Source organism: Oreochromis aureus, linkage group 5, assembly GCF_013358895.1.
Source record: "Oreochromis aureus strain Israel breed Guangdong linkage group 5, ZZ_aureus, whole genome shotgun sequence".
Lineage (NCBI taxonomy): Eukaryota > Metazoa > Chordata > Actinopteri > Cichliformes > Cichlidae > Oreochromis > Oreochromis aureus.
In genome coordinates this window covers 4037101-4153033 of record NC_052946.1, presented here as the reverse complement: position 1 = coordinate 4153033, position 115933 = coordinate 4037101, and the positions used below count along the sequence as shown (strand labels likewise).

The window sequence follows — 115933 nt, the reverse complement described above, 5'->3', positions numbered from 1 at the left end:
ATTAAACAAGCCATTTTGCAGTGGTGTGAAAAAAAGTTTTCTCTATGCAGCCTCACCTCTATGAAAGCAGAAGAAATTCACCCCCAATCAAACCATGTAATCTTCAGGGAAATTGCAAAAAAACCCCGCTACAGTTAGCATGTTAAACATGTTACATTTAGAAAAAGACCAAACAACTATGGCTTGTCTGAAAGCCTCTTGTCTCTAAAGAGAACATGGCAACATGGCTTTGGTTTGCAAAGTTGCGTCTGAAGAAACCAAAAGATTACTGAAATAATGTCCTTTGGATAGACAAGACCAAAGCGAAGAAGTTTGCCCAAAAATCCAACACAGCATATCAGCATAAATACTGCATACCATCTGAAAAGCACAGTGGTGGGGATGGGGTGATGATTTGAGCTCGTCGTGCAGTCACAGGAACTGGGCACCTTGAAGACATTGAGTTGACCATAAACTCCTTTGTATACCAAAGTGCTTAAGCATCAAATATGAGGCCATCTGTCCAAAACCTAAAGCTTGGTTGAAGCTGAGTCATGCAACAATACAGTGATGTCAAGCACAAATCTGCAACAGAATGGCTGGAAAACAAAAGAATCAAGGTGTTGCAGTAACCCAAAGTCAAAAACTCAGCCAAACTGAAATGCTGTGATGGCACCCTAAGAGAGCAGTATATAAATCAATGCCATCAAACGTCAATGAAATGAAGCAAGGTTGTAAAGAAGAGTGGGGCAAAATTTCTCAAGAACGATGTGAGAGACTGATAATGGCATACAGAAAATAATTACTTGTTTTTGCTAAAGTGCTTCTACGAGCTACTAAATCATGGGATGTGTACTAAGGTTTTTCCATAGAGTCCAAAGAAAACTTCCTTTTTCTTACAGCTGTAACTTCTCTCTCTCTCTCTCTCCCTCTCTCTCTCTCTCTCGAAGGCCACCCTACCTTTATCCGGTCTTTAAGTCTGACATCATTTGCCGTTTCCAGGTCCAAACTCTGCTTCAGGTCCCAAAGTCAAATGGACACTGCGGCATCACTGAGAGTTAAAAACTGTCTAAATTCTTTCATCTTTAATAAAATGATAACTGTGGCTGATCTACCAGGTGTAACAATAAAGTTTAACATCCAGGGATCCATGAAAACAGAAAGCATGAAGTTTAACGGAGTTAGAAGTTAGCACGAAACTAGCTCGCTAGTTTCAATCTAAAGATGATACAGCATGTTCTGACTGAGAGATTTCAGAAACAATTCAAACAGACAGCTCTGCTATTATATACTGATGGTATATAATGATGTGCTATGTGGTGACTAGCTACACAGCTATGGTTAACATAACATAAACACAGTGAAGCTGGAGGATGAACGCCAACTTTTTTCCATTCGATAAAAGTTAACCCGAGGGTTCCCGATGGTTAGGGACAAATGCAATTGGATGGCAGGATGCTGTAAACGGACCAAACTTCAGTCAGAAGAACAACTGAGATAATCCATCCACAATACGAGGTTAGTCATTAATATACTGCTGCATGGGCTGGGCTGTAGTTACATCGTAAGGTTTTAAAAACTGAGGTTTAAAACATGCTGCAGATGAATAGTGATAATAAAAACCGAGCGAGACCGACAGTGATCACTGACTTTTTTTAGGGGCTTGTTCAGATTAAATAGAACAAGATACAAAGCTTTAACACATGTTAAAAACACATCAGCCTTAATAAATGCAGAGTAGTTTGGACCCGGAAGCAGGGTTCATCAGGTCATCACTTAAAGACTGAATGACAACTTTGTTTGACACACAGAGCTGTGTGGGAGATGACCACAGTTTGCGGTCTCTTCTCTTTCACCCAACAAGTAGTTGCAGCATACGGCTGCACCTCCCCAGGTCTATTTCTGACAGAGGTTTCTTCCTGTTAAAAGGGAGTTCTTCCTCCCCACAGTTGCCAAGTGCTCACCCTCTGTTCACTTTCTAATATTGTGGGCATTTTTGGATCACATGGTAAATACACTGACCTTATTATTTGAAACTTTGGTCATGTTTAATATGATCATCCACTGCAGGACAGTATATGTATGATAGATAATAAGGTAAAGTACAATAGGCAGCTTCATCCTGGGCATCATCCATTCTCTCTGTGGTACCCAGCTCTCTTCCCTCCTATGATGTTGGGAGGTGGGGGAGTAAGAAGTGTGATATTGCACCACTATTCTTGTGCCACTAGCTTGCTAGCTTTTGCACTGTATCTGCTTAGCCTCGCAGAAGACAGGCAATGGGTGTAGGTGCAGAATCTTTCTTTTGACTGTCATTTGGATATAAAAAAATAAAAATTCTTGCAAAGTTAGCAGCCCACCACATTGTTATGACTACATGTCCCAGTGTTAAGAGAGATCAATAAACCACCAACAGTGTGTACTAAAAGAATATAGTTTTATTAAGCATTGTAGCTAAGTTGCTTTCAAGTACACCACACCAAAATCTACGAACATTCAACCAAACCCATCAGCAGTTCATTCTTTTACAATCCAAGAGTTAGGCGGAAACTCTGATCAACTTACACAGAAGGTAACCCATTTAGCTCTTGCGAGGGGGACTGGGGGAGGAGATTACACCATTTCTCCAATCACTAGTGGTAGATGAAAAGCTTTGGCAGTATTAAGTGAAAACATGAAATGATGATTCTGGTGAAGAGGAATTACAAGTGTATAAATAACACTAAAGGAAATCTCCCTAATGATTACTGGTTAATGGCCAAAGTTTTGATTTAAAGGTGGAGCACGCTGCCTTTTAGCTACACAAAGGGTGAGCTTCATTTTTTTGACTAAAACAGGAAACAGTAACAGAACAATATAGTATGAATACACTACTCCAAAGTGGCTAAATAACTTTTTTTTTAATGCAACAGAGGTCAATATCACAAGAAGATTCCAGGTTAGAACAACTACTTTTTTGGACTTTTGTTGGTATTAGATGTTTCATTAATTTGTAATTGGGCACCGGGAAGAATGGAAGAAAAAGGACAGCATGCATAATAACTACACACTGGTTAGACTGCGAACCATGCAGAAGATTTCTATCAAAGTGGTAACACTACAGCTCTACATCTTCGAGTACAGCTCAAAACCCCAATTCAAGTTTTCTTTTTTTGCGTGTGTGATTCGAGAGCTGTTTCTCGAGGCGTTACTTACAGTTAAATAAGCGAAACAGCGTGAAGCTCATGTCTAGTGAGGGACAGAGCTGTTTAAACATGAACACAACTCAAAGTGGTGATGGAAGCACAAGATTATGCCTCACTTGTTTCACTGAGCGGTTACAATGATAACACAAAATCCATACCTGCAACATGGTAAGTACTAGAAGCAGGTCAAACATAGATGAACTCATATTTTCAAATTAAAGCGTCTTCAAGTAGTAACCTTCTGATTTGAAGTGACAAGGGAGTGAGTGACTCCACGTTACCGGTGTTAGGATCTCGTGTGTTTAGAGAGAGGGATCCGAATTACATCTCGTTTCTTTGTGTGAAAAGAAAAAAGTACAATGAATGTAAGCTTTCCATATTTCCATGTGTTCCTAACCTTGCTCCATGTTTCATCCTTCACCCTCTCTAGAAAAATAGGTTTAATCTTCTGTTGAGACAGTGGCCTCTAGACCTTCATCTCTATGGCAGCCACTGTCTACATTTAGTGCATTTAAGTGAAGATTAGTATTGCACGTCTTGGAGTCACTGCTAAAGGCACTTTCAGGTTGGATGAGAGCCCCACATTCCTCTCTCTCTCCATTCAGCTGCTCTGGCTCCTTGTCCTCCACACCGTTCTCCATGGCTAAGCTCTCACCGTGCTGTGCAGGGGAGGATTTCTTTTCCTCCTGCTTGGGCTTCTTTTGGTCCTTCACTAGGTTGTTTCCAGATGTTTGAGCAGGCTTGTAAGCAGGCTTGCTCTGGTAGACAGACAGAAAAAATGACGGTGAGGGTTGCAGACTTTATCATCCACCCATTTTTTTCTATTTATTGCCATTTGGACATGCTGCCTATGCAACATGTCCAAAAGGCAAAGCTTTAAACAGGAGAAGTGTAGGGACAAAATGCATGGATTACACTCCATCTGAAAGGTAACACTGTCTGCAACTTAAACTAGTTATGCTAGAAGAGAAAGCTCAGCAGCTTGCAGTCATGTAGCTTGCATAAAATATAGCAAAGCTAGAAAGGAAACACGATTGGCTACAGTGACTTAAAATCTTTTAGGAAAAAACAGCCATTTGGTTCTTTGATCTTTAGACTCTTACAGACTAAACGGATAGAAATAACTGAGGTACATAATCTGACTGCTTCAAAAGTGAAGTCACCCCTGTTTATTTATTGTATTTTGCCTAACGTGTTGTCAATGATGCACACTGACACTTGTGAAATGAAGCAAGCTGTTAAGTTTTGCACAGTCCAATGGTTCTAACCACGTGAAACATCTCCATATTGAGAAAGGTTTAAATACTATAAACTGCTTTCAAATAGATTAAGCAAGTAGAGCCTGTGGTGTGATGGTCATCAGCTATAATATGATATTTTTTAAAAGCTGTAGATTTCTTAGTTTGGTAGGTTAAAAAAACATCTCACCATTGTTGTTTATACTGGATTTATATAGTGCCTGTTCACACCAATGGTCATCTAAAGAAGAGCCTATAATATTAAGAGAGGGAGAGAGCCTCAGCAATCCAATGATCACCTGCACATGGCAAAGGTGGGGAGGAAAAACTCCCTTTTAACAGAAAGTGGTCTCTAACAGAACTAGACTGCAGACAAACAGCCATCTGCCACGGCTGGAGAGAGAAATATGGAGTATAGAGAGACCAAGAGAGGTGAGGAAGATCGATTTTGGAGACAGTGGCCCTGACAAAAAGACAGGAGGCCAAGCTGAAGACATTAAGATTTTCATCGGGAGTGACAGTTCAGGAAGTGAAGGAGGACATACAGCGCGGTGGTGTGACAGGAGCAGAAGGATACGGACAGGCTGAGATGGAAGCAGGTGATTGGCTATGGCGCCCCCTAAAGGGAGCAGCCAAAAGAGAGACCAAGAGCAAAACGCAAACTATAAGATAGAGAAGATATCTAAAAGAAATCAGCAGTTTTTGTGAGTACTTGGACTACATGCATAAAATTCAACAACAGAAGTGCTGAAAACAGATTTGTTGGTCTTCAGAAGATTGTCATTTTATATCAGCATTTTTCTACTCTTTACTCAGAAAATATCAGACAGAAAATATCACTGCCATTGTTTCTTTTAGATGATAACAGTCAAATACAGCCTTTTTTATACTGGTAGAAATGATGATAGTAGATGTTAGATGGCAGAAGGCACTGTGCACACAAAGTGATGACCTTCATAGGTCAGAAAATATCTGAAACATTGAGAAACACCGAAACAATGTAATTAACTCGTGTGTTTTCAATGGTGTGATACAGTAGAAGAGGACATTTAGAGCTTATTAAGACCCACATGTTACAAAAGTCAGGACTCTTTGAAAATCATGTGCAGCATAGTGAAATGCATTTGTGGGTTGGAAGTCCTGCCAACAAACAAAAGGACTCAAGAGTTATTTAGAAGTTAATTAGCAGCAAAATGAAGCCCAGAGACATGCAGGGAGCCTGTTTAGTTCCCTCTCATGTTCCCATGCTGAAAGCTCACACAATGGTTGTGTTCTGGTTTTGCACCGTAATTAAACAGTGGAAAAACCAACAGCTGCATCGGGATTTTTGTGAGGTACCTTCCTGGGAAAGCAAACTACAGGCTGAGCTTCAATTTAGGGATTATTAATTTCTCTGGTACCAAAATCCACGTGTGACAAACACTGTGAGAATTTCAGACACTAATGATCATCTTGAAGATTAAAGCTTCAAATGGTCGATGATGGTCAATAACCAATGATGGCAAAAGTGGGGTTAGGGGTTAGTCACTATTGCTTTGGTCAGTATTTTAAACTAGATTAACACAATTACTTATTAATGTAAACATTCAGGTTTCAAACTCATAAACAAACCTTTACACTGGACTGTAGTGCAGTGTGTCCTTCAAAAAGATGAGAAAACTGAAAGCAGACAGAGATCTAGCAGTGGCCTGACAGATACATCCGGCACTAAGGCTGATTCATCTGTTGTTGACTGTGACCCCATGAGGAATGGCCTCAGCAGAAGGGTGGCTGTCAAGAAGCCATTCTTAATTAAAGGAAACAGGACGAAATGCTGGGCTTTGCCACATTACACAAGAGCTGGACTGAAAATGTGGCAACAGGTCTGATGGAGTGATGAATGAAATGTGAAATTTTGGCCTCAAATCGCTGCCTGTATGTATGGAGGTCAGAGGGGAACCGTTAGGTCCATACATATTTGGACAGAAAACTTTTTTTCTAATTGTGCTTCTGTACATTACCACAATGATGAAGTGCTGACCTTCAGCTTTAATTCAGTGGGTTGAACAAAAAGATCTTAACACAATCCCTTCATTTCAGATGCTCAAAAGCAACAGGACAGATTGAATAACTGAAAATAAAATGTTCATTTCTAGCACTTGGTTGAAAACTCTTTGCTGGCAATGACAGCCTGAAGTCTTGAACTCATGGATGAACTCAGATGTTGGGCTTCCTCCTTTTTAATGCTCTGTTGCTGTTACTGCAGCGGCTTTCAGTTGCTGTCTTGTTTGCGAGCCTTTGTGTCTGAAGTTTAGTCTTCAGCAAGTGAAATACTCTGTTGGGTTAAGATCAGGTGACTGACTCGGCCATTCAAGAATATTCCACTCCTTTACTTTAATAAACTCCTGGGTTGATTTGGCTGTATGTTTGGGTCATTGTAAATCTGTGTTATGAAACGCTGCCCAATCAATTTGACTCCATTTAGCTGGATTTGAGCAGACAGTATGTGTCTGAACCCCTCTGTATCCTCCTGTGCTACATCATCAGTAAACACTAGTGTCCCAGTGCCACTAACAGCCATGCACACTGCCTCTGCTGTGTTTTACAGATGATGCGGTATGCTTTGGATCATGAGCTGTTCCACACCTTCTCCATACTTTTGTTTTTTTTCTTCAACTCCAGGCCTTTTATCTGCTTAATTGATAATGACATGACAAAGGAAATGCCCACAACCGCCAGTGAAATAGCTCTTTGAGTCAACTGTCCAATTACATTTGGTCCCTTTAAAAAGAGGGTGGCACATGTTAAGGAGCTGAAACTCCTAAACCCTTCATCCAATTTGAATGTGGATACCCTCAAATGCTGAGAGTCTGCACATTATGTCGATAATATAACTATAGCTGGAACATGTTTCAGTAAACAGGTGTCAGTGTCCAAATATAACTGTACAACAGTTAGTGTCTGTCTGTTGTGCTGGGGATCCTGTCTGGATCGATGGAATCATGAATCCAGAGCAGTGTTATTGTTTCTTTCATAGATAATGTTTTATTCTGCGCAGTCCCTCCAAATAAAATAAAATCATGACTGACTTACCAGGTACGTTCCCTGGCTCTTGAAGGTTTGGGCATGGTACCGTCCTCCCCGACCAAACGTCCTTATGAGCGGTGTAGAAATCACGCCTCTTGGACGACTGCAAGAAACAGACATTTCCACTGTAGGTTCATTTTAATTTCCTGTTTTTGCCACATTTTGAATCTCTACGTGAGAAACAAGTAGTTTTTACATGTGCTTATAGAAAGGAAGGCTTAGAATTTATGTGCTTCACATACATTAGGACCAGTCATAAAGTGTATTACAAAGAAACCTGATCTTTTAACACATAAAGTTCAGATCCGAAAGGTCTAGAAAAATGTGTGAGTTTGAATGATTCATGCATCGAGCCGTATTAATTCACTATGGGCGCGATATGCTGATGTGAATGATACTGTTTCATTCTCTGCAGTGGTAAAAAGAGGTCAGAAGAAAGTGCTGTTTTCTTAGTTTGAAAGCTTGCTCGTGTCACGTAAATGGTGGAAAAGTCTGTTCTCAAAGTAATATGAGTGAGACGTTCGATCTTTCTCCCGTTACCCTCTGTTTGGTCCACCGACAGACACCACCTGGAGAGGGATGCCTCCTCTTCCTCGGCTGCGTCGTGTACCAGACCACTGACCCACCACAGTGCCGGCGATCTCCAGCTTCCCACCTTGTGTTTGGACTGCTTCAAATCCTTACAGAAATAGCGAGCAGTTGGCATCAAATGTTAAGACTAGGCTTGTGAGAAATGACCTTAAACTGGGCTACATGTTTTAAAGAACAGAACTCACCGGGCACCCCCCTGCCTCTCCCTGCAGGAGGCGTCATTGGTGGCGGGTTGTAGAAATAACCAGTGGGAGGGTAGAAAGGCATCCCGTGAGGAGGCAGAGGTGGCGGTGGGGGGAACGGAGGCAGATGAGGTGGCCGAGCAAAGTTGAGACCTTCCAGGATACTCTGACGCATCTTTTCCACCCTGGCCGCCAGCTCAGCCTGAAGAGAGAGATATCACACAAGTACTGGCTTAACATAGAGAGCTCTTGTTTTTCTGTGCAGTCATCAGCCTCTTGAATCAGCAGCTACAAAATCAATATCACACTGCTGTCAGTTAAACACGGTGCCTCCCTTTAACAGCTTCATTAGATCAGCTCCTGTGCTCGCCGTCTGACAAGAAAATGTTCAGTGTCTGATTAAATCACGGTAAAATGGTAAAAATCACCTTGATTCATGAGATCTGGGACAACAGGTGCTCAACAGCAGTTTCAACAGAACAACAGGAACAGCCTTAAAATTTTTAAGAATGCGTTAAACAAAATGTGCAGTTTTAAAGATTAATGATATGTGTGCAGACTACCTTTAATCTCAGGCACCTTATATTTAGTCAGTTCCCTATTTTTAGGCACTCAAAAGACTGCCACCACACTCGAAAGCTGCTCTGTTCTAGTGACTGTCGAGGCCATTTGAGTACAGTGAACTCATGGTCCTGTTCAAGAAACCAGTTTGGAATTATAGGAGCTTTGTGACACTGGTGCTTTATACTGCTTGAAGGAGCCATCAAAATGAATGTAGTCAGCAACAATACTCAGGTAGGCCGCGATATTTAAATGATGCTGAAAATATGTCCACACACCACCAGCAGCTGCCTCAACTGCTAATACGGGGCAGGATGGATCCAGGCTTTCATGCTGCTAACACCAAATACTGATTTTAGCATCCAAAATGTCACAACAGACATCGAGGCTCAAACCAGGCAAAAGCTGCTCAATCTTCTCATCCAATTTCTATGAGCCAGTAAAAACTGGAGCCTCAGTTTTCTGTTGTTAGCTGATAGAAGTGAGCCAGTGTGGTTTTCTGTCTCTGTAGTGCATCTGCTTCAAGATTTGTGCGTTGTCCTGCAGACAAGGTCTGCAGGGGAACAAGTGCTTATTTGAAAACTTTTCCCTTCAGCTTTTAGTCGTCTAGTCATTCTCCTCTAACAACAGACATAAATAAGGCCTTTTCATCAAGAGAGCTGCTAGAACTTTTTCTTTTTTGGACGATTCTCTGTAAAACCTAGAGACAGTTTTCAGAAACTTCCCACACAACTAAGACCAGCCTGTATGGAACTGATAACCGTGTCCTGTTTAAAGTCACTTAAAACAATTTTGTTTCTCATTCTGAGTAGTTACATATATCGCTACATATGTAGCTACTCTTCTGAGTAGCTATTGCTTTGCTGAAGAGACCCTGCCCTCTATGGTCAGCTCGTGTGGAAGAACTTCATCACCAGTGTGGAAATCACTCTTCCTTTCTCAGAAACATTTCAGAGCTAATAAAATATAGCAGAATGCTTTTCTAGGCAAGATGTTGGAATGTTGTTAGCTGTTCTTTGCCATTGTTTAATAGCAGGTTATCCCCATTTTTTTTAGAGTCCTTCATTTCCAGTTGTGGTCAGACGTTTACATACACTCGTGGCATGAATGTCACAGCAATTTTAATGATTCTTTTGAACGGTTCTGTTTCCAGGGTGGAACAACTGTACAGCACACATCTTTAATGATTAAATAAAAACTGGGTGCAAAGGTTTGAATTGATTATATATACAGGCCTTCACAATAATATCCAGTTAAATATCCATTACCAAGTTGTACCTTATCCAGGTGCTTTTGTTACCAACAAGCTTGGGATGTGTGATGTTTGATGTGTGTCCTGTTAGAACAACCAACCGTGTCCATGTGTCACAGTTTCCCAAGTGTTCTCGGGTGTGAAAGCCTCATCTTTACTCTTCTAAATGTAAAACTGGGGATTCTTTCTCGGTCAGTATCCTCTCAGTCCATAGCAACGTAACACTCACTTCACCGTGGACAGGCTTGAGCCTTGGTGGGTTGTTCCTGAAAAATCCTAACCAATTTTCTCTCATCTGAGGATCACAGTTTAGGCCTTCTTCCTTGGCATAATGGTGGCAACTTTAAATAAATAACATACAACTGTTTTTGTTAAAAACTGGCACTGAGAAACCTTTCTATAAGTCTCCTTTTAGCTCTTCACTGAGCTCCTTGGACTTCCCCACTGTTCTGAGTATTGCTCCATCTAATGATTGCTGTCAAACAAATCCTATTTATGCTGGCTAAGAGAAACAACCTGTTGTAGTCGATCATAATCACTAACGAGAAGTTAATAGGCCTTGGCCTTCTCTCTTATTAAAACAGTGAGCAAATGTAAATATTTGAGCTTTTATTTATATTTTTGACTCTGTGTGGATTAGAGGAAATTCTAAATTGTGCACCTTTTTTTTAAAGTCATTAAAGCTGCTATGCAATTATTCCACCCTGGAGAGAGACCAGTTCAAAGAAATCATTAAAGCGCTAAATTACCACGGCACTCATGCTCACGATGAGTTAATGCGAACCATAACTGTATGTCTTTTAATCATTTTCACATGTAACAAGTAGGTCCAAATAGGAAAAGACTGCTCTGCACACACACCACAGTCAGTTGTTGGACTGAAGATGGTCAGTTGGAAAATTAGAACATATTGCCCAATTCTAATGTGAGCATAAAGGTAAATAACCAATACCAGCACTCGTGGATGCATATACTTAACCCTCTGGGTTTGTTCAAAATCACTACCCTTTCAGCTTGTTCGTGGCCAAAAGTGTCCACCAACAGATTAGGTCTGTAACTTTTATTATTTTTATGGGGGTTTTTTGCCATTTTTTCTGCATAAAGCTTTTAACTAACTTCAGTTCTTTTCATAAATATAAAATAGTTATTACTTTTTACAATTTTAACCCTTTAAACACCAGTTTGTTTGTCCATTGCACTAGCTGGAAGGCAACCTCAAATCTCACAATTTTATGTATTTGCAGTGCTACTGGAATTTCTTGTATTATTAATAGTAGAGTCTGGTGTAATTGATTCACCTCAACACTGATTATAATTCATTGTTATTTTTGTGCAGGGAGAGCAAAAACATAAAAACTCCCTCTCAGCTTGTTCGTGGCCACAAATGGCCACCATAGAGCCCAGAGGGTTAATATTTATGTTTGGGCAAATGGTATTCTGTGTTATATATGTTCTGAACCGCATACAGGACACAGTTTAGGGTTTGTTTTGTTCAACTGTTTGATTCCCTGAATGTCTACAGCACAGGTTTGAGAGTGTAAAGTTAGCATCACTCATTAAGCTACAACAACAATATTAATGGAAAATACAGCAGGCTCAAATACACTAGAAGCATTAGAAAACCCTATCCCAACCTTGATACTGCAGCGTATTTTGCTGACTTGAGACTGGTGCGGCTGAATCTACCTGACCGTCACAGAGGTCGATGAGCTGGGCCTTCTCCCTGCTGGCCCTGACGAGTTTATTCTGAAGCAGCTTGCCATCAAAGTACATCCACGGGCAGCAGTGCTCCCAGGGAATCGGCTGCCCGCATGCGTCATTAGCGAACAGAGCCATGTCCACGCCGTTCATGAACAGAGCAGCCAGCTGGACTCCCCTAGGGTCCAGGTTGTCAATCTGTGGACGCAAAATATGAAAAACTTATAAAATGCTGAAATGAAAATAAAAAAACTACCAACCTCTAACAGCCCTACTGACCATTCAGATTGAAACGGGGGAACTGCAAAGCCAAGCACAGAGCAGGTGTAAGCAGCTCATTCACACTCAGCTGCTAAAACACAGCGACGAACAAGCTAATCGAGCCAAGACAGAAAGCCAACACACACAACCCAGATGTTCTGACACAGGCTGAGGGGAGCTACACACACAGAGACCACAAGGAGGAAAGCACACAGCTCGTGTGGATGGTTTAATTAAAAAGGGTCAAATCAGAGAGATCCAGCTTCTCTTGAATTTATAAACCATCCACACACGTTACTGAAATCCCGCAAAGCTCTGCAAATACATCTCTTAACACAAAGCTACAGCTTCAGTAACAATGCGCTCTACAACACAGTGTTTTGCAGAGCACATTGTTAGGAATATGAGGAGTGTCCAGAGAAGAGAAAGAGGTGGAATACAAAGCAAGGGAACGGCTGACTGAGCAGCAGATTATAGCCGAGATATTCCCGGATGCAGTTCTCAGACCCTCCTCATATAATCAAGACTACAAAATCACCTTAAGTTCCTGCAGCTGGTCAGGTTCATAAAGTTTAGGAGAAAGTGCTTGAGCTAGGAAAGCATCAAGTTCGTAACGACGCAAAATTCTTACTCCTGGCCAATGTAACATAAACCTGAAGCAAAACACAGAAGATTAACAGGGTTACAGAAAGCGGGAACCGATCGAGCCCGTCTTCATCAATCCTCACTCCCTTAAACTTTAGCATCGCACTGCTTCCAGCTGTCAGACTGTGGTTACTCACCGGAGCACACAACACAGCACTAAGAGGGGCGTGGGGACGTTGTCGGGGTTCAGCATGGCCGGGGTGTCAGAGCGCATGCAGGCCAGAAACGCCCTCATCCTGCGGTTCTTGTCCTCCACGGCTTTCCCCAACCACAGCTTCTTGAGGTTGGGACATGTCCACTCCCTAAAGGACAGAGCCTCCACCAGCTCTGGAGTGTGGGGAGATTTGCCTTTGTAGGCAGCCCACTCTTTAACCATGACATGTGTGTCTGCAGGAGGACAAAAAATAGTGAACGATTCGTACTTTTCTAGCATGTAAAAAAAAATACGTTTAAAAGCCAGCTTTATATCACTATTAGGGCTCGATAGCTGTTATTTACAAGTTGATCATGAGTCAGAGGTTCCAGTCAAACCTCACGCACACACACAGCCAGATGCGGTTAGCATGTGGCTATGGCTGTAATCGAGTTATTAACTTTGAATGAAGAAGACACAAAGCTCGCCAAAGTAAACCCAAATCAACAATACACAATGTAAGGTAGTCTGGGTAGGCAGGTAAAAAAAATAGTTTCCCGAGGTGAGGAGTTTATTTACAGTGTTCTCCATGACATATGAAAGTTAGACCTCCATATTAAACAAACCAACACAAAAAAGCAGCACCACACATCATCTCCTCACCGGAAACGACCTCTGACTGACTCTATGTAGGTCTGTCAATTCACAGCTAATTAGTCCAGCTGGTACCAACAGCTCAAACCTGTAAATCTAACATGTACATATGAAAATCTCATAACAGTCACTAAACAATCACAGCTCATTAACACAGATAAATGGGTCCCTATAAAAGAAAACTACACAATAAAAGAAACAAACGAAACAAAAGTAGAGGACCCTTCTGCTTGGTTTAGCCCAGTGATGTCAACAATGACATCACTAGCACTATAGGTCAGGAAACACCTGACACAATGCCAAGTGGTGAGCACTGTTGCCTCACAGACTCCACAGAGAAAGGCCCGGTCTTTCTGTGTGGAGTCTGTATGTTGTCCCCATGTTTGTGTGGGTTCTCTCCGGTTTCCTCCCACAGTCCAAAGACATGCAGTTAGTGGGGTTAGGTTAAGGAGTGACTCTATATTTCCCATAGGTGTAAATGTGAGTGTGAAAGGTTGTCTGTCTCTCTGAGTTAGCTCTGTGACAGATTGGCGACCTGTCCAGGGTGTACCCTGCCTCTCGCCCCGTGGTAGCTGGGATAGGCTCCAGCCCCGCACGCCCTGATATGGATAATTGGAAAAGAATAGATGAACAATATTTATACCTGCAAGGTAATAAGATAAACTACAGCAAATTATGACTTGTACATGCTTTGATATTAACTGCAACATAATGCTAACACAAACAAACCAAGTCTAGTATGTGAAGCTATAGCAAATACGCACATGTATGGTAGAAAAAACAACATGATGTACAGTGGTCCCTCGCTATAACGCGGTTCACTTTTCGCTGCTTCGCAGTTTCGCGGATTTTTTAACTCCCGCAATAAACGGAGGACCACTGTAGTGTGGAAAATGAACTTGTAATGAAATTATACAAGTGTGATAGCTGCTCACCCACTTTGTCACAGAGAACTACCACATAATGGTTTGTAGCAACAAATTTAACCAGACACTTGAATCACTTTCATGCAGCTGACGTTGGATATCCTAAATAAGCTGACAAAGTAAAAGTGGCTGAAGTTGTTTGGAGCTCAGAGCCAGCCACAAAGCCAGCAGACTCGGTATGAACAGTCTGAAAATTTGTTAAGAGTTATAGTTCTCAGAAAAAAAAATCCAAATCAGAATTAAGAATTGTCCGACACAGTTGCTACTGGTGCACCTGTAGATAACAAACTAATGCAACAAAAGAGCTCAACTTATGGACCACACGTACTAGAGTAGCTTTGCATGGTTCAGTTCAAAATACTCTTTGTCTTATACCAGCACAACCCCATGCATGCCCACACTCGTATCCCTCGTGTGTCCAATAGCGGTTTTGCTTCTTTTGGGCTCCTAAGAGGAATTCTGTGTGCAACCCATACTGTTTGCCTACAGAAACACTCACTGGCCCATGTCTGCCCAACAACAGTTTTACCTCTCGAGGTCCCCATTACTATTTTTTAAGGGCCCTGGCTGCTGTGGGCCCAAGTGGGCACAGCCACTTGGGGCCTGTGTGGGTTTGCCTTGTGCACACAGCCCCACAGTGAGCCCGCACAGGCATGTTTGTTGGCACATTTTACACCAGCCTCATTATTTGAAACTTGAAACCAGTACCCCTAAGAGGGAAAAAACACAGTGGAAGTGTAGAGCCCTGCTCTCAGTCTTGCTCCAATCTCAAAATTCCCATCCGTGAGTTTTCACTACAGTGTTAAACACAGACATAAAGGAGCTGTTTGATCATGACTCACACTCAGGGAGGCAGTTCTTCCTCATGGCGAGTCTCTCAGTCTTCTTTCTGGCCTCTGACAGGCTGAAGAGCACTCCGTAAACATACTGACGGATAGGTCGAAACAGTTGCACTGCTGAAGGCAGGTCTTTGTTGGCTTCATCTTCAATGGTGACAGACAGCTTAATCTCTCCCTGCAAAGGCACACTGTTAGATCAGTGCTGGACAGTGACAAAGGCTGCTCAACACAGGCACTTCACATTCTACCAACATGCAGAGTTTGAATATGCCAAATACAACACATCAAAGATAAAAGCAGTCTCGGTGACCTTAGTGAGGACGTGGTAGACGTAAGGGTACATGAGGCCCTGCTTGTGTCTGTGCTCGGCAACCCGCAGGACCTCGGGGGCCGCGGCAGGGAGAGGTGGGATGGTAATGTCCATATGGTTCCTGGTGGGCATGGAGAGCAGGGAGGGGATTTGTGCATTCAGGCCTTGGAGATCTCCATCCTGTGACCCCAGGTTCACAGCAGAGGTCCCACACAGGTCAGTCTGAGGACACAAGGGGGCGTGGGGATGTTCAATCAAGTCTACAGTCAGATTCCCCATCAACCAATATGTAGTACTGGTTAAGCTAGACTCACTTTCACCTCTTCACCTCTCTCTGGTGTGTTGGAAGTGTGAGAAGCATGTCCATTTTTGTGCCATTCTTCTTTGACGTGACTAGAACAGGGAAACAGGTTTGTTGCATTTACAGGTAAGTGTTCAGCATTACTGTCTGTTACAGCAATCAGCCACAAGTCAAATAAACTGCCATTCACAATGACTAGAATCTTTTTGGTACAACATCCTACTAAGAAACCTTTGACCCTGTACTTTGTCATGTACTACCTGCCTACGCATCATTTCCAACAAAGCGCAGGGGTTCTTGGTCTTGGAACCAGTCCAAGGAGGAAAACTGAGCTGGTGACAATGGCTACGTTCACACTGCAGGCGAAAGCGCATCAAATCCGATTTTTTTGACCCTATGCAACCCATATCCAATCATGGTATGACAGTGTGAACGGCACAAATCCGATATTTTCAAATCCGATCTGGGTCACTTTCGTATGTGGTACTGAATCCGATACATATCCGATGTTTTAGAAAGCGACTACTGTGTGAACGGTCAAGTCGCATTAAATCCGTCTTTTACGTCACTGACACAAGACAGACGCCAATTATCAGCGCCGGAGAAGCGTCCGAGAAGACATTGCGAACGCTTCCTGGCCATCCAGTGTAGATGTCAGTGAAACTGTTGGGAAGACAGCATGAACATTTTATTTGTACTGTATAATCTGCAGATTCTGACAGAAATCTGCAGATTATCCTTTGAAGCACCGCTCCTCTAAAACAGCAATACGGATCATTATTAGGTTATTTACATTATTATGTAAATAACAAAATAACTTAAAGCAAAAATTTGGAAATGTAAAGTCCGAAGTCAAACAATACTGTTTGCTCTGGGTCTAAACAGAGCGCGTTGTGTGTGACATCTTCTTTTGCGCATGCGGGCCGCTTTGAGCGTTCACACTAGAGAGCGTTTGCTGTCGCATTTTATGTGTAGTGTGAACAAGCAGACAAAAAAATTGGATTTGATCAAAAAATCGGAATTGAGCATTAAGACCTGCAATGTGAACGTAGCCAAAGTCATGGCAGTCAAAGGCTCGGTGATATGTGCATAGGGGAGGCCTGTGTGTTCTGATCGCATGAAAAAGCTACTGTGTCAAAAACTTGAAATGTGTCTGTTTACTGCAGTTTGTGGCTATTTAACCACAGACCAGACAGAGTGCCCAGAGTCCACTGGCAAAAGAACCTACAATCGACACATCGGTGTCAGAACACGACAACTGAGCAACCGAAGAATCTGCTCTGGGCTGATGAATAATTTTTCAGTCATGTCGTGTTTCTCTGATACAGATGGCAGCAGGATTGTTTATAGGAAGAAAGAGCGAGCCAGCCGAGACCATCCACTGCTCCGTGTATTATTCTGCTGTTGAATCTTTTGCTTCCATCTATAAAGACTACAAAACCCAAACATGAGGTCACTCTAACCCTAACTGTATCCCTGACCTTCTAACCCTAAGCTCATATGCGGATCCAGATGACACCCAGACTGGTAGAGCAGGTTCTTCAAAAGCTGCAAACCATCTCTAACCTGGCTCCTGCTGGTGTCTGTGTTAATGTGATATCTGTCACTGATGCATGCTCGTTTCTATGCTGGGGTCACGCTGCTGTTCTATTGAATATGCACATAAAAGAGCCAAAAGCTGCCAAAAGCAAATTTACTGTATTTTTTAGGCCGGGTCCATTGGTCCTGACAGAGAAGCACAACCTAACTTTAGCTGAATATGAACAGGATAAAGCTACCTTCACTTTTGTCCTCTCCCATTGCTGCTGATCTCAAATGGTCAGTGTAGCCGCTGATGAATCGGCACACCATCAGTGAGAACATGTTGTGCTCTACTCACTTGGCAGTTGTGCCAGAGCTCTCATCGTTCTCTGAGGAAGACGACGTGGAGGAGGCATTGAAGAAAGGAGCCTCTGCGTGGTTGGGGCTGCCGGCTTGCCTGGGGTTAATGGGGGAGGATCTCTCATACAGGGGAGTGTACCTCCCTTCAGGAGAAATGCTGCTGAAGCTCTTTTGCTCTGAGAGAGCTTTCTCAACCGAGTCCACAGACTGGCTGCTCTCCACCACAGCGTCTGTGTGCGAGTGCTGGACCTGAAGGCAGGGAGGAGACACAGAAGCATCAGGAAAGCTGAGGCAGCTGAAGTATGTTGCTGTGGTACTGGCTGGATTTCTTACCCCGTGTTTGTCAGGCTGCGGCGCCTGTGGAATGGCGAGTAGTTTTGGAGATGGCACTGCGGCTGGCACCCCTGTGTGTTTTGGTCTAACTGTGAAACAAACACAAAACCTCTAGTTCATATGAAAAGTAACTTCTACAGTTACAAACGTAGATATTTTATTCGACTAGACTCTGTGCTTCATCACATTCACACTGAAATTTGATAGTGGTCACTATGTGCAAAGAACGGTGCAGGAGCAGTACTTCATTTGATCCAGAAGAGGTTCAAATAGAACTGAACACAGAGCCAAAGAAAATGCAGCTGAGCAGGTGGACTGCAGACCGTCTTATTCTGAGAAGCTCTTTCACTGTTTAAATGATCAAATTTAGTCCAGTGAGTTTTGATACATCTATCTGAATATGAGTAACAGACTGTATAAAAAGATGGAAAACACAGGCGGGCGGAGCCCTCCTTCATATTTGTTCAGTGCATTTGCCCCGCTGCTTTGGTCAGCAGTGAAATGTCCCATCAGCTCAGTTTAGTTTTAGGTTTTTTTAACCTCTTAACTTTGAACACCTTGTGTTAAACTCCCCATAAATAAAATTTACTGTTTATACTTTATAATGACATTTTATCTACTGCATACAGCGACTCTCAGAACAGATGGAACTTTTAAGCCCCCAAAAAGTAGTTTAATGGAAACTTTTTAAAAAAGTATTGTGGCGGACCACCAGGTGGCTCCACTCACACCCAAGTTGAAGGGAAGTGCTGGGGTGGAGATTTTGGCGCTTACTGTATGTGAAGTTCTGAGAGTCAGTTAATAAAGTTGGAGTGAGACACTGAGACCTCTCCTGTCGTTATTACATACCTCCACATTGGTGACCCCTGTAGCGAACATGCTAAGGCTCGACGACGAAGCCAGCTCCGGCCTGGAAGCATCGGCTGCCGCCGGACTTTCACCTCCGCCGATGGCTGCGTTTGCTGTGGCGCTTAAATTGCCGGATTTTTGGCTTCACAATCCTCCTTCATGGTTCGTGCACGTAGAAGCTCAGTTTTCTCTTCGTGGAGTTTCAGCCGACGATACTAAATACCACCATGTGGTGGCCTCACTTGACCCGCTGTCAACCCGCCGCGTGATGACTCTCCTCCGGGACCCCCCAGCCCAAGGCAAGTACACCGCCCTCAGGGCGCTGCTGCTGCGGCGTTACTCCCTCTCTGATGCTGAGCGGGCCGAGAAACTCCTTTCCCTCGCGGGCCTGGGCGACGGCACCGCTCTCGAGCTCATGGAGAGCATGCTGTCCTTGCTGGGCGCGGATGACGGAGGATTTCTCTTCACCCACCTCTTTCTCCGACAGCTGCCGGCTCCAGTGCGCGCTGGACTTGCCAACTCCCTGCTATTGGCCACGAAGGATTACCGCTCCCTTGCGGAAGAGGCGGATCGCATTCTCTTGGCTACCAGGAGTTTCGGCGTCCAGGTGATTGTTCAGGACTCACCAGCGTTTTCTCCCGCGCCCTCACCGATGCTCCAGGGGGCCTCCGACTCGTCCACAGTGGCCGGAATCGCTGCACGGCGGCACCACGGAAAAGGGCTTTGCTCCCGCCTTGCTGTCTCCCGCCTTGCAGTTTCCAGACCCAGGGAAACGGGTATGTCAGCGCTCTGTAGCAGCCGCGACCGCTGGCAACAAGGAAAGGCTGCTTTTCTTAGAGGATTCACGCTCGGGGAGGCGTTTCCTGGTGGACTCCGGCTCACAGAAGAGCCTTCTTCCCCCGGCTGGCTCGGACAGGCTAGCTGAGGGCTGCGGGCCATTGCTAACAGCGGCTAATGGCTCTCCCATCAAAACCTTCGGTGAAAGGTTGGTGACTGTTTGCTTTCATGACCGTGACTTTCAGTGGAACTTTGTTGTTGCTGCTAGCTCTGTGCCTATAATAGGCGCTGATTTTCTTTGTGCTCACGGACTGCTGGTTGATGTTGCTAACAGACGTTTAATTGATGCTGTGTCATTTTCCTCATTACCCTGTTTGACTTGGGGTGCTCAGCCCGTGGTGCATGCTAACTCAGTAGATTCGGGTGACGTTTTTCAGTGTTTGCTTTCTGAGTTTCCCTCACTCACTGTCCCCACTTTCTCGAGCACTGTGATGAAGCACGGGGTGGAGCATTACATAACTACAGTAGGGCCCCCGGTGTTCGCACGCGCGCGCGCCGCCTCGACCCTGCCAAATTGGCTGTCGCTCGGGAGGAATTTGCCACCATGGAGCGTCTGGGCATCGTACAGCGTTCGAATAGTGCCTGGGCTTCCCCGTTACACATGGTCCCTAAATCTGATGGTCGGTGGCGACCTTGTGGGGATTTCCGCCATCTTAATAATGTCACAGAGAACGATCGTTATTGTATTCCCCACATCCAAGATTTTTCCGCCCATCTTGCGGGGACCTCGGTTTTTTCAAAGATCGATTTGGTACGGGGATATCACCAGGTTCCCGTGCGCGCGGAGGATGTCCCCAAAACCGCCGTAATTACACCTTTCGGCCTTTTCGAGTTTCTGCGCATGCCGTTTGGCCTGAAAGGTGCCGCCCAAACCTTCCAGCGGTTGATGGACTCGGTCTTGCGCGGGCTGCCCTTTGTTTTTGTATATCTTGATGATATACTGGTGGCCAGCAGCTCGAAGGAGCAGCACATGTTCCATCTGCGTCAGGTTTTTCAGCGTTTGGCGGAGCATGGACTGATCATTAATCCGTCTAAATGCCAGTTTGGGTTGCCGGTTCTCGATTTCCTTGGACACCGTATTTCCGCCGAGGGTGCGGTTCCGTTGCCTGACAAAGTCCGAGCTGTTTCGGAATTTCCACATCCCACGAATGTTAAGGCACTGCAGGAATTTTTGGGGATGGTGAATTTTTACAACCGTTTTCTCCCCAGAGCAGCGCATCTGCTGAAGCCCCTTTATGGAGCGTTAAAAGGTAAGAAGGCTAATGACTCCGTTGACTGGTTTCCGGAAAGCATCCAAGCATTTTCTGATGCTAAGTCAGCGTTAGCTAATGCTGCCCTTCTGGCCCACCCATCCCCCTCAGCGCCGATTGCGTTGACCACCGATGCGTCGGACATAGCGGTGGGTGCGGTGCTGGAACAGCGAATCTCGGTGTCTGGCAACCGCCGCTTTTTTTCAGCCGTGACGCTGCGTGACAGCGAACGCAATTACAGCGTTTTTGACAGGGAGCTACTGGCGCTCCACCTGGCGACTCGTCATTTCCGTTTTTTTCTCGAGGGTCGTCACTTTACCGCATACGTGGACCACAAAACCCTTGACGTTTGCCATGTCCCGCACGCCAGCAGCGCCAGTTGGCAGCCATTTCTGAGTTTACCACGGACATTCGGCACGTGGCTGGTAAATCCAATCATGTGGCTGACTGTTTGTCCCGTGCGCTGGTTTCTCCCGTCTTTCTCGGCATAGACTACTCCACCATGGCTGCCGATCAGAGCGGTAACCCGGACATCCTCCCGCTTAAATCCACCCAGACGGGCCTCATACTGGAGGACAGACCCGTGCAGGACGGTGGTCCCCTCCTGGTCTGTGACGTTTCCACCGGCCGCCCTCGCCCAGTGGTTCCCGTTTCCTGGCGTCGTCAAGTTTTTGACTCGGTACATGCTCTCTCTCATCCGGGGGTCCGGGCCTCTGTTAAACTGGTCAGCTCTAAATTTGTTTGGCCAGGCCTTCGCAAATCTGTTAAGGAATGGGTGTCGGCGTGCATTCCCTGCCAGCGTGCGAAGGTTCATAAACACACCAAGGCACCCCTGGAGTAGCTCTTCATACCCGGCAAACGTTTCGATCATGTGCATGTCGATCTGGTGGGTCCTCTGCCGCAGTCACAAGGTTTTACGCACCTTTTGACTGTTGACCGGACCACCAGTTGGCCGGAGGCGTCCCCCTGGCGTCCACTACCGCAGCAGTGGTGGCCAAGGCGTTTTTGTCAACCTGGGTCTCGCGTTTCGGCCCACCCGCGGACATTACGTCAGACAGAGGCCCCCAGTTCATTTCCGAGCTTTGGTCGGCCATGGCTGATGGACTGGGGGCTTAAGTCCACCGCACAACCGCATACAACCCGCAAGCTAATGGGATGTGTGAACAGTTCTACCGGTCGCTTAAGGCTGCTTTTCGCGCCTCCTTACAGGATGGCAATTGGGTTGACTGCCTCCCGTGGGTTTTGCTTGGGCTGCGCTCTGCGGTTAAGGAGGATCTCGGCGCTTCCCCAGCTGAGCTAGTGTTTGGTCAGCCCCTCCGCGTGCCTGGAGAATTCTTGCCCGAGAATCCTCCTCCCTGCTTCGATCCATCGGTGCTATCTCTCAACCCGCTTTTGCACTCGCTTCGGGTTCCTGGTCCGGTGCACCATTGCGTGCCTGACACTTTTGTTCCAAAGACTTTAGAGGCTGCTAAGTTTGTTTTTGTCAGGCACGATGCCCACAGGACACCGCTCCGGCCGCTGTATGACGGCCCATTCAGGGTTATCGAACCGGGCCAGAAACATTTTGTTTTGGATTTTGGGGGTAGAAGGGAGACTGTGTGTGCTGACAGACTTAAACCTGCACATGTTCATCCGGACAGTAATTGTTAGGTCTAATTGTTGAATGTTGCCATTGTGTTTCTTAAATTTGTACAGTCTTAGTTCAAGCAGTAGGATCAAAGCCATTCCTTTGATCCTGAACACCTCTAACCACTTTGTGCTGGGGGAGGTTTTATTGTAGATACATCCTATCTGAAAGATCTGTTTCTTGTGTTGTAAGCTTCCTGCTTTTATGACCCTTTTGGTCACACAAACGCACCCCCAAAACACACACACACACACACACACAAATGCATACAGTGCCCTGTCTTTGTAACCAAGGGGGTTTATGAGGGGAGGTACTATTGTTTTGTGTGAACTGTGTTCTCAATAAAAGGCAGCAGGAGGAGGCCATCGTTGGGGTCATTTTCGTGCTGGACACAGATGAGGCCTCCCTTGCGCAAGTACTCGATCGATCGCTGACTGTCTTGTTTTCTTTCATGATGAATAAGTCTCTAGAATTAGCGGGTTTGTGGGAACAGACCCAACAGTAATGTAGTGCCGGCTCAGGCCCCTCACCGTGGCCACCCTCCTTCGATGGGGTTGACAGACTCTGGTTTTCCCCCCAGGACTACCCCTGGACCACCGGCGTTTGAGCCTCCTTCTGCCTTTCCTGCTTGGCTTCACCAGCCTCGTTCACAGGTTGGACCTTCCTCTGCCTGTTCTCTCCCTCCCAGGTTCAGTCGTTCGGGCCGTTTGCTTAGGCCCAGGGTCCCGGACTGAATAGAGACCTAACTGTGTGTTCGGGGGGGTATGTGTGGCGGACCACCAGGTGGCTCCACTCATACCCACGTTGAAGGGAAGTGCTGGGGTGGAGATTTTGGCGCTTACTGTATGTGAAGTTCTGAGAGTCAGTTAATAAAGTTGGAGTGAGACACTAAGACGTCTCCTGTCGTTATTACATACCTCCACAGTATAATCTCCAACACAATTCTGATGTAAACTCAAGTTAAAGCAGAAACTCTGCAGTTTAATATCATAAATGATATATTAAAGTGTTGAATTTCAGCACTGCGTCTCGACAGATCAGTGCTGCTGACCCAAACTCCAAAATTTTCAGTATGGTGAGATGAGGCGAAAACCCACCCAACTGTAGAGGTAAATGTTGGGGCTGGTTGGCCACTGAGTAGTAGTCCACTGCCTTCTTGAAGCGGAAGATTTTGTCATCAGTGCAAGACTAAAAGAAACAAATGAGAGAGCAGAGTATTTCTTTGTCTAAAATAAAAAAAATCTCCAAATTCACTTTCAAACAAGCAAATTCTTTATTCCTCTTATCCTGGTGCACCTGATTTTGACCACTTTCTACTAAAACATGCAATAAAAATAATATATATAGCTTAACTCAAATGGAATCAATCACTGCATGCTCAATAACCTGACCAGACCACATCATCATCTTCCCATTTTCCGAGCAGTCCGCTGGATCCTCTGCGACTACATATTTATCACCGCCACAGCTCAGATCTGACTCTGATCACTTATCTGTCTGTGTCGCCAAAATAAAGGAGTCAGCAGAGAGAAACTGGCCATACAACTAGATTTAATACCAAACTGAAGCCATAACTAAGAGAGACCACCTGTAAGAACCTGTTTCATAATCAATTTTCCCAAAGCTTTCTATTGTTTGTGGTGTAGTGTATGCTAAAGGAGGCATGCACATGCAGTCTAACTGCACATCTGGCAGATCAACTGATTTTATTTAGAGCACGGAAGTTCTGCATCTTCAGTCAACAGGACTACAACTCAAAACAAGCCCTCCTGAGACTGTAACATGATCTTTTTAGCTGGCTCTAGGTCCATGACCCATTCACGGCTGTTTTTTCTTGCTCAGTCAATTCAAAGTCACAAAGAATCACACTTTAACATGATGTGAACTGGATTTATTAAAGGATGATCAGGAATCGACTGTGACTGCCTGAAAATCAACGGGATTTTTAGCTCACTGATGGGATTAAATGTCATCATTTGGAGCTTCATAATAAATGGAATCTGTTTCACTAGAGTGTCATGTTTCATAACCACATATAAGCAAAACTTGATAAACACAGGTTCAGTCCCACATGCTTTCAAATTAGTGTTTGTGGAGCAGTTTCACTGATCCATCATCAATCGATAGAAAACAGAAGAATGATATTTCTGACTGGCGGTTTTAAATCGGAGGTTAACGTGACTGCACTAGGAGAACTGCTCATTTATCTCATCTATATCATTTCTTTTCCCACCGGGCACTGACTGTGTATGAGGAGGGCGAACTACATGAGGACAAATTTTAAACATATGAAATAATGGAGACTGCCAGTGCTACCGATCAGCTTCCAAGCAGATACACCTACGGTATGAATTTCAAAATCCTACGTTATTGCATTCACAAGATTTTCAGAAAAGGTGAGTAATAGAACTATAGCTCTGAGGTGAAAATAAGTAAAATACAGTGTCATGCATACTGTTTTAGCTGGTCCAACCACTTACTGTAAAGCTAAATTATTTATCATATGAATTTGTAAATATCTCACTGTTTGCATTACCAAGGGTAGAGGGGATGACAGGGTGGAGCAAAACATTCAAACTTTGTTCAAAGTGCTTTTGGAAAGTTCATACCTGTGAATTCTTGAAGATGTCCTTGCCGATGGTCTCCAGGTCAGTGATGTCGGGGATGCTGCGGACATAGTCGGCCACGGCCTTGATTACAACATCACAGGGAGGAAGCACGAGCTGATGAGCACGCACCTGTGAAAGAGAGATTGTCCTGAACGCAGCCAAAACTTATATAACCCTTCAATGCATAAGAGGGAAGGTTAAGAATCAAAAGCACAAATGATCAACTGGGGCTTTAAGTCAAAAGTAAAAGTGTATTCTTCCTCTGTAAGTAATGTATTTCTGAGAAGGATTCAGGCTCAGCAGTGTCTGCTGGTTTGTGAACATGTCCAGATGTGTCTGCAATATGTCAACATCAAACTGAAATGTTGACTACTGTAACACTTGTGTACAAAAAGCTTAGATTGTGCTTTATGTTGTGCATCATTTCAGCGTAACAGCGTCAAGTGAACTTTATTCATTAGACTCTCTGGTGCCACTACAGTGAACTCACTTAAGTTGGAATTAATGAAAGTGAGGCTGGTTACATTTATGTGTCAATATAACGGGCGAAGGGGAGAACTTAGAAACTGTATTTTTATCTTTAATCATGTGCACATGCATACACGTCCACGTGAACTTGCTCAACCACAGCACCACAAACAGAATCTGAATCTTGTGCTGTCAACTTGAGAGCATTTTGACAGCTTCATTACTATATGAAAGAGAAGTCAGACTGTTATTTGGAGCAAAGAGGCTTTGTCCGTGTCAAACTGTGCATGGACTGATTTCCAGTCCTGCAAAACATGGCTCTGAAACACTCTGTGGGATCTGGACAGTCATACAGACACCATCAGAATCAATACAACAAGCTTGGTGACAGAACAGATATAAAACTCATTAAGCACATGCCTGTTTTGAATGTGACTGTGGAATGCTCTGGATATTTCTACACAGCACTGTGGTTCCTGTGACTTTCATGGACCCGGGTATGCAGATTATGAGGTTTATCCTGGATCATATATGCGAAACGCTGTTTACACGGAAAACAGATGTTCAGGTTCTGCATGTCCTGTGTACATAATAAATACTAGTATCCTGGTTACTGTGTGATGTTAGTTTAGGCAGGTGTGATATGTCAAGAAACACAAACAAATAGGTAGATGTACCTATAATTATTACCTGAGTGCAGCTGCTGAAACTTGCTGGTACTAATACCAGGATAGCATCATAAAAGGGAGCCTAGTGTGCTTTTCCTTATGACAGCAGTGATGTTAAACAAGGCGCGTGGCTGTGGCTCAGGTGACAGAGCGGGTTGATCAATCCCTGGCTCCTCCAGTCCATGTGTTAAACCTTCCTTGGGCAAGATACTGAACCCAGAATTGCCCCTGGTGTGAGTGTAAGTGCTAGATAAAAACACTGTATGAATGCGTGTGTGACTGGGTGAATGAGACTTGTAGTAGAAGTTTTAGTTCATTTACCATTAAATATAACCAAAGTTTCAAAGCTCAGTGTATGTACAACAATCTGAGAGCCAACTTACTGGGCGGGAGACTGGACCTGGAGTCCCATTACCAAATCCAGGTTTAATAAAACCAAAAAAGAACGATTAAAGTTTGATTTTAAATAATGTGATCATGTTTACATGTGCTAACAAAACAACTACATACTTCAAAAACCTTATTATAACCAGGACACAAGTCCATGCAAACACATCTACTGGTCTGAAGTGGGGGTGCGCTCAAATGGGTGATGTCACATAGACGTGAGTACCGATAAAGACTAACTAATAACTGGTGATTAAAATTTGGTCACAGAAGCTGACAGCTGGTCACCTGCAGACATTCCAGGGTCCAGTTGCCTAGGTAACCCCTCTATTTTCTACCAGGTCATATGTCAATCAACGATATCCGGCGCTGTTGCTGGTAGCTACTTCAATCTAGGCGTCGCTGGCGCTTACTACCATATCTTTCAATGCAAAATATGTGCACTTTTCCTTCCCATCAGTCAAGGACGTGCACTGCACGAGCAAACAAATAACCAGTAACGGTAATATTTAAGCACAAGGCCGACAAATCTCGCAGCTCTCAGAGAAAATCCTTACCTTCAAAGATGCCAAGGGATGCTCTGGACCAAGTAAGCTCCAGTGAAAGGCAGCCAAGTCTTCATCAGGCAGTAAGTGATTCCCTGTTAAAAAGAAAACGCGTATCAGTCAGCCTCACTGGGGCAAACGCTTCCACCAACATTACTCGCTCAAACTACAACACTAACCTAAAAGCGATGCAAAAATGACAAAACGATTGGGGCTGAGATCGAGCTGCCGTGCCACTTCGTGCATCAGGTACTGGCTGGTGGTGAGGTTTTTGCCGTTGCGGCTCAGTTTGAGGATGTGGGCGTTGAAGTAGTATGGGATATTGCTCAGGGCGTAATCCGAGTCGTAAGCCACCAGACCATGGAAGCCACTCTTCCTGCATAAGGCTATCACTTCCAGGTGGTGGTCCTCCATACTCTGGACAACCTGAGGAGAGCCACAGACAAGAACTGAGCTAACGCCTCAAAACAAACCCCTTTACAGACACCAGTGTGCTAAAGCACTCAAAGAACATGCACAGGAAGAAAACTACAATCGAGGAGCACGTGCACATTTGTGTGAGCTGCTTGGGGAGTGAGCCTTGCTCATAAGTCTGTTCCTGTCCCGTATATGTTTTCACACTGGAGTTACTTATTCCTAGTTAGTTTTTATTATTTCACTGTTATCATCCCGTGGGCAGACTGAAAATTACAAATTGCAATACAAAACACAACTTGATTACTTTTTGTCATGTTACAGCCTTATTCCACTTATAATAAACATGTACCAGTAGGACTGGAGACTTCTGTCTGTATTCACTGTTACAGCAGAATCACTGTAACCACAACACTTTCACGTTCACTTTGCTGTCTGCTTTGTGGTCACGCTAGAACGGGCTACTAAAAGAAAGATCCTGTGTATGACATCTTTATTAGGATTAGTACAAATATGTGAACAGTTTAGCCAGATTGTCAACACATTACTTATTGCAATGACTAAATAAGCTATCATTGCTCTGAAGAGCCAGAAAACTGATGACAAAAAAATAAACTGTTTTTGGTGTGTGTGTTAAAAAGAACTCACGCTGCAAGTCTTAAATGTAAGTGTGAAGTTGTGGCGTACTAAATTAATTTACCAGATTCCAACAAATCGAGCAGCTGTGTGGTGGGAATTACAGCACTGCTGAGGTGGAGGCAGAGACAATGTCAGAACTTCCTCATCTACTTTATCTCATCAGCTCATCGCTCTTCTAACTGCGCAGAATGCAGCTTCACAATTGGTAGTTTTGTTTGTTTGTTTGTTTTAAGATTATTTAAACCTCAGCCATGAAGTTATGTTCTTCCAGTGAAACAGGGACTTGTTCAGTTTATGCCAAACCTGTCTGGACATCTTTTTGTTCACTCTGTTTATTTCTGTCAGTTGGGAGGACAAACAGTGATCGCTGACAGAGGATCTGAACTGGGACTCAGACCAGCAACCTGTTGGATACTAGTCAACCACGGCAGTTGCTCACCCTCACACAGCAGGTTAGAACTTGTCTAAATGTGGGAACAGCATCGCATCGTGGGTCAGGATGCCCGTGGTGACATGGTGGGCAGCTAGCAGGCTAACTCAGAGCCGGGCTGTGTCCACAGCTCAACAGGCAGGCACTGCCGGGCCGAGTTTCCACTCACCCCGACGCGGAACTTGAGGAGAGCAAGTCGGATGCAGTGGGCCATACACACGGGAGGCAGGAACCAGACTTTGGGCGGTGGGGTGCCTTTATTCTGGACGTGGCTGATGATCTGCTGAGCGGTCTGCCTCTCGTTCACCTGCCGCTTGACCCACTCGTGAAGACGGCCTTTCTCCAGGGCGCCATTGAAGCACACCAGGAGCTCAATGTTCCCGTTGAAGCAGGCCTGGGAGAGGGCGGCCAAGTAGCCCAGCATGTGGTTCCACTGGCCCCCGCAGACCCAGTCGGTGTAGAAGCCCCCGTAGAGCCGATGGAGGCAGTTCTCGGCGTCCACCAGCAACCTCAGCGGACTCTGAGGGGGTCTCTGCCGCCCACCTCCAACCAAACTCCCCCGAGCCAACCTCTGGAGGTCCACCGGCACCACCGCGTTGGGACAGTGCTTCTCAATATACTCCAGGAAACCTTGCACACCCATGTCGAGCTTCTCTTAGAAAAGAAACTTAAAAGTGACGGTAAAGAAAACTGAGTATCATAGGAAAATAAACCGGGGGAGGTTGCAGTGCGCCTCTCCCCCAGTGTGACTGACTGCTAGCTGCAGATATTACCGGAGTTGCTGTAATTACGAATGAAATCAAACACGCCTGCTATTTAAATGTGTCCGCTTTCCGGTGAGTAGTTGTTGATGTTTGTTGTGTTTATTAATTTGGTTCATGGCTTCAAGATGCCATGTGTCGCTTCACGAAGCCATGACTGCGATCCTTAGTCTGTACCGGAGGACAGCGAGAGGGAAAGCACGTGACGACATGACGCACAGGCACGTAGGCTCGAGAGGCCCACGAGAGAAGCAAGAGAGTACACTGTCGGTGCGTCGCTGTTTGTTTGTTATTATTGTTGTTATTGTTTGCCTGAATTTTTTTTAAAAAAAAATAAAAGAATCAGAAAATTAAAGACCTATATATAAAACATGACTACCGTTAGCACTGTAGTTTTGTGATCAGATTTGGGCAAGAAGTGAAAAATATGGATGTGGAAGGTAGTTCTGTTTTATTTAAAAAAACAAAAAAGATGTGATATCAATCCAAATATATTGATAGCTATTTTATTTCATGACTCTGTGGCTGTTGCCACAGGCTGCAGTTTGTCTGTTTCATTATCTTGTGACTTTAGGGTAGAGATGCTATGGTAAGGTTATCGCTCCAGTTTTTAGATGAGTGTGGTTATTTTTTTAGTATAAAAGCTAGAAGCAGTGAGATTGGGAATCACTGTATGGCCTTGACAAAATTTCACATTTCTAAAACCTACTTATGAAATGTGTTGAGTTAAGGTGTTGAGCTGCAAAAGCTAATGGGACAGAAGCTAGCCTCGAGAACTCGCTGGCAAAGGTTGGATGTGAACTATCTTGGCAAGTTTCACTCTTTGGGTGCGAAAGCGTTCCTTCCTGATTTGTGGAGGGAGGGGGTGAGCGAGGGTGCAAAGTTGAGTCTCTGTACAATGTGCAAAAATAGTGTTCTTAATAGCAGTGTGGTAGTTTTCCATCTGCTACATGGAAACGTGTTAGAAGTAATCGAACAACCGATCTAGAAATGACAGCTATTTGAATATTTAAAGCTCATTATCGACAAGCCCACCACCGTCTCACCAGCTTGTTGTAACAATGCATTAATTAATGTGTTTATGAATGATACAACCGGTTCTAAGCCTTGTGAACTACTTGGTTTAACTTAACAGTTAACCTTGGATTTCTCCTTATCTTTCGAGATGTTTCAGTGATTCGGAAATGTATAAATACAGATGTTCACAACATATCAGCTTGGTTAAGAGTGAATAAGCAGCCAAAAATATGGGAATAAAGTCATTTCCATTCAGTGTCAACAGAGGGCGGCATCCAATCAGTAACTGCACGTGTGAGTCTTTCGGTGGTTAGTACACTCTTTTTTGTCATAAACACGTATGAGAATTTCACTTGCATTTCCAAGTAAATAACACTAATTTATCTACGACAGATCTGGAAACGTTTGTGAGCCCCCTCCCCCATTAGCCTCTTAACCATGTAACTAGGTGACCAGCAACAGGTTAGGGTTAGGGTCTAGGTGGCCATAATCCTAGACCCTAGAGGTCACAAAGTTAACTGGTTAACATGTGGCTCTGCTTTAGCCACATGTTAAACGGGCATTTTTTAGAATCTACACATTACATTTCAGAAAGGTGCAAATACTGTAGAAAGAGGTGGTTAACCAAACTCAACCCCTGGGTTTCCAGCGACCTGGTGGATGTTAAGAGGTTTGTAATCCTGGTATTCTTTTATATTATATGTTGTAAGTTTTATAATAGAGTGAACATAAATACTTTTCCTTTTTGTTCAGCACTTTTTGATATTGACCCCCCTGATTCCAGGCCTAGTCTTTTCTGTGTTTGGCTGAGACTTTTGTCTTTTCTGCATATCACAAGTCTAAAAACTATGAAGTTGTTATGTAACCCTTTGTAGCTTTTCACGTGGTCCTTTAAAATCTCACAATGTAAACTACAATCACTCGACTTACAGTATCCTGGACGGCAAACTAAGTTTGCCAAACTAAGTCTTCAGTGTGTCTTAAGAATATGAATTGGTAGTAAAATTCAAACCATACAACAATATATTAAAACTGAAACTTGTGTTGTGACTGATATACTCCCCATTAGCAAACCTTGGGGCTGAAACTGAAGCCAGTGTCAAAGTACCAAAAACTGCAGTTCCTCTAATGGCTCCAAGAGGCTTGTTTGGAAGGGCTGCTGGGAGAAAACAACAGGACTTCAGGAGCTATGGACTGCATTTACTAATATGTGCTTGGCAATGTTCCTAAACTGCACAAAAAACCAAAGTGTGAATGCAAAATTACTCTTTGATTTGGCCTATATTGTTCTTACCACCATGAATATGTTAATAAATCAGTCATTCTGAACCAATAGCCCTGTACCTGTTTATCAATTGCATACAATCTGCACAACCACAATCTGCTCTCTATGAGCAAATTCATTTACCTTCAGATGAAGCAAATAAAGGAGTGACGATGTTGTAAGACAGAAGCATGCACCTCTAAATGGAAAGCCATAGAAAGTCCTGACTGAAAAAAACTGAAATAATTGTCCGAAGAGGAAGCCAGAAAAGGAACAACTTTCGAGAGTGTTTCGAGGCTCTGGTTAAAATAATGAAGGTTGTAAATACTGTTTACCCTGAAGAACTCATAGTGATGTGTGAACCTGTCTAAACTACAAGAAAAAGAAGAAACCAACATCAAGCAATGATATAAACAATGTGAATTTAAGATAAGATCAAATGAGATAAGCAATACTGGAATATCTTTAGATTGAAAAGGTTAAAGCTTACACCCTTCCACTCCACCAGGACATCATTGGTTGATCTAGATGGTCAGAGGAACTTCTAATTTTGTTCATGAAGTACAAATCTAAACAAATGTCGGTACCTAAATATTGATAAATCACTGTTTTGTGTTCTTACACAACATTATATACTACCAGCAGTTTTAAAGGGTAAGTTCAAAATGCTGTACCCAAGCAGAAGAGTGGATGGTAAAAGGTTAACTACTGTGCACAGTCCACAGTTAGGCAAGACAGTATACGCATCCCAAACCCAGTTCCTGTTATGTAATGACTCGGACGTCTAACAATCACTTCAGGGTGTAAAAATGTTTTTACGCTTCAGTGACAGAAATATAACAATTACGCCATTAATGGTAACACAAATGGAAGGAAAAGAAACTCAAAATAGATTTTTAAAATGAGGTCCAGTATTGAAGCAGCAGAGACTGAAATATCCTGATGTTTAATCTCCAGTGTGGGTTAAACTCCTGGACACCGGCTTCGACTTATCCTAAGTCGGATTTTTGGGGACTTTGCTTGTCTGGTAAACACTCATGTCTAATTAACAAGTTTATATGGTTTTATATTTTCTTGTAGCCTCTTAGTCTTTTTTCTTATAGAAACAACTAAACTGTTCTGTTTAATTGGGCCTCCTGCTGATATTCTTTGATATTGTGTTTGACTTGTTTGTGACTGTTATGTCTGTGAAAAGCACTACATAAAAAAACTTTACTTACTACTTAACGTGAATTATAGATGATCCATGCTGTTCTAAAATTCATGATAACCACTTCAATAAAAGTTTGAATTTAAAATAACAAAACATACATCATCCAGTCATTTTCCTTATCTTATCTGAAGTCAGGTCACGGGGACAGCAGGCAAAGCAGGGAAGCCCACAGCGCCCTCTTCCCACCTCCTCCAGCTTATCCGGAAAAACATCAAGTGGTTCCCAGGCCATCCGACAGATACAAGCTCTTTGGCATGTCTGAGGAAATGTCCTCGGACATGCCAAAGAAACTTACCCAGGAGGTGACAGCCTCAGACGGCTCCTGTCGATGTGGAGGAGAAGCAGCTCTACCCTGAGTCGCTCCCAAATGATTGACCTCCTCACCCTATTACTAAGGGAGAGCCATGATTCAGAGAAAGCTAATTTCCATCACTTGTACCCACAATCTAATTCTATTAGTGTTAACGAAAAATGGCCGTATAACATATAGGAAATAATAATTTACTGGCTTTTGGGCATTTGTGTGCGACGAGTCGAGTTGTCCTGTCGCACTTTCTCCTGGCAACCCTTCTAAACAACCCATATGTGTCTTTATCTAACTTTAACCTTTAACATGAGGCCAGGTATGTCTGGGTGGCTTTTTCCCTTAATAAATAAATAATTTAAAAACTGAATTTTTATTTGCTCAGGTTATCTTTGTCTAATAGTAAAATTTGGTTGATGATATGAAACACTTAAGTGTGACAAATATGCAAAAAACAAACAAAGTAACTAAGAAATCAGGAAGTGGGAAAAATTACGTTTTAATGTCAGTGTAGCTGATTTTGAGTTTGTTGCAGTTTCTCTGAGCATTGCAGGGTCTGATTTTGAGCTGGGATGATACTTTTAGGAGGATTGTGTAACACATTCACAGAGGGGGGGAAGTAATAAAGTACAAATACTTTGTTACTGTACTTAGGTAGAATTTTCAGAATTATCTGTACTTTAGTTAAGTATTTATTCATTTCTAAACTTTTTACTTCACTCACTACATTTTTAAACAAACATCTTTACTTTCTACTCCTCACATTTTCAAAACAAGTGTGTTACTTTAGGTTTAACACATTAGAGGGAAGTTTTTATTTGCCATCACTGCAAGTCTTCAAACATCAAAATGATTTATGACACCATTCTGAGGATTAAAGTGGATCTGGAACTTCGTTCAGAGGTGCCAGATCTTCACTCAGAGATGGAGAAAAATAAGAAAGACAGGACGGGAGAGGAAGAAGAGAGGTTAGATTTGGTAAGGGAAGGACTGCTCAGTGACATTTGATAAAGTGGAAATTTAAAGCTTACGTGTAACGTCCTGCTGTTATAAATCAGATAACAGATCTGTATATGATGTGAAGTTGTTTTTCATACTGTGAACTGTCCTGCAAAAAACAAACTGAGGCCTTACTCAGCAGTTGCATGAAAACGCTCGGCAGTTTCGTGAAGGAGTAACAGGTTAGCTTTCCGTACTGCGTACATTTTCAGTAAAGAACTGTGGTGGGCTTGTGCTCAGTGGCTGTGGTGCTCATGGTTAGAGTTATATTTGAATTTGAATTTAAGCTGATGATATGTATCACATATAAATGATATTCATGCATTTAATTTCACCTTTATACTAACTGTATACCATTAACCTTTCTGACATTTATTTCATGCTTTAAAGGGCTAATGCATGGTTGGTAAATCCCCCCCAGAGTGTTTTGTTGCGTGCTTGGCCCTGCATGAATTTCTGCAGACTGAATGACAGAATACCACCGAAATTTAAAACAGAGAGAACAGAAGCTGACTGGCTTAGAGAAAGCGAGTGAATAAAAACAGAAGTACTGAAAAGAACATCCAGGCAAACAGGTAGAAAGAGAATACAAATCTTCCCTTCTGATCTCATGCAAAAGCATCATTTCAATACCAAGAACTAGATAACTAGCGGAACAGTTTGTAGGGGTGTAATGTTCTCATTTCCAGTCCCTTTTTTAAATCTATTTTTAAAATCTATTTTCTATAACATATTAAAAAAGCAGAAAAATAAGGTTTTCAGTTGTGTGTCTGTGTTTTTATTTCAATATCAACAGAACTTCAACATATGTTGTACTCAGTCTTTTGTCAAGTAAATTTTGGGAATGCATAACAATTGTTTTTTGAAATATTTACATAGATATTAACAAAAAGTAGACTGTAACAACATGCTACTCTGAGGAATATATTCCATACACAATATAGTAAAAAAACAAACAAGACAAAACAGATAAGCAACAAAAGGCAAAGAATATACATTTCCTGTAAATATAGAAAAAATACTTTATACTCTGTACTTAAAATGCATTATAACATTGGCTTAATTACAGCATCTTGAATGTGCAATTTATATTGATACTGCCTTTTAGTACAAATGCAATACCTTTTTGAAATAACCTGTGCCGCCGGCTTTTTTCTGCAGTTGTTAATATTTAAACAGCAACCTGCATTCATCAGCTAAAGCAACAGCATAGTTAGGCTCAGAAGTTGTACACTATAAGAATGATTAATAAAAGAAAAAGCTACATGACTGATGAATAAAACCTTCTTCACACAGATCTGTATGCTTGATACTGTAGGCTCACTCTCAGAGATCAAGCGATAGCCGAAAGTGCTGTGCTCTCTGGGCCAGCTGCGTTGCGAACTCTTGAGCTTCATGAAGAGCTTGCCTATCAGGAAAGTGCAGTGCCGCCTTCTTGGTAGCCACAGCTAGCTGCTTCAGGAGAGCGCACAGGTGGTTGCTCTTACACAGGAGACTTTGGTTAGACCCTTTACGATGGGCTTCCCTGTACAAAGTGTCTACCAGTCTCTGGCCCACCATAATCACCAGCTTACTTTGTGAGATGAATTTCTCTGGTGGCTGGTCATCCTGAAGGCTTCCCACAAATCCACCAATGGCCTTTTGGAGAGCACCAAAGTAAAGTCTACAGTGCTCTGACATGGAAGATAATTCCTTTTCTTCGGTGCCACCGCCAGAGTCGGAGGAGTGTTGCTTGGCCTGAGCAGGGGAGAAACAGAATAAAGGTAAATATGGCCGTGCCTTCTAGACTGGTTTGTCTGCTTCAGACCAGAAATCCTCTTATAAATTAAAAAAGTCTGTTGTACAGGACTGTGTCAGTTAATGAGGAGACATACCTTCGTCGTCTCTGTTGTTGGTGTGACATTCTCTTTAGGTTCCTTCTGCACTTCCCGCTGTTTGTTTTCGTCTTCCTTAGTCTGAGGAAAATTCAAAGGCAACATATTAATAAGTATGCAGCATGGGTTTCTTGTGGCTAAAAAGTCATATTATGACAGAGGAACAGAAGTTGATACCTGCAGCTCTACGTAATCATTGTCATCCTCAGCTAAGTCCCCTTCTTGTTTGGTTTTGTCAAGACATTTTTTTTCTGGAGGATCCGTGGTGTTTACAGACTCTTGATCTCGCTGAGGCGTTCGGAACAGAAGCTTGCCGTTGGCGTTGATGATAGATACTAGGCGCTTTATATCGTCTGGAATAGTTCTTGCCACCATAACAAAGCGCTCCAATTGGTCAGGTGTCTGGACCTTCCCCGGTTCCTGACTGAGCTTGTTTAGAGGCCATTTGGCTGCATTCAGATTACTCACTGTTTGTTGTAAAATCACACCTGAATCCTCTACGATGGAGAGCTGTTTACAGAGCCTGGTCTGCAGGTTGGCATCAGTCAAACGACGAGCATTTCCTTTAACATCTAGGGCAAAGTTTAGGAAGCATGTCAGAGAACATACAATCAACTCGGCTGCTTCTTTGATCTCCTTGAGATGTTTCTCCAGATGTCCCTTACACCTCCAATGACTGCTGACAAAGTCCATGAGTTTGGGCACAGCTTCACAAACAGACTCCTGCAAGTCCAGCAGTTTGCGGCACGCCTCATCCTGACTGAGTGTTACTTCTCGCAGAAGCTCAGGGGAAGAGGAGCTCAGGGCCAGAGAGTCACAGGAGCTGTTGGAAGAGCTGGAGGCTGTGCTGATTCTTTGATTATCTGCTGCAGGCAGATGTTGGTTTCGACCTTGCTCATCTTCACGCAATGCAGTTTCCCCACTTTCTTGAATGCCGTGAAAGGTTGTACAGACCAGAAAGTTCCTCATCCGCTGCAGACGCACTCTTTGGAGTTCAAAATCATTGCTTGAGTTACCCCTGCATTCTAGGGGTTTTTGATCATTGGGCTGATCGGTGACACCTTGGATGAGGAGTTCTTCCTTGGCTGGAACCACATATACAGACTCTTCTGTAGGCTTCAGGGATGGCAGTTTGTTGTAAACGTTTGGTGTAATTTGGATATCAGGAGATTTTGGTTTGGGTATATCATAAAGCAGTATAGGTGGACTTTCTTTTCGATGTGCTGGAAGAGTGTCATACATCTGCCTGGAAACTGATTTGCAGGACAAGTTATCAGAGATGCCATGACTTTGTTTCTCAGGTCCCACTGGCACATCATAGATCCACTCAGGTTTGCGAGGGCTGGGAAGGGTGTTGTATCCATCTATCATTTTGATTCGGGATTCTGTGGCTGATGGAATGGGGATGTCATAATTTGGGTCCTGAGAAGGGGGTGGTGGGCCTGGATACACCTGTGAACAAGAACAAAGTTGTTCAACACTTACGTGATTCTACAAGTCCTACATCTGTTTTGCGTGAAACCTGACAGTTGAGTTAGTGCCCTGGGACTTTTGGTTCCCAAACCCGATCCAATGAAGCATCTTCTGGATGTGCAGGAACAAACCTGACTCATAAAGGCCCAAATTAGCACTTCATCGACCCCAAAAGATCTGCTGCTAACATCCCAGTGCCATAAGTCAGATCTATGTCCTTACCCTAATAATCAGCAGTATTTTGTTAGACAAAAGACTAACAGGCAGGTTAATTTTGATGTCTTGACTGATTTTCTATATTTAAAAATACTAACAGACCACATTTATAAAAGGCACCAATCCTTGCTTCATTAACCTCTTAACATCTGCCATGCTGGTTTTGTTTTGGCCAAATGCCAATGTTACAAAATGTTAGATTTCAAAAGAAATCTTCATACATGTTTACGTCTCTGTTTTTTTTTGGTAAAAGGCTTCATGTTCCAAACAGGTAAAAATTTTATAAAAAGGATGGAAATCAACCAAATCTAAACCATATCAACCGTTGAAAGATATTAAGAAATGAATGACTTGGTAGAGAAATTTACGGAAGAGGATTAGGGCCACTGGAAAAACAAAGTGGGCACATCTTTTGTCCCCTTTTCCAGAATTCTGCGATTAAAGTCAGAATTCTGACCTTTTTTTTTCAGAATTCTGGAAAAGAAAAAAAAGACGTGCCCACTTTTTTTTCTCAGTGGTGCTAATCCTCTTCTGTAGAAATGAATCCTCTAAAACATCTGAAACTTACATAAGAGTCTTCTGGACTGCTACACCTTAAAGTTTCAGGAGAGTTAAGGCCCTTCTCCAGAACTTGCTTTCGTGGCATTGGTGTAGGAGGCGTTGTCTTCTGCGAATAGCACAATAAAAAGAAAATGAAGCTGTCGGACCAAAGCCCACTCAAATAGTATCATCTAAAGTTATCTTGACTTTGATACATTCTTACATTGTAAAGGGAAGCTCTTTTTGGTTGGTTCGGCACATCGTACACCTTCCCATTTGGACTGGATGCTGTACTGAAGGATGAACGCTGCAGACAAAACAGTCAGGCTGTAATACTGGAGTTGACTGGCAGCATTTGCTCTGCTTTGATCAAAGCCACTTTTCCCCCACTGACACATGCGTTAACACGTTTATGGGGACAGTGTTTGCTCTGAAGCCTGTTGAAAGTGCTATTATTCATACACCTTGCCAATTAATGCAGCTCTGTAATGAAAACCATGCTGTTCAATGACAATTAGGTAGCTACTGTAGAGAGAAACAGGACTTCCCTGGAGCAGGAGAGGAAATGGTGAACATGCGGGAATATATCCCCCCTCCTTCTGCTGCAGAAGCAGCCGTACAGACACTTCTGTTTTTCTGGGGTCCCTGTCAGCATGGGCTGCTGTTTGCAGTTAAAAGTGTCTGAAGTCTGTGTCTGTTTGGCTTTTACAGGCCCATAAAGACCCCAGTGCTGCATGCCTGTCCCCATGGAGAGGCCCCTGGTCTCCATCTGCAAGCTCTTTTGTCAGCAGGGGTTTCATTTCTGCAACATTTCTACCTCTCTAATCATGAGCATTAACACTTCCTAAGAAGCATGAATGACTTTGACCTTGGACAAACAGACTGGCTATCAGCTACAACGAGCTCCTTTCCAAAAACTACAAAAAAATAATTTTCTAAATATAGAAAAAAACCTACTTGTACCTTGTTTGCTTCGGCTCCTGCTGTGCTGGGCATAAATCCTGGTGCTTCTGGACCTTTTGAAGCCAATAAGTGAGCAGAGGGGACCTTGTAGATCATGTCCATGCGTTCATAAGCAGGACTGGTGGTGGTTCTGGGGATGCTGGGTGTCTGGTAGATATTTTGCACGCTGTCATCAGTTTTACCATGAGTTAACCTGGGCATTTCATGCACTGCTGGTGTCACGATCTGCGGTAAGAGCTTTAGTCTGTTTGCAGGTGCCAGGCCATGTCGTCCATACAGAGAGCACATCCACCACCCGCTGGTTCCAGCCACGTTTGGATTTATCACCGTGAGGATGTCGCCCTTTCTAAAGGCCAGTTCATCTGGACACTCTGCTGTGTTGTCATACAGAGCCTTTGCTAATTGGTTCTAAACAACAACAAAAAAAGAGAGACAAATGAAATAAGGGTTAGAAGGTTGCATGTGGTACTACCACACAGGAAATAGGCTGTGGTCACGTATAATGGTATTTCCTCTTGCAAAATGTGAGTAGAACTCAGTCGTCAGGCTGACAGGGAAAAAATCATAACCCAATTGAAGGTCTAATTCTTCAATGGCAACAATGCCAAGCCCAGCTGCAAACCCTACCCTAGCCATAGTCATGTGTTTTAGGAATAAGCAAAAAATACTGTTAACAGCTTCTGATATGCATCACTTATACGTGTGTTTTGTTCCCGATTACCAATAGTTGGAAAAGAAACTAAGATGACTTATTATGATGGAAATGGTGAGGGTCAGGATTATTACCTGTCATAACTTAGACTTCAGAGATAAATTAACTTGTTAACTTCTTTCAATGACCTATTTCTTTGCTTTCACTTCCAGACTGCGCTTCCTAACGAGAGAAAAATAGAAAAGCAGCTTCTTCAAAGCTTCTTTTTGTAGGCGATACATTTTGCTAAACTTGTTTTGAATCCCAGTTAGACTTTATAAAAGAAGAATGACTGCTAGGTCTTATGCATGTTTTGCAGTTAAGCCGCTGCCAAGCATTGGTAAGCATTGTTAGCCATCATTAGTTCTCAATTCCATAAAACTACCCAGCTCTTCTATGTGTGACATGTGTATATATAACATGTGGTGTGTGAGAGTTTCTTGCAACTTAAGCCTAGTCAGCCTTGTTTTCTGTGGTAGCCGTGTTGTGGGGAGACATTCAGTATGAGAACACAGATGTGACACACACACACACACACACACACACACACACACACACACACACACACACACACACACACACACACACACACACACACACACACACACACACACCTAAACCAAAACCAATGGGCAGTGTTGAATGCATAGCAAATAGTGGTATGCTGTGCAGCCACAAACACAAAAGAAGAAAGAGAGTGCAGGCACTAACTTAGCTTATGACTCTGTTTTCAATTCTTGTGAATGTCATGCATATCAAAGGTTTTTTCATCTATAAATTTAATTCACTTCGACAATTTTGAAAGGAGCATGGAGAGCCAAACCACTTCTTTATTTGCCTGGAAGCAAAGACGTGGACATTGCTACTGATATCATTTGGTTGTGTCTTAAATCATGTTTTTAAGACTCGAAGATTTTAAGTTGAAAAGATTTTTTAAAAAGGCATGTGAAAAGGAGTGTTTTTGGTTAACGACATGTCTCTCACGAGCCATTAACTAATTATCAAACCATAGATAAACCTCCTTTTTAAAATGTTATCATGCAGAATTTGTGATTTAGCCAGTAAACTCAGGAAAGCGTTGATGCAGTTAAGTGGACTGGCCGTATATACAGCAGTGCTTAAAATATTTTATCCATCATATCAGTCTCTAGTTAACACTGACTTGAGCTAAGCATAAATAGAGAACAACTTTTTTCTGGTGATTTGCACATGCAGGTTGTGCATAAACCTCTGGTTTTTCATGGTAAACTGGTGGGAGACCAGCATGTGAGGCAAGATGACGCTGGATCTGCCTTTACTTTGAGATCAGCTCCAATCTGAGCTTTGTGTGGAAACACAGTTAGCATTAGCAAGTAGATAAGCTTCAGTGATGTGTAATGGTAAAAGATGACTTTTCACTCACTTAACAGCTCGGTCAGCATGTGTGATGCAGAGAAGATCAGTTGTTAACTTCTTTAGCATTTCAACAAGGAAAGCTGTTGGTGTAGTGTAATAAACAGGCACGGCTCAGCAGCACCTAGATTAGTTGACTGAATGTAACACGTTTAACCAGCTCACACTTTACCTTCATTTTTCAATAATATTCATAATAAAAAGCTGATTTTATTTTTTTATTTATATATTTGAATTTACTGTTTTTAAACCAAGATGCAGGCCTGTGTTTCTGTTTATTTTCAGAGATACATGATGCCCACACATCAGCCATTACAAACAGATGATTTATTGAATATAATGCTGGACACTAAACAGAATATAAAGTATTTAAAATGAGCTTATGATCTGAAACATAGGTAGCAGTAAAATTAATCCTTTTAACACTGATTAGGAACATTTTTCAAACCTTTTGCAAAAATCACAAACTACCACTTCCACTGCTGTAACCTCCTTTTTAAAGCTGTTTAAACATTAGAATCTATGGGAATCGACTCGCTTTTTGAGAGTCAGATGACCGCTAGAGGAAGTGCAGTTTTTGGGTCTTTCTGGTGGTGTAATTTCTCAGCATCAGACATTTCTCACTAGCTTGTGACTGAAAATCTTCTGAAAAGCTTTGAGGATTACAGATTATGCTATTAAATTGTTTGCTCACACCTACTCCCAATCTTTAAAGCTAATACGTTTAATGAAGGATAGCTGGGTTACTCAAACACAGTTGCATAGACGTTGGGATAAACAAACACCGACATCACCTCCCGCTGATAACTCTGTGTGCGGGGAGAGGTTGGGGCAGGGGTGCTCTGCTGGCTCTGCCCTCTCTCTGAGGGGGAATCTTCTGAAACAAAGAGCCCATTCAACATCAGAGACCAACACGCTCAGCACCTGTTGGGATGCAGGCCTGTGTTGCACACTGACCACAGCAGACCACGGCCCCCTGTCAACACACACACACAGACACATGCAGCAAGCCTCAGCAAACTCCCTAATCCTCGGGGTCATGCTACAGACATGCAAGTGAAATACACAGGGTCAGATGACAGTCAGGCACCGTGGCACTGCGATCTACTTTGTACTTTCTCCTTATAATAATCATGTGCACATTATCCTGAGAGGACTACTGCTGAGCTTCATTATAAACTATCCAAACTCTGTATATATAAAACCCATAACCCATGAATGCACGTAAAAAGACTGACCTAGTTGTCGGTGGCCAAATTTCATATATAGCCATTATCTGAATGACACGCTGTCTGACATTTATAGGTCGCTCGTCCTCGGGGGGCACATGCACTCGTCCGTCCTTGCCTTGTGGCCCTGGTTCTGTGTCTGTGTGGTGATCCCCGAATATAGTGACAAAGTCAGATTCAGCTGTGACTCTTTTGGATTCCTGCACGCGCCTGCTTGTGCAGATCATGCCCGTGGACAGCTGGGCTTCAGCACTTCAGCTGGACAGCTGCCTCTGCCTCTCCCATCTCTTCTCTGTCCTGTTCACAAATTAACATCAGCTCACCGGCTCACCAACGCAAGCAGTGGCTACTTAAAGTCAGGTGTAGAAGCCAACGAGTTGTAGCGGTTGTACATTGTGCACTCTAAAGATAAAATGTCACAATCTTGTTCCAAACCTCACCCCACGGAGCGTCCTGGATTAAAAATAAATCTGACACATTTCGAATGATGCATTTATTTCTGTTGTATAGATTGCATAGATTAAAGTGTTGTTAAAAAAGTGAAACTGAATTGGTAACACTGATGTCATTGTACCTCTTTTAAAAGGTCAACAACAACAATACCAATGCACAAAAATGACGCATTTATTTTAGTCACTGTCATGCCAGGAAGCATCATGACTAAATGTGAAACACTGCCACTGTCTCAAAATGGTAACATGTTAGATTTATTTAAGCAAACAGCCTGGTGTCCAGGATTGAAGTAGTTCAAGGAAAGGAAACTTCTTGATGTTATTCCACAGATATATGTCACAAATGGTACATGCTCACATCTCTGTGATGGGCCTTAGGACGGACACAGCGCTCAGACAACAACCGGCGTCAGAGGTCAGGGAAGGGACATTGATCTTAGCTTGCGCTATAAACTCTTCTTCAACTATGCCATCAAAAGCCCAAAACAGATGTAGCCTTGCTAATGTAACAAAGACAACTGCATGTATGGAGCAAAAGAGAGAAGCTCATTAACCACAAGTCCTCACAAGCAGAACATTCAGTTATAGAATTTCACAGTCAATTATTTATAATCGACCAGCTTCTACATGTATGCATGTAGTACACACACGTATTACAATGTGAGTGCATATTTTCAGCATAGGTGGTAACAATTCAGTCGTTTCTAACAACGAAAACACAGACTGCCCGGTTATCATAACGTCATCATTCAGACCCTGCACTCTGCAAAGTCGGTGACAACACTGCTAAAAGTCTTGGCGGTACACAGCTCTGTTCTTTCCTTCCTCTTTTTAGCGCCCTTATGTTTTTTTGTTTGGCTTGCTAAACATAATTTGTACTGCCATTGCACCATCGAAGTACTCTATAATACATGCTGAAAAACAACTCGCTGCATAGCTGATGCTACCAGGTTTAGCATCATTAATCACAAATGACAGACAGCTAGGTCCAAAAATACAGGTCATATATTTGCCAGGATGCTCCTCTGAACCCCAAACCTATTTTTAATCAACAGAGTATAAAACAATTGGGTAAAAATTTGGTTCATAGCGAAAATTTTGACTGCACAATAAAGTTAGGCTTAGGTTCACAAAGTACAACCACGAGTTACACAAATATAAAAAACTCTTATGTGTCCAACTTTTCCAACTTTAACTTAAAGCTGTGCCATGTGGAGGGAGGGGCCTATTTTTGTAGTCACGTCGATTGGGCCTTTGAGTCTTTGACTACCAAGCACATGGTGACTGTGGGAAGGACAAACTCTTTTTTAACAGGAAGAGGTCTTTTGCAAAACTAAGTCAAGGAAGGCCAGTTATCTGCAGTAGTGAGGGGATTTCAGAAACAGGCACGTGGGTCGACAGACCAACCTGTCTCAGAGCTCTCCAATGCCCCATTACTGGACTCTTTGAAACTCTAACAAGGCCAGCGTTTTCATTTGATTCATTTACTTTTTGTAAAAGGGTTTCTTCGGTTTTCTACAAATGAAGATACAAATCTTCATTACTATTAGAAACTGTTAGTGAGGTCACAGTGGTCAAAATGCAGTCCCTCACAGGCTGTGAGAGAGTTCATATAGAAACTTGTTGCCTCTTGTGTTTATTCATAATTCTACTGCCCAAGTATTTTGTAACGAGTGACGCACATTCAGCGGGTATTTTGTAACTGTACTACACACTGGAAAGGTAACTGGAACTTTTCTTCCTGTATAGCCAAAGAGCATCGTGCAAGTAGTATTTATGTAGTATTATGTACCTTTAGAGCTGGTGGAACATGAACAAGCTTAGGATCAGTTCCTAGTGTGGGAACATCCCCCTTTTGGTTGACCAAGACACGACCTCGGGGTCAGGTCAGAGCCTCGTCCATTATACCTTCAATGCAAATCTGTTACACAGGACCAGAGATGCACTAGGATTTAAGAAACAAAAATTCTTTTCCCAGGCAGAGTGGTGGGAGCGGAGTGTTGGAGATGAGACATAGCTGAGATCAACTCCTGTCTTTAATGTGTACAGGAAGTCAGCTTGTAAATATGACATATTAGAATTTCCCACAGAAACAAGGACAGTGTTGGTGGGGGCGGTGTGTGTGATTGTGTGTGTGTGTGCAGACGCAGACAGAAGGAGGAAAAAGCAAAGTGTAATATCCTCATAAATTATCATTTGACACGTGTGGAATCTGTCTCTGGTCAATCACTTTTTCAAATCTTAGATGATCTTCAGATGTGCTTCGTGGAAAATCTCTTTTGTCAACCTTCCCCCAACCCAAACAAATCCAAGAGGAGGTTAACACAGACTCTGTGGCAGTGACACTGACTCGCTGCAGCTGCCCTGGTATTTCCTGTATGGGAACTGGTGAGAACTATGTCAAAAACTCAACTAATGAAAACTTCCAAGCAGCTTTTGGTGGACTGATCTATGACTAAACTAAAGAAAAGTATTAGACATTTAAAGTTTCAATACTCGACAGAAAAATTTACTGATGGAATAACTATTGGATTCTTTTGTTAAACCTGATCCCAGGATTAAAACTAGTAAGAAACAAAATATTTCCTTTTACAAATTAGAAGCGTTTACTACACCATTTGGAAATTCGATGCTGCCGATGTGGTTTTTCTGCTACAACTTCACTTGACAAGCGCAGCGTCTGTGGCTGAAAATTGAAGCCAACTGCAGAGTGTTAAAAACTGCAGTTTCTCTATTGTCCATATGAGGCTTACTGTTTGTACAGCATAAACCTTTAAATGACTCTAAACAAGAATTTGAGTGCTCAACCTTGAATTTGTTTTGGACTCACTTTAAGTGTGGGCAGGTGTGAGTCTTCAATAAAGCGGTGACGCATCCGAACAACTTGTATCTGTTTATTTATTTGTTGTTTGATCTTAAAATATGCAGTTTAGAAATGGCTCAAGAGATCTTTCAGACTTGTGTAAATCAGCAGTTCTCCCTCTGAGATCTTCACTGTCTTCATTGGATTTTTCCATTGATCTGAGTATTGGTCAGTGAGTTTTGTCAAAAAAAGTCCTTTTGTTACATTAAGATACATGGTTGAACTTAATTTACTACTTATTAAAAGATTTAAGTAAATTGTATTCAGATAGCACTTTTTAAGACAAGAATCATTTGCAAAGTGTTGTGTTTTCAGCAGTTTTTTAAAAGAAGCTGCAGAGTCAATGGTGCGTAGAGGGGGAGGGAAACTGTTCCACAGTTTTGGCGATAAGGTTTAGAAAGCATGATCCCACTTTGTTTCCAGAAGACCACTAATATTGGATCTAAGGATCTGGTTTGGAGAATGAGGGTAAAGTAGCTTAATGATATGAGTGGGGGCCTCTCCTCGTAAGGCTGTAAATGTAAGAGTGAGCGTGAATTTATGAGTGTGAGTTAAAAGCCCTGCTGCAGCATTTTGGACAGCTTGAAGGTGATTTACAGAAGTCTTTGACAGACAAGAGAAAAGAGCAATAACAATAATAAGTTGGGAGGAGAAAAATGCACAAACAAGCATCTCCAATTCACCTTTGGAGACGTCAGTCGTGAGTTTAGCAAAAAAAAAAAAAAACCCTAAATAGAAAAAGCAAGAGTGGGTCACAGACTTGATATGAGCATCAAAAGTCAAAGACTGATCAAAAATTTACCCAAGTTTGCGAGCAGTAGCTTTTACTGTGGATGAGTAAGAACCCAGACGTTGTCTAATTTGGGGCTTAATGCTCTCTGCAGCAACGCTCGGTGTTGTCTGTGTTAAGCTGCAGAAAACTGTTCGTCAGTCCATTAGAACAAATAGTTTATCCAATTTACAAGGTTTAAAAGAGAGGTGCAATTGGATATCATCTGCATGCAAATGATAGGAAATTATTATAAAACTAATAATAATAAGGCCTAATGACAGGATATGTAACGAGAATAACAAGGGGCTTAAAACAGATCCTTGCAGAACACTGCATGAAAATTCAGCTACATCTGACCAAAATGTTTCCACTGACACCAAAAGTGTTCTATTCGCGACGAGCTACCGTCTACACAAGAATATGCTGTAAAACAGTAAGCCTCATATGGACAATAGAACAAGGACTGAGCAGTCACCGCTATCTGCGGCCATCGAAAGGTCATTTGTGACTTTAAGGAGAGCCGTTTCTGTGGAGTGCAACTTCCTAAAACGCGATTCAAAGTTATCAAGAATGTCATGCTTCTCCAGCAGTGCTTTCCTGACTTGTGACCAAACAGCTGTTTCCAATCTGTGTCTAGAGACACAGTTTTTAGATGTACCTTGCAAACCAAATGTTCTAATTAGAAAGCTTAAAGTTAAACCCTGATAACTTAGCAGTTCATGTCCAAACCACTTGTGGATCTGAAAAACCAAAGTGCTAAAATGACCAAAACGTTAATAGCGGGGCTGTGTTCAAAATCAGCGGGGGCGCCTCTGTGATACAGACTACAAATGCACTACGGTGAGATGCATCTTTCATCTGCAGAGGTGTAGCATAAACAGTGGTTGACAGGCTGGTCAAAGTGAGGAGTATTTATACAGATAACACTCAGGCTGCAGGCCCACTGTTTCCCTGACAGGAACTTATCTCATTGCTTGCACTCTGGTTTTATTTATAGTCACACTTCCTCATGCTCATCTTCTGCATTTTCTCTCACTAAAGATATTCACTACGGGATTGCTCAACATATTTTTGCTTTGGGATCATTTTAATACATTAGTACAGTTGCAGTAGTGAAGAGCAAGGTGACCGTATCAGCTCATTTTTGCAGTAGCCCTCCGGTGTCAAACACTCACATTTCATGTTATCGATGTATTTTCTTTACTTTTCGCGCTCAAGTACAAAAAGGGAGAGACTTGCATGCAAACAGAGGGATTACTTAAATGTTCTTTGGTGGTGAAATTTGCAGAAATGTAGTAAACTTCATATGTGACTTCACTGATAACTGAGGAACTAAAATATTGTTTCCTAAATCAAGAATGATCTCATGAGCTCAAGTGTGGCCACTGGGAAGTAAACATAGCTCAGTTTATTTACAAAAATCCCCACCGGGGGACTTAAATGACAGAATATATCTTTAACATGAGCTTTATACCACAGAAGCCACAGAGTTTAGGGCAGGTGGGGGGCGCTCACTATACTACTGACATACTTACCTCAAAGGTTATACAATCTTGAGTTCATGAGACCTGTGTGAGCGTGTTCTATGAAATTAACATTATATTCAGTTTATTAGAACAGCGGTCCCCAACCTTTTTTACGCCACGGACCGGTTTATGTCGGACAATATTTTCACAGACTGGCCTTTGAGGTGTCGCATAAATACAACAAAATAAAACCAGTACCGGTACCAAAAGAAGAAGATTTATTCATAGCATGCAGAAAAAGACCCAGGGAAACCGAGTTAACGATAAAAACCGATAAAAATCCTGAAAACCATAAATTTCACGCCCGAGCCTCAACTCTCGCGGCCCGGTACCAAACGACTCACGGACCGGTACTGGTCCTTGGCCCGCGGGGTTGGGGACCGCTGTATTAGATGATAATGTTTCAATAAGCCAAAACAAACTTTTGAAGAGAAACTCAAAGGTCTGATTAAAAAAAATAAAATCTGCTGTTTTATCGGCAGGCTGATATTACATGTTGGCTGATCTGCTGACATTTATGACAGCAGATATTTATACTCTCTGTGTCTTAAAGATAAATGAAATGTAGGGCAGTATATTTGAATATTGAAATCACCAAATATTGGTATTGGCCTTGAAAAATTCTATATCAGTCAGGCTCTATATAAACAACTATTTGTTGTCTGACGTAGGATGCTTCAGTCACGCTCTTGTGGTATAAATTTCCATTACATGAAAGTACAGCCCGGCACTAATACATCTGATATCTGTCAGAGCGTCTGCTTTAGCGTCCTTTTCTTCACATTCTTTTGTGTTTCACTTCATTTCGGAAAGTTTTAAATTATTTTTTAACATTGCAATTTACAGTACGTGCATCTCGGTAGGGCTATTGCTTTGGCTACTATAATACTTCTTTGGTAGTGGCATAAGTTGTTTTTTGGTCACTTGGGGGAGCTCAGCAAGCTGTGAGAGAAACTTAATTTGGCCTCAAACGACTTCATAAACACATTTAACTCTTTAGCTCAAACAGTAACACACTGTGGGCTCAGTTTTATTTATTGCTCCTCACTGATGGGAGTAGAAACCAAAGCAATAAGCGGGAAGACATCATAAAATTCTCTCACATATGAAAAAAAGGCTTGAAAGGCATGAGCAACCATGAGCATTCTCCTCGTGTTTGTAGCTGATGGGTTTGTTTTTTAATTTTTTATTTCGCAACTACCTTTTTGCTATTACAAACTTGAACAGCTTGAACTGTTAGTTATGGTTTTCAGCTAAACCTCCCACTAAATGAGCTGGATCCACTCATTTATCATTACTGTAGTAATTAGTAAGTACTGTAGTCTGTTTGAGGAGGATCCAGTTACCCAGTTTATTAATGATTTCCCAAAGTACCTCAAAAGTCCTCAGGAGTTAAACGCATGACTGGAGATCACAGGGGTTAAATTAGCTCAAGAAACTTAGATCAGCTTCCTTTTGTGGGTGATGTTGTTGCCACTTCTCCACACCAGCGTCCTGCTGTGTAAACCTCTGTGACTGTGCACTGACTACTGCTCTCAGATGATAAAAACAGGCACTAAGCAAAACACAAGGCAGCCCAAAATAGCTTTCTGCAGCCTGATAAATGCGTGGATCGGATATAAAACAACCTTTATGTAAGGGAAGTTCAATTGCTTAAACAGAGTTAGTCATCAGCCAAGCCAGACAGTATTTTTAAAGGGAAGATGAATAAGATGAGCACAGTCAAACTGGTTGCTTCGCTCAGGGATTGTCAGAATGATGCATATCCTTTCCCACCACTGTTAACTCCAGATAGGGTTTGGGAAGATTGCGCTCTGCTGTTTCATTCATCATATAGAGGTTTTTAAACTTTTTCTACCACCCAACCTAACACACCGACTGGCCTGAGAACTGTCCAACGCAGGAACTGGATCAGAATTCTCAGCTCACTTTAATGCTTTCCACATCTGCTGTTGGCCGCAGTGCTCCCCTGATCTGCAACTCTCAGAGTGCTTCAACAAACACTCGTTTCTGGAGACAGAATGGTGAAAATACACGATGACAACCGTGATACGGTGTGAAATGGTAGGATTCATTACCCACCTGGTGTGGCCTATATTAATGACTGTGAAGATTCTCAGTCATCCAGGTCATCGTAGTCTACGGAGCTTGGAAAGAAAAGTGTCTGGAATTCTTTAAGTTTCCTTGAAGACGTTTCACCTCTCATCCAGGAAGTTTCTTCAGTTCTAAGAGCAACTGGTGGAGAGTCCCAGATTTTAAGCCCTATGGGAGTGTCCCCAAGAGGGTCATGGACCCCCTATTGATCCTCTACCTAATCACATGAGCCAAAGTGTGAAAACAGTGTGTGTTAGAAAAGATATATAGCTTTTCTAACAAATTAAAGTGTTAAAGTGTGCATAAGCCCTCCACCAAGTCTGATTTTTGTGGACTGGAACTTCTTCAGCATATTCCCAAATGTCACATTGACCTCCTTTCACAATAAAGGCACACAAAATAAAGGCTCCAATAAAATGATAATGGAGGACACTGTGTCAATTACGCACATATGATCCTCACTACAGGAGAAAGTCCGCGTCCATCTCACCCTGTCCCAGCATCCCCTCCTTCACTACATCATGAACCTCCTCCTCCTCCTCTTCACCCATCTCAGCCTTCCCTCTAACTTTGCCTCCAAATTGTTCAGCCTGAGCTGTTACAATAATAAATGACTGTGTAATTGTTCTTTTTGTGCGTATGATAATTCTGGTTACTGACTCACCATTCACTTGTATTTGGAGTTTAATCAGTTTCCAAAAAAGACAACAAACAAATCAATAACTTGACTAACACTTATTTCTGTAATTTTCTATCGATATTAAGATAATATTATAGGGATTTTTTAAAAATGAGGATAATCATTAAGTTAGAATCTGACGTTGCATCAGCCCTACTCAAAACAATCATAGTGTCTGGGCTTGAAAACCACAAACATATCTAGAAACCACTGCATTAGTTGCTGCAGTAACTATTTTTGTAACATGTAGTCGATGAGTGAGCTGAGGTTGCAATGCAATCAAGCCACGAAAGTTGATTTTCCACAGTGCGTGAAGTTTCAGCGATCAGATGATAGTTTGAATAATGAGAGCTTGTGTCTGTTGGGTTTATCATTCTGAAAATATCCAGCTTCACATCCCCAGTTATCTGCGGCTGAGCAACTTCTTGTATATTTGTACATTTTATATATATATCTTTTTCCCTCTGTTAATACTGTCCATATGTATATAGCGCTGCAGAACTGTACCCCCCCCCCAAGCATGTTTGCACTGAGTAGGAGATGCTCTGTATCTCACTGTACAACTGTATAGTGACAATAAAGGCATTCTGTTCTGTTCTATTGTATTCTAAAGGCTTTTGTGTTAATGAGGCTCTTAGAGTTTCCCTCTCAGCTGTGTGTCAGGATGGACTCAGGTTACAGCCTACAGTAGAGCAGGTCACAGGGGTGTGTGTAGAAATAGGTGGTGGTAGCCGACACCGCGACTTGAAGCGAAAGACAAGCAGGTGGTCTGCGGGCACATTCCTCTGGATGGCAGGACACAACAGGGTGGATGCTGCATTACAAAGTAAAAGCTGAGTAACTGTTGAAGCACAGAAGCAGCTGCAACACTCACCATGATCGTTAAGGAAGTAGCTGCATCCACACAGAGAAATAAATCCGTCTGCCGAGAGTCGCAGTTCCAGTGAAGCATGTGTGTGTGTGTGGAAAGTCTCCGGGCTGTCCTCTTCCTCCGTGCCTCACAAGCATATTGTCTGAGCTGTCACAGTGAGCCTGGCTGTTTTACACAGGGCGGAGAAACTCAGCCGCTTTCCCGCAGCCCCATTGGTCAGAGAGACACTCCTGCACACACTCACACAAACATGTGCCCCACCCACTGCTTTTCTTTATGTTTTAACCCATCTTCATAGCACTCTGCACTTCCTTTCCCCTCCACTTTTCTTGTAAAGCAGAAGTACCCAGCTCACCACTCGTCTGCCCTTCCAACTAACTGAGGGAATTTTTCTCATTGCCTTTTATTGTGTTTCCTCTTTAGCTTTAAATATGGAACATTTCTCTATATTTGTGACTGATTGGTTTGGTCGGGTTTGCCAAGAAAATGGGGGTAGTGACTGTTGAAAGCACAAATTCTTGGGACTTTCCTTATTGTTGTCTGAACGACATACGGCGGGGTCGGGGAGAGGTGGGGAATGCAGAGGGGCGATGGGGCAGCCTGACCTTCCAGGCAGAGGGCAAAGGCCACACTAGAGAAGGGAAAACAGGAGCTTTGAGAAGTTTGCTTCTTTTTTCCCTCTTTCCTGTTTTTGAAGATAAGACCAAGAAAGTTTAGAGGGATCTCTTAAGCTTAACTGTGACAGAAAGTGCAAAGTGGCTCTGGCTGTTTGCGCGTTGTGTCCATTTGGTGCTCCTGACAGGTTGCCGCTCACTTTTTGCAGCAACAACTGTGTTCTTAAAATATCGACAGGATATCACTGAGACTGTGTTATAAGCTCTGAGTGAGAGACGTTACACCATCAAATTCATAGAACAGACTTTTTTCCTTTGAATTGTTTATTAAAAATCTGAATTACAACATAAGGACATACACAAAATATAAAAGCAGAAAATAAATCAAACCTGCAGAATGATATCTAAGAAATGTGAGAAGAGTGTTACCACTGAAGTTTCTACACTCTTTAATAGGTCATAAAAAAGAAAACCACATGACTTATTTTTCTTCCTACGCACTGTTCCTCTGATTCCACTGTCCTCTTTCCATTGAACTGAAAATGATTGAAGAAGACTGCGAGTGTTTGCTGAGGTCAGGGAAGGCTTCACAAGAGTCAGACATCCTCTTGTTTTGGTGGCTCAGTCTGTGGTGGTGCGGCGGTACCAGAAGCGGGCCCTGAAGTCGTCACTGCAGGTCATGAAGCCCGGGTTGGTTGGTGAGTGGACGATGCAGCGGACAATGTTATTGTGACCCAGAGACAGCAGGTTTTTCCTCTCGGCTGTGCGGGAGTCCCAACAGCAGAGGCTGATGGTGCGCTCGTCGGGCAGCAGCACGTAGTCCTCCGTGTGGTTGAACACGCCCTGCGTACGGTGCATCTGACGCCCGCTCAGCCCCGCGCCTGCAACAGATGAGCCCGACAGGTCACTCTAAGTAACTGAGCATTAAAGAAAAAAAAACAAAAACAAAACACTTCCACTTTAAATACTGCTGCAATCATTTTCGCTGTACTTTAAGTAAATATCAGCTGATATACTGATAAATACTGTCCTCACTTCCCAAGCTTATCAGCTATCATGAGTACGAACAACCGATACCCAAAAACTAAAGTGCTCAAATTATAACAGTGAAGGCCAGATTGTGTTTTACCAAGTTACTCTATAAACATCCAAGTACAGCCAGTCCAACTCAAACACAGAAAATAAGTCAAGTGTTGGAGAGATGCCAGCCAGAGCCTGACCACCGATGAGGAAGCGCTCACAGAGAAACAAGATATTGGCTGTGTGGGCTCACTTTAGCTTCTGTCCGTTAGAACAGAGAGATGGATGTGAATCAATTCAGTACTTTCACATAACAAAAACTGTCTCATTGGTGAAATGATGTCATGGTGAAACAAAGTGAACTGAGGACAGAAACAACATTATTACTGCCTAAAATCACAGACACTGACTCCAAACAGGTTTTCCTTTGGGCCTTTAATAATGAGCATCTCTGTGCATGTGTGGTATCTGTGTAACACACTGTAGTACGTATCTTTTTAGATGCACTGCACATCCCTTCCTGAGAGTAGGCAGCTCTCAGAGACATGCTACCACAAAACACATGCAATTGATAAATTGTATAGTTTATGCCAGTTGAGCTGGATTCCAGCCAGTCTATGCTCACTGTTATTGCCCTCACGCATGTGGCGAGTGTCAAAAGTGATTCTGTGAGTGCTGGTGGGTGGTGTGTTTTGTTATCATTTTGGTTGGTTGTCGCTAAACTGTTGAGACTGAACAGGTTGGACCCTACAGGTGTTTCTACGATGACTCACTCCAGAAGTGGAGCAAGAGAGCTGCAATAGTTAGAGAAAACTTTTCAGCAAGCGTTTTAAATCTTTTACAGGAGAAGAGAGCAGCAAGTCAAGCTTGCCTCAAGTTGTGTAAACTATGATGACAACACAGTTTGCACAATAATAACCAAAAGTGCCGACTATTAACCGTAAGCCACTTTGCAACCCACCTCAAACGTAGCTCCTCCTTTCATGATGCCTGCTCTGTTCTGTGCTGCTGCCACTACTTCACCGTTGCTTTTCCACTGCGGACATAGAATAGTGGGTTTTACGGCTCTCTAATAATCACCTCTGACTACAGTGGCCCTGACTGAATTAAGCTTGCACTGATACACCAAAATATCAGCTGTGGCTTGTAAAGTAGACATGTTATTTATGTGATCAACACATGATTCTGTCACATTGACTGCCATTCGCAAAAAAGGCAGTACAGATGAGCTGCAACACCTCTATTATCATCACACTGAGCACAGAAGCTCCACAGGGCTGTGTACCCATTCCTCTGCTCTTCACTCGGCTGACTCACAACTGCACAGCAACACATAACACCAACCACATTATCATGTTTGTTGCTAACTCAACTGCGTTAGCACTGATAAGCAACAACGATGAGTCCGCAGATAAAGATGAGCCAGTAGCTGTCAAACTGGTGCACAGACAACAATCTCTCAACGTCAACACAACTAAAGAGCTAATGTTGGATTTCAGGAAGAACTGACCCACTCATCATAAACTGAGATTGTTAGGAGGATCATGTTCATCAGTGTCCATGTAACTGAAGATGTCTCACACAAACAACACCATTTCCTCAACAAAAAAATCGCTGCAGAAACCACAATCCCTGAGAAGGCTAAAGTTAACAAGCGGCTGTGCAACAGCTTTTATCCCAAGGCCGAAAGGCTTCTCAAGCCCACGCTGCCTACCAGAGTCCTCCTTACTGCCACACCCCTCCAATAACCGACTGATAGAAACACTCACTAATGCACAGACACTTTATCCAAAGGACATAGACTGCCAGTCTTATACTGACTTTGAAGAATGCACGTGACACCTGTCGTGGTCATACCTCTAAAGTCAAGGCATTACATTCAGCTTAATCAGCTGTTTCTTCTTTATTGCACGTTTTCCTAATCTAATTTATATGTTGCATAAATGTTTTGCATAGTTTATATTTTCCAATCGGTATATGGATTACATATTCCTATTTTGCATTCATATTTGTAAATTTTGGCATCTGAGCATGTTTTGTTATTTGCACTGTGTGTACACTGTGTACTGACATGGCAATAAAGTTTACTTTGACTTAGCTGCTGGTTGTCTTTGAGCAGCCGGGAACTTTTTTTCTTCTTGTCTCCAGTGACTGATGGAAGTGGACATGGAGATGACGTGGTGACTGCAGGAACTATTCATGTAGTACAGCATTTGATTGTGTACCTACAGCTGCCTGATGTATGTTAATTTGCCACCATAAGAATGGTGATTGCATAACTCTATAAATGAACCACATTGCAATCTTGTGCAAGCATGAATGCTATTGGTTTGTCCCCGTTCCCGTAAGAACAGCACAAAGATGGAGAAATATTCTCCACAGGCTAAATGACAGCGTGTTTATGGGTCAGGTTAGAAGTTGCAGGGATGATGTGTGTTGCAGATCTCATTACAGATGCAGACACATCTCCGACCTAGAGCGTTACCAGTAGAAATCAATGTGATCTCTATAACACTAAGATCTCCAGCAGTGATGACTTGTCCAAACTCTACTGAGTCCTGACTCCTACTGAGATACAGGTTACCCAGTTTTCTCCATTTTGTAGACTTAGGACATTCACAGAGAGCGATCACAGCAGTGTTGCTGGTGTAATTATTAATCATTTGTTGCCGATTCCCTGCTAATATCAAATGCATAAGTGCTGAATGTTAGCACGCAGCATTGTAGATAATATACTTGTTATATGATAGCAAAAATATAACTACCAGCATATGGATGGGCAGCTGTGTAGTTGGGACTGCTGCTTCTTTTACAGCACTTGTCTAGTCTAACTGAACTCACCTCATTCACAACTATTCACACAAGCATGTTTTTCTGCACCTAAATCTAGCACTGGATGCATCAGAAAACTACTTGGGGTCATTATCTTGTCCGAGGATCGAACAGAAACCTTCCAATTAGTTGATGCTTAGTAGACTAAATTATACAATTAGGCTCTGGTTTCCTGGGTAACCCTTTTTTAAATGTGTGGGTTTTTTTTTACATTTACACTTTTTAAATGTGTAGCCTGTGTATAGGCCACACATTTATCTATAGTTATTAATTACTGTTAAATAAGCAGGGCATTGAAGCCCACATGTTCCTTAAGAAAGGAATCAAAACCACATTAACAATTTTGAAGAAATTCCAACCACTAAAAAAATCCCTCCAGTCTTTGAGCACAACGCATTACTACATCACTGTGTCTGCAACCCCCACCCCCGAATTCTCAAAGCACGCCACAAGTGTTTTCTTATCAGATAAACATTCACAAGAAAATCTGAAACTATGATCATTTGTACAAAGAAGGAAGGAAGTGGCAATGCAACACATGTCTGCAGACCCTCCAACATAGCGTCATCAGGCTCTTGATTTGGCAGGAGTTTTTGCAACATTTATCAGAACAGCAGTCGAAGACGCAACAGTCACGATTCCTCATAATCTGATTCAGTGTGATGAAGCTTGTACTTTGTAAGGAAAGGGAGTGAAATGTTTTTATTTTTACTGAGATCCAGCACTGGCAGCTGAAAGCTACTGTATATTTAAAACACCTCAATCAGACTGATGTCCTAACAGCAGGTAATATGTAGCATCACAGAAAATAAACCAGTGAAGACACGATGACCTGGTTATTGCAATAAAGTAAAACGTAATCCGAGCAGCTGACAACAAGTTCTTCACTGCTTCGCTGCAGTTAGAAAAATTAATTCAGCATTGCTCTGCTAGGGGGCAGTGTAGTCTTCACAAGCCAAAGAGCATCAAAGCGATACAGGCTGTGAGGGAGCAAGTGTGGCATGGACTTTCAAATCATTAACAATGGCAGCTTAGGAGAATAAAAAATAAATAACACACACACACTTCACTGTGTGTTGTACTTGTATAACTACGCACGTATCAAATAAACAATCTTGAATCTTGAACAGTTCATGCTGCTACACCACCATCTGCACACACACTTTTATTTCTATCTCCTCACTGTACTTGTCATTTCTCTCGTGAGTTATTGAGGATTTTTTTGATTTTCCATCAGCAAGCACTGCTGTTTTTGCCTCTGTTAGCTCCTCTTCACTGCTTTTACTCAAACTATATATTTATTCTCAAATGTTCAATGTTAAATGGCCAAATATTACTTGAAACAGATACTGGTGAATGTAAATAAAGCATAACTTATCTTGTGATAAAAACTCCTTGATGACAGCACTGATCACTTCTATTCTACAGAAATGGTTTTCATGACCAACATAAATCACATCCAGGAGGACCTCATGCACTTTTTACTGTGCTTGTAGCACTTTCAACTAAACGCACTTAACCACACAAACTTATCATAAACTTCTCTTTCCTGATTGATGAAAATCCTGATGATTTTCATCAGGAGCAGAATGCTTGTAACATTCCATGATTTTAAAGTGTCCAAATAAAGCTGCATGCAGCCTGTGACTCTATCAGAGGGAGAATGTTACAGCCTGCCATAGGCGATGTTACACTGTCACAGCAACAGGATCAGCACTAAGCCACGAGGATGCTGACACACTTCCTACTAAGCTGTTGAAATGCAGACACTTACAAGAAGGCGCGTTTTTTTGAAATCTCTTAGAAATTTTAAAAAAAAATACTTGAAGTTTTAATTGACATTTTTACAAAATGACCATTTGGAGAATAAATATATAGTTTCAGTAACAGCTGTGAATAGCAGTGAGCATCCAAGGCCTTTGGATCTCATCCAGTATAACTGTTGATAACATAACGATATAAAGTGTGTGGCGTGAAGTCAGAGAGAGTGCCAGGGTTGCACTTCACAGCATCAATAAACACACTCAGAGGGAGTAAGTTAACATCCATCTTCAGCCCTCCCTTTCCTGATTTTTCCACATAACGAGAATATACATTTGTTTGTTTACTTATAACTGCCATAGTTTATCTCATCTCCATGACGTTTAGTACTCGCTTGACATGTTACATATCTAAAACGGTTGGGAAGCGATAAGGGGTCACGTGTCTGCAAAACCTCTATAGATGAGATATTTATAACATCGTGCAGATGGTATCTGCAGAGTGTGTTGAGGTGAGAGAAATGACAAGTACAGTGAGAAGATGCAGAAATATAAAGGGTCGTGTGTGCAGATAGCAGTGTTGCAGCATGAACTGTTGCACATATGGAAGAGTTTTACACATATTAAGAGTTTGAGACGCCACTTCTAAAAAACTATTTAGTTTTTTCTTCCCTAATCTGCCATTTTTATTGATCTGAAAGTCCATGCACACTTGCTCACTTCCACTGACTGTGGATCTACTGTAACATTATATAGTTCCCATGCTACAATACTGCTACCATAAGTGGTTTGTCTCTTTCAGAGCATTACACACGTCATAAAACTGTAGAATAACACGCGAAATTTACAAAGCGATGTGGACCATGTGACAAAGTGACAAACGAGCACCCAGGTTAAGTCCATTCAGCTCATATTTGTGTCATTTTAGTGGCTCTCCTGTAACTGCAGTTCATTCCTCTGGTTTTTACAGTGTTGAGCTGAGAAGTGAGCACCACGTCTCTTTTTTTCTGTGTATTATTTCCTTCTGATTTGTTTAATTAAACACTATTAAATGTGTTTCATTATCATAAAAAAATTAAAAGACGGACAAAATGGCATCATAAGTGATTTTTTTTAAACTAAGGCGACCTCTAGTGCTGACTGACAAATAGGATCCTTACTACCACTGCATTATGATCACGCTTGATGGAGACGTTACAAAACAGTGCCTAAAAGCTGATAAATAGGAGTAAAAAACCTTTTTACTCAAGCATGGCACACTAACACATGATTTATCAAGATGAAACACTGCATATATCCATTTAGGTATCTTAAGGGAAAAATGCAAAACATAACACTCTGGATGTTCTCCTCCACACACGCACACACACACACAATATGGGAGAAAGCGCATTTTAATTAAGCTGACGGCAGCTAAGCTCCTTACTGTAAGTGCGATCCAACCTCTGTAATTTAAATCCTAATAAGAATTTTTAATCAAACCACCCGTTCAGTAGCTGGAGAACAGTAAGCTTTGCCACTGCTTCCATCCACAGCACAGTTATGAAACTAAAAATTAAAAATCATTAGAAAAAACAACACAGGGACGGCAAACACATGATCCACATGAAATCCTGTTCAATAGTGCCAATATGATACACAATCGTGTGTGAAATATAGAAATATACATGCTGAGTAACATCGCAATGTGTTAACAGCTGGGCTTCAGTCAGGAGCTGTGTGTGCTGTGTGGATGCTTTCAGTTTTGTTTTTTTTAAGTTTTATTTCTGCGCTGGACTAAAAAAAGAAATGACGTCCATGCTGAAGGTTGTAGAGGTCTGACTCCTCGTGCCAAATAAACTTTTGTTAAAACAGCCAAAGAGCAGATTTTTTTAGTTGGTTAGTTTGTGTTGTTTTACTTTATTTCTTGCATTTTTTTTCTCTTTTAATATTCTTTACACTCGTGACAGAAACAATACATTTCTATAAACTACATTTCTGGTCATATGTCTCAGCATGAACAGCTAATATGCACACTAGATAAATGTAATGCTTGAGTCATGTTATCATTATGGTGTTGGAATTTTAAATATGAATATGTCATAAACTTGTTATAACATTTATTTTGTATAGATTTTAAATGTTGCAAGTAGCTCACTGTAGGTAAGTTCTGCGTCAGCAAACCTGTGACTGTGAATGCTTCAACTGTCATAGTTTAGAATAACAGCAAATCCTCCCTACCTGTGTACTTGACCAGAGTCCGGCCTGTTGAGATCTCCCAAAGTTTGACCACCGAGTCTTTCCCACTGGACAGGATGTACTTGGAGTTCTTGGAGAAGATGGCGGAGCACACCTCCGCTCCGTCGTGTGCCTTCTCGAAGGTCGTCACGCAGCGGTTAGAGACACCGTCCCACAGTTTGATGCTGCCGTCCTTGCTGCAGGTGACATAGCTATTAGCTGTGGGGTTGTAGCTGACCCCGCTGATGGTGTCTGTGTGCTGGTCCAGTGGGTTGCAAGACACGAAGCACTGGAAAGTGTTGACGTCATAGAGGCGCAGGGTGGGGTGCTGCGTCCCCACTAGCAGGAAGTCACCTGAGGGGTGGAAGGAGATTGAACGCAGCATTTCTGCTTCCTGTGGGTAAATCGATAAGGCGACAACTGGATTACAAAGATTTGCATTTATATATATACATCAGCTTTGTCACTTTGGATTGTAAACAATTCATCTGACCTGTATATATTTAAAGGCTCTTTTTGCAGAGGGCTTGGAGTAGTCAAACAGTTTGAGGGTGTAATCTCTGGAGCCAGATGCCAGAATCTGTTCGGTGGGATGGAAGGCGAGGCAGGTGACTTCATCGACGTGGTCATACAGCGTCCGAATCACAGGGTGATTCTCCATGTTTTGCTGCGCCGTCTCATTCATCATCACCTGATGTATGTGGAAATGAAAAAAAATGTCAGTGCACTGGCTTAAAAACATCCAGCATGCCTGTGCTGTTTGAGCTGCCTCACCTCAATGGGCATGGCACTCTTCGCCAGCATGCGCTCAGTATCCAGGATCTTGATGGAGGCGTCAGCGGAGCCTGTAGCGATCAGCTGACCATCTCGACTGTATGTAGCAACGCGGCAAGGGCCCTTGTGAGATGTGACGTAGCAGGTCTCATACTCTGACGCCTCTGGAGACATGGTCTGGACGTCTGCGTCAAATTCCAGATCGATGCCAACACCCGGGGCTACAGTATCTGAGCGACCGATCGCATACTGAACGGCACTATCGTCATTTTCCATCCCTGTAATGGATTGTAGGTTGTAGTTAGGATCTGAAGACATACAGTACCAAAACCAAGATGTGGATGAAACAACTGGGACAAAGGCCTGAGAATCTGAGATTTTAACCCCAGATAGAGGAGATTAGATAACTAGATAGACAGAATAAATAAAACCAGTAAAAGTAGCACCAGTAGAAGACTTAAAAAATCTGCCCTAAAAGAAAGTCATTCACTCTATAATCAGTTATGTTTTTCTTTTTAAAGCTGTTTTAGTGTGTTCGGTCTGAGCTTTATAGTCCTGAATTTTTGTCCTAAGGGCAGAGGGGGAAAAGACGGTGTCCAGGGCGAACTGCAGCCATTACGACACAGCTGACTTTTTAGCACATGTTTTGTGCATATGTCAGTCAGAGGTGGCAGACTGGAGCTAACCTAGCCTAGCCTAGCAGGAAAAATAGGAGGAAGCTAAAAGCAAAAGGTCAGCAGTTTGGAGGCGTTTCACACTGCCACGTCTACTACGTCAGCCTCTTTTCATATGTTTGCAAAAGCTTTAACTTAGCTGGAAACTGTGGTTATGCCACATGAGTGTTTGTGAGGATGCAAAAGAAAATTCTTCAACTGTAAATGATGCTGCAGTATGGCGCACACTAATGACTCTCACTTTCAGTCAAATAAGACCAGTGCAAACAAGCAACACATGCAGAGCAGAGAAGCAGAGAAGAGTGTGACTGATAGATGATCCCAAAAGTCTTACTGAGGTGAAGTGAAAGAGTGCATTCTTCAAGCAAGACAGAATTTAGCATTATTTGTTTCACTTCAAAAACAGCTCGTCTTATAATTGAAGCAAAAGCTATGAAGTCGGTGTCGGCTGTTTGTTTTAATTGCACAAAATACTTTTAGGTATCCCCCACCCTCCACCCCAAGATGCTGTTTTTCAAGATCAGAAGAAGGTCTCAACTCTTACCTATCTTTGCCAGCTGCATGAGCTGCTCAGAGGGAGACACAACGCTCTGTGGCTTCACCTCATTGATGAGACTGTTGGCGATGCTAGTGTATCCATCGTAGAGCAGCTGGCTGATGATAAGCTTGTACAGGTGCTGTCGGTCCTTCAGAGTCGGTTTGGGACGAAACATGTTGGGTCACTGTCACCTAAACCGGGTCGTAAATAGTGACAACTGTGTGAACTAAAGTGGAAAACAAAATGTCAACAACCTGCCCCAGGTCTATATTAGCGGATTAGGTTAATGTCAAATCACAATATTAGCGAACACCGTTAGCTGTAGTTATGCTAACAGTGTGGCAGTTATAAGGAATGAATGAATGTGTTAGCCTTGCAGCTAACAACGTTAGCTTTGTTGCTACAGCAATTACAGAACTAAAAAGGAACAATGTGTTAATTGGGAACCATGAGCGTGTGCATTGTCCAAAAGAAGCGGTATATGCTACTTAACAACATAACTTTAAAAATTTTCTGTTTTTAACACTGAAACACATAAAACATCCAACCCTCTTAAAAGTTCCAAGTGCGCTTCTTGATCCGAACGTCCGTTACGTACTGCGTATTTTACGCACTACGTCACCGTACAGAAAAACGTAATATCCGCGTGATGCGTTTCTGGAGCCGCCATCTTGCTCAGGGGCTCTGGCTAAGGTTTTGGCCTATTCCGATACAAAATGCCACCCTTTATGCCGCTTTTTGTTGTTCAAATGAAAATAATAATAGAATAACGTTTAGCTAGTCAAAGCCGTTTAATCTGATACATCACAGTTAGAAATCCTTTTAAGCTAATGGTTTATTGACCCCTGAAACCAAATGAAGGTAATGCTGATTAGAATAAGTTAAATAAAAAAGAACATGTAAAGTAATGTATTGATAAGATGTTGAAAATTAAGTTTGTCAGTTTACTATATCTGACATTGTGCCCTAAATTATTTAAATCAGCACATTGTAAAATATTTCTCATTTCACTAATGCCTTATACATTAACAGTTATTTATACCCCAAACCCCGTTTTTAATAGACAAAGATCCTTTGGGGGTTGCATCAGAAAGTCGTGGTATAGGTTTTAGATGGACTTGTGTGACGATTCTCAAAGAAGATATTTGTGGATAGAAGCCAGTGAAAAAAAAAGTTTATGCCAAACAATGGGTCATTTTAAGTCTGACAGTAATCTTGCATTTTAAAGTCAGTTTGTACAGCAGAATTTCACAAATTCATCTGCAGAACTGATACATTTTAAACATTATAATTATTACACAAATATTTTAAGACAGTAAGACGGGGGTAATAGTGACAGATGGTTTCAAGGTGGGGTGGGATTATATCAGGGATTGATCCACATCCTAACTGTTTGAAGTGCTGATGGACAGGCTGACAGATGAGGTCAGGCAGGAGTCTCAGTGGATTATGATGTTTGCAGATGACATCATGATCTATAGTGAGAGCAGGTGGAAGAGAGCCTGAAGAGCTCTTCTGGAGAGAAGAGGATTGAAAGTCAGTAGAAACAAGACAGAATACATGTGTATGAATGAGGGGGAGACAGATAGAAAGATGAGCATACAAAGGGTAGAGGTAGTGAATTTTGATGAGTTTAAATACCTGGGTTCAACCATCCAAAGCAACAGACAGTACACAAGTGAGGTGAAGAAGAGAGTGTAGGCAGGGTGGAGTCAGTAGAGACGAGTGTCAGAGGTGATTTGTGACAGAGGAATAGCAGCAAGACTGAAAGGAAATATTTACAAGATTAGTTGCTGTTATGTGTGGTTTGGAGACAGTTACACTAACAGCAGGACAGGAGGTGGAGGTGGCAGAGTTGGGTATATCAAAGGGACGGCTCAGGTTGAGCAGTCTGGGGGCAAAGTTAGAGAAGCAAGACAGACGGTTTGGACATGTGCAGAGGAGGGATAATGGATATCGGATGAAAAGAGGAAGACCTGAGAGGAGTTTAATGGATGTAGTGAAGGAGGACATTCAGAGGGTTGGTGTGAGAAAGGGAGCAGCCAGAGGAGAAAATATCATTACAACCAATAGCAAAATTGGTAAGTAAAATGAAATATTGCAAAAACAACAAAGCAAAATTTTAAAAGGCAATCAAAAGTTATAGTACTTATATTGCTTCTGAATGTGCAAGTGAAGACCAGAGAGATGGTGATAGGCTTCAGAAGCACGTTTATAACATGTCTGTTTCTATTCTGGGACAGGATGTTGATGTGATGCAAGTACCTGGTGATCCACTCAGGCACCAGGCTGAACTGGACCATCAACACAGATGTTTTATACAAGAAACGGGTGAGCAGGCTGTATTTTCTAAGCAAGGTGAGATTCTTCCAAATTTGCAGTGAGATGAGATTTTCTGTCTCTAATTTGTGCTGGTATGCTGTGCTGGTGTGCTGGAGAGCAAGATCAAAGCTGGTGACACCAGGAAACTGGATAAACTGATTAGAAAAGCTGGCTCTGTGATTGGCTGGCTTGAAGAGGTTATCCATCATGGCTAATTCTGACCGCCCTCTGCACCACTATAATAAAAACAACAACAACAACAACAATATTATTAACACAATTCTAACACTTTTAATGCAAATATGTTCTATTTATGCGTTCAAGACTTTTTGTCACCCCTGATCCAGCAGAGGGTGCAAAAGAGCACCATCTCAGACACAAAGGGAAAGAAAAGAGTCAAATTTCGGATCACTTTCTGATTCTTTGATTAATGCTGGTTTGCAGTTTTTACACTGACAGGAGTGTCAGTGTTTGGCAGCTGGTTGTGAACAAGAGTGGGACATGAGGCTGCTGTGCTTTAGCTACTGAGAAGATGAACATGTAATTGGTTATAGGCCTGCAGCGACTCCCACCCACCTACACATGCACACACATTAATGCTCAGTTACCACTTCCTGTAATGTGGTTCATCACCGCTAGTGCTGGCCAAAAACAAAGAGACAAAAATGCAGTGTAATACATACAGATTACATGGATGATGGTGGAAACCTGTTATGGAAAAGGTAGACCTTTTCAAATGACCCCCATCAAACACCGATGAAATAGGCTGAATATCTTGCAATGTAGGTACATTTTGAAGGAAGCCGATTGTTTTCTGTCATTTCTTGTACTGCTCCAGTGGTGGATGCTCATATTTAACAGGGTAAGAGCTTGAAATAATGAAATCGGTGCATGTATAATAAAGCTCAGAGTGAAGTCTGAGCTTCACACTGATCGAAACACTTTCTGACGGTTTTTTACTCTCTGTATGCTGTGAGAGGAGATATCCCTGATATTGTCAACTTAGGCACAAAGGTCATGCTGTGAGCACAAAAGCCCCACCTACCTGCTGTTCAGATCTTCCGTTTACAACCACTTCGAATTAAGCTGGCTTGAAGGGGGAGTGGGGCTGAAAATGTCTATTTAACGTTTTGTTGCACAACAACATTTTTTGTTATTGCTGTTGTTTCTAGAAGTATTTGGTACTACTGTGGTTATGCCAACATCCACGGTGTGACTCAGCATGTGTCAGACACTCCCAAGAGCAGCTGTACGCACATGGATAAAAGTCTACATTGCAACAAAACAACCATCTCTCTTAAACTATGTTGTGCGTCGGCAGCTGAGAGGCCAGCAGGAGCAGAAGGAACACGTTGTTTGTCTCTTGTCACTGCTGACCATCAGCTGTAAAACTCAACTCAACCTTGTATCCTAGTAACCTGAACAACACAGCCAAATAACAATTTATCAACATCATCAGACCTCTGCTGACTTTTTTTCAGCAGACTCCTGCACACATCCACACACTGTGATTTTGTTTCATCTGACTGGGGCTTTAAAACCATGCACTAAAACTGTGCTTCCGCCCTACAGGGCAGTGTGCAGACTGTAGAAAACATGCGTGGTAGGAGGTGTCTTGTTGCCATGTCGACACAAACCATGCTCTTAGCAGACCAGCCTCCAGTTGCCTTGGAGACTGGCTAGAGTCTGTGGCGGTGGAATGATAGAAAAACACTTTGTTTTTTAACAGCAGATGTCATCTGATAATTACACGGCTGATCCCACGTGATGACATCATGTTCAGAATATCAGCAGCAAGGATTTGACAGCAATATTAATGCATTTAAAGAAAGATTTTCATTAAAGGGGACCTGTTCTGCTAATTTCCAACTCCATCTTTCTGTTCTTGGACTGTATAAGACTCCCATTTAAAATAATAATAATAATGGATTGGATTTATATAGCGCTTTTCAAGGCACCCAAAGCGCTTTACAATGCCACTATTCATTCACTCTCACATTCACACACTGGTGGAGGCAGCTACAGTTGTAGCCACAGCTGCCCTGGGGCAGACTGACAGAGGCGAGGCTGCCATATCACGCCATCGCCACTGGCCAACACCAGTAGGCGGTAGGGTAAAGCGTCTTGCCCAAGGACACAACGACCAGGACAGAGAGCCCGGGGATCGAACCGGCGACCTTCCGGTTGCAGATACGCGTCCCGACCTGCATGTGTCGCATGTGTCTTATAGCAGGCCTTAATGTAGTTTATATTATGTTATATATTATGAAACACGCCATTTTAGTTTCCCTTCCCACTTTGTTTAAGCCAACTTTGTTCTGGTTGGCTGCTTCTTGCAAACAGAATGTTTGAGTAGCTGGTGGGCGGGGCCCGAACTGGCAACATTAGAGATGTTTTTGGTTGCTTAAATATATATTAAGATACAAATAGAGAAACTGAATATATATGTGTAGTCAATAGTTTTGTGTTAACAGTGGATCGATTTGCTTGTGTGTATTCATCGTCATAGTAACAAATTCATAAAAGGCCCAACACGGCCTGTAATTAAATACATGGACTGCATAGTCACTTTAAAGTACTTTTTGTAAAACTGGCCAGTAGACTCATAAAAATCTAATGCCTGAGAACAACTTGAAAATACAAAACAACATTAGTTTGTATTTTTATACTGAACTGGTTTAACTAAACCTAACCAAAGATACAGAACTGTAAAGTGAAGACAGAATAAAACAAAAGAGGACAAGTAAACAATCTTTAATAAAGGACAGTATTTAAGGATTTAAGGACTTATCCGATCACAGCATCCGATACTGTTTAAACAATATAAAACCATGAATTCAAATCACATGTATCAGTCTGGTCAGTTGCACCCTGTTATTTAGTGGGAAGTGAATTCAGATGTTTGTGCTGTCAGCATTCACAATACAAAAAAGGTTGTTGATATCTGATATCTGATATCTGGATGTTAAAAAATACTACACGTTACTCTGATTTTGTTCTCACCTGTCCACATTTAGTTTGTTTTTACCCACAATTGCAAAATTCCTTGCATCTATTTTTTACCCATGTTTTTTGTGGTTAGCCCAGTTGCAGAGCACTGGCAGAACTAGTAAATACTTGCATGTACAGTGTGAACACATAAGCTGGCCATAAACATTTTTAAGGCAATATATATATGTCTAAATAAATACTAATGTTAAAAAGTATAAATTATTTATTGTTAGGTCAAATGTTTGATTTGGTCCAAATGATGACTGGTCCGTAGTCTACCACTGTCATATCAGCTTTGTTAGGGAGTGTGGGAATACTGAAGGTTGTGTTAACATCATGTTGGACTGCTCCTTTAAAATGTAGTAAGCATCCAATCATCTCCATCATCTGGTGCCGTAGCTATGGTAACGACATTTTCTTGCTGTTAGTATAGGTACGGTAGTGTGAAGCCACCTGCGATGCATTTTGTCACCAACCCTGAAATTAATTATTCGAAATGCAGAAATAAATATAAATAAATAAATGTATAAAAGTGATGCATCCCAAATGAAAATTAATAGAAATTAAGGATGCATGTGTTAAGTCATACTTTTGGCATTGTTAGTCTTCCATAATTATGTAGGAATTTGAAGGGTCGGTGTGCAGCCACAGGAAAAGAGCTATGATCTAATGTGTTGCTTGTTGTCTGAGTCTTTAACGATGGTAGAAAATTTCACCATTAGATATTTCTACTTGTTTTCCACTGCATTGTTTGAGAACAAACTCACCACATCCTATCTTTGCCAGTTTACTCTGGTTCAAGCTAAGGAGAGCTACTGCCAAAAATAACTCCTATGTCCTCACTATTTTCTGTCTGAAACAGATCAATACAGTCAACAATCTGTCTCTTAATATGCAGTTAGTCTCACCAAACCAGTAACAATATATGGAGCAAACCTATGGAGTCCAAAAGGGATAAACGAGCATTGCTTTACAAGCACGTGCATGTGAACTCATGTACTTCTGCACAATAATACATGCTGTCTGACGGGGGCTGTTGTTGGAGGAGGGAAATTCACTCCAACCTCTCACAACTCATCCATTTGTTCTATGCTTGAGAGAGTGAGAGCAGCACACGTGCAGCCAAGCAGCCACATCAACATTAGCTTTGCTGCACCCTTGTGTATGTGGGTGTATGAAATACGATGTGTGGGAGGAAGTAGGTGGGGGGCAGTGAGCATATAAGTGAACCAGGAGTCAGGTACTGCCTCAAACTGTTGACGGTAAAGTCAGTCATTCAGCCGCTGAAGGTAAGCTTGCCTTTGTCACTGCACTTCCTCTGTCCTAGCCCGTTGCTTTCACTTTGTTTTTTTCTGTCCAACTGTGTTAGCCTCGTATCCTTCCATCTGTGCTTAGGGCCTCACCGCTCATTCACTCCCGCTGATCTCTTTCTGTATAATCTATGTTTTCAACTTGTCCTCCGGAAGTCTTTGTTTGACAGTCACACACACCCACCCAGCCAGCCAGCCCTTCTCCTTCCCTCACTCCCCTCCTCTCTGCCTCACCACTTTCAGAGTGCATCTTCTCTCTCATTTGCATTTCTTCCGCTTCCTCGTGACAAGAAACAGTTCATGTCAAAGAGCCGTGAGAGAAGATCAGATTGGAGAGGTGCTAGATGGCAGAGCAACACGAAATGAGCAGGTACACAGAGGATGCACCGGTTCACTGTGAACGGCTGTTTAGACTGGATAATTATCACTGATTGGAGTGTAAAGCGAGACGGTAAGTGACTTCTGCTTTATTGTCTTCTGCAGTTTTTTCTTCTCTCAGTTGTTGCGCCTGAGTTTTGGCCTAGTTAAACACACTAAGTTCTGGTTTCTGGCAGTGCTGTTCTTACCTAAACACTATGATGGCTGGCAACACTGTCAGATATTTCCTCTTTTCAAACTTTCATTTTATAAAGTCACATCCATAACTGGAAATGACATTTTCACTTTCCACAGAAACATTTAATAGGTCTTCTTTATGTCCCCATGTCGAGAGATTTTTGTGATGTTTTGTTCTTAGTGCAAGCACAGTGCAACTTCTTCTTAAACCTAACTCACACATCTTTAACCTCTTAACAACCATCTGGTCAGTAACAACCCATCCAGAGTTAGGGCTGGAATTTATTTATTTATTTTGACACATCATAATAAATACAGAAATATCCAAAAATTACAAGTTGTTACTTTTCAAGTTTTAAGTCGGCTGTTGCAAGCTTTTCCACTTGGTGTTCCAGATATGAGAAAGGTGTATGTTCACTAAACCCTAACCTTTATCTCTCACTTAGACTAAGCGTGCTTATAGAATGAAAGCTCCCTTCATTTTTCTTCCTACATGAAGTTGCAGCATGTGCACCATATGACATATTTACATAACGGCAAGGAAGTGAAAGCACATTACAGCAGGAGGGTCGAGCTCCATGAATAATGTTGTAAAAGTAAGACACACTCACAAGGTGCTCTTCGCTCACTCAGCCGAATGTGAACAGAGACCAACTTTCCTCAGTTCACAGCACCAGAAAAAGTCTCTGACGTGGGCGTGCTCATGCTGTACAACCAACAAAAGAGCGTGTCGAGTGCCAACTGTACTTCTGTGGGTGAATTATGCAAAATCACCATCACAGCAACAGGAAATGAAATTTTCTCACTCTAATGCACAGCTCCCCTTTGATTTGATTTGATCTGATTATTGCACCAATATGACAGTCAGTCAGGACCGAACGCTGCCACATGATACTCTGAACATCAAGGGTATGCCTTATAATTGATGCAGACTGGTGACAGAGGTAACAGCTAATGCCAGCAGACATACTTGATTTGGCGAGATAAAAGCCCGCCCCAACACACACACACACACCACTGTGATACTGCATGCACGTATGTGCACATTTCTCTCCATGGTTTCGACTCACATTTCCACACGCAGAGCACATCTTAACCTGCCACTGAAATGAAAAAGGAGAGCTTGAAATGCCTTTGCTTCCCACTGTGGATATTATTGCTCATTACCACAATGATATTACTCAGAACCAAGTGTGTTTTCATTTTTTTTTATATTGCAAAACACATCTCCCTGGATTTTTATCAGGCAAAATCCAGACTGGATTAATTGCTTTATAAGCCATCTGTCCTGGAGAATATTGCATATCTGTCATCAGTACTGTGCTCATTTCTTGGGGCTGGTCACCAGTTAAAGAACAAAACATACTCCAGGAGTAATCACATTTTCCTGTTTAAGTGAGATGTAGCAAAATTCCTGCCCCCTTTTAATTTAACACAAAGTGGAGGTCTAATGCAAACTGTTCTTATCTTACAGGTAATTAGAGACCTGCCACTGGTACATCACGACAGCAGCAGCGTTACCATGGAGACTGGCAAGCCAGGATTGGCGAGTGCTCCGGTGCACATCAGCTCCGTCACAGCGCAGGCAGAGAAAAGGATGGATGTCCAGGCTCCCCTGACGGCTGTTTACATCCACACAGTGCCTGCTCTGGCCACGCAGCCTTACCCTCAGCCGCCTGCAGCTGCTCCAGAAGCAGCCACACTCCATCTGGGCATGCCACCGCTCTACACCAAGGAGACATTTCCCATCCTCACGCTCCATATTGCTGGTGGGTTGCAGTCTCAGCCGGGATTGAGCCTGGCAGCTGCTGCTCCCGCAGCCAGACCCAAGTCTGCAGGAAAGCACGTGTGTCCTCACTGCGGACGGGACTGCATGAAGCCCAGCGTGCTGGAGAAGCATCTGCGCTGCCACACGGGGGAGCGGCCCTACCCCTGCACCACTTGTGGAGTTTCATTTAAGACTCAGAGCAACCTCTACAAACACAGACGTACCCAGGCACATGCACGCCTTTCACTGGAGTCAGAGCAGAGCAGCTTAGACAGCATGTCTGGCTCAAGAGAGACTTGCACTTCCAGTTTGTCTCTCGAGGAATGCGGTGAAGAGCCAGGCAGCACAGAGAAGGACTCTTCACTATCTGCTGCTGAAAGCACTGGTCCAGCCAGTGCTCCAAAGGTCTGCTCTGTGAAGACACAACGCTGTGTCCAGGAAGACAACGAGCTGAGCCTCACAGTTCAAAACTCAAAACCAAATGGAAGCGAAATGGTAATAAAGGAAAGTGAAAAGCTTCCACCGAGTGTTAGTAGACACCTTCCCCTTCAGAGACAAGAGGCCACACTGTTTTCCAAACAGTGGGAAAGCTCAGTGTCAAGAGGGAAATCGCAGAGTCACGAGAGCACAGACTCTGGCTTCAGCGAGACTAGTGACCACTATCCAAGCCCTGGCAGTGTTTTGCTCGATCACAGTATGGATTCAGTCGCAGAATCCACCAAAGAGCATCTTGAAGAACCCGCCACCAGGCGCACACCTACAGAATCAGATCACGGCAGACAGGAGTCCAAAGACTCTGCCAGAGAGCAGGAGCAGAAGGCCCTAGAGGAGCGCATATCTAAGCTGATATCTGACAATACAGCTGTTGTGGAGGACAAACAGCTGGAGAATGTGAGGCCACGGAAGACCGTTTTATCAAAGCAGGGAAGCATCGACCTTCCCATGCCGTACACGTACAAGGATTCGTTTCACTTTGACATGAAATTAGGTCAGACTCAGAATGTTTTGTCACAAAGAAACAAGAAGCCAGGGATTTACAGTTCTGTGCCCACTCAGCGCTCCTCCACCATGGACCATGCCCCCTTGACTCGCAGCAATTCCCTCCCCTTCAGTGTCACCCTCCTGCAGCCCGAGAGAAGCAGCCCGACCTCCTCCAATCAGAGGGATTATGTAACGCTAGTCCGAAGGGGAAGCTCTGGCCAGATCAACCCAACAGGTTTCGCGATCAAGCCTGCGAACCAGCAATCATCCACCCACCGCCCACTGGTCCGGCAGACAGCCGTAGACTGCAACCACGCAACAGACGGTCTCATCAGGAATTCATCTGTGGAGGAGGCGTGGAGCAGCAGCCTCAGTTGTGACGGGGATGGCGGTGACATTTGTGGAGAATCGAGCAACAGAAAGTTCCGGAGGAAGAAAGCGCAGAAGTTCGCCTACAACAAGTGGTACATGTACGGGGGTGGAACATTTAAAAAGCTATACAATGCTGAGAAAAGTGGCAATAACAGTGTTATCAAAGGCAGGAAATGTTCAGCAAACCCTGAGCATGAGCTTGTTCAGGGTCTGCAGAAAAGGGCACCGCTGGCAGTAACGACAACATGTTTGACAAGCAACGGTACCACAGTTGGCCCTCCTGCCAATCTCTCCTTTGTCCCTGCTGTGGATTTTAATCTACAAACTAGCTCGCTTAATTCATCATGCCTCGCTCTCAAAGCTCCACTCCGGAGGAATCTGTCTTTGTCAGTACTGCCGTTACCTTCTATCGGCTCGCTGGTTAGTCACAAAACAGACTGTGTGAACAGATCAGAAGCTGGGAGACTGATGAATGAAGACAAAAAACATAGTGTTTCCACATCGCAGCTGTGCGGAGCCCATATTCCTTCAGACAGGAAAAAGCTGAGAACTGATGACAAAATAATTTGCCCTCTGCAGATGGAGACTGACCCAAACACAATGCTTGCTCATCCCACACCCTCTGTCACTCAGCAGGAAGCGAACCTCACTTACATCAATCTTAACAACAATCCACAACATACTCCGCTCAAAGGGCCTCTATTCAAGTCGGGCATAATCAATGCAAACACAACCTCTGTTAGCACCTCAGCAACTGCTTCCAGTCCCCCTGCTGCAAAGAACAGCTTCCTGCCCAAGTACCAACTCAAGTTACCCAATGTTGCTGAACCTGATTTAACTTTTTCACCGCAAGTTGTGGATAAACCACCAGGAACTGAAGCCCACACTTTCACCTCTGTTCTGTCATCTCCTCACATTGAGCGCAGCTTGACCTCGGTCACAACGAGTGTAAAGAACTGCAAAGACCCCACAGCTTCACAGCTGGGGCTAACTTGTGATCTTAAGAAGACGAATGCTTTCAGCTCCGCGCAGGACCAGCTTGTCTCAACAGTTTGTCATGCTGCAACATCACGACTCAGTCAGAATTTGCCGTGTAGCGTAGCTGTAGTGCACAAACAATTTGCAGCAACCACAATAACCACAAGCTGCCTGCAAGATTATCAGGCAGGATTATGCAGCACTTTGATCCAGCCTTCGAAATGTACGACATCTGCACAGCAACCCAGACCTGTTGCACCTGCTGTTGCTACACTTACCGTAACCACAGCGAGCAGTCAGACATCTGCCGCTGCCGTTAAAGCTGCGTCATATGATCAGTCTAACCCTCCACTCTCTCATATACAACTCTCAGCACAATCAAACGTGCTGAATCCTGTTAGCGTACCACACGTTAGCACAAACACCCCAGTGGTGCCTTGTCACATTGTACCTTTTGACCAGGTACAACCAGCTGCTCAGAACGTGTTCCATGTGCACACAGCAGACCTCCAGATCTGCCTCCAGATCATATCTGATGAGCAGTTAGCCCTCATCGAACCCCAGATAGAGCGTCTATCGGGTACCAGTGTCTCCCAGAGACAGGACACTGAGGGTGGGACCTTAGAAGGTGTCCAGAGCAAAACTCGGGGCTTGTTTGCTGCTGAAAGCAACAGTGAGGCAAAAGAGAGTACACAACCCAGACAACAAAAGGGCAAAAATGAGTCTTTCCCTACACTTACCACTGAGAGAATAATGACTTCTGTGCCTTTGCAATTTGGGAAAACAGAGCCAAGTTCCCACCTGGCTCAGCAAAGCAGTTCCACTCAGGCTGCAGCATCAGCTGAATCTCTCCCTCCGCCACTACACCCACACAAAAACAGTCATGTAAACATGGTCACAGAGACTCAGAGCACTGCGGGTAATGTAATGTCAACTCCTGCTCCGCTCGGAGGTGTAAAGTCAGGAGGAAGACAAACTTCAGTGGAGGAACAGACTCTCTCTCTGAACCGCTGTGCTGAGGAGCAGGTTTTGCTGGATCGGAGGGTCAGCCAAGGTGCAACCGTCTTGCAAGCTCTCTCTGGCCAACACAAGCTCAGCAGGAGCTCTCCCTCTTCCAGCACAGAAAATCAGAATAACTTGAAAAGTGAACTGCTGTGCAAAGAAGGCCAACATAAGCTTAATAATCAGGGCGACTCATGTAATGTCAGCATAATGAAAACTAAGGGCGAAGCCTCTGAATACAAAGGCAGCAGGTTAGAAAGTGGAGAGCACTGGAGCCACTCTCCCTCTCCTGCATGCTCTGATAAAGTCTCTGGGTCGGTCTCTTCACTTTCTATCAATAAAAGCAAAGCTGTGGGACAGCCAAACCCAGAAGCATCCATCTACTGCAGTAATCAAGTGGAGCCCACAATATCTGAGACTTTCAATCCATCCAAAGATACAAACATGGGATGTGACAGAGTCGGATCTGTAGGTGATTCCAAAATTTTATTGGACATCACCCCTCATGGTTCACAGGATGTAATCAGCTCACGCCACTCAGAAAAAAGACCAGCTCACTTTGCTTCAGCGTCCTCGAACATCCAGGTGGAAAGATGCAAAGACACCACATCTGTGTGTGCAAGTATTCAGAGCCAGACAGCAGGTACAATTCATCATTTAAATGTATTACCTAACATATATGTTATTATTGCTTCCTACAGTGCAGTTTAAGAATATGACATCATTTTTGGCTCTGCACTGCAGTACAGTGGATTTAAATACAACATGGAATGAGAAAGGAGTGCCCTGCTGTCCCCAAACTGCACCTGTCCCCATCTTTTTAAAATCAACTTAAAGTAATGTGCTGACACTGACATGTCAGTCAATGTTAGGTTAGCTGACAGACGTGCACTCAGTAAATGATAAACAGTAAATGATAAACATCTAGCATTAAGATATAGTATAACTAGTATGTTTTATTTGACAGTCATATTTAATGAAGATTCTGTTAAAATATTCCACTTCATTCTGTTATGTATAGGTCTACATAGTCTTAAACTGACAAATTGTTTTAAAACAAGGTGAACTGATACGGTGAAATGCAAATACTAAACATTACGCATGCTTTATTGGAGTTGTTGCATGTTTTCTCTTTCAACACTAGGTGGCACTAAAGATTCACAGATTTGCAATATGGAGCTCTCATCTGTGCTCGCACAATTACCCAGACCTACAACTTACTGGGAATGAAATGTTTAGGCAAGCAGGGATTTGAATTGTAGGGAAAACAATCCAGTGGAGTTTCATCTGTAAATGTTTCTGTGGCAGAACACAAAAACTTCAGTTTTTGATCATCTTTGTCCTTTTTCGCTGTGACATGTGAGCTGTTCTCCGGCTTTCATGCAGAACTCTAGTGTGTCCCACAGTGTTTGAAAGTGTCATTTGATCCCCATCGCAGCATGGATCACATACTTTCCTGCTTTTTAAATGAAAGGACTGAGGGATTTCAGACAGCTACAGGGTTAAAGGTCACCCCAGAGAGCAGAGGATAAACAAAATGCCTGCCACTCACTGACCTCCAGCTACTGCCTCCTGGGTAAAAGGGTTTGTACCTGTCCTGTGTCGCTGACACAGAGGTTCAGACACATGGTAGCTGTCTGCATCTGTTTACCGCTAATATGATTTTCCTGTAGTTTGTTATCATCTCTACCAGGCTAGTGGCACTGATAGAAAAGTAGCTGTGGACCACAGAGCTTGCCAGATTGAAGACATTTTCATTTCAATTGTAGTTATATCCTCAAATTCATATAACAGCTGTGCACATTTATCTGTGTGTGGCACAAGAATGAGCACGCCCACTGGAAAAATATCTTTTTATCGCCCAGTGAATTCTTGTTTTATTGCTTTTACTTAGCTGGAATAAACAGCTTTGGTTTCCACATTCACGCTTCTTCTCACATCGTAAAATCTCAGGTGCCCTTATGAACCAGCTTTCACTTGCTGTAACCCTTCTTCCCCTTCATGTTGAACAGTGACCTCTTTATGTCCAGCTGGTTTTATATAACTTGTTTTTAATAGAAAATCAGTTAATGTGGCTGATTAGCATGCAGCCAGAACAGTATCTGCAAATTAGGTCCCTTCTGACCCGTCGAAGAAGAATGTTTGAGAATGTTTTGTTGTGCATTTTTTGTGTAGTATAAGTAAAAGGGAAAAATCGTTCCAAGCAGTATTCCATTCAAAGTTTATCCTGATGTAATTCAGGCTGTAGCAGACTCATGTTGTTATCCTCCAAAATTCTATAAAATCCCACTGTTGTTTACTGCCTCACCACTGCAGATACATATTTTGTCTGAAGCCCCATGTGTGCTCCAGATAAACTTAAATACCTACCAGAAGAAAGATCAGAGTAAAAGCTTCTTTCAACAACCAGCATGAATAATATGAAGAATTACAGTGAACGAAATCCGCTTCAGTGTTCATGTGTGGCTGACTACTGCTTGAAAAAAATACAAATGTTTGAAAATGACTGATATGCAGTAAAACTGTGGATTCAGCACCCTAAAGAAAGCAACTGCTTTTTCATTTGTTTTTCTTCCTGGAGGGCTTATGGAGGGATCCTCCCTGGCGAGGTGTGCAGCCCAGAAGGAGCTGCAGATGCAGGAACATGCAAGGACTCCTGGGCAGCCAGACAGCACAGACTGGAAGCAGAAGCAGAGCCAAGGGGCTGAAGAGAAAAACCACCAATGCCTGGGAGAGCGAGGTGACGGTGGGGTGACGGGAGAGGAAGAGAACAGAGGAATCAAAGCAGACAAAGCGCCAGGACTGTGGGGGAAGGCCGAGTCAGACTGCAGATCCACAGTTTTATCAAAGGCAGAGGTGAGAGAGAGTGCATCTAATCAGGATCCGTGTTTACTATACAGTTCTTTTTTTCATGTGGTCAACACACATGCTGATTTACAAGAACAATTACAACACAACAAAAGCAAAGCCTCAGAGCCGCTTAACCTCCAACATCCAAGTTCTATATAAAATTTACAGTTTTCCGAAAATGAAACGCTAATAGCAAAATGCATGAGAGGTTATTGAAATGTACCATACTCTTGCTTCTAAAAAATGTAACCCTAAGCAAAACCTGATGACCTGCATTTTGGGAATTGAATGTTTAGGAGTTAACATATAAAAGACTTGTGTCTGCAAAGGAAATAAAAACTCTATCAAACTCAAACTCAGGATAATTCGAATGTTTAGACTGCTAAAGTTGAGTCAGTTTTATTGGATTAGTTCAAAGAGCTTTATAGACCCACATATTATCAATTCAAGCTCTTAGGAAAAAAGCCAAGCTGGAAAATAGACAAATGAAAAACATCCAAACATAAAAGTATAAAACCACGTAACACAAGACAGAGAGAGAAAGAGTTAAAGTTACAGTTAGAGATCGTAAACAGCACAACTATATCACTAACCTTTCTCTCCAGCCTTCACCAGCATGCACAGTGAGTTAGGAAACTACGATGACAAGGATCAAATCAGAATTTAACAGTCCTGGAGTTGACCCCACTGTATGCTCTCTAATTTGCGCTTTACTGCATGGTTATTAAGCTCTTAACATCTCTCATTTCAAATGTAGGGTCAGGATTAGGATTTAGTTTTAGAGTCCCTCAGTCTGTTTGGAACACCCAGATGAAAAATCTGGAATTGCAGAAATTCCAAAACAAATCATCAGACTTCATTTAAATGTAGAATCTTATTCTTCAAACATGTCCTGTTTAACACGTGGCTAAAACAAAAGCCTAATGCTAGATCAGTTGAGATAAGAGGTTAACTAAACGTATCACCAGGAGCTCATCTCTCTGGCTTTAGCTACACTGGTTTTAGTCCCTTTAGACAGAATAATGAAAACACCATGACTTGGATTATTAGTGTCATTACATTAGTCTATGCAAAACTCCTATAGGGTAGGTACAATATTGATCAATCATAGCATTGATAATGATATAATCAGTTTATCATACCTGTTCTATAGCCACCTCAGCCACTGTAAGAATAAGAATAATAACTTTATTTATCCCGAGGGAAATTCTTTTGTCATGTACATGCTCAAAGCAGCAGGAGAGACAGAGGAACAGATGAATAAGATATACAATATATACAATAAGAATAGTAGTATACAGTAATATACAGTAGGATAGTGCAAGACATAGTATCAAATAACTCTAAATATATATATATAACTATACCCTGGAGAATAAATAACTTAACTGTAGAGTTGGTTCTAAATCCATCAGCTGCTCAGGCTGCACTTCTACGGTAGCCTTGTTACTTCCTCAGACTAGATCAGCTATTGAAATTTAGGGGCAGTGGTTAAAGGCTCATGGAGCTGGCTTCTCTAATATTTCAAGATGGTAACGGGATTACTTTTTTGAGAAGTAATCAATATTTAGTAACTAATTACTTTTTTCAAGTAACTTAACTAACACTGCTCCTACTTGTATGACCTCATTATTTAATGTTTAATACGACAGTTCACCATTGTTATATATATATATGTGTAATGTGCAAAGGCAAACTGCCTTTCCCACACTGACTCAGACACATGGACAAGCAAGGCTTGTTCTTGCTCTGTACCAAACATTATTTTGGATACTTATTTATTTACTTATTATTGCTGTATTCTTATTTTACCAAAGAATGTGAGGTAGGTGCTTCTTCCTCTGCTGTTTGAATATAAACCCTCTCAAAACAAAGTCACCACCCAAATCTACACACTGAAAACACACTCACACTGTGCATGATCCTTTCCAATCCAGCAGTCTTTTGCAATACTTTGTACCATTTTAATTTATTCTGTACTCTACTAAAGTTTGCCACAAATCCCCGGTGCAATAAAGCCGTCCTTATTTGGGGATCATATAAAAGCAGGTTTGAGGCACACTGGGTTGTTACATCACATGATTGTTTTTCATTTTTTAACACATTTACCAACAAAAGCACAACAGCCAAGCCAGAATTTGTGTTCTTTCATTCTTATGAAATATTTGCAGCACCATAACTATAAAACCTCCCAAGATGTGTCACAACACAGAAGAAAGTGGTGCAAGAAAAAAAAGATTTATAAATATACTGAACAAAAAAGTGTATACTATCAAGCCACACACAGGGGCAAATAATTTGTGAGAATTTATGGGGCATTTGCACTTGAAGCAACAGCAATAAATTCAATTCCGCAGTATGTTAATACTAGAATTACGCAGCTGACAGCAATTACAAGTGTTTTTTATGGCAGTAATACTTCTTCTGGATTTTGAACTACAAGTCTTATTATAAAGAAGAGTGTTTGTCACAACAGTTCTCTATCAAATTCAATAGTATATAGAAGTGGGTCACATCAACCTTTATGCTAAATGTCAACAAGATCCACCATTTTCATTCAGTTAAGTTTCAGTTCAAATCTATTTGTACAGGGCCAAATCACAACGACAGTCATCTCACTTCACATTCATTGTCTATGTAAAAGGCAATCCAGGGTAGTCTTTAGCATTTAGGTTGTTCACTCCTCATTTGTATTAAGTTGGCTCCAGGCAATACAATTACAAATCACAGTGTGTTGGTATCAGTGAATGTTGAGTGCAATAATGTTGATACAGATGTTCCAGAAAGTGTTTCAGCTGCATGTCCAGCATGTGGTGCAAAGGGTGTTGGGGATAAATGAATTATCACTGTCGTCTTTTGGCTAGCTTATTATTCCAGCTAGATACCTGTTTACATACACCCTGTATGTATTGATGGCTTCTCAGCATCTCCCAAGTGAACCCATTGTGAAACCTAGCCCCACCCTATCATGTGACTTACTGAGGTCAAATGGCCCAGAATGTGAGTGGGTGCTAAGGCGCCTGGTGTTAAGATAGGGGGTCCATGACCCCCTTGGGGACACTCCCATAGGGCTCTTAGAACTGAAGAAGCTTCTCGGATGAGACGTGAAACGTCTTAAAGGAAACTTGAAGAAGTCCAGACACTTCTCATACCAAGCTCCTTAGACTATGATGACCTGGATGACAGAGAACCTTCACAGACATGTTTGCCATGATTTCTATTGGTCTGTGGAATACTCAGGTACAGCTTTCCTGTATCTTGGCTATTCTACCTTCTGACATTCAGTCTAGATCTTTCCTCTTTTTGTCCACACTTATCCAATCCAAATGACATGTCTATGTCCTTGCTGTAAATCTTGGTGAGGTGGATCAGTCAGTTGATGTGCTGCTTGTGCCTGGCATACAGCTTGATGTCCAGCATGTACGGGATGTGGCTGATGGTGAGTCCACTCCTGAATCTATATCTGTATCCACTGTTAGTGATGAACTGGTTCAGGGGGTTGATCCATATGCTGAACAGCAGTACAGACACTCCATCATGTGGGTATATTCTGCACTTGATGATGATTTGTGCAACTGTCTTGGAGTTGGCCTCTCTAGTGTTCCACAGTCCCACTGAGTTCCCAATGAATGTTATCAGTGCACTATTAGCCACGTCCAGTGTCAGGCACTCCAGCATCCATGTGTGGAGCATTGAGTTAAAGACTTTCTTCTAGTCAGTCCATGTGGTGCTCAGGTTGGTCTGCTAGTCTTAAAGTTCTGGTGTGCAGGTCTATCCACCAGTAGTTGGTACTTTGACTCTCTGGTGTTATTTCCAGTGCCCTTCTGAGCTATGCTTATGCACTCACCCATGTACGTACACACTTATGTTATGATGCCTGAGAGGAGCTTCCATGTTGTGCAGAGGAAGTTAATCTGCTCGTAGTTTGATGGTGTCTTGTGTTGATCCTGTGTGATCAGGATTGTTCTGGCCCATGTTACCCAGTCTGGATGAGTACTTGCTGTTATCAGCCCATTTATTCGTGCTGCCAGGTAAGTGCTGTTAGCGTGTTCAGCCAGAAGGTGTGGATCGTGTCAGATCCTAGCGCTGTCCAGCTCTTCACTGTATGTCTGCCTTTGTGATGTTAACTGGTTCTTGGCATTGCCATCTTGGTCTTTGCTTGTCCAGTTATGGCCATTTTGTACTTACTGATCCAGGACCTCTCACTCACAACACTCTACTGCACCTCAGTTGGGTGGAACGTTCTCTATATGCATTCTTTATTTTTATACCCAAGTATTCCTGGGATTACTGCGGCAGTACCACTACAAGCTCAGTGGTTTGAGTGATACTGGGAATGGGGGTGGTATATCCAGATATGATCAATATCCAAACACTGCTGGGTCATAAAAATTGAAACTAGAAATTGCTGTAAATACTTAATACACTGGCTGGATACTAGACTAGCCCATGTGGACAAGTGGATTTCCTGTAAGATAATTTTACAACAGTTGTGTGTGTACTTGACCATGGTAATTGTTTATGTACATGCTTCTCTGTCCAAATTTGAATAAACTTCGAAGGTTGAATAAATGTTATGAGCTACAGAATCAAAATTAATTGAAGCTATATTGCTGTATTTTATTAAATAATTAAAAAATCATGTGTATATATCTGCAGTCAAACTTTGACATGGTTTTAAATTTCTGAATGTGTTATAAGTTGTGGTCAGTTGACTGAAGTGGTTAAAATGAATAAATACATTTGGGTAGGCTGTGCTGAACAAAAGAACTCTTGGAACTGACCAGCACTTATGTTATAAATGGTAAATGGCCTGTGTTTGTATAGCGCTTTACTAGTCCCTAAGGACCCCAAAGCGCTTTACACATCCAGTCATCCACCCATTCACACACTGGTGATGGCAAGCTATGTTGTAGCCACAGCCACCCTGGGGCGCACTGACAGAGGCGAGGCTGCCGGACACTGGTGCCACCGGGCCCTCTGACCACCACCAGTAGGCAACGGGTGAAGTGTCTTGCCCAAGGACACAACGACCGAGACTGTCCGAGCCGGGGCTCGAACCGGCAATCTTCCGATTACAAGGCGAGCTCCCAACTCTTGAGCCACGATCGCCCCGTTGCTTTTGTAGTCTAACTGATGACTCAAACTGCTGTCTTTGAGGGGTCAGTATGCATGAGGTCTCAGTGCCCTAAGGCTACGTCCACACGTATACAGGTATTTTTGAAAACGGAGATTTTCCGTTTCCGTTTTTTAAAAAAAATCCCGTCCACACGTAAAGCCAAAAACGACGGACAGGAACATGCCAAAGCAGCAGGTGGCGATATATTCCTAACTGTGTAGAAACGTTGGCCAATCAGAAGTCTAGAATCCTGGGTGAGAAAGACTAAACAAAGATGCCGCATAGAAACAGAACTGAGTCCTATGTGTAGGACAGTAACTGTGTGTGTATATGTAAGCATTATGTAAGGTATTTTGTCTAAGTCCGCCATTGTAGAAGTTCATTTCACCGAAACAATAACCTGGCGCACAGTGTGACGTCAAAAAAGGCGCACACCTTTGACGCTGCGTTTTCTCCGTTTTCCTCGTCCACACGTAAATGCAAAAACTGAGTTTTCGAAAATATCCACCCTGGCAGGAGTTTTTAAAAATCTCATTTTTCAGTGACTGAAAAAGTCGTTTACATGTGGACGAAAGGTGCAAACGCACAGAAAAATCTGCGTTTTCAAAAATACCCGGGTACGTGTGGACGTAGCCTAAGACTTAAGGACATAACCTAAGACTAAGATGGTATAGTGGCAATAACTCCTCATATTTTTCTCTCATTAAAAGGAAGAAGATCAAAAGGTCAAGAATGATTCCTTTAAAAACCCTTGGCCACCTGAGGAACACCTTCAGCACGTTTCCCAGACGCACTCAGGAATGTCTGAATACCCTCAATTGAGCTCTCAGCAAGCTTTGAATACATCGACTAATCTCAATATACCTGCATGCAGCATTCAGACTACCCTTTTCACTTCTCCAAAACCCCCTCTGGAAATTAACCACTCGTATCACTCGCAACACAACTGGGAAAGCGGTGTCACTCATAACCAACCAACACAGATCTTACCTGAATTAAATTCAAGTCGACATATCGGTGCAGAAGCTCAGTTATCACAAACACAACATATTTTTTCAAGAACTGATCCCGCTATTCAACAAACTTTCTCAGTCCCAGACCAAAAGCAAACCAGCGTCAGTCTGACCATTCAACAAGGAAATAGCACTGCAGGTAACAGCAGCACAGCAATAAGCAGCTGTAAGAAGTTCAACTTAAAAGGTCACCAAAACTCTAATGTTGGGACATTACCCTCCACACACGTCGATCAAGTTTCTCAAGCCTGTAGAGTTGCTACTGGAGCTAGAGGAGACATCCAACCATCAAAGATGTATCATGACACTGGGTCTCCATGCAAGCCTTTTCTATACCCAGAACCTGACGAGAAGCACGACACTACAGATACGGCAGCCAGTGACTCTGGAAGAGCTGACATTACCAGCAAATATCATTCTTTTTACTTGGCTGGCCCGCTTCATGGCTACCAGTCTGCTGAGTGTCTCAACAGTGGAGTGAGGCCTGTGCAGACCTGCCAGGAGTACACAGAAGACACGAGCAGCAGTGACGATGAAGGAAAGCTTATCATTGAACTTTAACAGACAGTACAGCATACATACAGTCTATTATTTGAATTTTATTTGCTGTAGATATTTGTTCAGAGGTTAAGTTGCTCAGGAGGCAGAAGTAATGTCAGTGGCTGGGTTAACTCAGTGGTAGAGCTTTATTTAATTAAAAGTCACGATATTTCAATATGGGCCATACATTAAGGTAAAGTAATGCTACATTCATGTAATTTTGTACCACTCTCTTAATTTGACTGTCAGGAAGTTCAATCACAGTATCAGGCACATGGCGCAATAGAGCAGATTTGTGTTTAGCTTTGTTGTCACTTTATGAATACAGAGTAACAACTGAGATAGTCATCATGGATTAATGTGAAAACACTGACAGTCTAGAATAACTGGAGTTCTTCCTCCTCTTTCCCACTCTGCCAACAGCAGAAGACATGTAGGGACACGCTTGCAAGCCTACAATGCCATTAACAGGCCTTCAGGCTTGTTTGGAAATCTTACAATTGATATAAAAGTAGGGGAGTGTTCAAACAACAAACAAGACGAAGCTTCAAACTCTCTTCTTCACAGTAAGGCTTTCTTTTTGCACAGAGGGTGAACTCTGAGCTTCTGGCTTTTCCAGTACCAGCACTGGTTCATTACCAGCTCATAGTTCAGCTCAAACAAACTTGAGGTGCAGGTCATACTATAAGAGGTTATTCATTAGACTTGCATGCATGTAATTGGTCCTTAATGTGTTTTGTTGCCTCAGCTTCAAACCATCCATATATGAATCCCCAAAGTGTCCATTGCACTCATGTTCACTTATATGACAATTTTTTCCTCACCTCAGACAGGTGAGCTATTAGAAACACTTTTTACAGTTAAATCAGCTCTTTTGTAGCATCTGCCCTCAATTTGAGCTCCTGAGCTCTGTCATAGCTGCTGGAACACTTTTTCAAGCTCAATGAAAGTCTGACATGTTTAAAGTCCAAAAATATTTCCTTAGTATCCTTAGTAGTTGGAACTGCCAATACACAACCTTGCATTTTCTTAACCACTTATCTGGTTCCTGATGGTGGGAAACTGGAGTCTGGAGTTATGATAGGCCAAGAGGTAGGGTAAACCCTGGAAAGGTCATCAGGCTATCACAGAACTAACACATAGACACCAGCATTCACATCCACACCTACAGCTAATTCAGAATTACCAGTTAACCCAAGATGCACATCTTTGGCCTGTCAGAGGAAGCCAGAGTGCCAGTCAAAGCATGCAAACTCCACATAGAAAGGCACCAGCTGGCCAGTGGATTTAATCCAGGACCTTCTTGTTGTGAGGCAACATTGTTAACCACTGCACCACTGTGTGACAATTATGACAATTGTTACATCATTGTTGTGCACGTGATCATTTCAACATCTATACAGACAGACAAATTAGTACCAATAACAAGACATTTTCTGATACAAGAAGTTGCTGTAGGTGGATACATTAATAACTAAAAATGCTTTTGCAAACAACATTAATCATATATTATGTTGCAAGACTTCAAACCCAGGCTTAAGTACACCAAAACACCAAAGTTAATCCATCGGCTATTTAAAAGGCCTGTTCATTAAAATGACCATAACCATTTTGTCTGCCTCTCGGGGGTACACTGTACCAGTACAGTTGAACCTAGCGCTGTCATTGCTAATGCCACTCGATAGTTGAAAGTTATCAACTATCACTCAGTTTGTTTAACCCTACCACTGAGTTTTCTTCTGCCTCTGGGAAATGTTGTGCGACTTCCATTCTGCTCTCTCACACATGCACATATACACAAACATACTTTGCCATAATTAGTGTCTACCTTCCCACACTGACTCTCTCTGATAAATTGCACTTTGTAACTTTCCCAGACAACACCTGCTTGTGTGAATCATGTACACATGCTGCCAAGTATCCATTAAGTTGATCTCTGCTGTCAATCAGCTCACCCAGGTAAAACAGACATTGGCTGCAGGGCCATGACCCTTTTCCTAGTCTGGGTTTTGTAATGAGTCAGCATCTACAATAAGGCACCTGGGACAGGAAGTGTGCATGTGTGTAACATTTTTGTAGATAAATCTGCGCTCGACTGTACACTGACTTGCTTGTCACTCATCAGCCCGTTAATAATAAAGAACCCCTTTTGCACCTGATGGAGGGAACATTGTGTTCAGTCGTGTTTCCTATTTTATTTTGACACAAAGGAAAGCTATCCTTGTTCGTGTTTCAAGCGGATTTGTCAATGTGTTTTCATTTTCTAATTTTATATTCTTGTTTCATCTCCAGTTATTTGCATATTGTTTGATGATTTCAATTATTCGAACAAAAGTAAATGAAACTTTACCCCAAATACTTTTCCTGTTTTCACTGTGTGCTCTCTAGCCTGAGCTGGATCAGGCCAGTCATTTTTTTCTTTGTAATTATATCGGGCATATAACTGACACACACAGACACAAGTGTTAGCACATTGTTTTCAAATTAAATCTTCATGTATTAGCTTGTTAATTCATGTTAACAGTTGCTGGTTTATACATCCAGCATATCAGCAGTCTTCTTTCTTGGAAACTTCTAGTTCCAGAGGTAATAATGTAATGTCAGTCACTTTTATTTTTTCCCAATAAATCATGATTGTTCTATAATTCAAGTGTTGCAGACAGCTGTAAACACTTTGGTTCTTGGCAACTATCGCAGTCAGAAAAATGTGAAACAGCATGGTAGCAAATTAAACAAAAACTGTGATTCAAAACTGATCCACCATCCAAAGATGAACTGTTTAAAGATGCTGTGTTGTGCTTTTTGCATCTTCCCCGTCCCTCAGTTATGCAGCTATTTTGTTCATGTAAATGGTCCCCCTTATGAAAGATTGGTCAGGCTTTTTTTTTAATGCACAATCGGCACCAGCCATTTAAACACTAATGCTGATCCAGTAACGGCACAGATAGCACGTAGGACACTTTACCGATGGAGCTGCACAAGTAAACCTGTGTAAGAAGCAGGGTCACGAGCATAAAACATATTCTAACAAAACATCAACAGAAGCTGAAGCTTGCTTAAAGCAGTATGATCTCAGGGTGCATAAGGTGAGAAAGTTAACCTCATTAATTATATCTTAATTTTTAGTTATTGTTTAGTTACAGTCAACAAAGACACAGGGAATATTACACTGAACCACAATCAGTCATTTTCAGCTCCTCACTAATGTGAGTTGTCACACACCATCACAAACTCACCATAAATAATTTGTTAGAGCTGCTGCTTGTCAGTTGAGTCCTGAAATCTACCATGGACGTTCCTGCTTATCTACGACATCATTCAACACCCTAACCAGAAGGGCATACACTGTTCTATGGTCTGTAATGCATTCTCAGATCTCTACTTTGAATTTCTTAAGTGCATTTAGGACTTCTGCAGTGGAAGATTGAAAAACAATTTAGCTAACAGGCTGTTAAGATGGCTGTTGACAGTTAAACTGTACAAACAAACAATAAATAAATAAACATGATACATTTAAATAAATAATTTTTAAAAATCGTTTAGCTTGTTCATAGGAGTGTACCACTTAAAGTTGCTCATACGTCTTTAACTAAAAAAACAGACTGGCTACACATCTTGAAGGTGTGCTAATCATGCATTAACATTGCTGCTTTTGAAATGTGACATTTCATACTGCATAAAACTGCATGCAGTAATAATAATAGCAATTAAAACTACGAGCAGTAATTATAGGGGCCTTGCACCTTTCAACCCGTTGAGATGTGCTGCATTGGAAGTGTGATGGCGTCTAGGCCTGCTGCAGTTGAGGGAATATCCTGTTGGCATTGAGATGTCTTACATCCTGTTTTCTAATAAGACTGTTGGACAAATTAGTTCCTTATTACTTCCTCTAGGCCGCATCAAAGAAGACACAGTACTTATACATCATGTGGAATCGCTAATGAAATGTCATGTACATCGAATAATGTGTATCACCAAGTCACTACATGGGGCTGTGAGTGTGACCTGATAATGACGCATAGATGTTTCCAGACTTGGCCGCTAATCAACCATGTGATGTTTGGCACAGATTGGACAATGTACACTTATGATACACTTAAAGTTTGTGTATTAAAGTTTGGATTGATTTAGGGGTGTCATAACAACTGCAAATTGATGACAGATGTAATGCTTAAAAATGAACTTGTGTCAGTGTAAACAAAACAATACCGTAAATAACTGTGTAATTGTCCTTTTTGTGTGCTTTTATACAGTTAAAATAATATGTTAGTCTCACCACCTGCAGGTACTTGTGTTTTAATTTTAATTTGTTAAAAATGTAAATAAGCATTGTGATAATATCATTTTTACTTGAAGCACTTTCATCCATAAAAGTATTTGGGTCACACTCCAAGGGTGTGGACTAAGAACTCATTGTCTCCACCACACTGATCTGTAATTCATCTTTGAAATTGGCATAGTTGTGCTGACGCTGTGTTTACATTGTTGTGCTGATAAAAAATAAACCCAGATAGGAAACAATAGCTGAAGCTATGTTAGGACAAAGATGTTGTCAACCTAAATTTGATCAATCAACATGAACACTAATGTTAATCACTTTTACACTCTTGGTTATTAACCAGTCCCAGATTTCATCAGTTTGTTAACACTGATCCGAAATTTATTTCACGTTGACCGTAATGATGATTTTTCAATGTCATCTCTCTGCGATCTGTCTACAGACAGACCTATCTTCAAATTTAAGCTGCTTTTTGATCTCATCTGAATGTTGAAAGTTTGGTGACCTTGTATTGTTATGTTGCTGATAAAAATCTGTCCACAGACATAACTGATAAACAGCTGCCAAAGCAAATACTTCCCCACACAGTATTTGTGCTTAGTCTGTTTCAAATTAGCACATTTGTCCATTAGAGTGCCTATACAGATACCAGCACAGAGGGCTGTCAAGGTGTAAATAATGCCAGTGTACAAGCTGTGTCATGCCATGATTCTTATTAAGAGGCTAAATATCCAAACCTACATGACCCTGTGTGAAAAAGCGATTGCCCCCTAAAACCTAATAACTGGTTGGCGAGCCTTTGCAGCAACAACTCTACTCAAGTGTTTGCAATAACCTGCAATGAGTCTTTTACAGCACTGTGGAGGAATTTTGGCCCCTCATCTTTGCAAAATTGTTGGAATTCAGCCACATTGGAGGGGTTCGAACATGAACTGCCTTTTCGAGGTCATGCCACCGCATCTCAATCAATGACAATCACACAAAGAAACAGGAAATCAGGAAGGGGCGAACACTTTTTCACACCACTGTAGTATCTGACACACTGAGTGTTGTTCCAGACAAACAACCCCTAAGTTTGCATGGGCACCCAATGTATTATGATCCATAAAATTATTTATTTGTGTGTACCATTTTCCAGCTTTGTGTAAAGGAGAGTTTTTTGTCCATACATTCAGCAGAGAGACAACGGAGGGAGGAGTTTAGGGTGATGAAAGGCCCAAACGAATCAATGTTTTTTTCTTTTTTCTAACTATCTCATCAAAGGTCTTCCAATTGATCCCAGACTTTGATCTTTCTAAACCTAACCAGCTTTGTTATGTGCCTGAACGACACCAAGAGGCAATGCCACTATCTACGATGTTCTGTTTATTTCCATAAGGATTCTACTTGTTGATATTTTAGAAATGGGTTTTTTTGTTTCTGCTGTAGTTATGTTGATTCCTTGTGTTTATTTTATTCTGCCAACCTTTTTGTTCTTGTAATTCTTACTCGGTGTAAGTTATTTCCATGTTATGTGACTTACTGTTTTGTTTTAGGAGTCCTTTGTCTCTTGTTTCTGTTTTCAGTTTTACTTCCTTCATCTTATTTCCATTGATTAGTCTAACCTGTACCTTGTTTTTCCCAGCTGCGTCTCAACTCCCTTATTGGCCCTCAGTGTATTTAAAGTTTTGTCTCTCCTGTGCTTTTCGCTGGTGTGCCTGTTTACCTGACTTGTGTGTTCCTGTTTTTATTGTTTCATGCTCTTCGCGTACTTCTTAGTTAGAGTTTAGTTTGTTGTGTTTAACTTCAAGCCCATCTGTGAGTCACACATTTGGTTCCTGTGTCTTGCTAGGATTATGAGAGAGTGTCCAATCCACAGGTCCAGTGCAGTCTGTGAAGCCTGAGCCAACGGGTCCTGTGTTACCAAAGCCAGTGTAGCCCTGAACTGTCCCTAAGTTTTGCTCTGGCCTAGGGCCAGCCCCCTCAGCTATTACTTGGCTTGGCCACCCAAACTGTCCTTCTGCTCTGTTTTACCCTTGGGCCAACCTCCTAAACTGTTTTACCTTCATTCCTGGAGTTTTTGCGTTTGTTTTTGCTTTGTGGGTGTAGGGGGATGTGGGGTGTTGGTGGAAGAAGGGGAAGGGAGAGAAGCACAAACATTGTATAATCAAGTGTTTGTGCTTCATTCAGAAAAAAGACATTATTATTATTATGAAACAGGAACTTTTGATTAAAATGTGTTCTCCTTGCAGATTCACAGCAATGTCTAGAGAAATACATATTTAAGAGTGATATTCTGGATATATAGTATTCAATTAAAATGTGTTTTCTCTTGTTACTTCCAGTAACAAATCACGACAGCAGTCGCCTCAAGGAGCTTTATATTGTAAGGTAGACCCTACAATAATACATACAGAGAAAAATCCAACAATCATATGACCCCCTATGAGCAAGCACTTTGGCGACAGTGGGAAGGAAAAACTCCCTTTTAACAGGAAGAAACCTCCGGCAGAACCAGGCTCAGGGAGGGGCGGGGCCATCTGCTGCAACCGATTGGGGAGAGAGAAGGAAAACAGGATAAAAGACATGCTGTGGAAGAGAGACAGAGACTAATAAGAAGTATGATTCAATGCAGAGAGGTCTATTAACACATAGTGAGTGAGAAAGGTGACTGGAAAGGAAAAACTCAATGCATCATGGGAATCCCCGGCAGCCTACGTCTATTGCAGCATAACTAAGGGAGGATTCAGGGTCACCTGGTCCAGCCCTAACTATATGCTTTAGCAAAAAGGAAAGTTTGAAGCCTAATCTTGAAAGTAGAGATAGTGTCTGTCTCCTGAATCCAAACTGGAAGCTGGTTCCACAGAAGAGGGGCCTGAAAACTGAAGGCTCTGCCTCCCATTCTACTTTTAAATACTCTAAGAACAACAAGTAAGCCTGCAGTGTGAGAAGTGCTCTAATAGGGTGATATGGTACTACAAGGTCATTAAGATAAGATGGGGCCTGATTATTTAAGACCTTGTATGTGAGGAGCAGGATTTTGAATTCAATTCTGGATTTAACAGGAAGCCAATGAAGAGAAGCCAAAACAGGAGAAATCTGCTCTCTCTTTCTAGTCCCTGTCAGGACTCTTGCTGCAGCATTTTGGATTAGCTGAAGGCTTTTCAGGGAGTTTTTAGGACATCCTGATAATAAAGAATTACAGTAGTCCAGCCTGAAAGTAATAAATGCATGAACTAGTTTTTCAGCATCACTCTGAGACAGGATATTTCTAATTTTAGAGATGTTGCACAAATGGAAGAAAGCAGTCTTACATATTTGTTTAATATGTGCATTGAAGGACATGTCCTGGTCAAAAATGACTCCAAGGTTCCTCACAGCATTACTGGAGGCCAAGGTAATGCCATCCAGAGTAAGAATCTTTTTAGGTATGGATGTTGTTTTCAGTGTTTTCAGTGGGAAAACGCTGAAAACACTACATCTAGAAGAACAGAATCAACCTTTGGAGATTTACTTACCTGGATGATTGAGAATGCATCAAGACATTATCAACAAAAATCAAAGATTAAAACTTGATGGTAACGTGTCTCATGAAAGCACCAGAAACATTAAAGTCATGTAAGACCCACGTTGATCTCCTGAATTGTGGCGAGATGTCACATCAATAACAGACTTCACTGCAATTCTATCATTCCTCACAGTGACTAAGTCCTGACTGCTGCTTCACACCCTTAACAAATGGGAATAACTGTCAAATTATTCATTAACCATATTATTCATCATCCTGTGCTTATAGGCAGGATCTGACTGAGTAGGAAGACTCACTCAGAGTATTTAATGGCACACACTGAAAATTAAGTTTTGCTGACATCACTTACAAAACATCCACAGAGGAAGTGATTCAAGATGATGTGGTAACCAGAGACCATAAAAGGTCAATCACATTCAGCACCTGAGATTACCAGTGTGAGCAGAGGATACCGTTGACTGACGTGTAGTAGGGTAGTACAAGTCCAAGGAAGGATAATGATTTCACTTAGTGGGTGAGACGTGAGAGTGAGGTTGTAATGAAAAAAAGCCAGTAATCATGCTTGTAACAATTCAAACCTACAGCCTAACCATATCTTCTTTTCGTTGCTCCCTTTAGGGGTTGAAACAGCAGATCATTTGCCTCCATCTCACCCTAGCATCCCTTTCTATCATACCAACCCTCTGCGTGTTCTGTAGTGTATCATAGTTCGTTTTTTTTACCATCTTAGTTTGTTTATATTTTCTTAGTTGCTTCACTTGTCGAATATGAGCTCCACAAAGGTATGATATACTGATGCACTGCAGCTGCCCGAAACATATGGCCTGGAGAACCCTGTGAGGGAGTGCACCCTTGAAGAGATCCTGACCTCTGCCCTCATGCATCACGGAAAACCTTTACCCAGCACTTGGTGTTCTGCAGGCACAGCCCTGTCAAACCAGAACTGCAGGTAGAATAATAATTACTTTCAACATAAAAGCATAAAAACAATACAAACAAGAATACAAAATGCACATATGATTTCTTAACTATAATTAAGAAATTTACATAAATATATAAGGCCTGCATCAGATTGGCGACCTGTCCAGAGTGTTTCCCACCTCTTGCACTAAGGTAGCTAGGATAGGCCCTATCCCTAGCGTCCTCCTCGGTAACACCAACCCTCTGCACATCCTCCTTCACTGCATCCATGAACCTCCTCTGAGGTTTTCTTCTTGTCCTCCTACCTGACAGCCAGGGGCGATTTTAGCCCATTTTGGGAGGTGTAAGTGACTGGCTGAAAACAGGACATATTAGCTGCATTTTACCTGCAGTTACTCTTTATATAGTTAGGTAGGAGTCAGACCATGTTCCTTTTTAGCTGAAAAACATTACACCAGGTAACCTGGTGTATTGAAAACGTGTTTTCCGACGATGTTTGCTACCCTACAATCCGTCCTGCTCTGTAGTAAAATCAGCGACATTTGACCGTCCTGTTGCTCCCATTGAAATGTATACAGCCTATTTAAAATCTAAAACTTAAAATTGTCCGTAGCTTCTGTTGTTACCACTGTCCTGTTTTTGTAAATGGATACTAACTAGCTAACTGACTGAATGCCCTTTAACCTTATAACTCCTGTGTGTGTGTGTGTGTGTGTGTGTGTGTGTGTGTGTGTGTGTGTGTGTGTGTGGTTGTGTACAGAGAGACAGCCAGGTTCATGATGGATATAAGGAAGTTTTTTTTCAAAAACAGGAGCCACATTCAGGTAAAAGTGTAAAATCAAATGATCCGTTAATCAAGGATTATGTTGGATCAGTGTTTCAATATTTATATCTTTTATTAGATGTTCATGTGGTTTGGTTATTTGCCTTTTGGTTGAAAGTACACTGAGAGAGGACTTTTCATTAGTGATCTTAATAGTATTTTTTTCATATTAATGTAATTTTTCATCTAATTGAATCCAATCTATTTGTGTATGATTGTCAGTCCAAAGAGGGAGAGAGGAAAGAGGGAACGTGAGGAGAAAGTAGAAGGTCAGGAAGAAGCAAGTAAGAAAACAGACAGGGAATACTAACAGGCAAAACAGAAACTGTTAAACTGGCAAAGAGAAAAAAACCTGATTTTACTCACACAATCAGGAAGTTGTGTCTCCCTGTATTAAAGCTGCTATACAGAATCTGCAAAACAAACTGGGTGAAACATTTTGACCCTCTTTAACAACATTCCAACATAACATTATCATTGATTGGGAGATTAAAATTAATGATATATTTTTATGTGGTTCAGCCACAACTCTACTAAAACCTCAGCCAGTAATAGGTGGGCCAACTTTTGGACCGTCCAGTTGTCTGTATGACTGCCGCAGTACGTGCACCACATTTGCGCACTGAATCAGAAAGTGCCAAACAGCCCTGGTGGAGTGAGGAGCTGTAAAGAGAAGCAGATGCTCTGTTTATATTCTAAAAATGTTTTAAGCTTGTTTCAAAGATTCTGTACAGCAGCTTTAAATGTTTTCCAAAAGCACACATACACTTATCAGTGTTTCTCAAACTTTTTACAGTGTGTACCACTGGGAAAATGTCAAGCTCTCCCAAGTACCACTATGAATGTATGAAACTCATAAATCTTACAACACAAAATTAGTATTATTAAATTAGTCAAATTAGTATCTGCAGTAAAGATTTTTACATACATTGTATACACTGTACCACAGGCAAAGTTGCCTCCATTTTTATATTTTTTTATTAATATTTTCTAATAATTTATTCGTAATAATTTATTCTGTTTTGGGAGTATTTTTTTATGTATCTGTATTATATTATACATACTCATTAAAAGTGAATCTCTGTCCAAAAAATGCACTCAGTTTACTTCTTACTCACTATGAGCATCATTCATTATCCTCCCCCAGTAATTAAGGTTAGGATATGTATTTTTTTATATTCCAATCCATTCTTCTTTGGCAGCATTTAAATAAACTTTATCAGATTTATGGTTTTGTTACAGACTTTTAAAAAAGTGTTTTGCTTTTCTTTCACAAATGTGGGGATTAAATTGTGTTAAAATGTACAAAACAGTGATGTCATGTTTTGTGACGAGGACCCAGGCAGAGAGAGACTTGATGAATTTAAGAATCTTATGATTTAATAAAGAAATTTGCAGACTTGCACAGAGATGGTAAAATTATGATGACTGATAACGGAGACGAAGACAACAGACGACGAGGACAGGGAGGAACAGGGGTTTAAATGCACCAAGGAGACAGTCAGAGGGAACTCGGGACAACTGGGGACATTTAAGGATGCAGGGACTGACAGAGACGGGGAAGAAGTCTCATCGTGACGTGTAAAGTTTATTTTGCCTGGCTGGGCAGCTCTCTGGGTGCTCAGCACCCCCAAAGCTCTGATCCTAGAATCGCCCCTACTGACAGCTCCAACGTCAACATCCTTTGTCCACTATTCTCCACCTTGCCTCTCTAACTTTGCCATTCAAACTGCTCAACCTAAGTTGTCACTCTGCTTGATATCTGTGTGCTAGGCCACTATTTGGAGTCACTAAACTGGGTCTCTGTGCCATGTTTGTGCTGTTCGCGCACAAACATGACAGGCTGGGTGTAACTCGTCTTTGATTTCAGCAGCGTTCAACAGGGCCTTTTATTTTGAAAAGTGTCTCAGGAAGCTGGCGGGATATCCATGCTCACTTGTCACAGTGGTGTCAGCTCATAACGAACCCCAGTGGCTGTAGAAGGCAAACGGAGTGTGGAAGCGCAGCGGTGCAGAGTTGTATCAGATACATGATTCTATGAGGACTTCTTTGACTGGCTTCACTGAGATAAGATAGAAGCGGCTACTCGAGAATTTCGGACGTTTTCATTCACCTGTTCTCACATTTCGACTTTTTCGTTTGTTTGTTTTTTTTTAAAAGTTGATTATTCTCTTCTAATGTTTCACGTGTGATGGCTAACGCATCATCGTCGCTTGATGTGGGAGTTTTGTTTCTAATCGTGGTGACAGCATCTTTGACCAACGGTGAGTAGTGGTCGGTCGTTCTTGTTGTGTTTGTGTTGTAGTGAAGTAATGGTCACACAGACCAGCTGGTGTGCGTTATTGTGCAGCAGTGACAACAGGTCACAACAGATCAAAACATGCAATTAGACTGAAATCATCGGTATAAGATATGTTATTGCAACTGACGCCATGATATCTATACCATTTTAACCTTTTTAAAACAAACAAAAAAACCTACTAAAAGTGAGCACATGTTATGTTTTAGATCTTTTGAAAACTCATAGGTGTTTTGTGACTCCAACGTGTTCGGTATTTTTATTGTTTTGAATCACTAAAACAAGAAATTCACTATTTAAAGTTCCATCAAAGACTCACAAATCAGACTGGAACTTTAAATATATATATATATATATATATATATATATATATATATATATATATATATATATATATATGTGTGTATATGTGTGTGTATATATGTGTATATATATGTATATATATGTATATATATATATATATATATATATATGTGTGTATATATATATTTTCTCTCTGAGACAAACTCTACTCTCAACAGAATTGACCAATTACTGTTATGAAACTAAAATATGTAACTATTTATGCTTGATATTTTGTTTTGCTAAACACTCTAGAATCTGGATCTTTTGTAACCTTTTCTAACAGGAGTGTAATATACATGCATCTATAAAGAGCTTTTTTCATGGTTTACCAAACGCTATTTCAGGTTAAGACTATGAAAGGAAGCTCTCATATGCTGTAATCTTGCAGGTTCTTCATTTAACAAAGATGTGAGCCAGAGGAAGGAGGTGAAAGCGTTTGAGCAGAGCGCACATCTTCCTGGCGGGGTGGAGGATCTCGCCACTGAGGCTTCCCACGTTGAGCCGTGTTCTGACTGCGAGCCACCATTAGCCAGGAGGCGTTCCAAGAGGTGCACATGCTACACTTACAAAGACAAGGAGTGTGTGTATTACTGCCACTTGGATATCATCTGGATCAACACACCAGAGTAAGTGTCCTTCTCCAGGCATTCTCAGTTTGCACCAGTTTTTAAGCAAGTGATGTATGTCGCTAATGTCTTATTAGGTTACTATAGGTTACTAATGTGTTGGGCATCATGTTTCTTAGTGTGCACTGTACACAAATAATACAGAGACAACAAATCAGATGTTGAAACGTAGAAATTTGATTTGTTTGATCATTTTTGCATCACTTCTTACTTTAGCTACATTTTCAAAGTCTTTGTGATCTGGGGAGGCCAGGTGCTGTAGTTTTAAAAGTCGAACATTTCTTCTTGATATAGAGTTTCAACGGCTCAACAGTTCAAGGCCTCCTTTGTCTCATGTTTTGCTTCTTAATTGGCTGAATGTTTTCGCAGGCCAGGTTAGCTCAGTTTATTTTTATATTAGCAATGCTGTTGGAAAACTTACAGAGGGTTGTGTGCAAAGGTGTAACATCTGGTGAGATAGGTAGCAGGCACCCCGTGAAATTGACTTTCAAAGAGGGCCCGTCCCCATCTACATTATACTGGATGTTTACATTCACACAATTTGGACACATAGGATTTGATCTTGTGAACCAAAGCCAAACATTGTTTGAATGCAGTATACATTTTCCTTATGAATTAAATTTCAACTGCAAATATTTACTCAGCCATTTTACATTTTACTGATTAAATTAAGCACATTTTCTGAAAAACTTTGCAGGCACAGAGGCATGCTGGGAAACGCTTGTACTTCATGACCTTGCTCCCTGTAATTTGTGCAAAATGCCCACAAACCTGTTGATGTCAACTACGTAGGAATTAGTTTTTTGGAAAGTTTCTTATAGAACAGTTTTAAATTATGTCTATCAAGCGGAGTAAAAAAGTGGAAGGAAGAGAGCAGGATGAAGATAGTCTAAGTACTTCAGATTTGAGCAGCTTTGGCAATGACTTTAGTGAATGCAAGGAACGTCCAATAGATAAAGTTCTGTTGGGTGAATAGTTTGTGTATTTGTGAAAAATTGAAACATTGTTGCCAATTGGGGTCATGTGATTGTTCGTTTTCTCTCTATATGTAATGTTTAGGGTCTACCTAACAATATAAAGTGCCTTGATGCAACTGTTGATGTGATTTGGCGACATAATATCATGGATGCTGGCTAAGAAATGTGCACTGCTAACAAGACTGATGGTTCTTCTCCACTTTCGATATGATGAAATTGAAAATTTTGATTGGTCAGCTTCCAGGCAAAGTTTGCACTTCACCTCAGTGCATTTAAAAGGGCTGAATACCAGAGACAACAGCATTGTCCTCAGATCTTGGTTATATTATATTTTCACTTTGGATGGAAGAGTTTTAACTTTCATTTGTATAAGTCTGACAATTAACTGACCAATCAGACTGGCTGGTTGCTGTCTCATTCCCATTAGGTTTTCCATTTTGTTCTCTGTGAACATTTTTCTTGAGTCTCAGAATCTTGTAGTAGCCATAGATCGTGAAATTCCTAAATTCTGTTTAGAACAGCCTTTAACAGTATGATGAACCCCTCCCCATATTTTCTTAGAAAACAAGGAATCTCTCTGGGATTTTATTATGCCTTTGCTTTATGAGATGTTCTACCAAGTACTTTTTTTCCCCCAATGATGACAGTTTTTCCAGTCTTTTATTGCCCCACCTATTTTGAAACATGTTGCTAGCATAAAATTCAAAATGACCATATATTTCTTAAAAAAAAAAATATATATATACATATATATAACTATATATATATATATTTTTTTTTTTTTTTTTTTTTCAGTTCTCTGAATGAAATGACTGTCCTTTGTGAATGATTTGCAAATCATTGTATTGTGTTTTCTGGACCTGGGCTCTGCATTTTTTTAAAACCAGGAATGGATTTGGGGGCAACTGAGCTGCAAAATAAACGGGGCTTTTTCTCATATGTCAGTATTTCCTGTGTCTTTGTGAAGTGTAGTGATTCCATATAATCCGTTAAGGTCTAGACCCTGAGCCCTCTGGTATTTTAATTCCACTGAGGATTTGTTGCAGGCAGCAGGGGAGGGCTTTGTCCACCTTTTGGCCATCTTGGATGTTTGGATCGTTTATAGGTAGCCTTGGAAAGTGAGATAGAAAGAACCCTTTGGAAATTTACTGTAAAGTTGGATCTTAAAACAGAAGTCTGTTATAGAAACGAGTTGTCCAACACCAATCAGATAGGTTCGACTAGCCGACACCATTGTTTTCCTTTGTCTATTTTTCACTGATTCAGCATTCTTGTTCCTTTATATTAGCTTAACAGTCTTCAATTTGAAATCTCTAAATATTGCGCTTTTCTTTCCACAGCTGAACTCGCTTTGAACCTTTTGATCTCGGATATGTGAGAGACAAAGCAAAAGCTAATTCACCTGCAACAGAAGACATCAACTAATGCCTATCTGCAGATTAGTATGTAGATTTAGCCGCCCTTTACTGATTTCAAACAACAGGCCTCAGGGCAAGTTTAATAGTACCCAAAAGTCGTGGGTTATTAGAATGTGGGTAGTGGGGTGATGGTTAGAGCCAGGAGGGGAATGGTATCTGGTCATCCATCTACTATCAGTTCTCAGATTTTTGCTTGAAGTGTGGCCATCAGCAGCAGAGTAGAAGCTGTCAGCCTGGTTTCAATGCAGAGCAGCAACTGTGTTCTGCTCCTGTAACCACATGCAGAAGTACATGTGATCAATAGTGAACATCTGCGATGAGATCAAAGAAGTGCCTTTTCTCTGCAGTAACACCTTACAGATGAAGCCTCTGTGTGTCGGCTTTCTTCCTTTGGTACCTGGGCATTGTGCCATGTGGAGTGAATCAAGATGTCTTTCCTCTTCAAATGTATTGCAGATATTAATCAATACTGGCACAGCAGGTTCAGAGCTCCCATTTTTTTAAGCAGTGGTACAGCCAGAAATGTTCAGCAAGGGCAACCAGGTGTGGACAAACAGGCCAAATTGTTGAAACTGTGGTTTCAAAAATTTGTTCTGAAGGCATTTGATAAAATATAATATTCCAAGTATCCAAGTTTCTCCATTACAAAACTGTTGCATTTTGTATTATTGGGTGGGTTTGGTTCTACATACATGTACAGCATCTGTTACTGTTCAGTTTGTTTTCTATTTAAGTATAAGTCAACATAGTCTCAAATCAACATTTACATTGTCTCCTTCCAGTCACAAGCAACCTGTCTTGGGTCAGAGGTAAAGTAGGCTAGACTAGATGCATAGATTAAGGGTAGGGTTACGATAACATTCACTAATGTTATGAAATTTCAACTGTCTGTTCTACCCAAATGAATATGTTTATGACAGAAGAACTGCAAGGCCAAAATGCATGCATGTATGACACTTTGCAAAATATCAACGTTTAACTTGCTCGCTACACATAAAAACGAATTCAGCCGTAAATGGGGATATCATTGAGGAGGTCAGGGGTCATCCTTAGAATCAGGCATTGGGGTTTTCTTTTAACATATCACTTGGCAGTAGTCTGCAAACAGTATTTTATGTTTTGGGTGAAATTTCGCATGTTGAAAAGGTGAACATAGTTGGTTGGACTAAAATTAGTTTCCCAAGGTTTAATGCAGCCATCTTGTTAGCTGTAATAACAGAGTTAGATTTTGGTGCGTTCCTCTGTCTGTCTCAGTCATGTATTGTTTTTGTTACCACTAATGTGAAAATCTGTGTGATGCATGGTAGGACCGACCTCCATCCCAAGTTGAAAGGCAAAGATAAAACAAGTGTGAGGTATGCATGCTGTCAGAAGTGTAATATTATCTGGTGACTTGAAAGATTTAGGTGCAATTGATGTGTTTGTAGGGGGTGAAGTTGTTGGGGCTCGCTTAAATAAATCACAGTTATGGTTTTAACATTGCACTCCAGATTTATGGATGTTCAGAATATAAACTAACATCAGAGTCTTAAGCATGAATGCTTATCCTTTTTCATGTAAATGTCTCAACATTTTTTCCTGTACTGTATCAGAAAACTAGTTTATAAAGATATACACTGTGTAGAGGGTTTACCTAAAGTAATTGTCCCCTAAACCTTGGCCACCCTTGGCAGCAAGAACTGAAAGAACTGCAATAACTGACTGTGGGTCTTTTATATTTCTACAGAGGAATTTTAACCCACCCACCCCAGCCCGAATGGCATGCTTTTAGGTCATGTCACAATATGTCAATTCGATTTAAGTCCAGGCTTTAACTAGGCCACTCCAAAACTTTCATTTTGTTTTTATTGAGTCATTCAGAGGTGGACCTGCTGTTGTGTTTAGGGTCATTGTCCTGCTACACAACCCAAGTGTGACTTGTGCTGCAGGGCATAAACTCATGGCTCGACATTCTCTTTCAGGATTTTTTTTTTTTGCAGAATTCACGGTTCTGCCATTTGTGGCAGGTAGCCTATGTCCTATCATCACACTATCGCTACGATGTTTGACTGTTGGTATGAGGTTCTTTTTATGAAATGCGTGACTGGACACAAACCTTCCAAAAAGTTCAACTTTTTTCTTGTCAGTCCACAGAATATTGGGAATTATCAGTATGTTTTTTGGCAAATGTGAGATGAGCCTTTGTTTCTTTTTGGTCAGCAGTGGGTTTTGCCTTGGAACTCTTGGATGCCATTTTTGCCCAGTTTCTTTCTTATTGTTGAATCATTAACTGTGACCTTAACTGATGCAAGTGAGGCCTGCAGTTCTTTAGATTACTTCTCAGTTCTTTTGTGACCTCCTGAATGAGTCATCAGTACACTCTTGGAGTCATTTTGGTCTGCTGGCCACTGGGAAGGTTTACCACTGTTCCAGGTTTTCTCCATTAGTAGATAGCGGCTCTCACTGTGTTTTGCATGAATTCCAAAGCCTTACAAATGACTTGGTCACCCTTTCCAGACTGATAGATGTCAGTGATGCCAGTTTGTTTTTGGTTCTTGAGGTTGTTTCATGGTACGATGTGTTGCTTTTTCAGATCTTTAAGCCTACTTCACTTTGTCAGACAGGTTTTATTTAAGTTATTTCGTGATTCAACAGTTCTGCCAGTAATCCACCCTAGGTGTGGCTAGTGAAACTGAACTTTCCAAAAAATGTAATTAATTAAAGTTAACCCGTGATTTAACAAGAGTGCTCAGAGAGCACAACTCTGCAGGGTAAGGGAGATACTAAAACTTTGATGGTTTATGATGTTTTTATTACAACATCCTGATGTCAGCCTGTTTTTATCTCAAAATATGATGACTTCAGCCTGTTATGGCGTCACCGTGACGTCATAGCACATCATATTGAGAAAATAAAAAGTTTGTTGTACAGGTATCTCCAGGCACTTTCATTTGATATGTGACCTCGGGCGCTAACAATAACGATCAAGGTCAAATCCTTAGCCAACCTTGGTACGCATAGCCTCAAAGGTCTAGTATATTGTTGTAAATTTTGAAGACGGTCCATAAAAAATTGTGGGTAATATAAAGTTTTGACAGATTTTCACATATGGTGTATCCTTGACCCGATTTTCACCAAAATTAAATCCACTCGAACTGTTATTGTTATCTACCATCACACAAAATTTGAACATAACATCATAAAACTGTGGATGCTACACTGCTAACATGCTAGAAAGACAAACAAATGGAATCAATGTACAGTACTGACATACTTCCTCCCTTATCACAAAGGGCCAGGCAGGTTTGGATAGTGTTTTGTTTTTTTTCCCTTAAGGCAGCTGTTGCTCAGGAGGTAGAGTGGGTCATCTCCCAATTGGAAGGTCAGTAGATTAATTACCCGGCTATTTCTTTCATCTCACGATTTCCAGAACTTGGAACAATTTAAACAAACAAAAAAACAAACAAGAAATGTTGTGATTGCACGGGGTTAGGGTCATCACTGAAGATGACTTTGACCTCAGAGAGAAGGTCAAAGTCATCTCAGATAGAAATCAGACATGTGGAACAGCTATTTTCCTAAATGTATGAGGTCTCTTCATGTGGGGATACTTTCAGGCTGACTTCATCACCCTACACAATCATACATACGAGCTTGTTTATGTATGTGGCTGACTTTATGAAAACTCAGTCACCCCCAAAAGCTGTTTTTTGCAATACCACCAAATCTGTAACAACTGAGGTGAAAAGTGCAAAGCTCCAATAACCACAGAAGCGGACAGGGTGACCATTGTTCAGATGATAGTGCAAATATTTCATCAATTGCAGGGTTTGGCTGCTCTGTCCATGAGCTGATGTGTCCTTGGGCAAGACACTACACTCCAAGTTGTTCCCACTGCCTGGCAAGAATCAGTTAGTGCTGCTCCACCACCATTGATATGTAAGAGTGTGTGAGTGTGAATGAGAAACACATTGTAAAACACGTTGTACAGATGTTAAGGATAAAAAAAAGTCATTAAATGTAGGGCAAGAGAAAATGTCTAAAGGTCATATGTGAAAATGGCTTTACCCAGGGGTGTCCAACTCCAGGCCTCGAGGGCCGGTGTCCTGCAGGTTTTAGATATCACCCTGGGTCAAGACACCTGAATCGAATGATTAGTTCATTACCAGGCCTCTGGAGAACTTCAAGACATGTTGAGGAGGTAATTTAGCCATTTAAATCTGCTGTGTTGGATCAAGGACACATCTAAAACCTGCAGGACACCGGCCCTTGAGGCCTGGCTTTACCTTACCACAACCTTATACTCAAGATGGGTCACCAGTAATTTGGTGGATGTAAAAAGGTTAAATACTCAGAACTAGAATAAAAATCAGGCAGACTGCATTTCTCTCTCCAGGTAGACTTTACATGATTTTACCCTCAGGGCTAATTTTTGGACCTCTAGATAACTATGGAAATGCATGTTGCATGTGCAGGTCAAGATGACCTATGAAACTGATTATCACAATGGGGAAGAATGGTCATTTAAGTAACTTTCAATGTGGTATGACTGCTGGTGCCAGACAGGCAGCTCAGAGAATTTCAGAAATTTCACTGACAGGTAGTGCATTCCTGCTCAAGTTGAACACTCAAAGCACTTTCAATTAGAAATATCATTCACCCAGTTACACACACATTCATATGACTCTTGCACTCTGATGGTTACATTGGGGGAAACTCTGGGTTCAGCATTCTCCGCCTCAACAGGTCAACTGGAGGAGCAGAGGATCTGTTCATCGACCTTCTGCAACACCCGAGCCACAGCCATCGCAATAGATTATACTGTATATGTTTAATAAAAGAAAGCTTACAATGACAAAGATCTATACCCAGACATACAGTGGCTTGCAAAAGTATTCGGCCCCCTTGAACTTTCCCACATTTTGTCACATTACAGCCACAAACATGAATCAGTTTTATTGGAATTCCAGGTGAAAGACCAATACAAAGTGGTGTACATGTGAGAAGTGGAACGAAAATCATACATGATTCTAGGGCTGCACGATTAATCGTTAAAAAATCGCGATCTCGATTCATACTTATGTGCGATCTCATTTCCAAATGACAACGATTTACAAAAAAAAAAAAAAAAAAAAAAAGACGACGACGATTGTACCGCATTTTGATCCGGGACGTAATCTGCATGAAAACAAGCGCTCACTCTTCCTGCTCAACCAATGACAAGGGCGGAGCCTTATACCACGTGATACAGAAGCTGTGCCTGTGATGTTCAAATTGGCAGGGAAAAACAACAGAGAGCACGTCAGGGATGACGAGGAAGTGACAGGAGAAAATCCGTCCCGGTCAACCACCCAAACATCAACAACAGGAACCTTATACAGCGCTTCCCTATACACGTCGAACTCCCGCAGGCACAAAGAAATTACGGAGGCTATTACTTATCTCCTGGCTAAAGATATGGCTCCCATCAACACTGTGCAAAACGAGGGATTTAGGAAAATGATCAACACCCTAGACAAACGCTTCACAGTGCCGTCCCGCAACTATTTTTCTATTGTTGCACTACCTGCTCTATACACGCAGTGTCGAGCAACGGTGGAGACGGAATTACAAGCAGTACAACATTTTGCAGCAACGACAAAATGTGAGACATTTATTGCTTTTATGTTTATTTATTGTTTTATGTTTATTTATTGTTTTATGTTTATTTATTGTTTTTATGTTCAGTCTCAACTGTTATGAAGTTGATGTGCAGTTAATAAGTGCAATAAATATTTATATTGGAAAAGAAAATCGTGAGAGAATCGTGATCTCAATTCTAAGCAAAAAAATCGTGATTCTCATTTTCTGCAAAATCGTGCAGCCCTACATGATTCCAAACATTTTTTACAAATAAATAACTGAAAAGTGGGGTGTGCGTAATTATTCAGCCCCCTTTGGTCTGAGTGCAGTCAGTTGCCCATAGACATTGCCGGATGACTGCTAATGACTAAATAGAGTGCACCTGTGTGTAATCTAATGTCAGTACAAATACAGCTGCTCTGTGACGGCCTCAGAGGTTGTCTAAGAGAATATTGGGAGCAACAACACCATGAAGTCCAAAGAACACACCAGACAGGTCAGGGATAAAGTTATTGAGAAATTTAAAGCAGGCTTAGGCTACAAAAAGATTTCCCAAGCCTTGAACATCCCACGGAGCACTGTTCAAGCCATCATTCAGAAATGGAAGGAGTATGGCACAACTGTAAACCTACCAAGACAAGGCCGTCCACCTAAACTCACAGGCCGAACAAGGAGAGCGCTGATCAGAAATGCAGCCAAGAGGCCCATGGTGACTCTGGACGAGCTACAGAGATCTACAGCTCAGGTGGGGGAATCTGTCCATAGGACAACTATTAGCCGTGCACTGCACAAAGTTGGCCTTTATGGAAGAGTGGCAAGAAGAAAGCCATTGTTAACAGAAAACCATAAGAAGTCCCGTTTGCAGTTTGCCACAAGCCATGTGGGGGACACAGCAAACATGTGGAAGAAGGTGCTCTGGTCAGATGAGACCAAAATGGAACTTTTTGGCCAAAATGCAAAACGCTATGTGTGGTGGAAAACTAACACTGCACATTACACATCATCCCCACTGTCAGATAAGGTGGTGGCAGCATCATGCTCTGGGGGTGCTTCTCTTCAGCAGGGACAGGGAAGCTGGTCAGAGTTGATGGGAAGATGGATGGAGCCAAATACAGGGCAATCTTGGAAGAAAACCTCTTGGAGTCTGCAAAAGACTTGAGACTGGGGCGGAGGTTCACCTTCCAGCAGGACAACGACCCTAAACATAAAGCCAGGGCAACAATGGAATGGTTTAAAACAAAACATATCCATGTGTTAGAATGGCCCAGTCAAAGTCCAGATCTAAATCCAATCGAGAATCTGTGGCAAGATCTGAAAACTGCTGTTCACAAATGCTGTCCATCTAATCTGACTGAGCTGGAGCTGTTTTGCAAAGAAGAACGGGCAAGGATTTCAGTCTGTAGATGTGCAAAGCTGGTAGAGACATACCCTAAAAGACTGGCAGCTGTAATTGCAGCAAAAGGTGGTTCTACAAAGTATTGACTCAGGGGGCTGAATAATTACGCACACCCCACTTTGCAGTTATTTATTTGTAAAAAATGTTTGGAATCATGTATGATTTTCGTTCCACTTCTCACGTGTACACCACTTTGTATTGGTCTTTCACGCGGAATTCCAATAAAATTGATTCATGTTTGTGGCTGTAATGTGACAAAATGTGGAAAAGTTCAAGGGGGCCAAATACTTTTGCAAGCCACTGTAAAAGCCACATCATTATGTCTTCTATACTGACTATGATTTAAAACCCTGATGCAGATGCATGTAAAGATACTAACTGACTCCGTTCTGTATGGACAGACCGTCTCTCCTTTCGGAAGTCAGTAGATGAAACATTTTGTAAGAGAAAGGATCACCCACATGCTGTTTCTGTTTGTAAGAGTAGAGAAGAGGAGGTTCGTGGTCAGCGTGACGCCCCTCCAGCAGCACCACAGCTTATATTGTTCAAGAGACCCGCTTCTGAAGTTCAAAGGAAACAACATGTTCACTGTGAAGTAATCTGTTTTTCATTTTGACTAGCTCGCACTTTATAGCAGTTTACAGCCATTTAGGGAGACTCCAACAAGACTGGACAGCAAGGTCAACATGATGAGCTCACATGTACAGCGTGGTTCTAACTGGTCTGGTTTTTGTCATTTTTTGTTGTAGTACTGATAGACAAACTTAATTATTGAGATCTGGGTTTGACATATCAGGGGAAGAAAGAGAGGGAATTTGGTGACTAGTTTGGCCATCCACCAGATGGAGGAGATCAGTTTAGGGTTGGCTTCAGATGTAACCCTTGATATGGATTTTTCACCTATTTGGCGTTCTTAAAGAAAGCTCTTGCAACACCGGAAGCGATGGGCGAAAAGCCTTCCGGTCTTTAAGTCTGACGTCATTAGCCGTGCCTGGGCCCAAACTCCGCTGCAGGTCCCTGAGTCACACAATTACTGCGGCATCACTGAGAGTTAAAAACTGTCTAAATCCTTTCATCTGTAATAAAATGATCAGTGTTCTGCTCTACCAGGTGTAACAATTAAGTTTAACATCCAGGCATCCATGAAAACCGAATTTATGAAATTTAACAGCGTTAGAAGTTAGCAGGAAGTTAGCTCGCTAGTTTCCATCTAAATATAATATACCATTTTCTGGCTGAGGGATTTCCAAAACAAATTAAAACGTACAGCTCTACTATCACTTCCAACATAAATGAAGACAGAAAACTAAACAGCAGTGACGTTTGTAGGGTTACTGAAGTTTGGCTAACATAGCTGTGTTGCTATGTGATCGCTAGCTGTGATCGCTAGTGACACAGCTATGTTATCATAATATAAACATTGAAGCTGGAGGATGAACGCTAACTTTTTTCCACTCAATAAAAGTAAACGTGAGGGTTCCCGATGGTTAGGGACAAATGCAATCGCATGGCAGGATGCTGTAAACGGACCAAACTTCAGTCAGGAGAACAACTGAGATAATCCATCCACAATACGAGGTTAGTCATTAATATACTGCTGCATGGGCTGTGCTGTAGTTACATCGGAAGGTTTTAAAAACTGAGCTTTAAAATGATTAGCGGTTATAAAGCCTGAGAGAGGCCGACAGTGATCACTGACTGTTTTTAGGAGCTTGTTGAGATTAAATAGAACAAGATACAAAGCATTAAAACATGTGTCCTTTGTGACAGAAGAATGCCAGATCGACTCAAGGGGAAAATCTACAAAACAGTGGTCCGCCCAGTAGCCCTTTATGGCTCCGCATGTTGGCCCGCATTGACTACACATGAACAGGCCCTAAACACCATGGAGATGCGCATGCTCCGATGGAGCCTGGGAATTACAAGATGGGACCGTGTTACGAACAAAGACATACAGAAGCGACTAGGTGTAGCCCCAATTAAGGAAAAGATGCTTGAGTCCCGCCTGAGGTGGTATGGACACGTGATTCGAAGCGATGAGAACTCTGTAGCAAAAATGGCTATGATGATCAACCCAGAAGGACGCCGGCCTCGAGGCAGACCGAAGAAACGGTGGATGGACAAAATTAAGGAAGACATTAAGACCGTCAACGCATCACCTGAGGATGCCTTGGACAGAACCAAATGGAGAAACCTTTTGGAAACGCCAGGATGAAGAAGAGGCCGACAGTGATCACTGACTGTTTTTAGGAGCTTGTTGAGATTAAATAGAACAAGATACAGCCATTAAAACATGTAAAAAGCGCAAAAGCCTTATTAAACACAGAGTAGTTTGGGCCCGGAAGCAGGATTCATCACATCATCGCTTAAAGACCGGATAGGAGACCATATTTGAAAGGCAGCTTCTAGTTTGTGAAATGCTTGTTTATCATGTGGCTAAAATGCATTCTAACACTGACTCCACCCCTAGAAACCTGGAAACCCGGTGGGTGTTGCGAAATTAAAATCTCAGTGGAAAAATTTGTTATGTTAGCTAACTTATTTTAAAAAGAAAAGAAAGTGAACGATTGATCGATAGATGAGAAATTTACAACATGGAAAAAAAACCCATGTTATTAGGGTGCTGCCGAGATACCCTTACTCCTCAATGACTTTGATTCTCTGGAACTTTACTATAAAAAGCACAGGGCACCAATAGTGGACCATCAAACTCTGGTCTTCTATGGCAAATGCCGATCAGGCTCCATGGAGCCGGGCACTGAGCACAAGCCCCACTAGAGGACGCCGGGTCCTCAGGCTGCCCTCATGAAGTCTGTTTGTAATTGTCTCATTGTTCCCGCTCTAGTGCACCTGTTAATTTTATTAATACCAAAGCAGCTGAAAGTGATTAAACTTAAGTTTAACTGACTCTGATTAGAAAGTGTACAAAGTTGAGCTTGTTTTTGATCCTCATTCAGTGAGCCTTCATGACATCTAGATGGAGTCATTGTATGATAACGGTGATCAGTCACAAAAACTTTGGATATGCAATAAGCCTTCCCTCTGAGGTGTTATGTGGACCCAAACCACAGCAGCATAACAATGTAGCTGCCTCACATCTTTTATATCAGCATTTTATATGGGCTTGTTTATTTGACCAGTCCATTTTTGTCTGGCTACCGTTAACAAAGAAAAAAAAAACTGAGATAAATTTGCCTGATATCAGAAAGAATGAATCTCTTTCCATCTGCCTCCATTCTTTGGCACTGATTGGCTAATCATTAGTGTGCTCATTTTTCAAAGGTTGCTATGTATGATCTGTTTTATGAGTTTTTATTAGGGATTAGTAAAAATGTGAATTTTTCATTTTGGACTCGTAGGACATTGTACTATTTGAATTTTGAATGTTTTTTAATGTGAAAGTTTAAAAACATAAAACATAACTTCAAGCTCAAGGAATTATAAACTAAATCTCTCAGGCTGTCATCCTAAAAGTATAAAAAAATGCCCACAAAAGAGAAAACAAACATGGACTTTGGGTTCAAATCATTAAAAAAATGCATTAAAAGTTATAGCTTTTACTTTTGCTGCCATCTATTAGAGTGTAAAACAGATTGTTGATATAAAATATTTTAAAAAAGAGTACCTTCAGCTCACTAAACCACAGCGTTTAAGCGGCCCCTCTTTGATCCAGGATCAATGGAATTATCACCTGACCTAAACCCAACTGTTCATGGCTTTCACTTAGCAAAATGAAGGGCAGAAAAACGCCTAAAAAAGCAGCGGTTGAGTACATTTCCAGTTAAAGCCTGACAAAACATCATGAAAACAGAAACTAAGCATCTGGCAGTGTCCATTTGTTCCAGACTGAAGCCAAAACTTGCATGAAGATTTCTGTTTCCATTTACATTAATTTGTCCATGAAAAGAGAGAAACTGTGCAAAAGTTTCTGCAATTGCTGAACAGTCAATATATCATTTGTGTAGAAACTGAGACATTAGTGCATCTTTATTGTTTCATTTCAAGTCCAGGAAAAACTCGTTATATTTCTCTCCTTTTTGCTTTTCTCCAAAAACAGACAATTAGAGTTTGGAGCTACGTTTGGGACTGAGGCTGGGGTCATCGATGATGACTTAGACTTCAAAAACAAAAACCCAAAAAGCTAGCGTGGTGTTGATTTTGTTTTATACACATGCACAAAAAGTATTTCCAGAAACCAGAAAATGTTACAATTCAAATGAAGTCCTATACATTTTCATGTTACTGTCTGTTTGGCCTAAACTAATCAGGGAAAAATTCCATGAAGTAACGGATATTAACTGAACCCTAAACTTAGATGGCTCACCTGCTTGATGTTAAGAAGTGAATAACAGGGATATTTTTAGGCAGCGGTGTCGTGTTGTGGTCATGATGTGCTGGGTTGAATTGTTCCGAAAGTTGTTTTATATATTCTGCCCCCATTTTTTTTTTATCGCAGAGTTGGAAGACAAAAAATCAGAACCACCACAGAGTACCTTCACCCTCATAAAACCACAACAGAGTGTAAGCTGCACCCCTTTGATGCAGAGTCAAAGAATAAATATCCCAAGGCCAGGATTATGCTTGCTTGTGGACACGCACACAGGGAGCCGGGGAAGCCACAGAGTAGCTGTTGCTCTTTTGTTCCTTCCTTGAGGGTGCATGTTGGTGCTTTGTAGTGTAGTGTCTCTGCAGTCACAACAGAGGGCAGGTGATGACAAAATTCATATAACCCAGTGGACCCAGGTGTACTTGAGAGCAAATGTGGAAACTGTAACACTGATGTATGCTTCCAGCTGTAAAACTCATAGTTCTGTGGTCAGTAAGTGCATTATGTCTGCTTTTCTTCTTTTAGGCACACAGTACCATTTGGTATGTCCAGTTACCAGGGTTCCCTGCGTTTGAGACGCTCCACTAGGAGCGAGCGGGTGAGGATAGGGGTGGAGGCTCAGCGCTGCGTGTGCTCAATATACAGTGACGTGGACTGCATCCGCTTCTGCAAGATCAGGTAGAGGTGCGATACGAGAAAAAAACAAATGAATGTTTTGTATGTCAGTATTATTCTCTTTCTTTTAAAAAATTAAAAGGTCTTAAAATGTCTTACATTTCCCAAAATGTTGCTGTAGTATAAATAACCTACCTAACAGCACAATTTTCATCATCTTCTGCTGTGCCATAAATAACTTCACTACAGCACCCAGATGTTTCTAGCATGTAGGAACAGAGACAGCATAAAGAGGAAGTAACATATGATATGCTTGGAAGACAGCATTGAGTCATCAGCTTTGTTCACATTCAGTGACAGATATTTCCATCCATCCTTTTCTTTTCTTGTCCAACTTAGCATCACAAGGGAGCTGAAGCCTACTGCAGTTGTTATAGGGGTCCAGTCTATCAGAGGATGAATGATTTAGCCTCCTGTAATTAGTGAACACTAGCATAAATATAAATTGTTATGGACTGATGATCGTTGTGATATTTAAAAATGAAATATAGATACCATGAATGAACATGTCAAGTCTCATAAATAGTTGTGAAATAATTGTTTCCTGGGGATGCATCAAATCTATGTCTCCAACCTTACAGCACAAGGAAATTAGGGGATGTGATGGAAGTGGAGAGCTGTAAAACCTAAACACTGGACTGGGAGTACAAAACAGGCAAAACTTCTTACTGGGCATAAATATGAAGTAAATACACAAAAGTGAAAAACTAAACTGCAACCAAACAAAGACTCAAACTGAAACACAGGATCAGAGACCCGGGATCATAACACTGTTCTTTTCCAGTGCAAAGGATTTCAACTTTACTGTGACCTAATTAAACTTATTCAGCTAACAGGTTTATAATTCAATTCAACTCAGTTTTATTTATACAGCGCCAAATCACAACAACAGTCGCCTCAAGGTGTTTTATATTGTAAGGTAGACCCGACAATAATACATACAGAGAAAAACCCAACAATCATATGACCCCCTATGAGCAAGCACTTTGGCGACAGTGGGAAGGAAAAACTCCCTTTTAACAGAAAGGCTACGTTCACACTGCAGGCGAAAGCGCATCAAATCCGATTTTTTTGACCCTATGCGACCCATATCCCATCATGGTATGACAGTGTGAACGGCACAAATCCGATATTTTCAAATCCGATCTGGGTCACTTTCGTATGTGGTCCTGAATCCGATACGTATCCGATGTTTTAGAAAGCGACTGCTGTGTGAACGGTCAAGTCGCATTAAATCCGTCTTTTACGTCACTGACACTAGACAGACGCCAATTATCAGCGCCGGAGAAGCGCCCGATAGGACATCGCGAATGATTTCTTGCCATCCGGTGAAACTGTTGGGAAGACAACGTTGGAGAAATGTGAACATTTTATTTTTACTGTATTTTCTGCAGATTCTGACAGAAATCTGCAACTATCCTTTGAAGCACCGCTCCTCTAAAACAGCAACAAGGATCATTATTAGGTTATTTGCATTATTATGTAAATAACAAAATAACTTAAAGCAAAAATTTGGAAACATAAAGTCCGAAGTCTTTATATTAAGGGCCATCAGTCAAACAATATTGTTTGCTCTGGGTCTAAACAGAGCGCGTTGTGTGTGACATCTTCTTTTGCGCATGCGGGCCGCTTTGAGCGTTCACACTGGAGAGCGTTTGATGTTGCATTTTATTTGTAGTGTGAACAAGCAGACAAAAAAATCGGATTTGATCAAAAAATCGGAATTGAACATTAAGACCTGCAGTGTGAACGTAGCCAAAGAAACCTCCAGCAGAACCAGGCTCAGGGAGGGGCGGGGCCATCTGCTGCGACCGGTTGGGGTGAGAGAAGGAAAACAGGATAAAAGACATGCTGTGGAAGAGAGACAGAGATTAATAAGAAGTATGATTCAATGCAGAGAGGTCTATTAACACATAGTGAGTGAGAAAGGTGACTGAAGAAGGAACACTCAATGCATCATGGGAATTCCCCAGCAGCCTATACCTATTGCAGCATAACTGAGGGAGGATTCAGGGTCACCTGGTCCAGCCTTAACTATAAAAGGAAAGTCTGAAGCTTAATCTTAAAAATAGAGATAGTGTCTGTCTCCCGACTCCAAACTGGAAGCTGGTTCCACAGAAGAGGGGCCTGAAAACTGAAGGCTCTGCCTCCCATTCTACTTTTAAATACTCTAGGAACAACAAGTAGGCCTGCAGTGTGAGAGCGAAGTGCTCTAATGGGGTGATATATAAACAATAATAGTGATTACAATTATATTAGCAGTATTTCAGAAATGATCCTCTTTGAATTTGACTTTAAGATGTGTGTTGTTTTTCCACAGTCAGACGAGACCACACACAGCAGTGCCAAAAAAAGACAAGAGGACAGCAACTCAGCGGAGTGGCCCTGCTGTGAAATAAGTGGCGTGCCTATAAACTGAAAAGTGTTTACACATTCTAAGACATAGCGTGTATATCTGCGTTTCTGTAGGTGGATATGTTGTAGTGTCTTGTCATCAGACTGAATGATGTGTAACACCAAAGGTGCTTGCACAAATCTAAAAGCGAGCAATTCCACGTTGGACGCTAACGGAATCTTCGCCACTCTTCTCTCCTGCCAACCTCTGCTCGTCTACCAGAACTTGCTGCTTGTGTCTGTTCAGCAGGTGTGCATGATGGTTTCCATTATTCTGACACATTATTCTGACACAACTGAAACTAGTTTACAGGGCTGATTTGTGCGGATTATAAGACATTTGGTTGCTCACATACAAGGTGGATGCCTCTGCTCCAAGGACATCACTGAAGCTCCATGGCAACATTGGCACAACATCAAAGCCAGGAAGTCAGCATTACTTCTTTTTTTTTACAAATTGAGTTTGTCACAGTTACTGAAAGAGTCAGGATCTTTTTTTTTCTTTTTATCATTACATTAAGGATGTTCTTTATTGTAAAGCACGTCTGAGATTTTTGGAGGTAACAGAACTGAAAACAAAAGTTAGCAGTCTGTTTTATAAGCTGAATCCATGCCACAGTCTTGTGTATGTGAAATGTGTTCCAATATATAAAGGCTATAAGTTATTTTTCATACAAACCAAATACGATAGTAAAAGTGTGTGATAAGATGTTGTATATAGATTTCTATATCTGATTATGCTAGCCAGCAAGTCTCTGTATTGAAAAATCTAGAAAAGTACAAAAGTTTGTACCACAAAATAAATTTATGGTGCAACTTCTTTTTCTTCTGTTTTTCTTAACCTCTTAACATCCATCATACTGGCAGTAATCTTTTAAGGAGTATTGGCAAGGTTAGATTCACATCTACTGTGTTGTATTTACCTCTCTGGCATATCGCATGGAAATCTAACAGACGATCTCTAAAGCCAAAGTACAAGAGAGTTGATTTCAAAGTTAAGATGTTTCACTTTCTAAAACTATGCTTTTTTACCACGTGGCTAAATGTTGACTAACTAACTCTACCACTAAATGGTTAACTGGCACCCTGGTGGATGTTAAAAGGTAAATGACTGCACCACGGAGTAAACAGCTGACCACCTGTGCAGGAAGGATGTTAAAATAACTAAAACTAAAACGCAGATGAACTCGGACAAAAGGAAGACTTCTTTGCTTTATGTTTGAAACATTGTGGTGAACATCGGGCTTTATTTAAAGATATTTAAAATAAACTTGATACCTAATTAACATGTCTGATCAGAGGCTCCCTTACACAGGGATAATAAACTGTTGCAACTAGCTGTTGTATATGTTCTGATAAAGTCAGCACACCATGTTTATTGTATTGCACAGCGAGGTCAGTACTATTATAAATACCCTGCATTTGAGTAACTGACATACAGTGCTATGCAGCATAACTTCAGAGAGCTTTAGCATTCATATTAAATTGCTGTATTTATGTCTCTGTAATAAATAAAGGTAAAACAAACTATTAAAACTATGCATGGTTTGTTCATGCCGATGACTCTCAGACAGGGTAACATTAATGTTATATAGTATGCATATAAAATAGTCCCAAAGAAGTGCGGTATTTGCCATATATGTATTTAGGCATCAGTCAAGAGTAGTCAAATAACTTTTGTGTTACCCGTCAATAGAACTTAGCACAGTTCATACTGTGTCATAAAGAATTACACTAATTCTGAAGCACATGAAGTTGGGCAAGGGGTACTGCTCCATGCCAGTGTAAGAAGCAGTCAACACTTTGTGAAACTAGTAACACTGCACAGGTTTGTGAAAGATGGATCTGTATTGCAATTTTCCTGCGAAAGAGTAAAGAAGGATTTGCATCCTGTCACACTCCAGCAGACAATGTGTGCTTATTGTCCTGTTGGATGATGGCTTGGATTGGTAAGTGCTATCAGCTGGGTGTGCAGTGACTTTTTTGCACACAAGAGTTTTGTCAAAAACACTTTAGACTTGATTTTTAACCATAACCACAAAGATCTCCTAATCTTTGTTGGTTTTTTTGCCCAGCCTTAATTATGGTTTATGTGGCATAAACCGTGGAATGACAGTGATTACTGACCACGCACATTCTGGTTTTTGAAATAAAAGTTAAAAA

At 41.8% G+C, this 115933-nt stretch overlaps 5 protein-coding genes across 8 annotated transcripts; 2 read left to right on the top strand and 3 right to left on the bottom strand.

Moving 5' to 3' along the window:
- Positions 1-2397: 2397 nt before the first annotated feature.
- Positions 2398-29809, bottom strand: LOC116313723 (constitutive coactivator of PPAR-gamma-like protein 1 homolog). The gene is made up of 17 exons (XM_031731503.2): positions 28928-29809; positions 27455-27701; positions 27288-27370; positions 25208-25336; positions 23696-23786; positions 18036-18124; positions 17701-17951; positions 15835-15913; positions 15521-15742; positions 15214-15385; positions 12796-13045; positions 12552-12666; positions 11741-11950; positions 8245-8443; positions 8009-8147; positions 7475-7571; positions 2398-3922 (listed from the first exon to the last, which is right to left on the bottom strand). The coding sequence occupies exons 1-17, from the start codon at positions 29399-29401 to the stop codon at positions 3605-3607; spliced, it is 3165 nt and encodes a 1054-aa protein (XP_031587363.1). The 5' UTR covers positions 29402-29809; the 3' UTR covers positions 2398-3604.
- A 5262-nt stretch (positions 29810-35071) lies between these two features.
- Positions 35072-52083, bottom strand: cass4 (Cas scaffold protein family member 4). Of its 2 annotated transcripts, none has more exons than XM_031731492.2 (7): positions 51955-52083; positions 39383-39790; positions 38643-38726; positions 38448-38546; positions 36368-37642; positions 36191-36271; positions 35072-36053 (listed from the first exon to the last, which is right to left on the bottom strand). In XM_031731492.2, exons 1-7 carry the CDS (start codon positions 52030-52032, stop codon positions 35643-35645), a joined length of 2436 nt encoding a protein of 811 aa, XP_031587352.1. In that variant the 5' UTR covers positions 52033-52083; the 3' UTR covers positions 35072-35642. The 2 variants fall into 2 exon arrangements, with proteins under 2 accessions (XP_031587352.1, XP_039467737.1); XM_039611803.1 differs by lacking the exon at positions 51955-52083 and adding an exon at positions 41476-41576.
- Positions 52084-52877: 794 nt separating this feature from the next.
- cstf1 (cleavage stimulation factor, 3' pre-RNA, subunit 1) lies at positions 52878-63052 on the bottom strand. The gene is made up of 6 exons (XM_031731480.2): positions 62929-63052; positions 62387-62571; positions 61169-61446; positions 60888-61085; positions 60398-60788; positions 52878-53446 (listed from the first exon to the last, which is right to left on the bottom strand). The coding sequence occupies exons 2-6, from the start codon at positions 62553-62555 to the stop codon at positions 53187-53189; spliced, it is 1296 nt and encodes a 431-aa protein (XP_031587340.1). The 5' UTR covers positions 62556-62571; positions 62929-63052; the 3' UTR covers positions 52878-53186.
- A 1002-nt stretch (positions 63053-64054) lies between these two features.
- znf831 (zinc finger protein 831) lies at positions 64055-86537 on the top strand. 2 transcript variants are annotated; one of them, XM_039612350.1, is made up of 5 exons: positions 64055-64461; positions 64624-64711; positions 71033-75302; positions 77241-77515; positions 83339-86537. In XM_039612350.1, exons 3-5 carry the CDS (start codon positions 71081-71083, stop codon positions 84200-84202), a joined length of 5361 nt encoding a protein of 1786 aa, XP_039468284.1. In that variant the 5' UTR covers positions 64055-64461; positions 64624-64711; positions 71033-71080; the 3' UTR covers positions 84203-86537. The 2 variants fall into 2 exon arrangements, with proteins under 2 accessions (XP_039468284.1, XP_031587588.2); XM_031731728.2 differs by lacking the exons at positions 64055-64461; positions 64624-64711 and adding an exon at positions 68951-69454.
- Positions 86538-95633: 9096 nt separating this feature from the next.
- On the top strand, positions 95634-115271 carry LOC116313612 (endothelin-3). Of its 2 annotated transcripts, none has more exons than XM_031731369.2 (4): positions 95634-95976; positions 96745-96982; positions 111227-111379; positions 113697-115271. In XM_031731369.2, the coding sequence occupies exons 1-4, from the start codon at positions 95904-95906 to the stop codon at positions 113773-113775; spliced, it is 543 nt and encodes a 180-aa protein (XP_031587229.1). In that variant the 5' UTR covers positions 95634-95903; the 3' UTR covers positions 113776-115271. The 2 variants fall into 2 exon arrangements, with proteins under 2 accessions (XP_031587229.1, XP_039467943.1); XM_039612009.1 differs by having other exon boundaries at positions 95635-95976; positions 111227-111385.
- Positions 115272-115933: the final 662 nt, after the last annotated feature.

Excerpts from the sequence above, each read along its gene's own strand:
- LOC116313723 (XM_031731503.2), bottom strand. The coding sequence starts at position 29,401 with ATGGGTGTGCAAGGTTTCCTGGAGTATATTGAGAAGCACTGTCCCAAC. Across the intron at positions 13,046-15,213 it reads GAAGAACTGCCTCCCTGAGT|ACACACATGTCATGGTTAAA; the intron begins GTGAGTCATGAT and ends GTCCTCCTGCAG. Across the intron at positions 7,572-8,008 it reads GTCGGTGGACCAAACAGAGG|TCGTCCAAGAGGCGTGATTT; the intron begins GTAACGGGAGAA and ends TGTTTCTTGCAG.
- LOC116313612 (XM_031731369.2), top strand. The coding sequence starts at position 95,904 with ATGGCTAACGCATCATCGTCGCTTGATGTGGGAGTTTTGTTTCTAATC. Across the intron at positions 96,983-111,226 it reads ATCTGGATCAACACACCAGA|GCACACAGTACCATTTGGTA; the intron begins GTAAGTGTCCTT and ends TTCTTCTTTTAG. Across the intron at positions 111,380-113,696 it reads ATCCGCTTCTGCAAGATCAG|TCAGACGAGACCACACACAG; the intron begins GTAGAGGTGCGA and ends GTTTTTCCACAG.
- cstf1 (XM_031731480.2), bottom strand. The coding sequence starts at position 62,555 with ATGTTTCGTCCCAAACCGACTCTGAAGGACCGACAGCACCTGTACAAG. Across the intron at positions 61,086-61,168 it reads AGAGTGCCATGCCCATTGAG|GTGATGATGAATGAGACGGC; the intron begins GTGAGGCAGCTC and ends CACATACATCAG. Across the intron at positions 60,789-60,887 it reads GAGCCTTTAAATATATACAG|GAAGCAGAAATGCTGCGTTC; the intron begins GTCAGATGAATT and ends ATTTACCCACAG.
- znf831 (XM_039612350.1), top strand. The coding sequence starts at position 71,081 with ATGGAGACTGGCAAGCCAGGATTGGCGAGTGCTCCGGTGCACATCAGC. Across the intron at positions 75,303-77,240 it reads TATTCAGAGCCAGACAGCAG|GGCTTATGGAGGGATCCTCC; the intron begins GTACAATTCATC and ends TTCTTCCTGGAG. Across the intron at positions 77,516-83,338 it reads CAGTTTTATCAAAGGCAGAG|GAAGAAGATCAAAAGGTCAA; the intron begins GTGAGAGAGAGT and ends TCTCATTAAAAG.
- cass4 (XM_031731492.2), bottom strand. The coding sequence starts at position 52,032 with ATGCTTCACTGGAACTGCGACTCTCGGCAGACGGATTTATTTCTCTGT. Across the intron at positions 38,727-39,382 it reads CAGGAGCCGAAGCAAACAAG|CGTTCATCCTTCAGTACAGC; the intron begins GTACAAGTAGGT and ends TTTTGTCTGCAG. Across the intron at positions 38,547-38,642 it reads AAAGAGCTTCCCTTTACAAT|AAGACAACGCCTCCTACACC; the intron begins GTAAGAATGTAT and ends TGCTATTCGCAG.